Genomic DNA, 144,179 nt, shown 5'->3' with positions numbered 1-144,179 from the left:
CTATGTGTGAGATACCGCGGTATGCTATAGAGACCCATATTGTGTCTATTAGGAAATCAGTGAACATACGCCCATTTCTAAAGAGCAATCTGGAATAGTTCAGTCAAAAAACGTGCTACACCAGTTCCTAATGTTGAACCAGATAAGTGTTTTACAAGAGGGAAATAGAATTTTAATGCTTTGTCTGGAAAATTCATTTGATTTAAGAAACAGCATGGCATCCACAGTATCTGAATTTAGAAGTAAATGGGTCACCAGCTGATGACCTCTGAGAGGAATTCACAGCTTTCATTGAAAAGAAAGTTCACAGTAGAAGAAAATTGCAATGAATATGAAAACAGGCTTTGATGTAAGCACTCATCAACAAAGGCCCTTGCATCTGGAGCACAAAAGAGGGGTCAGCATTCATATTCTGGGCAATTGCAACTTGCTCACATCGACAAGGCTTCTGTATTATTCATAAAGTGACAAAGTCATGCTACTTTCAGGAATTGAAGCTTCCAACATAAAACCAGTAAGCACTGAAAATAGGGAGTGGAGTCTATTACAGAGAAACAAAGTTAATTTTTCCAGGCCAAAGATTGTTTATAAGAGCTAAGAAAAACTGAAAAACCAAATGTGTTTTAAGTTGCAGAGAAGGGAGAATGAGAACAAAGAGGATTTCCTCAAGGACTATTTTATCCACAACTGCAATTTAAAACAGGTTTTGATGTCTAAATTCTGATGGACAGTCAGTAATGCGACACAGATGCTGTTTCACCTGCTGAGTGATTCCAGTATTTTCTGTTTTTAATTCCATTTTGCAACATTGGGAGTTTTTGAATATTTTAATATGACAGTGGATTACTTCAGCTAGAATTTATTAAACTTTGCTTTAAATATACCAGATACCTTGCCCTCCATAACCATCTCTGCCAATAAATTCCACAAATTCAACATTCTTTAGCTGAAGAAATTTCTCTTCATCTCTGTTTTAAAGGGACATTCATCTATTCTGATGCAGTGCCCTCCGGTCCTAGACTCTCCAACTATCAGAAACATCTTCTACACATCCATTCTATCAAGGTCTTTCCATATTCAGTAGATTTCAATGAGAACCCCCCTCATTCATTTAAACTCCACTGAGTACAGGCCCAGAGCTATCAAATGCTTCTCCTACAATAACCCTTTCATTCATGGGATCATTCTTATGAACCTTTTAATTATTAATTGAAAATGCCTCTTGCCTCACCTTTACTCCTTATTTATCAGTAAAAACACCTGGTATAACTTTTGTGTTATTAGCAAGCTTACCTTCATCACAAACGAGAGAAATTCTGTCTTGCCTGCTGAGCTCCTCCAGCAGTTTGTGCCTGTTTCTTCATATTTCATCTTTTCTCTCCTTATTTTAGTTGCCTTCTGTTGATTTTTAAAAGCTTCCCAATCATTTGACTTCCCACTCATTTTTTGCTATATTATAACTCCTCTCTTTTGCTTTTTTGCTGTCTTTGATTCAACTTATTATACACAGTTGCTTCATTCTCCCTTTAGAATTCTTCTCCTTTGAAATGAACCAGTCCTGCATCTTTAGAATCATCCCTGCTATTGACCTTTTCCATCAACTTTGGCCAGCTCCTCTCTCATCCGTCTGTAGTTCTCTTCACTCGACTGTAACACCAATTTTAGCATGTCCCTCTCAAATTTCATGCTGAATGCTTTCATATTATGAGTACTGTCTCCTAAGATTTCCTATACCTTAAGCTCCCTATTAATCTCTGTTCTATGACACAACACACAATCCAGAATTGGCCTTCTCTAGTGGGCTCAACCACAGACCATTCGAAAAAGCCATTTTGTGGGTGTTCTACAGATTCCTTATCTTTGGATCCAGCTCCTACCTAATTTTATCAAATTCTGTATATTGAAATCTGCCTTGAACATTGTAGTGTTGTGCTTTTTTTACATGCCTTTCTAACTCTCGCTGTAATTTGTACCCCACATCTTGGCTACTGTTTGGAGATCTGTACATAACTCCTGTCAAGGCTCTTTTACCCTTGCAGTTTCTCAACTTTACCCACAAGGATTCGAGATTTACAGAGACTTGGATGACTAAGGGGCAGGAATGGCTGCTGAGTGTGCCGGGCTTTAGATGTTTCAAAAAGGACAAGGAGGGAGGTAAAAGACATGGGATTAGCACTGCTAATCAGGGATAGTGTCACGGCTGCAGAAAAGGAGGAAGTCGTGGAGGGATTGTCTACTGAGTCATTGTGGGTGGAAGTCAGAAACAGGAAGGGGGCAATAACTCTACTGGGTGTTTTTTATAGACCCCCCCCCCCAACAGTAATAGAGACGTTGTGGAGCAGATAGGGAGGCAGATTCTGGAACAGTGCAATAATAATAGGGTTGATGTGATGGGTGATTTTAACTTTCCTAATATTGGCTGGCACCTCCTTAGAGCAAGGGCTTTAAATTTGCTACTTGTGTTTAGGAAGGTTTCTTGACGCAATATGTAGATAAACCAACTAGAGGAGAGGTTGTACTTGATCTGGTACAGTGTATTGGGAGATGAACCTGGTCAGGTATCAGATCTCCTGGTGGGAGAGCATTTTGGAGGTAGTGATCACAACTCTAACTCCTTTACCATAGCACTGGAGAGGGATAGGAGCAGACAATTTGGGAAAACATTTAATTGGGGTAGGGGGTAATATGATGCTATTAGGCAGGAACTGGGGAACATAAATTGGAAGCAGATGCTCTCAGGGAAATGCATAATAGAAATGTGGCAAAGGTTCACATTTCAAGTCAGGTCAAGACGCTTTTTATTGTCATTTTGACCATAAAATGCTGGTACAGTACACAGTAAAAACAAAACAACGTTCCTCCAGGACCATGGTGCTACATGAAACAACACAAAACTACACTAAGACTAAGTGAGACAACACAAGGCTACACTAGACTACGTAAGACAACACAAAACGTACACCAGACTACAGACCTACACAAGACTACATAAAGTGCACAAAACAGTGCAGGACAGTACAATAAATAATAAACAAGACAATAGGCACAGTAGAGGAAAATTACAATATGATATTAAATGATGTAGATGTCAGTCTAGTCTCTGAGTATTGAGGAGTCTGATGGCTTGGGGGAAGAAAGTGTTGCACAGTCTAGTCATGAAAGCCCGAACGCTTCGGTGCCTTTTGCCAGATGGCAGGAGGGAGAAGAGTTTATATGAGGGGTGCATGGGGTCCTTCATAATGCTGTTTGCTTTGCGGATGCAGCGTATGGTGTAAATATCTGTGATGGCGGGAAGAGAGACCCTGATGATCTTCTCAGCTGACCTCACTATCCGCTGCATGGTCTTGCGATCTGAGATGGTGCAATTTCCGAACCAGGCAGTGATGCAGCTGCTCAGGATGCTCTCAATACAACCTCTGTAGAATGTGGTGAGGATGGGGGGTGGGAGATGGACTTTTCTCAGCCTTCGCAGAAAGTAGAGACGCTGCTGGCTTTCTTTGCTATGGAGCTGGTGTTGAGGGACCAGGTGAGATTCTCCGCCAGGTGAACACCAAGAAATTTGGTGCTCTTAACGATCTCTACAAAGGAGCCGTCGATGTTCAGTGGAGAGTGGTCACTCCATGGTCTCCTGAAGTCAACAACCATCTCTTTTGTTTTGTTCACACTCAGAGACAGGTTGTTGGTTCTGCACCAGTCCGTTAGCCGCTGCACCACCTCTCTGTATGCTGATTCGTCGTTCTTGCTGATGAGACCGACCACGGTCGTGTCATCGGCGAACTTGATGATGTGATTCGAGCTGTGTATTGCTGCACAGTTGTGAGTCAGCAGAGTGAACTGAGCACACAGTCCTGGGGGGCCCCTGTTCTTAGTGTGATGGTGTTGGAGACACTGCTCCCGATCCGGACTGATTGAGGTCTCCCAGTCAGGAAGTCTAGGATCCATTTGTCATAAAGTGGTGGCTGGGAACGGACCCAAGTGCAAGACACAGACATTGAAGTACTAGGGACAGGACTAGGATACAGGGTGAGGGCAAGGACATGGACACGAAAACCGGGAACCCGGAACAGGACTGGACAAGAGAGCTAGGAGCCCGGGCTTGGACCTGGCTTCTACAGCTGCCTGTGGTAATCACTTCCACAAATTCACCACCCTCTGGCTAAAGAAATTTCTTCGCATCTCTGTTTTAAATGGACACCCCTCTATCCTGAGGATGTGCCCTCTTGTCCTACACTCCACCACCATGGGAAGCATCCTTTCCACATCTACTCTGTCTAGGTCTTTCAACTTTCGAAAGGTTTCAATGAGATCCCCCCCTCATCCTTCTGAATTCCAGCAAATACAGACTCAGAGCTATCAAACATTCCTCATATGATAACCCTTTCATTCCTGGAATCATCCTTGTGAAACCCCTCTGAACACTCTCCAATGGCAGCACATCTTTTCTTAGATGAGGAGCCCAAAACTGTTCCAATACTCAAGGAGAGGCCTCACCAGCGCATTATAAAGCCTCAGCATCACATCCTTGCTCTTGTATTCTACACCTCTTAAAGTGAATGCTAACATTGCATTTGCCTTCTTCACCACTACTGAATCTGTTGTCTGTTCCCCTGACTACTGAGTCCCCTATTACTACCACTCCCCTCTTCTCCCTCTTTCCCTTCTGCACCACGGAACTATGCACAGTACCAGTAACCCAGTCTCCGTGGTATTTCCCTGGAAGGTCATCCTCACAACAGTATCCAAAGCAGAATACTTATTATTGAGAGGAATGGCCGCAGGGGCACTAACTGCCTATTCACATTTCCACTTCTCCTAACTACCCAGCTACTCGCCTCCTGCAACTTAGAAGTGGCCACTTCCCTGTAACTCTGAGTGATTATCTCCTCACTCTCCCACACAAGCTGAAGGTCATCCAGCTGCTGTCTCAGGTCCCTAACACGGTCTTCAAGGAGCTGCAGCTGGATGCACTTCACCCAGATGTAGTTTCCTGGGAGACTCTGAGCTGAACTTTCCTATGGTTCCCCATTTGGAGCTACTGGCAAAAGCACTCTTGGACTGGAGCGAGAAAAGATGAACAGCATTTCCACTACTGAGGTGAGGATAGGGTGACTTTGACAGTGATGTCTTTCATGGTAAACTTGCTTGATGGTATTGTCAGTTGGAACTGCAAGAACTTATTTTCAAGCAAATAATTAAAACCTTGAAGAAGTTCTCAGAAGAGCCCAAGCAGTTCGATCACTCACACCAACAATAAGAGAAAGACAACTCAGATTCCTAGGACACATCATGCAGAAGGATGAACTAGAAAAACTCATACTCTCTGGAAAGATTGAGGAGACTAGACCTAGAGGAAGACCTTGGCTTATGTACATCAAAAGCATAGCCAGGTGGCTACACATCGAGGAAATGGAAGTCATCCAAAAAACGAAGGATAGATCTATATGGAAAACCATGGTCACCAAAGTCCGCATCGGATATAGTACCTAGACAGACAGACAGAATTAAAACCTTTAAGAGAAAGAAACAATAAGCACTTTATGAAAATCAATACTCCTTTGCTTGTTAATATTCTAACAATAGCTCAATTTTAAAGGTTCAATTTAATGCTTTTGTGGAGCATGGCCAAATGGCTTTGAAATTCATGTTCACTTGAAGATGCACGTGTCCCATACTAATTTTTCTTTGTCACTGGCAATGATTTTCATGTTTGTACATTATGTGAGGCAACGTGTGCATGAACAATAAGATTTATAGTCTATTGCAAGGTTGTGTAATATCGTGAGTCATAGGAGAATTGTCAAAAGTTTTCATGGCTTGATCCCTTAAAGCAGCATTTCTCATTTGAAATTTCTGCTGGAAATAGTGTGGTCTGCATGTGGTTAAACACCATGAGGAATCCCAGGGCTGACAATGGAGCAGTGGAAATTATGAAGGTCGAAGTGGATGCATGGAGAGATGAATGAGATGCCGGCTTCCTGCCCACACCACCCCCACTAGTTTTTAAAAATAAAAAAACTTCAGTAAAATACTGCTCAGAAACCCGATCTAATAGGCTGACACAGTCGATGACATCTGTAGATTACTCCCCCCAAAAACTGCTGTGAAGAGGTATTCATACAAACAGCATCGTCCCTTTTCGTCTGGCACGCTTTCCTGTTTGTGTTGTACTATGCCTTTTATTGTTTATTCATGTTGTTGCAAAACTTCAATATGTTCCCTGTGTGGTATAAGGTCCTGATCTCATTCTGATTTCAAGTTAACTTTTTGGTACAATTGTGCTCTGCATCACCATTCACACAGGATTTCTCCCCACAACTCCTTCACCCTTCAGCTCATGAACTAATTAAAGTAGTATGGTGCAGTTTAAGATTTAAAGCTGACACCTTATACTCACCAAGCTTTGACTAGAGCAAACCTATTCTTATCTCTTGCTTCTTTTTCATTCACATCACACCATGCAAGAGCACATGGGAATGATTCCAGACTTAAGCATTATGTTATAAGAACCATATTTTTTATAACCTGACTAAACAATTGAAAGGCAATCTGATCAAAGTCCTCATAATTGATCAGTAGAATATATATAATCATTTACTTGTTCTGAGTAGTCAAAATAAGAGGTTTTTTTTTCCAGTGTACAACAAGAAACAGTTTTTCCACATAAAAGATACTGGAAACTATTGTTTGCTTGAAAGATGAAGAATATTGAGTCAAATAAATTTTCAAAGGCTGAGATATGCTTGTTGGGCGATGACATCAAAGGATAAAGTTCAAAGTTCAAAGTAAATGTATTATCGAAGGGCATATATGTCACCACCTACAACCTAGGATTAATTTTCTTGCAGGCATGCACAATAAGTACAAGAAACACAATAAAATCAATAAAAGACCGCCCCCAACAGAAAAGCATCCTGATGTACACATATTTACTCTCCAGATGTTCCAAGGTTGAGTGAAGAGCCAATGAAATGGCATCTGCTGTTGACCTGTTGTGCCAGCGGGCAAATTGGAACAGATCCAAGCTGTTTCTTAGGCAGGAGTTGATATGTTTTAAACCTCTCAAAGCACTTCATTACAGTGGATGTAAGTGCTACTGGAGAGGCAGGTCACCATGTCCTTCTTACACATGGTATAATTGAAGCCTGCTCAAAGCAGGTGGATACAACCCAGACACGAGGAATTCTGCAGATGCTGGAAATTCAAGCAACACACATCAAAGTTGTTGGTGAACGCAGCAGGCCAGGCAGCATCTCTAGAAAGAGGTGCAGTCGACGTTTCGGGCCGAGACTCTTCGTCAGGACTAACTGAAGGAAGAGCTAGTAAGAGATCTGAAAGTGGCAGGGGGAGGGGGAGATCTCTTACTAGCTCTTCCTTCAGTTAGTCCTAACGAAGGGTGTTGGCTCGAAACGTCAACTGTACCTCTTCCTAGAGATGCTGCCTGGCCTGCTGCGTTCACCAGTAACTTTGATGTGTGTTGCTTAGGTACACCTCAGACAACCTAAGCACGAGGTTGAGTATATCAGTGAACACTCCAGCCAGTTGATCAGCACATGTCACTAGTACTTGGCCGGGTATTCTGTCCAGGACAGATACTTTCCGTGGGCTCAGTCTCATGAAGGATACTCTCATGTTAGCCTTAGAGACTGAAATCACAGAGTCATCACTCTGTGGGAGTTCATGATAAGGACAAAAAGCAGATACATGGAGTTAAAATTTGGATCAGCCAGAACGTAGTCTTTGGAGTAGACTGAAGGGAAGTGATTGGCTACCTCTTCCTCTTGTTCGCTGGAAGGATTTCTATTGCAAATGGAATTTTAGTCAGGGTACTCTTTCAAATCAAATGCCAAAATCTTAGTTGGGGGAAGGAAAGCAGAACTTCACACCCAAGTTTAAATTAAATTTGTTACAGTTTGCTAGCTTCACAACTTTCTCAAGTGTGAGTGATTTCTGAAGGAGGGAGCGATTGGGAATGTGTCAAAAGCTGGGAGGCAATAGGTGGAAATGAGAAATAGTTGAAGATGGAATCTGATAAAAGAGATCAGTGGACCAAGGAATAAAGGGAAAAAGGTGAGGAATTAACCAGAGGAAGGAAATGTCGATTGTCTATTTCCCTCTATAGAAGCAGCCTGCCTCACTGAGTTCCTCCAGAATGCTGTGTGCTGCTCCATATTTCCAGCATGCACAGTCTTTCTTGTGTTGCAATGACTTCAGGTCCTTCCCAGACTACAAATGGCCAACATGATTGTATATAGAACCAAGTGTTTTCGAGACTCAAGGGATGGATTTTTTTAAATTAAGTGCGTGGATTTTTTTTTATTAAGTGCAATGGTGAACAATAGGTAGATCAGAAATGCTGATCAAGTCAACTAGTTCTCAAAGACAACTCTGATAGGCCAATCAGATGGTTCACTGCGGCTCAGCGATAGAACACAAAAAAATCATATGTACAATTAAGAAACATTAAAAAGGATAAGTTTTCAGGGTGACAAAACGTGGCAGGAGCACTTGGAACTGAGTTATACCAGCTTTATGTGACGCAAACATCTTCTGCTGTCTGGGAACTCTGTTTGCAGCCACATTTCTGACTTGCACACTATTCAAGTTATGAACAACTTACAGGAATGGAAACTGGTGAGGATTTGTACTTGGTGAACACAGTTTCAGGCTGCTGGATTAATGCTGAAATGATGTGACAATTCCCTCTTGCAAACATGCCCCAGGTATGGTAAGCCCTCTGCACAAGGTGTCTGAGAACTTCTGAATCTACATCTCATTAAGAATTATGGCACCTGGACAGAAATTAATATAAATGAAGCTTGACATTGTGGTTTTTCTTGGAACTGCATTGCAACATAATTCCATGATTTCAAGAGCAGAGGAGATGACAGTTAGCCTCATGATACTCGGAAGCAAGATAAATGGGGGGTACATTTAATGTCAGAGTGCAGGAACAAAATAACATTCGAAAAGCCTCCCAATGCAAAACTGGGCCATAAAGGAGTTGGATGATATACTGCGGCACCTTTTGCATCTTGGCTGGAGTTGACTTTAGCATTTTAACTTGATCTGTTATGTTTTATGCTGTGTGGTTTCCCAGAAGAAGTTAGCAAATAATGAAACAAAACCTTATTTGACAAACCAATCATGTCCAATGTGAGGAATTGCTAAGGAAGAATGACTCAACAAATCTTTCTGATTTTAGACGGATGGCCTTCCGATGTTATTGTATGTGCTTTAAACAATGCAAGCCTACAGGATGCACCTGTAGGAGATAACTTACCCTGCTCTCTAAAAACAACTACTTGCTGATAAGCCAGCTGACATAAGCACTGAAAATAGTTTTTTGGGCTTTTGCTTCTCTTTTCATAAAACAGAACTAGAAAGTTACTGAACATATATATACAGATGAATTCATATAAGAAATAGGAACAGAAGTAATCCCAAGGGCCTTTGGAACCTGCATTATAATACAGTAAGATCGTGGATGATGTGATCTCAAATAAGTTTATTGTAATATACACCAGGGTGAAATTAATTTCTTCACTCGCATAAAGCTCAGAGTAAACTATACATGATAACAGTAAATACAATAATAAATATATAAATTGAGTGTAAAACAGCACAATGGTACAAAAATCATATTTCAATCTGAAGTAGTAAAAAATGCAAAATCGACATTAATAAAATAATTGAGAGAGGTAGAATTAAAAGTTTAAGAACACGGTAGAAGGGGATGTGAAAGAGACGATTGGCTCAGAAGACTGTTAGCAAAGGGGAAGAAGCTATTCTTAAACCTGGATTTTAATTTTAGTTCCACGTTCCAGTATGTTCCCCATCATACGAAACTCTCTAATATACTAAAACCCTTATATTTTGACTTTGAATAGATCCAATGATTGCGTTTCCAGAACAAATCGAAAAACCCAAATCTGGGCCTAACAATGACCAAACCAGAGCATTTCACCCTCCCTCTATCACTCCTCCCCTTTCATTGTCTATTTCTCCATCAGCCACGATTTTTTGTCTCTTCCCTTCCCCTTTACATTCTTTCATCCCTTTCCTTTCCTTCCCTTCCCCCTTCTTTCATGACTCCCTCCTAATTCCTGCTTCTAGTTCTCCCCTTTCTCATTCCACTCTCGCTTTACCTATTCTCTCTCACTCCTACCCCACCATATTTCTGTCTTTATTCCTGTACCTCAGTTCATTAAGAATTTGGAACCAAGAGTCAAGTGCACGTCCAGCCTTGAAGATGGAAGACAGGGGGATCCTACCAATCACCATGATATTTTTGTGAGTTGAGGATAATTAAGACCAGCATGGAGAATCTTGTCCAGTATTGTCCCAGAAATAGGGGATGTGTGTTCAACAGCATTCACATGGTTTTATTACGTGGTATAGTCATGTCTATCTTCCTCAATATATTGTATTTCTGTACCCCTTCTCTTCTCTCACTCTTTTTCTGTCCCTCAGCACTTACTCTTCCCCTCTCTCCATTTCTCTGTCTCCTCTTTCTCTTTCTCTCCCCATTACAGTTTTTCTCCCCTTTACCCAATGGATTTCTCCCCTCTTTTCCCCCATAGGCTTCTGACATATGTTTACTCTCAAAAGAACTGAAGTAGAACTCTTCCCTCATTTGCCCTTGAATCAGGTTCTGGCCTAGTGTGATAACTTCTTCAGTATTTTATTCATAAGACTCCAATCTTTGTACCCATTATAATAGCATGAATAGTATGCTATGGAATAAAAAAGGATTGACTATTCCCAAGGCATAATGAAAACATTTGATCGTTCCAACAAAAATTTCAAAGCCAGTGAAGCAGTTAAACACATTTTTAAGTGTCAATGCCTCTCCTAAAATATAGTGATTGAAATAACCCCATTACTAAACTGTAGGGTATACCTCTCAGGTGTGATGGCTTGCTGCTGATGATGAGTCACAAGGTATCTTTGTCATGTCCACTACTTAACATACCTTCATTTCCTTGCCTCATCTTTCCAAGTTGAAAATGGAAGCGGCCTATCTTACCTCACATTCAAGCCATGTTGAGTTTTCTGCCCAGCAACATTGTCTTTGAAGAGCTGCAGCTGCAATACAATTTTCCTGAACCTTTTCTGGCCTTTCCACCACCCTAGCACCAATCCCCAAAAGCAGAATAAATCTGTGCCAGGAGCTACAAAGTGGATGATCTCAGGAGATCCCATGAGGCCAGTCCAGCTGCAGAGCCACACTAGCAAAGTATGCTGACTGTTTATTAGCACCAAAACCAAAAGTCCTTCAAACACTCTGCATTAATATTCTCACCTTGCTCCATTGGCATACACATTCAAAAGCATTCTTACCTGTCTTCCTTAATTTTAATGGTCTACAGGGATGACTCTCCATTGCTTGTTTAAAAAAGAGGGTAGACTTCTACAAGCTTGTTTTGTTTGCATTGAATTTGACTTTATTGGATTTTGATGTTACACAACTTTTCTGTCACTTCAAAGTTCAAAGTAAATTTACTATCAAAAAGTACATGTATGTCCTTAATGCAACCCTGAGATTCATTTTCATACAGGCTGTAACTAAGGAGCTGTATGAAAACAAATGAATATATTTAAAGCAGAAATCATTTGTTAAAATTCATTGGAGTAGAACACTGAACCCTGGTTTAGATAGCCAAAAAAATCTAGTCATTGAGGGTGTGGACATTTAACTTACATAATAATGTATTTCAATGTGAGCGACTGTATTATGAATTCATGTTCTAGATAAGCAGGAAAAAAAGTTTCTCAATTAGTTTCCACTGCAGTTACAAATCTAAAATGTGTAAAGAATCAGTTTTTTGTTCATTAACATGTGAGGATTAACTTCAGCTGTAAATAATAGAATTTGCTGATGCAGTGGAAGAGCCCAGATGATTTTTGGCAGAATCTTAGGAACAAATTGTACAAGCTTTGAGTACATGTTGTGAAAGAGCTGTGCTGGTGTCACTCACCTGAATAGCATATATCTTCTGAGTTTTGAAAAGGAAAACATTTGCTTTGGGTTGTCTTCAATCTTGTCATGATTATTAAACTCGCATGAGTTGTATAATTTGGATGTCTTTCCCTGCTGCTAATTTTAGAATGAAACATTTTGCGGTTCTTACCAGCTGTATGGTCTTGGAGGGGTGAAAAAAAATCTCAACCTAAAGTGTGCTAATCACAAGTATAATTAACCTAACTGCATTGTTCTTGAATCTTTTAGAAACATCATTTTAAAATAGTGGATAAAATGTGAGTTTGCATTATGAGCAGAAAATCCACTTGTGACAGTTATATTTGGAGAGAGCATTTCTTTTACCAACTCCTCTTTGTAATCACCCCCCAATATTCTGACCACCTTTTGCCTATTCTATTCACAAGATCAAAGGATAAATGTTAATGAGAAGAAACACTCAAAAATGTAATCATTAATAATGAGGCAAGTTAAGCCAGTGGTTCTTATAATGGTCATACATCTGCACGTCAAAGTCTGAGATTTGCTGAGTCACATTTGGCAGCACGTTTATTATGTGTGGGATTCCACACGAAAACTTGTGGTTGGACTAATCTTCTGGGGATTATGTTGGGAATTTACCTCTCTAGTTCTGCATTTCAAACCTGTGGTAGAAACTGAGATCCGAATGAGTTTGGACAGAATTCCAGTTCTGTACGTTAAAAGGAGAATCAAATTATATCTTTAAATATTTTTAAATTTGCATTTTTAATTTTACATAAATGTCATATTTTAGTTATTTCTAAATTCTCTAAATTCTTTGTGATGTAAATTATTTATCAGGGAGAAGACAGGAGTATGGGGGGGAGAGGAAAAATGGATGAGCCATGATGAACTGGCGGAGCAGACATGATGGGCCAAATGGCCTAATTCTGCTCCTTATGGTCTTATTTATTTATTTATTTATTTAGAGCCACAGCCCAGCAATCCATCTATTCAACACTAGCCTAATCACAGGACAATTTACATTGACTAATTAACCTACCAACTGGTAGGTCTTCAGACTGTTGAATCTTTTAGAAACATCATTTTAAAATAGTGAATAAAATGTGAGTTCACACAGTTCGCGGGGAGAATGTCCTTACAGACAGCACTGGAATGAACTTTGAACTCCAGAATGGCCCAAGTTACAATATTGTCATCATAACTGCTACACTACTGTGGTGTCCATGGTTGCATAGAGGTTACATTATCTTTTATCTTTTTAATTTATTTATTAATTTTGCTTTTAATAAAGTTGCTTTATATTTTTTTAAAGATTTAAGATCTGTTTTAAAATTCATTATTCTAATTACAATAAATGTTAAATGTCTTTAAATACCATTTTAAAAGCTGCTAAAATTCAGTTGCTGCTATAATAGGAGAGAAAGCACCATCCTCAGCGTCAAAAGCTGTCAGGGACTTTCCATGGAGGGCCTCAAAACTCAGCCTGACTGATTGATGCCCTGAAACTTCCCACTGGTGCAGAGGGTGTGGATCAGTTCAGTACAGTCATCTGGGATCACAGCTGTTGATTCCAAGAACATTTTGCTTAATATATTAATGTCATTTACACAATCCATCCTGATGTTTTTTTTGTAGTCCAGGCATTAATTTTAGGTACAGTATAATGCTGACTTAAAAAGCTAAGATGCCTGTGATGCACAATATTTGTGCAGTTTTTGTTTCCATAGGTTTGTATTTCTAGTTTCCTTCTGTCAACCACATTCTAGCTTGAAATAGCTCCATAATTTCAAATGATGTGAGTTGGGGGTAATGCCTTGACATTATACTAAAGATCACTGCTTCACAATAAATCTTATGCATGTGAAAATTAATAGGCTCCTTCTGTATACAATGTGGTATGAAAATTAAGGTTAGAAATTAACACAGTTTATACTTGTGATATTGTCTGTGTGGCCATGAAATGAGCTCGCAGAACTGGAATTATCATAGTCCATGTGGTTTGGGTGTTTAGAGAAGTGTAAGTGAATTTTTTTTGTTATTTCTAAAACCATACTGGATTTCCTATTTTAAGCAGCACACTATTGCACCACATTGTCAAGTAGTCAAGTAAAGTTTATTGTCATTTAACTATATACGTGCATATAACAAATATAACCATATAACGTTTGTAGACACGAGACAATGTTTCTGCGAATCAGGGTGTGAAGCACAGTAGTACACATAACAGACAAAACTTATGAAGGTAAGGATTAAAATCTACAGATGAATCACACATAAAAAATAAGCTAAAGTCCATTAACATTAAATGTTGTAAGGTAGGGAAGAGATGAACCAGTGACACTTTGAATACAATGCGATAGGGAGGTCAGAAGCCTAATCACCTTGGCGAAGAAACTGCTTCGCATTCTGACCATTCTTGATTTTATGCATTGCAGTCTCCTGCCTGATGGTAGAAAGTCAAAGAGGATGCTGGATGGATGGCTGGGATCCTTACTAATAATAAGCTCCTGCGTATGCACCGGTCCTGATAAATATCCCCGATGGATGCTAGGGAGTTCCCTATGATCCTCTCAGCTGGTCTCACAGTCCTTTCTAGGGACTTGTTGTCCGATGCTCAACTGCTTCCATCCCAGATGGAGATGAAACCTGTTTGGATGTTCTCAATGGAACCTTGCTTTCCTCAATCTTCTTAGGAATCGGAGGCACTGCAGTGCCTTCTTGTTCAGGGACGTGATATTAAGGGACCAGGTGAGGTTAGCTGTGATGTGAATTCCCAGGAACATTGTGCACTTAACTCTCTTGACAGAGGAGCATGCATTTCCAGAGGGGGATGGTTCATCTGCACCTTCCTGAAGTCCACAATGACTTCCTTTGTCTTCTATATTTCCAGACTTAGGTTGTTCTCACACCAATCCAGCAGCCACTCCACTTCCTCTCTATAATTCTAATTTAAATGAAAAGTTGCCTGTCAGATGATCGCATTTGTTACTTTAATGGCCAGAAGATCCATTTTATTGAACTGGAAGGAGACCAACCCTCCTACCACATTTCAATGGTTTCCCCAAACTATATCATGTTTAAGTTTAGAAAAAAAATCAGGTGACATTTTTGATCCTTCAGTCAAATTTGAAGAGACTTGGAAACCATTTATTTCAACATTTTCATATGATGTAATTTGACCTTTCCAAATCCTTCTTATTAATTTAAAATAGAAACATAGAAACATAGAAAATAGGTGCAGGAGTAGGCCATTTGGCCCTTTGAGCCTGCACCGCCATTCAGTATGATCATGGCTGATCATCCAACACAGAACCCTGTACCTGCCTTCTCTCCATACCCCCGATCACTTTAGCCACAAGGGCCATATATAACTCCCTCTTAAATATAGCCAATGAACTGGCCTCAACTGTTTCCTGTGGCAGAGGAGGAAAATATATTAATAGAGGGGCGGAGTTGACGACATTATTGAACGTGTTCGATTTAAGATATTGGTCCAGCCTTGTTTTGTTCCATTTGCTTTTTTTTCGGTTTAGTATTTAGTTTCAGTTTTTCTTGTTTTTTTGCGGGGGGGGGGTTCTTTGTATTTTTTTCTTTTTATTTCTTTTTTTCTCTATGATTAATTATATTAAGAGTTTGGAAGTCTATTACCTGTATTATTTGAAATCTTTTTTGTACATGTTTACCAACAATAAGTTTATTCCAATCTCTCTGTATCAATATTGTCATTTTGTTTATAATTTTGGAAAATTAATAAAAAGATTTAAAAAGAAAAGAAAGAAAAGTAATCTCATGAAAAAAGTTGATGTAACCAGTAAACACATTTGTCATGTAGCAATGGTGAGAATTAGTTGTAAACACTTAGAATGCAGCAAAATGTGGTCTCTGTTTGGGAGCTGTAGGAGTATTTTTACTTTAGTCAGAAAATCTTTTATCATTAAAATTGTTCCTTTCAAAGCTCCTTGTAAAACAATTACTTTCCTTTTCAAGGCGGAAATGGTCATTGGTGTGGGAGACTGTCAGACAAATTTTTGTTTCCAGCAGCTGCAATGAGCCTTCAGCAGGGATCAAGCCGAGCTGGCTGGAACAAAGCCCTCAACATGAATATGAAAGGTCCCCTGTACTACTTTAGACAAGGAGCAAGTTGTCTTTATAATTAATATGTAAATCATAAGAGAAATATTTCTGTGTTGGATGTGAATTGTCTCCCAGTGTCTCTTCTTTAAGTTGTGGACGAAAATCTTAGAATGAATAGTTGAATTAATTGCCTTTTTTTAAAAGCATCTCATGTTTTACAGCAAAGAGTGAAAACTTAGCATTTGGACAGGAAAATAATAGCAAGCAGTTGAGGTTACCTATTTTCTTTCCTCATGGATGATGTGAGAGGTTGGAACAAATTAGTAAACCGCAAATTAGAAGAGATTGCTGCAATTGACTAAAAACACACATCTGATGGAACTTTTGATTTTTTTCTCAGTACAAGTGATTTTTGATGAATTCCCCACTAAATGCTACTATTACATTTTCCCACTTCTATTTTTACCAATGCAAGCCAATTTACAACTCCCTATCACCACCACTATATGATCTCATTTCATCACAGCTACCCGGACTATTCCTCTTCCCGCCCTGTTACTTGTAAAAATGCCATCCCCTTCTCTCAGTTCCTCTGTCTCGGCCGCATCTGCTCTCAGAATGAGGCTTTTCATTCCAGGACGAAGGAGATGTCTTCCTTTTTTAAAGAAAGGGGCTTCCCTTCCTCCATCATCAACTCTGCCCTCAAATGAATCTCTCCCATTTCACGCACACCTGCTCTCACCCCATCCTCTCGCCACCCCACTAGGGATAGGGTTCCTCTTGTCCTCACCTACCACCCCACCAGCCTCTGTGTCCAACATAATTCTCCTTAACTTCTGCCATCTCCAACAGGATCCCACCACCAAGCACATCTTTCCCTCCCCCCACTTCCTACTTTCTGCAGGGATCGCTCCCTACGCAACTCCCTTGTCCATTCATCCCTCCCCACTGAACTCCCTCCTGGCACTTATCCTTGTAAGTTGAACAAGTGCTACACATGCCCTTACACTTCCTCCCTTACCACCATTCAAGGCCCCAGACAGTCCTTTCAGGTGAGGCGACTCTTCACCTGTGAGTCTGCTGGTGTAATATACTGCGTCCGGTGCTCCCGATGTGGCCTTCTATATACTGGTGAGACCCGACACAGAGTGGGAGACCGCTTCGCTGAACACCTACGCTCTGACCGCCAGAGGAAGCAGGATCTCCCAGTGGCCACATATTTTAATTCCACCTCCCATTCCCTTTCCGATATGTCTATCCACGGCCTCCTCTACTTTGGAGATGAAGCCACACTCAGGTTGGAGGAACAATACCTTATATTCCGTCTGGATAGCATGAACGCTGATTTCTCTAATGCTCCTTCCCCCCTTTTACCACATCCCTAATTTATTTATTTATTTATTTTTCTCTCTTTCCCTCTCACAATAACTCCTTGCCTGTTCTATATCTTCCTCTGGTGCTCCCCTCCCCCTTTCTTTCTTCCAAGGCCTTCCATCCTATGATACTCCCCCTTCTCCAGCCTTGTATCCCTTTTGCCAATCACCTGTCCAGCTCTTGGATCCATCCCTCCCCCTCCTATCATTCCGGGTCTACCCCTCCCACTCCAACTTTCAAATCTCTTACTATCTCTTCTTTCAGTTAGTCCTGACGAAGGGTCTCAACCCAAAACATCGACTGTACTTCTTCCTAGAGATGCTGCCTGGCCTGCTGCGTTCCACCAGCATTTTGTGTGTGTTGCTTGAATTTCCAGCAAATTTTCTTGTGTTTGCGTCATTTCATCTTTGATCTTTTTAGTAGTAATGATCCATTTTCCATCAGTTAATGTAGAAATATCATTGTTATTACTTCCCACCAAGCAAATGTATATATGAAATCTGAAATTCGATTTTATAAGACCATAAGATATAGGAGCAGAATTAGGCCACTTAGTCCATCAAGTCTGCTCCACCATTTCATCATGACTGATCGCATATTCTTCTCAGCCCCAATCTCCCGCCTTCTCCCCGTATCATTTCATGCCCTGACAATCAAGAATCTATCAACCTCTGCTTTAAATATACATAAAGAGTTGGTCTACACCATCACCTGTGGTAATGAATTCCACAGAATCACCACTCTCTGGCTAAAGAAATTCCTTCTTATCTCCGTTCTAAAAGGATACCACTCAATTCTGAGGCTGTGTCCTCTGGTCCTAGACTAACCCAAGAAAGGAAACATGCTCTCCACATCCACTCTATCAAGCTCTTTCATCATTCGATAGGTTTCAAAAAGGTCACCCCTCATTCTTCTGAATTCTACAGCCCCAGAGCCTTCAAATGTTGTTCCTATGACGAACTGTTCAAATATTTTAATTCCACATCCCATTCCCATTCTGACATGTCTATCCACGGCCTCCTCTACTGTAAAGATGAAGCCACACTCAGGTTGGAGGAACAACACCTTATATTCCGTCTGGGTAGCCTCCAACCCGATGGCATGAACATTGACTTCTCTAACTTCCGCTAATACCCCACCTCCCCCTCGTACCCCATCCGTTATTTATTTTTATACACACATTCTTTCTCTCTCTCCTTTTTCTCCCTCTGTCCCTCTGACTATACCCCTTGCCCATCCTCTGGGTTCCCCCCCCCCACCTTGTCTTTCTCCCTGGGCCTCCTGTCCCATGATCCTCTCATATCCCCTTTGCCAATTACCTGTCCAGCTCTTGGCTCCATCCCTCCCCCTCCTGTCTTCTCCTATCATTTTGGATCTCCCCCTCCCCCTCCCACTTTCAAATCTCTTACTAGCTCTTCCTTCAGTTAGTCCTGACGAAGGGTCTCTGCCTGAAACGTCGACTGTACCTCTTCCTAGAGATGCTGCCTGGCCTGCTGCGTTCACCAGCAACTTTGATGTGTGTTGCTTGAACTTCCAGCATCTGCAGAATTCCTATTGTTTGCGTGTTCAAATATGGAATCATTTTTGTGAACCTCCTTTGAACCCTCACCAGTTTCAGCACATCCTTTCTATTATATGGGACCCAAAATTGCCCACAATACTCCAAGTGAGGCCTCACAAGTGATTTATAAAGGTGAGGCCTCATCCTTGCTTTTATATTCTCATCCTCTTGAAATGAATGCCAACATTGCATTTACCTTCCTCACAACAGACTCAACCTCAAAGTTCAAGTATATTTATTTTCAAAGAACGTAAAAATTATACAACTTTGAGACTTTGTTTGCTTACAGGCAGCCACAAAGCAAGAAAATCTAAAGAACCCAATTTAAAAAAATAAAATAAAGACCAACACCTGATGTGCAGGGCAAGGGAAGAGGAATGCAAATCATGCAAACAATAGATCGAGCAACAATGTCTTTAGATCTGAATCCCAGAATAGCCCAGAGCAGGCACAAAGCCACAGTATCAGTTCACCATATTAGCAGGACAATCTTCATAGCCTCAGTGCCATGGAGAAAGGAGGAAACATCGCAGGAGAGTGAGCAAAATCGGCAAATTAACCTCAAGGCGATTCTGCACGGGGTCTCCCAAGGTCCTTTCCGTCTCAGATTTTTGAATTATCCCTCCATTTAGAAAATAGTCTACCCTTTTATTTCTTCTACCAAAGTGCATTACCATACACTTCCCGACACTGTATTCCACCTGCCATTTCTTTGCCCATTCTCCTAAACTGTCCAAGTCCTTCTGTGCCTTTCTACTTCCTCAAAACTTCCTGCCCTTCCACCGATCTTCACATCGTCTTCAAACTTTGCAACAAAGCCATCAATTCCATCATCCAAATCATTGACATATAATGAAAGAAGAATTGGTCTCAACACAGACCCCTGTGGAACATCACTAGTCACCAGCAGCCGACCAGAAAAGGCTTCCTTTATTCCCACTCTGTGCCTCTTGCCAATCAGCCACAGCTTCATCCATGCAGGAATCTTCCCTGTAATACCACAGGCTTACAGCTAGTTAAGCAGCTTCATGTGTGGCACCTTGCATTCTGAAATTCCAAGAACACAACATCAACCGATTCTCCTTTGTCTATCCTGCTTGTTATTTCTTCAAATAATTCCAACAGATTTGTCAGGCGAGATTTTCCCTTAAAGAAACCATGCAAATCATACAGCCTATTGTATCATGTGCCTCTAAGTACCCCGAGATTTCATCCTTAATAATCTACTCCACCATCTTCCAACCACTGAGGTCAGACTAATTGTCCTTTCTTCTGCCTCTCTCTTTCTTGAAGAGTGGGGTGGCACTTGCAATTTGCCAGCCTTCCAGAACCATTCCAGTAACTAGTGACCTATCTACCTTCAAATCTTTCAGTTTCCCCAAGAACCTTCTCTCTTGTTATGGTAACTTCACACACTTCATGACCCCTGACCCCTAGAACTTCCATCATACTGCTAGCGTCTTCCACAGTAAAGACCGATACAAAATACTTATGAAGTTCGCCCACCATTTCCCCGTCCCCCATTACTACCTCTCCAGTATCATTTTCCAGCATTCTAATATCCACTCTCACCTCTCTTTTACACATTAAGTATCTAAGTATCTGAAGAAACTTTTGGTGTATCCTCTTTAATATTATTGGCTAGATTACTTTTCTATTCATATTTATAGAGAATTGTGTTCATTAAAATACGGTTGTCCCAATTTTGTGATTGTATTTTTAGTGATTTCTTATTTGACTTTAGAACTAATTTTTGATCACACTTAACATACCAAAAATGGTGAAATCCAAATCCAGACTTGTATCTTTTCATCACATGCTTAACTTTCTCAGGTAAACTTCAGCAATTTCTTTCTACATGCATAGAGGATGAAATTCAGAAAGATCTTCTTATCCTAACTAAAAACATACATATGGAGAGAAAAGGTGAACTATGAAGATAAGCTAGCCAAAATTATTAAAGAATATATCAAAAGATCCTTCAGATATACCGCAAGGGTCCCCAACCTTTTTTGCATTGCGGACCGGTTTAATATTGACAATATTCTTGTGGACCGGCCGACCCGGGGGCAGGGGGTGGGTAGGGTTGTTAACGGACAAGAGTAGCAGTCAAATACGTTTTTAACCACGAAAAAACTACAATGACCATGAAGCCTTGCGCAGGCACCAGTGCGCATGCGGGACTTGCGCATGTACATGCCGATTTTTTTCTACAAATCGTTTTTGGCGATTCTGTTCAGTGGGGGTGGAGGGGTTAATCACGCCGGAATATAGGTGATAAGTGGCTAATACACTCAATTTACAAATTTAATATTAAACACACAGCGCATATTTTTCTGGCATGAATATAGTGGTAAGTCGATTATCAGGGGAGGACAGGGGAGCTTGAAGTAAGTATTGAACGAACTTCCAGTAGAAGTGGTAGAGGCAGGTTCGATATTATCATTTAAAGAAAAATTGGATAGGTATATGGACAGGAAAGGAATGGAGGGTTATGGGCTGAGTGGAGATCGGTGGGACTAGGTGAGAGTAGTGTTCGGCATGAACTAGAAGGGTAGCTTGTTTCCGTGCTGTAATTGTTATATGGTTATATAAGTCACTTATAAGTCAATAGCATCATAACATTTTAAGTAACGTTTGGATATTAAACACACAGCACATATTTTCCCCGTATAAGCATATAAAATCATTGCAACACACCAATATCACTAATCAGTGGGAGCTCTGGGCTTTTTTCCCTGCAACAACAAGGTCCTATCGAGGGGTGATGGGAGACAGCGATACTCAAAGGGGGTTCCTTATGTCCAGTCTATTCCGCAATTTAGTTTTCGTTGCATTCATTGCAGGGATATGTTGGAAATGAAAGCAACGTTTCCAGTGCTTTCGTGTCTATCTCAGGATATTTGGCCTTGACTTTGATCCGGGATGCCGGCAGAGATGTTATGTCAAACATACTTTTCAGCCTGCCGTCATTTGCAAGCTCAAGGAGTTGATCTTCTTCCCGCGCTGACATGGATGACCTCGCGTGCGTTCAAGCTCAACAGTGGGCTTGATAGAGAATGAGGAAAGGTGCAGCTGACTCATATCGCCAAATCATATTGTTTCCTCGCGGCCCGGTACCAGTCCGCGGCCCGGTGGTTGGGAACCGCCGCCTTATAAAGAGTAAAAGAGAGATCATAGTGGATATTGGACTGCTGGAAAATTAAGCGAGAGAAGCAGTAATGGGGGACAAGAAAATGGCAGATGAAGTTAATAAGTTTTTTGCATCAGTCTTCAATGTGGAAGACACTAGCAGTATGCCAGAAATTCAAGAGTGTCAGAGGGCAGAAGTGAGTGTAGTTGCTATTACTAAGGAGAAGGTACTTGCGAAGCTGAAGTGTCTGAATGTAGATAAGTCACCTGCACTCTACGGACCATACCCCAGTGTTCTGAAAGACATAGCTGAAGAGATTGCAGAGACATTTGTAATGATCTTTCAAGAATCTCTAGCTTCTGGAGTGGTTCTGGAGAATTGGAAAATTGCAAATATCACGTCACTCTTTAAGAAGGGAGGAAGGCAGAAGAAAAGAAATTATGGACCAGTTAGCTTAACTTCAATGGTTGTGAAAGTGCTGGAGTCCATTATCAAGGACGAGGTTTTGGGCTGCTTGGAGTTACATGACAAAATAGGTCGAAGCCAGCATGGTTTCCTAAGGGAAAGTCTTGCCTGACATATCTGTTGGAACTCTTTGAGAAGATAATAGGTAGGATAGACAAAGGAGAGTCAGTGGATGTTGTTTATTTGGCTTTTCAGAAGGCCTTTGACAATTTGCCTCACATGAGGCTGCTTATCAAATAAGAGCCCATGATATTACAGGAAAGATACCAGCAAGTATATAGGATTGGCTGATCGGCAGGAGGCAAAGAAGGCAAAATAAAAGGGACCTATTCTAGAAGAATGAGGGGAGATTTGATAGAGGTATACAAAATTATGATGAGTATAGATAGAAGGAATGCAAGCAGGGTTTTTCCACTGAGGCTAGGGGAGAAAAAAACCAGAGGACATGGGTTAAGGGTGAAGGGGGAAAAGTTTAAAGGGAACATTGGGGGGGGACTCCTTCACACAGAGAGTGGTGGGAGTCTGCCAGATGAAGTGGTAAACGTGGGCTCACTTTTAAAATTTAAGAAAAACTTGGACTGGAACATGGATGAGAGGGGATATGGTCTGAGTGCAGGTCAGTGGGACTAGGCATTACAATAGTTCGGCACAGCCAAGAAGGGCTAAAAGGCCTGTTTCTGTGCTGTAGTGTTCTATGGTTCTATTCTTGTCAGCTGGCAGTGGCAAGTGTTGTTCTGCAAGGGTTGATGTTTGGACTGCTTCTTTTCATGTTATATGTCAATGCTTTGTCGGATGGAATTGATGATTTTTATGGCAAAGTTTGCAGATGATACAAAGATAGGTGGAGTGGCAGGTAGTGCTGAGGAAGCAAGGAGTCTGTAGAAGGACTTGAACAGATTAAGTGAATGGACAAAGAAGTGGCAATAGAATATAGTGCAGGGAAGTGTATGGTCATGCACTTTGATTGAAGGAATAAAGGCTTCAAGTATTTTCTAAACAGAGAGAAAATTCAAAAATCATTAGTGCAAAGTGACTTGGGAGTCCTTGTGTAGGAATCCTTAAAGGTTAACTTTCAGGTTGAGTCAGTAAGTAAGGCAAATGCAATGCAAACATTTATTTCGAAAGGACTAAAACAGGGGTCCCCAACCTTTTTTGCGCTGCGGACCAGTTTAATATTGACAATATTCTTGCGGACCAGCCAACCTAGGCAGGCAGGGGGTAGGGTTGCCAACGGACAAGAGTAGCAGTCAAAAAATATGTTGTGTTTACCCTGAGAAAGACTACAATGACCATGAAGCCTTGCATGGGCACCAGTGCACATGCGTGACCTGCGCATGTGTGTACCTGCCGATATTATTCTCTGCAAATCGTTTTTGGCGATTCTGTTCGGTGGGGGGGGGGGTGTTCATCACGACCAGAATATTGGTAATAAGGGGCTAATACACTCAATTTCGTTTCTAAAAGAGTTTATCTAACGAATTTAATATTAAACACACAGCGCATATTTTCCTCGCATGAATATAGTGATAAGTCAATCATCAGGGGAGGAGGGGGAGCTTGAAGTAAGTGTTGAAAGAACTTCCAGTAGAAGTGGTAGAGGCAGGTTCGATATTACTTAAAGAAAAATTGGATAGGAATATGGACAGGAGAGGAATGGAGGGTTATGGGCTGAGTGCAGGTCAGTGGGACTAGGTGAGAGTAGCGTTCGGCACGGACTAGAAGGACCGAGATCGCCTATTTCCGTGCTGTAATTGTTATATGGTTACATAAGTCACTTATCAGTCAATAGCATCATAAAGTTTTAAATAATGTTTGGATATTAAACACACGGCACATATTTTCCCCATATGAACATATAAAATCATTGCAACACACCACTATCGCTGAATCAGTGGGAGCCCTGGGCTTGTTTTCCTGCAACAAGACGGTCCTATCGAGGGGTGATGGGAGACAGCGATACTCGAAGGGGGTTCCTTATGTCCAGTCTATTCCGCAATTTAGTTTTCGTTGCATTCATTGCAGAGATATGTTGGAAATGGAAGCAATGTTTTCAGTGCTTTCGTAGCTATCTCAGGATATTTAGCCTTGACTTTGATCCAGAATGCCGGCAGACACGTTATGTCAAACATACTTTTCAGCCCGCCATCATTTGCAAGCTCAAGGAGTTGATCTCCTTCCCGCGCTGACATGGATGACGCGTGGGTAATGACCTTGCGTGTGTTCAAGCTCAACAGTGGGCGTGACAGGGAATGAGGAAAGGTGCAGCTGACTCATATCGCCAAATCATATCGTTTCCTCGCGGCCCGGTAGCAAATGCTCTGCAGCCCAGTACCGGTCCGCGGCCCGGTGGTTGGGGACCATTGGACTAAAATATAAGAGGAAGGCTGAGATGTTGAGGCGACTTAATGCATTGGTCAGTTTGCACTTGGATATTGTTCGCAGTTTTGGGCCCTTTATCTAAGAAAAGATGTGCTGGCATTGTTGACAGTCCAGAGGAGGGTCAAGAGAATAATTCCTGGAATGATTGCATGAGGAACATTAGATGGCGTGGTGCCTGAGTTTAGGAAAATGAGAAGGAACCTCATTGAAACCTGTCGAACACTGAAAGTCTGAGACAGAGTGTATGTGGACAGGATGTGGAGTCTAGGACCAGAGAGTATACACAGAATAGAGGGACATCCATTGAGGACAGATATGAGATGGAATTCCTTTAGCCAGAGGGAATGAATCTGTGGAATTCATTGCCAGAGACAGCTGTGGAGGACAAATCAATGAGTATATTTAAAGCAGAGACTGAGAGGTTCTTGCTTAGTCAGGGTGTCAACGGTTACAGGAAGAAGGCAGGAGAATGGGGTTGAGAGGGATAATAAATCAGCCATGATGGAATGGTGGAGCAGACTCGATGGGCTGAATGGCCTATTTCTGTTCCTACGTCTTATGCTCCAGAATTCTGATATGTGAAGTGTGCCTGGCGATGGAAATTGTGGAGTATGAGCCTTTGTGTCTGAAGGGCTATCAAGATGGAACGCAAGGACGAAAGGAAGTCTATCCTTTTTGGAGAAGTGGAAAGCAGAATTACAGGACTTAGGGTAGACGCAATTGAGAGCCATATCAACCCTAGTGTCGAGGAAGTTGCAGTTAAGGATAATAGAAGTCACTTAAGAACCAGTAGATTGCAAAATGTTGTCAAGAGAACCAGTGCAATAGACCAAGAAAAACAATGAGAAAGCAAAGCAATCCAGATAGCTGCAACTTTTATCCTCATTTACAACTAATTAAGTAAAAGACCATAAAAACTCAACCCTATGTGATGTTAAATATAACAAAAGAAATTGTACTACCCAAAACATAACTTTTCAAGTGCACTATTGTTACCAACATATCAAAAATATAGACTGGTCCTCAACAAAATTTGGTATAATTTACTATATTCACAAGTTTTAGAACATTTTTGTTATAGTTAGTATGCTGGTTTATTTGTGCTGCTGCAGAATGTATGCTAAAGAACATACTATACCACACAAAATCCAACTTGTTTCATTATTTAAAGAACAGAGACTCCACAGGAAACTCTTTGTGAGGTATTGACTGCAAATGGTTTGCTTTTAGTTTTGCTTCTTAATTCCAGATGCTGCTGATGTATCAAGCTAATGACCTTGATTTTGAATGCATTAAGGATAATAATTATCCTTAAATGTAAGAGAACTTAGATACTGCTTTCAAAGTACTCCAGCTTAATTCTATCAGCACTGTCAGGAGTTTAGTTGCATAAACAATGTTTTTCATTAATGGCTCTGTCTATTAGACGGTCCGTTAGGATCAAGGATGACCTGCCTCATCTCCCCTTATGTGGATTGACAGGTGACTGATAAGGCTGATGTGGAACCCACAGTTAAAGGTAATGGAAGTGTTGAGACAGGAGGTGCTTGGTGGGGTGGATGTGTAGCTTTGAACATGGTGTACTTCTGCCTTTTTTAGCTGGTCTTCTCAGTGACCCGACGACATCAACCCAAAGTTTAAAGTGCTTACTCTTTGCCACTTTGAGCAGTCAAGAACCAGAAATTCTCAGGAGTCAGTGGTCAGTCTTTCCTCCCACTGATGTTACTTAACCCACTGAACTCTTCCAGCAGTTTGTGTGTTACTCCAGGTACCAAAATCTGCAGTCTTTTAAGTCACTGGGACATTGCATTCTCCTTGAAGGGGGCAAGGAGAGCATCCTTGAATTGCTTCCACTGTACATTTGGCAACCTCATCCTGTGACAGAGTTTGGAATGGAGAGTCTGTTTTGGGAGTCAGGTTTTTAATTGAGGTGACCTACCCAACAGAGTTGACTGACTGTAATGAGTGCTTCAATCACACAAGATTCTGCAGATGATGGAAGTCCAGATCAACACACACAAAATGCTGGAGGAACTCAGCAGGTCAGGCAGCATCTATGGAAATGAATAAACAGTTAACGTTTTAGGTTGACATTGACTGTTTATTAAGGGCTTCAGTGCTGGGAATATTGTCTTCAGAGAACACTGATGATTATTTTCTTATCCTTCCGAAGGTTTTAAAGAATTTTGTAGAGACAGTGCTGGTGATACCTCCAGTGCTTTGGGATGTATTAGAACATGTGCTAGAAACATTCATAAAGACCGGGTTGCAGAGGCTTGTAAATTTAGTCGGCTGCATCTTGGGTACTAGCCTACAAAGTACCCAGGACATCTTCAAGGAGCGGTGTCTTGGAAAGGCAGTGTCCATTATTAAGGACCTCCATCCTATGTCAGGATGCTGTTCGTTGACTATAGCTCAGTATTCAACACCATCATTCCCATGATCCTGATTGAGAAGTTGCAGAAACTGCACCTATGTGCCTCCCTCTGCAACTGAATCCTTGACTTCCTAACTGGAAGACTACAATCTGTGCAGATTGGTGATAATATCTCCACCTTGCTGACGATCAACATTGGTGCACTTCAGAGCTGTGTGCTTAGCCCACTGCTCTACTCTGTCTATACCCATGACTGTGTGGCTAGGCATAGCTCAAACACCATCTATAAATTTGCTAATTTGTTGGTAGAATGTCAGATGGAGACAAGAGGGCATACAGGAGCGAGATATGCCAACTAGTGGAGTGGTGTCGCAGCAACAACCTTGCACTAAACGTCTGTAAGATGAAAGGATAAGATGAAGGAACACATACCAATCCTCACAGAGGGATCAGAAGTGGAGAGAGTGAGCAGTTTCAAGTTCCTGGGTGTCAAGATCTCTGAGGACCTAACCTGGTCCCAACATATCGATGCAGCTATAAAGAAAGGAAGACAGCATCCATACTTTATTAGGAGTTTGAAGAGATTTGGTATTTCAACAAAAACACTCAAAAAATTCTATAGATGTACCATGGACAGCATTCTGACAGGCTGCATCACTGTCTGGTATGGGTGGGCTACTGCACAGGATTGAAAGAAGCTGCAGAGGGTCATAAATTTAGTCAGCTCCATCTTGGGTACTAGCCTACAAAGTACCCAGGACATCTTCAAGGAGCATGCCCTTTTCTCACAGTTACCATCAGGAAGGAGGTACAGAAACCTGAAGGCACACACTGGATGGTTCAGGAATAGCTTCTTCCCCTCTGCCATCCGATTCCTAAATGGACCTGAACCCACAAACACTACCTCAGTTTTTAAATATATATTATTTCTGTTTTTGCATGATTTTTAATCCATTCAATATACATGTACTGTAATTTTTTTTCTTCTGCTGTATTATGTATAGCATCGAACTGCTGCTGCTGTTATCAAATTTCATGACACATGCCAGTGATAATAAACCTGATTCTGATTCTGATTCTAAGACCTTAGGACATAGGAGCAGAATGAGGCCATTCAGTCCATCGAGTCTGTTCCACCATTCCATCATGGCTGATCCAGGATCCCACTCAACCCCATACACCTGTCTTCTCCCTGTATCCTTTGATGCCCTGATCGATCAGGAAATGATCAACTTCGGCCTTAAATATACTCACAGACTTGGTCTCCACCACAGTCTGTGGCAGAGCATTCCACAGATTTACTACTCTCTGGCTAAAAAGATTCCTCCTTTCCTCTGTTCTTAACGGTTGCCCCTCAGTTTTGAGGCTGTGCACTCGAGATCTGGATACCCCACCATAGGAAACATTTTCTCCACATCCACCCTATCTAGTCTTTTCAACATTCTTTCTCCTCTCACCTTAAGTTAATATCCTCCAGTTTTGGATCCCCTAAAAAGACAGTGGCCATCTAATCTATTTATGCCCATCATTATTTAATATACCTTTATATGATCACCCTTAGCCTGCTAGGCTCCAAGATAGAAAGTCCCAGCCTATACGGCTTATCCCTATAAATAAAACCTTCCAGTCCTAACATATTTGTGAATCTTTTCTGCACCATTTCCTGTTTAATGATATCCTCCAGTAACCAGATGACCAGAACTGCATAAGATACTGCATGTGGTCTCACCAATCAGTTGTACAGTTGCAACATGTTGAAGCAATTGTTGTACTCACTGCTGTGACCAATGAAAGCAAGCATGCCAAATGCCTTTTTCACCATCTTGTCTACCTGTGTTGCCACTACCTATAGCCCACACTCTTTATCCACTACACTGCCAGCCTCATTCCTTTCTACCCCACCACAATCCCTACCCTGCTCTATTCCCTGCTCCACAGTCATCCCCATCTCTCCTATACTTCAACCTGCCCTAGTCCCATCACCCCACCATTCATTCTCCACCCTCCAACCCTAGACGTATCTCCCTAACTTAACCCAAATTCTTCTTGTTCCAACAAGCAAAATGCTGTAAGAACTCAGCAGGCTTGGCAGCCAGAGCTCAGTGACTGACCCGGTGAATTTCACCAGCATTTTGTTTGTTGCTCCAGATTCAGAGTTTAATTTTCCTCCTTAATCCAATAACCCTCTGATAAACATAACTCTTCTACTGGCTATGCTCATTACCATTCCTCCAGATCTATTATCTGCCTCAAAAATGAACAATATTTAGGGACATCAAAATCTTTTTCATGCAGTATTGATCATTGGAAATAAAACCAGTTCATTCAGTTAAAGAGTTTCTTAGGAAATTTATGCAAATAAACCCCAGAATCTGCCAGCAATGTGCTTAGTTACTGACGTGATTACCATTGTTCTCTGCTGATTACTATTCCAGACATCATTGCTGGAAAGGAAGTTGGTTTTCCTTAGCAACATCAAACAACAAAAGATAAGATACCACCACTCCTTTTATAGTCATTGCAGTTGTTCTATCTCTATCCTGTATTATATCTGCAGATTTACAAATTGTGTTATTGCTGCGAAAGTGCATTTCAAAAAATTGCTCCATATAGCTGAATTTTGTCAATAACATATGTGATTTTCTTTTTATATAAAGACTCAATAGAAATCTGAAATGCCTTAATAAGGCCATTTTTCAAATGCTGTCAGTATTTCTGCTTCCACCACTCTTTCCCCAATGCATTCCAGGGACAGCACTCTTGGGCTGAGAAATGTTCCCTTCAGACCCCTCTAAATTTGTTACCCTGACCTGAAGTCTCTGGAATTCAGCTTCGATAAAGGGAGGTTCCCTGCAGTCAAACCTATCTATGCCACTCATAAATTTATATCTTTTAGTCATGCCCCCTCTGAACCTCCTCAACTTCAGGGAAAACACCATCATTACCACAATCCTGATTGATAAGTTACAGAACCTGGGCCTCAATACCTCCCTCTGCAATTGGATCCTCGACTTCCTAACCGGAAGACCACAATCAATCTGTGCGGATTAGTGACAATATCTCCCCTTCGCTGATGATCAACACTGGTGCACCCCAGGAATGTGTGCTTAGCCCATTGTTCTACTCTCTCTATACTCATGACTGTGTGGCTATAAATTTGCTGATGATACAACCATTGTTGATAGAATCTCAGATGGAGATGAGAGGGTGAACAGGAGTGAGATATACCAGTTAGTTGAGTGGTGTCGTAGCAACAACCTTGCACTCAATGTCAGTAAGACGAAAGAGATGACTGTGGACTTCAGCAAGGGTAAGATCAGGGAACATGAACCAATCCTCATAGACGGATCAGAAGTGGAAAGAGTGAGCAATTTCAAGTTCCTGGGGGTCAAAATCTCTGAAGATCTAACCTGGTCCCAACATATCGATACAGCTATAAAGAAGGCAAGAGTGTGACTATCCTTCATTCAGAGTTTGAAGAGATTTGATTTGTCGAAAACTTCTGTAGATGTACCGTGGAGAGCAATCTGACTTGCTGCATCACTGTCCCGGGGTTTGAGGGGGGAGGTGGTAGAAGTGGGAGCTGTTGCACAGGACCAGAAGAAGCTGCAGAAAGTCGTGAATATTAGTCAGACTCTGTAGTATCCAAGACATCTTCAAGGAGTGATGCCTCAGGAAGGCGAAATCCATTATTAAGAACTCCCGTCACCCGGGGCAAGGCCTCTTCTCATTGTTACTGTCGGGTAGGAGGTACAGAATCCTGAAGGTACACACTCAGTGATTCAGGAACAGCTTCTTCCTCTCTGCCATATGATTCCTAAATGGACATTGAACCCATGAACATTACCTATTTTTTAAAATATATATTATTTCTGTTTTTTCTCTTTTTATTCTATTCAACATACATATATATACTTACCGCAATTGATTTACTTTTTTTTCTTTTCTGTATTATCATGTATTGCATTGAACTGCTGCTACTAAGTTAACAAATTTCATGACACGTGCCGATGATAATAAACCTGTTTCTGATTCAAATACTAGTTCACTTTACTGTTCATTCTGCACGGGGAGTTCAGCTGCTAATACTCACTATTTGAGCAGTGAGTCCACCCCCCTCCCCCGCCCGCCCGCCCACCCAAGGAGAAGATACTTTCAGCGAACAAAATAATTTAAACACAGTTCATTTACTTTCAGTGATACACATATAAATCCAAACAACACATTTAAAACTCAAAGGATTTCCATGTTATAAAGTATTTCAAAATTACAAACCCTTTCTAAAGCATGACTGATTTTCCAAACACAGTTACATTCCTATAAGCTAAAAAGATATACCAATGATGAAGACAAACAAATCGTCCTTTGCAGAAATCGAGCCAGAGAAATGGACCCTAGCTCATCCCATATTTCTTTCATGCTTCTTGATGTTCTTTATGCTATTCCTAATAAGCCTGAACTGCTTTCTACATTTATACAGGTTTTTGCCACTTGGGTGACTTCACACACATATACTTCCTCAGATATCCTTTTTACACTAACGGTCTAAAAGCCTCTTGGAGACACAACTGCCAGCTACTCACAACTAATGCTGTAAAGCTGACTTCTCTGACTACGTAGACTCAGTTGGGAGAGGAGTTACTGATATGCTAAGTAGTTGCCTCCATCTGCTTTGCAAGCTTCCACGAATAAGCAATTTAAACAGCATTGTTTATTTTGAAGCAAGACAAAATAAATAACCCATTCTCTTATTCTGCACTTCCTAAGCAGTGATAAACCAAGTGCAGTGACCCAGCATCCTGCTTTCTACAGACAGAGCTTGTTTGCAAATCTGTTTTTTCAAACGTCAGATTATTACTTACCATTTACACTGTAGAAACTGAAGACTGTCTTCCGTTTTTGACAGAAACTAAATCTTACAAGTGGCAATTGCTGTGTTTAGAAAGCTAAGCTTGGCAAAACCAAGAGGTCCCCTGGACCAGGAAGTGAATATCTATCACATCACCTTCAAAGATCTTGGGACATGCATGCCAAGGTCTCTCTGTTCCTCAATGCTCCCTAGAACTTCACTATTTCTGGTGTCCTGTATTCTCTACTCACATCAGTACTCCAGAAATGCAGCATCACACTTTATCAGTAATTAACTCCATCATCAGCTACATATTGATATCACCTTGTAGCCTAAGACCACTCTCCACATTGTCAACAACTCCACCGCATCTTACTAATTATGTCACCAACATCCGCATCCAAATCATTCATGTACATTACAAGCAATAAGACCTAAGCACCAATCCCTTTCGAGCACCACTAGTCATAGGCAGCCAATCACTAAAACAGCTCTGTACAAACTCACTTTCTCTCCTTTTATTAACTTGCCCTGATCCTATGAGCCCTTATCTTTTGAACCCTCATGGAGTCCCTCATGGGGAACCTTTTCAAAGGCCTTACTGAAGTTCATGTAAGCCATATATACAGCACTACCTTCATCAATACACATTGTTTAAAGAAGTTCACTCAGATTGGCCAGAGAAGATCTGCCCTTCATAAAACCATTCTATCTGATCAGTCTCTGCTTTTCAAAATGGTCACTGATCCTGGTCTCGGATTTTTTTTAAATAGCTTCCCTACTGATGATTTTAGGCTCACAAGTCTATAATTTCCAGCCTTTTCAGCTTCAGCTATCTGGTACCTACGTAGTCAGCAAAGATTTTAAAAAACTCATCCACTTATCTCGTCTCTCACCTCCTAGGATAAACCTCATCTGGCTTTGGGGATTTACCCCCTTTAAGCCCGCTAAAACACCAAGCACCTCCTCTTTATCTATGGAGACCCGCACTGGAATTTCACCACCCCCTTTGTTGAGTTCTCTAACTCCAAGCCCACATCCTCTGTGAATACTGATGAAAAGTATTCATTTCTTCTGCTTTAAGATGACACTGCTGAGGGCAAGCAATATCTTACTGGTGGTTTCCAAGATAAGAAACACAACTAAATACTTTATTAATAAAACTTCTTCTGTTAAAAATTATAGTAAATGATTGCCATAAACAATGGAGAGGTGAGCAAAGGCAAGGCTGAGACAAGGGTCGAAGCATGAGGCAAAATTGGAGTGAGGTCGAAGCATATTTGAAATTAAGTTGGGGTGAACAATGCGGAGAAAAGTCGGAGCGAAGGAGTGTCAGGTTCAGGGCCCGTCCGCCTAAACCGAGTGTGAAGTGTAATCAATCTAAGCGCCAGGCCGATTTGGAAAGGTCAGGTATGGAGTGAAATGTGGCAGCGGGGTCCAGGCCCAGAGCATATCAGTGCGACAGGCCCGGGGCCTAGAGCAAGGAACAACCTGATGTTTGGACAATTTAAATGGCAGGCCAGAAGGATTGAAGGCCAGATGGATTGAAAAGTCAGGGTGTCGGGACCAGAGACGAGGATCGGGCCAGTTCTGCTCACTGCTCCACGATGTTTACTTCGCTCTTCACTGCACTGAGGCTGAGGCTGTGGGCCTGGTCCGGCTGCTCTGGGCTTCGTGTCTAAGGACTCACTTTCATTCTAAATGCTATTGGCTTACTTTTATTGCCTACATGGTATGTTCTCTCTCTCTCTCTCTCTCTCTCTGCACATTGGGTGTTTGTCAGACTTTTTTTAAAGGGTTCCTTTGGGTTTCTTTTTTTGTGGCTGCCTTTAAGGAGGTGAACCTCAAAGTTGTATAATGTATCCATACTTCGATAATAAATTTACTTTGAACTTTCAGATCTCACTTATACCATCTGGCTTGATGCAAGTATTTTCCCCGTGGGACCTACTCCAAGTTGGAACCTGGTTTATTATCACTGACATACAGTATGTTGTGAAATTTGTTGTTTTGTGGCATCAGTGCAGAGCAAGATATAAAAATTACTGTAAGTTAAAACCAATCAATCAATAAATAAACAGATAGACAGAAAGATAGATAATGCATAAGAATAGTGAGATGGTGTTCATGAACTCCTAGGCCATTCAGAAATGATGATGATGAATGTTGGTGATGAATCAGCATATAAATGGGAGATCGGAAATTTGATAGAGTGCCACAACAACAACCACACAACGACAGCAAAACCGAAGATCTGATATATCGACAACAGGAAGAAGCTGAAGGTCCATGAGGCATGTCGCTCATAGGTGAACAAGGTGGAGAGGGTCAGAGGTTTACAATCCTTGATGTTAACATACAGGATCTGTACTGGATGTAAGCGCTATCATAAAGAAAGCATAACAATACCTCTACTTTCTTAGAAGTTTGCATAGGCTCAGTACGTCATCAAAAACTTTTGACAAATTTCTATAGGTATACAGTGGATGGTATCCAAACTGGTTGCACCTCGGCCTGATATGGAAACACCAATACCTAGGAATGGAAAGACTACAAAAAGTAGTGGATGGAGCTCAGTCCATCACAGGCAAAAGAAGCCCCCCCCTACTATTGAGTACACTTGAGCTGGAGCACTGCCACAAGAAAGCAGTATTAAGGAACATCACATGCTTTCATCTCCCTACTACCATCAGACAGGAGATACAGAAGCCTTAGTTCCCACACCACCAGGATCAGTAACAGTTATTACACTACAGCCATCAGACTCCTGAACTGGTGTGAATAATTTCATCACCACAACTCTGAACTGATTCTACAAACTATAGACTCATTTCCAAGGACTCTTCACAACTCATGTTCTCAGTATAAATTTTTTATTTGGGCAGTTTGTCTTCCTTTGTACATTAGTTGTTTGTTGGTCTTTGCTTATCTGTAGTTTATCATAGATTCTATGTATTTCTTTATTTTTTCCTGTAAATGCCTGCAGGAAATGAATCTCAAGATAATATATCGCAAAATATATGTACTTCCATAAAAAATTTACTTTGAACTTACTATATCTCCTCAAACTGTTAATGAAATAGAGCCAATGGCATACCTCCTTCATGATTGCATCAATGTGTTGGGCCCAGGATAAGTCGGCTGAGATGCTAACACCCAGGAACTTGGAGTTGCTCATTCTTTCCACCGCTGGCCCCTCAAAAAGGACTGGTGTGAGTTCTCTCGACATCCCCTTCCTGAAGATCACAATCATTCCCTTGATCTTTCTGACGTCGAGTGCGAGGTTGTTGTTGTGACACCACTCAGCCAGCTGATCTGTCTCACATCCCTTCATTGCCATCTGAAATCCTGCCAGCAACAGTGGTGCCATTCGCGAATTTATAGATCACGTTTGAGCCATAGCCAGCACGGACAACTTCACTCACCTCAACACTGATCACAACCTCGTTTAAGGACTCTACAACTCATGTTTTCAGCATTATTTATTTGTTTGTTTTTGCATTTGCATAGTTTGTCTTCTTTCACGCATTGGTTGTTTGTTAATCTTAGTTTTCCGTTGATTCTATTGTATTTCTTCATTCTATTGTGAATGCCTGCAAGAAAATGAATCTCAAGGTAGTATACAGTGACATACACTGTACGTGCTTTAATAGTAAATGTAGATTGAACTTTGAACAGTCATATGGTCAAGCCATACAGTCACGAGTGTAGAGAGAGTGGAGCAGTGGGTTAAACACACATCCTTCAGGTGTGCCTGAGTTGATTATCAATGATAAGGAGATACTTTATCAATCTGACTTGTCTGTGGTATCCCAATGAGGAAGTCGAGGATCCAGTTGCAGAGAGTGGTACAGAGGCCTAGGATGTTGATTGGTACTGAGGGGGTGATGGAGCTGTAATCAATAGGTGGCAACCTGACGTATGCATTTTTGTCATCCAGGTGCTCCAAAGCTGACGGGAGATCCAATGAGATTGCACCTGTTGTAGACCTGTTGTGGTGGTCAACATATTACATTAGGTCTAGATTCCTGCTCAGGCAAGAGCTAATTCTAGCAATCACTCAAAGCACTTCTTCACGATGTGAGTGCTCTTTTCCTGTTCTTAATATACTATAAAACTGTTTTGCTTTTACCTTGGTCCTGTCTTTCAATGATATTTTTGACCCTCTCTGCCTTTCTAATGTCCTTTTAAAACATTTTCCTACACTATTTACACCCTTGATGGGCCTTGCCCATTTTCACTTCCCTCTACCTATTACATGCTTCTTTTTTTGTCTCTTTGCCCAGCCCTCAATACCCTTCAGCATCCAGGTTTCCTTGCACTTGATATCGTGGCTTTTAGTCTTAACATAAAAATGATGAATCTTTAATGAAAGGAAAGATTCATCACTGCTCAAGTTCAAGTTCAACCATACATGAATGTTTACTCATGAATACAAGCAAACAAAATAGCATTTCTCCAGGGCCAAGATGCAAAACACAGTATCGACAGTCATGCACAGCACAAGTAACATACAGTATAGTGCATCAAAGACAGCAGTAAACATACAGTCACACAAAAACAAATATATGGCTCAGGTCCCTGAATGACTTGTCCTGTAAATTGATGGTGCATGGGTGTTGTTGGCAAGAACAAGTGCTCAGCAGTCTGCAGACCAACGCATGCATGCATGCAATCCAGATTGTCTTCCACCGAATAAACACTAGAGGGCAGCACTGATGGGAGAGGCCAGCCACCAATCCAGCATGGCTGCCGTGCCACACTGCCTCCGGCACCTCCCCTCGGTAGGAGGCCTAGTTCTTGCTGCAACCGATGCCACGCAGCCCCATCCAATAAGTCTCCCGCAATAAACCAGTGAACCGGACTTGCATTATTTTATATTACCAATGTCCAACAGGGTCTTGCAATCAAGAAAAACATCCAAGACAATCACTCACTGTTATTCTGCACAGCAACTCTGACTCCTTTCTGTAGCAGGCAGCAATACGGTCTGCACCATCTAGCTCCTCCGCTCATAATCAACTCGCTGTATCAGCTACGTATTTAGTATGGTTAATAATTGCATGATATTTGATCATGCAATATAATAAGACTCCAAACAAGTTCTAAACAGAGACTCTGCTAACAAGATATATCTGGTTGGAAGTCTGGAGTTGGCACATTATTTTCCTGCTAATTTTGCGTCTGCACATCTGTGGCTGTGAACTTCCCAGTATTCAAGACATTTACAGATACAGGTGCATAAAAAGGGCCAAAAGGATCATTGGGGACCCGAGTCACCCCAACCACAAACTGTTCCAGCTGCTACCATCCAGGAAACGGTAGCACAGCATTAAAGCCAGGACCAACAGGCTCCGGGACAGCTCCTTCCACCAGGCCATCAGACAGATTAATTCATGCTGACACAATTGTATTTCAATGCTATATTGACTGTCCTGTTGTATATACTATTTATTACAAATTACTATAAATTGCACATTGCACATTCAGATGCAGACGTAACGTAAAGATTTTTACCACTCGTATGTGAAGGATGTAAGAAATAAAGTCAATTCAATTCAATAATTTCTAATTCAATCAATCAAATGCCTCATATGCCGCTGGTGTTTAGGGCAACAATGAAGGTTCTCTATCTCTGTTTGTCCTTAGCCGTCTTCTCTAGTGTGCCCCAGGTGTGGTTCAGGGTCTTCATTTCTGCCTTTGTAGTACGGCGCCAAGTTGTCTTCGGCCTCCTGTACTTCATCTGTACTTCAGAGATCCAATGAGGTGCTGTCTTGATGATGGAGTTGGCCTCCCTTCCCATCACATGACCAATGAATCTCCAACATTTCCTCATGATGACCGTGACCATGTCCTCCTGGTGACACCGAAGGAGTAGGGCATGGTTGGAGATCTTTCTTGACCAGAAAATACCGAGGATCTTCCTCTGGTGTGGAATGATGACAGCTTGGCAAGGTCATTCTCTGTCATGTGCCAGCATTCTGACCTGTACAAGAGTGTGGACAGAACACAGTTCTGGTACCGCTTCACCTTGCAGTGGACGTCGTACTTGGTTGATCTCCTGATGTTGTTCATTGATCTGAAGACATTTCTAGCTTTGCTGAGTCTGCGCTGGATGTCGTCCTTGTTCCCACTATCTTGCTGAATGATACTACCTGGGTAAGAGAACCAGCCGATGTAAGTCGACACCATATGCCTTGATGGGAGGAGGAGACTCTCCATCGAAGTCATGGGCTCAATCTTTCTCTGGCTTACACAGAGTTCAACCTGTCCACCAAAGGTATGTTGGTGCTGAGTTTTCTCTTGTATGTGCTGCTATTTGTGTGATAGTAATGGGAGGTCATCATCAAAGTCAAGGTCATCTAAAGTAGAGAACAGAGTCCACCTAACGCTTCTCTGCTTATCTTTCATTGTTTGCCTCATAACCCAATCAATCACCAGGTTAAATATCGCCAATACCACAGAACCTTGCCTGACTCCTTGCACTCACCTCAATAATCAGCAAACGCTTTGAGAGGCTGGTCATGCTGCCATCCACACTGGACCCCCTACAATTTGCCTAACGACACAACCAATCGACAAATGATGCAATAGCCACAGCTCTACACACCGTCCTTGCACATCTGGAGAAGAGGGAAGAGGGATGCTTATGTGAGGATGCTGTTCTTAGACTACAGTTCAGCATTCAACACCATAATTCCCTCCAGGCTCAACAAGAAACTCAAGAGACCATGGCTTTCACCCTGCCTTGTGTAGCTGGATCCTGGACTTCCCATCAGATCGCCAGTAGGTGGTAAGAGTGGGCTCCCTCACCTCTGTCCCTCAACACAGGAGCCCTTTAGGGCTGTGTCCTAAGCCCTCTCCTTTACTCTCTGTATACCCATGACCCTGTCGCCACCCACAGCTCCAATCTGCTAATTAAATTTGCTGACGACACTACACTGATTGGCTTAATATCAAATAATAATGAAGCAGCCTACAGAGAGGAAGTCATCACTCCGACACAGTGGTGTCAAGAAAGCAACCTCTCCCTGAACATAGCAAAAACAAAGGAATTGGTTGTGGACTACAGGAAGAATGGAGACAGGCTAACCCCTATTCACATCAATGAATCTGGGGTTGAGAGGGTGAACAGCTTTAAGTTCCTCAGCATAAATATCACTGAGGATCTCACATGGTCTGTACATACCGGCTGTGTGGTGAAAAAGGCAGAACAGTGCCTCTTTCACCTCAGACAGTTGAAGAAGTTTGGTATGGCCCCCCAAATTCTAAGAACTTTCTACAGGGGCAAAACTAAGAGCATCCTGACCGGCTGCATCACTGCCTGGTATGGGAACTGTACCTCCCTCAATCGCAGGACTCTGCAGAGAGTGGTGCGGACAGCCCAACGTATATGTAGATGTGAACCTCCCACTATTCAGGACATTTACAAAAACAGGTGTGTAAAAAGGGCCCAAAGGATCACTGGAGACCCGAGTCACTCCAACCACAAACTGTTCCAGTTGCTAACATCCGGGAAACTGTACCGCAGCATAAAAGCCAGGACCAACAAGCTCCGGGACAGCTTCTTCCACCAGGCCATCAGACTGATGAACTCACACTGATTTAGGTGTACTCTATATTACATTGACTGTTCTATTTATTATAAATTACTATGATTGTACTTTGCACATTTGAACAAAGATGTAACGTTAAGATTTTTACTCCTCATGTATACGAAGGATGTAAGAAATAAAGTCAATTCAATTCAATTCAATTCCTGTCGTGACTTCAAAGCTCAAATTGCAGACCACAACTGTGCAGGTGAAGTTAGCATAGGAACTCTGGATAAGCTGGACAATTTAGGAAGAGATGCCATATGATCAGAGATTTCACCAGACGTTCGTCCTGTGGATGCTGTCAAAAGCCTTTTAACAAATTTAACATGCCAGGAGGTGCTAAAGGTGCAGCTGAATGGTCTCAACCTGAAATAGTAGCTGTCCATTTCTCTCCATTGATGCTTCCTGACCTTCAGAGTTTCTCCAGTACATCTTGCGCTACCATTCAATTATTTCTTGCCTGTAGTTTTTGTGGTAGGATAAATGAGGGTCTCATTTGTCCTTCACTGAGTGAGTGGACTGTAGTGTGTTTCAGAATGGTAGAGAGACCAAAGAGTTTGGGATGCAGCACCAGATGCTGTGATGGAAGAAGTAGGAAAAGATATATTCTGTGCCTGTGAGTGGAAAGCCCCTCTGTTAGATTATGTTGACAGCCTAATAATCCTGCACCCATGCTTAGCAATTTGACGAGTTATATGTATAAGTGTATAGGATGTACTTAAAATTTCAAAAGTTTTCAAAGGCTATTACAAATCATAAGCTCTACTAAATATTTTAAATGTTGTTATAATGCCTAGATATAATGCAATTAAATGAAAAGAAAGGAAACTACTTTCCACTTAATCTTCACTCCATACTTGTTTCTACTCTCTAACATGAATGGACAGAGAGTGCATTTCCTGGTCTTCATGCTAGATATCACCGGTGGAGTGGCATTCTGTGAGTAATTGTCTTTGAGCATGTTTAGGAAAATCAGGTCTTCAAAGATTTCTAAACAAAGAAGGTAGCAGTTCCAAATAGAAGGACAATGTTGCCACCCTCTTCACAATCTGAAACTTAATGGTATTTTGTTAACGTAAGTTCCAAATACTGCTGTGGGATCAATGGGTGAACATTGGAGGCTGTATTGATTATTTATTATAGTACGGAGACAGGCGCTTTGGCCCAACTGATCCATACCAACCACCACATCATCTCTGCTAGTTCTGGTTACCCAGTTCAGACTATAAGAACATATGACAATAAAAAACCAGTTTCAATTCTCTGCTAAATTTCTTTTTGATTTTACAGCAAGTATTGTAAATCTTGCCTCACAGAGCTCTCTCAGAATCTGGACCAAAAATAGATCACACATCATCTGCTTTTTGTTGGGTGTGGTGTTCCTTTGGATGTTGCAATGGTGCCTGAAGAGGCTCCAGAAGGCTCTTGTTCATCCATTTCAATGTCTTCATAAACCCAGAGACTGAGCAATTCTTTTTCAATCTGTCTTTTTTTCTTACATCAAAACTTTGCCTTAAACATTATATTTTGGATAGCTCTCCTTCTATCCTTTAATATACAGTATAATATGTAACTTGCATAACTGTTCTCTTCTACTTATTCATTTGGATCCAAATTATGGAGTTCCCTCAGCAGCAATGAATTCTTTAATCACACGTTATACCCGCTAAGTCTTTTGCACAAGGTATTAATCTGCCAATCATATCAGCAGGCAACATTAAAACCTAGAAAAATGCACCTTGGAATAATAACTCCAGGGCATGGAAACAGGATAGGAATTCTACAGAACATAGTTACAGAATTTAAATTCAGTCAATGTTGTAAGATTATTTGTATTAACAGCAGAGGTTTAAATATGTAAATCTGTGTAAATTTACTATGGTTTTAAACTGAAAAGAAAATCTGTTGGTCACCTAACTTCAATCTACTATAGATAGTAATGACCTCAAATGCACAACTACACACTTTTATATTCATCAGATTAACATTCACCCTCAGTCATCATAAACTGAAATTGCAGCTATCCAGGAAGTGTAGATCATAATCATGTGTTAGTTTTAAATGTTATGTGATTGAGAATATTCTGCATACAAGAGCACCTATAGCATTAGCTCAGTTGTTCGTGTGATACATTATAAATGAAAACTATTTGCTGCAGGTTGCAGAAGCTACTGAAAGAATTGTCTACACTTGAGAAGCATGTGTAGTTGTGGGTCCTAAGGATGAATGCAGAAAGGAGCATTTTAGTTTATTTTGGAAAAACTCACATTTTTTCCTGAAAGAATGATTTATGAAGAATGTACTGCAAATTGTTCCTTCTTATTAATATACAGCCAAATCCAAAACAAAAATCTGTTGGATCACAAGTAAATGCTTCAAGCAAAAAATATGGAAGCCACAGATAATAAAATAATGTCATATTTTCCATGTTGTTACTCTTCTCTGTATAGATAGCAAGAGCAGTACCTATTGTTTTTCCTTAACTACCTGGGTGATGTGGTGGTGTGATATCTTTATAAATCTACTGCAATCTTAACTGTTAGGTAGGAAGTCCCAGAATTTTGACAAACCTATTTCTAGAAGCAGGAACAGTACAGGCCCTTCAGCCCACAATGTTGTGCCAACCTTTCAATCTACTGCGAGATCAATCTAATCCTTCCTTCCTACATAGCGCTCTATTTTTCGATCAACCATGTGGCTATATTAATAATTTCTTGAATGCCCCAAATGTATCTGCCTCTACCATCACCCCTGGCAGGGCATTCCATGCTTTTTCCACTCTCTGTCTGAAGAACATATCTCTAACATTTCTCCCCACCCCCCATACTTTCCTCCAATCACCTAAAAATTATATCCCCTGGTACTAGCCATTTCCACCCTGGGAAAAAGTCTCAGGCTATCTACTCAATATACACTTTTTATCATCTTGTACACCTCTATCAAGTCACCTCTTACCTTCCTTCACTCCAAAGAGAAAAGCCCTAGCTTGGTCAGTCTATCCTCATAAGACATTGTCTATAATTCAGGCAGCAACCTGATAAATCTCCACTGCATCCTCTCTAAACTTTCTAGATACTTCCTGTAATGAGGTGACCAGAAATGGCAACAATATTCCAAATGTAGGTTACCCAGGGTTTTATAGAGCTGCAACATTATCTCATGACTCTTGAACTCAATCCCCTCACTAACAAAGGCCAGCATAGCATATGACTTCTTAACCACCCTATCAACCTGTGCTGCAACTTTGAGCAAACTATGGATGTGGAGCCCAAGATCCCGCTGTTCATCCACACTGCAAAGAAACATGCCATGAACCCTGTATTCTGCCTTCAAATTTGACTTTTCAACATGAATCACTTCACACATTTTTGGGTTGAACTCCATCTGCCACTTCTCAGCCCAGCTCTGTATCCTATCAATGTCATGTTGCAAGTTACGATAACCTTCACTATCCACAGCGCCACCTACCTTAATGTTATCTGCAAATGTACTAACTCACCCTTCCATTTCCTCATCCAAGTCATTTATAAAAAGAGCAGGGGTCCCAGAACAGATCCCTGTGGAACACCACAGATCAGCGACCTCCAGGCAGAGTAAGTTCCATCGACAACCACCCTCTGCCTTCTATGGGCAAACCAATTCTGAATCCACACAACACACCCAAATTGCATTTTCCCTGGATCCCACGCCTCCTTTCTGAATGAGCCTACCATGGGGAACCTTATCAAATCCTTTACTAAAATCTATATACAAGACATCCACTGTTTTACCTTCATAAATGTGTTTTGTCATACACTCAAATAATTCATTCAAGCTCATGAGGCATAACCTGCCCCTCACAGAGCCATGCTGACTATCCTAACCAGTCCATGTTTCATAAATAATGCTCATAAATCCTGTCTCTCTGAATCTTCTCCAATAATTTGCCCACCAATCAAGTAAGAATCACTGGTCTATAATTCCCAGGGTTATCACTTCTCTATTTCTTGAACAAAAGAATAACATTGTCCACCCTCCAGTCATCTGGTACTACTCTTATGGCCAGTCAGGATGCAAAGGTCATCACCAAAAGATTGCTTCCCATTATAATCTGGGGTATATCCTGCCCATCTCTGGGGACCTATCTATCCTAATGTTTTTCAAAAGTTCCAGCAGATCCTCTTTCCTAACATCAACATATTCTAGCATATCAAACTACTTCTATTGAGGTAGAACTACAGAATGTATAGAAAAATAATTCTATAATCTGCAGTTTCTTATGTGGAATATCCAAATCCATCTTTGAGTTGACAGTGCATCCACTAACTACAAGTTTCCTTTGATAAACGAGAGTGAACTACTAATATTTTTTCTCCCCCCCACAAAAAAGTTTATGTTTCATATCTTTAAATATAGGATCTATTTCCCAAAATTGAAGGAAGGAAAAAGGAACAATAAGCTGGGACACCTAGGAAATCATTGAAGAATGAAAAAAAAACTACAGATTTTGGAACTCTGGTGCTTAAACAGAGAATGTTGGAAATATTCAGCATCATACATTATGAAGTAATTAAATTAAAGGGACGTAAAGGGATACTGATTTAATACTGGGTTGGGGAGAATTTTTTTTCTCTGATGCTTGTGAATCTTTGGAGGACTTCAGCCAGAAAGCTTCAGGTGTCATATCAGTAAGAAGTATCAAACAGAACTTAATAGACTGTATGAGAATCAAGGGCCATGGGACCAGCAGGAAAGTGGTGTTGTGTCTAATAATCAGTACAGCCATGATTTTATTCAATGGCAGAGAAAACTCAAAGGTCTATTGGTCCTTCTAGAGCTCTGATTGCTTGCTTTATTTATTTTTATTCATAATTGAATAAATATAAATATTCTGAACTAAGCTAGAAATTAGCGGCTATATTTTATTAAGAGTTTGAAGTGATTTGGCATGTCAACAAATACGACCAAAAACTTCTATAGTTACACTGTGGAGAGCATTCTGACAGGCTGCATCACTATCTAGTATGGAGGGGCTACTGCACAGGACTGAAAGAAGCTGCAGAAGGTTATAAATCTAGTCAGCTCCATCTTGGGCACTAGCCTATAAAATACCCAGGACATTTTAAGGAAGCAGTGTCTCAGAAAGGCAGCGTCCATTATTAAAGACCTCCAGCACCCAGGGCATGCACTTTTCTCACTGTTGCCATAAGTAGGAAATACAGAAGCCTGAAGGCACACACTGAGCGATTCAGGAACAGCTTCTTCCCCTCTGACACCCGATTCCTAAATGGACTTTGAAGCTTTGGACACTACCTCACTTTTTTAATAAATAATCTATTCAATATATGTAATTGATTTACTTGTTTATTTATTATGTTTTATTTTATTTATTATTATTTTTTTCTCTCTCTGCTAGATTATGTATTGCATTGAACTGCTGTTAGGTTAACAAATTTCACATCACATGCTGGTGATAATAAACCTGATTCTGATTCTGATTCTATCAGTGTTTATAATTAAATCTATTGATTTATAATGCTGGGGAACATATTTATGAAAAATTAAAAACTATTTACCACAAAATTATGACTATTATTATTAGAGTATACATGTAATAGAAATTCACTCTCAGTTATTCATTTGATGATAGCATAAACTGCTTTCTTTGAGGTTTAAAGTTCAAAGTGCATTTATTATCGAAGTATGTATACATATGCAACCTTGGGATTCACCTTCTTGCACGTAGCCACAAAACAAAGAAACTCAATGGACCCCACTAAAAAAATACCCATACAACAAAGATTATCAAACAACCAATGCGTGGGGAAAAAAAAAGAACAAATCATGCAAACAATACAAAGGTAAACAAATAACACACAGAACATGAACGGCAGATAATTCGAAAGTGAGTCTACAGCCACGAAGGCAGTTCGGCGCGCTGCTGCCAGTCCAGGAGCCTGAAGGCTGCAGGCCACAGGCCACAGGCCACAGGCCACAGTGCAGGTTCAGCACTGCAGCTGAATTTGGAATGTAATTGACATCCAAAGTAACTAACACCACAATTGCACTCTATATATCCCCCTACATCTAGAGTAGCCTCATATGGAGTCAGCATTGATACATTTTGAAAAATAAAATTCCGGTGGACAGCATGTTGAGAGATTGAAACATTTGTAAGTGGATATATTGCACATCCAAAGTGTTGCATTTTCCAAACATTAGCACCAAGTGAATAGTTCTTCTCTTAATGATTTTCTATCATTTATATTCTCATGCTAGTCAGAAATGTTTACCTGGGTAGAGTTGAGATCAGGACATGAGTGAAATACATAAGTACTTCTCAGAATGTTTATTTTCATTCAATGGGAGATACTAGGCTCAGTTCATTTTGATTGATTAAGTTTAGAAAAAAAGCAAGTACGACACAGTACAGGAATTAATAGAACCTTTACATAGAATTTGATGAAGTAGCAGAAATGAGATGGAACTTGCTTCGTGGGATGATATGTTTACATTTTTTCGGTTAATACTCCTTGATGATAAACTAAAGCAATATGAAGTCATTTTTCAATGCTATAGCCTGACATTGTTTGATATTTTCCTAAATCACTGTAAAAGAGAAACCAGGTCCCAATCAGACCATTCACAGAACCAATTACACTACGTTTCACAAAATCAATTAAATAGTCACTAAATATTTCTTTTGTGTTAGAGAATTAGTGAATTCCATATTCGTGGGAAAAATTAGTTGTAGTTCTGTCTCAGAATCATTTTCCATATTTTAAATAAATCTATCCCAAATGAGTTATTACACTGTGACCCTTCTCTGCATGGGTGGTTAGTCAGTTGTAGGAAATAAACAAGCAATTATGTATAAATAAGTGCTGCATTTAGTATACTTGGAAATATGGTGACAATTTTTCTATAGATTGCAGTTGGGTTTTCACTTATAAAGCCAATAAAATCCTCAAAACTTATTTACATTCATGTTCTGTGGTTTGTAAAGGTTCTCTGTTTCAAAATTATGACTGATGAATGTTCAAATGTTGATGTCCTGTCACTCAGTGGCTGCTACTGTGACTTATAAAGATTATTAGTGTGTTATTGTACATAAACTTAAGTAGCCTTATGGTAATAGCTTTACAGCATAGTTTTAAGGTGAAAGGGGGAAAGCTTAAAGGAGTCATGGCTAATTTCTTTACACAGAGAGTGACAGGTACTAAAGACCTACTGCCATTGTTCTTAGCAAGTTCTGAACTCTAATAGGAGTTCATGTGCTGCCATCATCCTCAACCCTTCCCAGCTTTTGGCAGGAAACAGCCTATATCTGTCTCCTTTTCGCAATCTCATTCTTTTTATCCAACTCTCTCACACTGCCCCACTCATGTCATTCTGTATTTCAGATCTGGTCTCTTCAAGCAGGATCTTGGTATTGTCCTTTGATATTTTTCCCTAAGTTCAGAAATAAGTGGGAAGAGAGAAATGTAATTACTTGATTATTCCCATCATAAGGACATAAACCACTCAAAATTTTACTGCTATCTGTCTCTTTATATTTTATACTAATCTCTGAGTAATATGTCCCACACATTATTATTTCTAATATTACTGAAGTAAACAAATATTTTGTTTCAATTTGTCTGTTGCCAGCAAGCATGAATCCTGCCCAAAAGTGGTTTACAACTCAATTTCTAATTGGAGCAGTAAAATGGAACTGGAGAAAAGATTATAGGGAAGTAAGAGGGAAATGGAAATCTGTAGATTGTTTAGGCAGCTGGCATGGACTCAGTGGGATGAATGGCCTCCTTTAAGCCATGAAAAACTGCAGATCATTTAACAAAAATTAACCCTAATAAAGAACGCTTTTTAAAATGAATGGCCCGTGCTTCACAAATTGCCTGGCAAGTTTATCCTTTGAGGTTTGACGTGATCTTTGTCGAATTATGAAACAGATAGACAATAGGTTGCAGAGGGAATTTATTAACTGACATTTTGAGTCAAATGTTTCTTTTCAAATGTCACAGCAGAGTTACTATCGTGGTGATTCTAGATTACTTAATTCATGAAACAATTTGTATCATATTCATATTGGAGAAATATTCTCGATTTCCAAAGAGTTGCAGGAGCTCATTCCATTTATCACACAATGGCTATAGAAAATAAATTACTAATCCTTTTAACTAAGTTCCATTTATTTATTAATGCTTAGTTGCACTGAATGCCACAGTAGTGTCCTATCCTTCACAGGAACTGATCTCTTCTCATCTCTCTCACTCCCTCCTATCTTTCTGCATAAAACAGTCTATAATCTGTCTCTTCACAACAGAAAGAAAAGAGAACTCTTCCCAAGGCTCCATCAAGCTCCTCCGAGATCATATGCAATACCACACTGGACACCGCATGGCGCCCATCTCCGACACTCCGGATTCGGGATCTAAACCCGATTCCCTTTCGATCGGCCCAGGCCAACGGAGGCCATTGCCTGTTCCTTCAGAATGGTTTCCGCTTATGCCTTAGGACCGACAGACGCATACCTCTTTTTGTGACCTCTTTAGCCAACAATCCCACACTGTTCCATTCTCATCCCCTAATACTTACTCTACAACTGTTTCTGTCCCTTTGTCTTTTCAAACGAGGTCTCAATAGATCATAGATCAGTACACCGCAGAAACAGACCCTTCCTTTATTGTCCTTTGGCTTCATTTCACCCAAGCTCAAAACTGACCATCAATCACATTTCCAAAACAGTCCCTTCTCCCCCTAAGGCACTTCTAATCACATTGTTCTATTGCCTTGCTCTTAACTCCTCTCTCCTTAAGCCCGGCCTCACAGAACTAAATAAACCCAGTCTTATTCAGGGAATAAACAACTTTATGGATTGAGTTTATATTTTTCTTCCTCACTTGGCATTTTCTAAATCTTGTTTTTGTACTTGCTTACTTTCTCTTTCTCATGTTTAGTTCTGCAACATTTTGATCCTATTTCATTCCATGGTAACTTAACAATACGACAAGACTATGTGTGACAGAGTTCCACAGCACAAACAAATCCATGGAGGTATCAGTTGATAGGAAGTCTGAAGAGAATTCAGAATTAGAGAAAGTCATAGGAAAATAAGATGTGTATCTTTAAGCTTGTTCTACCATTTAATAACCAATGGCTGATTTGCTCATTGTCCTGAATTCTACTCTCATCCCTGGTGCCCTTAACTTTTGATCTCCCCTCTATTCCCAAAACAATCTACCTCAGCCTTGAATATACATAATAGTTTAACATTCATATTTCCTTGGGATGGAGATTTCCAAAGATTTACAACATTTTGTCATGACAATTTTGTTAAGAAATGCCCTAAAGATACCAGTGTTGCGTCTCTCAGGAATTCCTGTATTATCTGGGCAAGTAGACAAGGCCAAATAGACAAGGCCAACAAGGAACCCATGAACACGACATCATAACTTTTTTTTTGCACTACTTAATTTTTACACACTTCCTGTAATTCAGTTTTTTTCTCTATATTTATCATGTATTTCATTTTAAAAGTTGACGAATTTCATGACATATGCCAGTGATATTAAACCTGATTTTGAATCTGTTTTCTCCATGTGCTTATGGAGATGCTGATTTTAGCTGGTGATTCCTGTGCATTCCTCTGTTACTTATAATAATGGTTTGCAAATAAACAAATGTACCAAAATTTGATTGAAATATTGCAGCATTTTGATGGAAATGCATCTTAAAGCATTGTTTGTGGAAGGGAACCAAATTTAAGAGAAATTTTGAGGATTCTACTTTTTTCCGATTCGTGTTTATACCTTAAAGTATAAAGCATTGAATAAGAGACTGTGGGTAATCAAAAAGACATTGCTCACTGCATTTATTGTAGAATGATATGATATTATGAATGAATTTTGCTGTTTAGATAGCTAGCAAAGATAAAGGTAGATGCCAAATAAAAACACAGCAAGCAAGTACATATGAAGAGTAAAATATAGCCACATAAATATATAAACATTGAGGAAGAAAAGTATCAAGCAAACTCACAATACAGACACAAGTTAGCAACACAGACCAGAAATAAATGTTGTAAAGATTTCCTGCAACCAAAGTTGTCAGAAGTATTCCTGACTGATTGTAAATGCCCTCATTTGACGTTAGAAAGAAAGTTATTATAATAGAAATGAAACAAAATTTCTCAAAATGAAATGATTTTCAGGGTATTTTGCTGTTTTTCTTCAAATGTACTTTAAATGTTTGATCAGTGAAATCTGCGTAATCTGGGCTGATGTGATAAACCATTTCCTGCTGGGCTGATTTATCATTGTGAATTCATGACTTCTGTGAAAACCCACCAAGGTTGTTCCAGAATTTGAGGAAATCTCACAAACATTACATTGAAATATAAGTAATGAAGCCTATTTGCTGGACTGGCTACATTCATTGTCATACTGCTCCTGATGAGTATGAACTAGGAAAGCCCCTAGCTAGATAAAAGGACCCTGTAAAATCTGTAGCCAAGGGAACAGCAAGGAAACTTTATCTTCTTTTATATTGTTTGGTTAGAGAGAAGGGACATCCAAAATTTATGTTATTAGTCACTACCTGTCTTTTGCAGACTAGTAGATGAGAATTTAGTGTTGCTATCCCAAGACACTTTCAAAGACCTTGCCAAAAGTGCCCTGAAGCATTGTACTCTCTCAGTTGTTGGAAATACAAAAGTTTCTTCGTTGTATATTTTAGACAGAAAATCGTGTTACACAGTGTCAAAGTACAACTGAATGCAAAATCAGAAACCTAGTCACGCACACAAGAAAGGTCACTTGAAATGTTGTCATCTGTGTACCCAGCATGGATCAACACCTCTTAACAAAAAAGAGAGAAGATTTGACAGTATTCAGTGTGATATGTGAGTTTTCTAGAACATGGGTTGATTTCAATCAATTATATTTATTTACTGTGGATATACAGACATAAATTTAATGAGATATACATACTACTGAGAAATATGTTTGCACAGATAAAAACTGAAAACACAGCTCCAGTGTCATATTCAAGTTTACTGATGACACCACTGTCATTGGCCAAATCAAAGGTGGTGACAAATCAGCATTTAGGAGGGAGTTTGAAAACCTAGCTGAGTGGTACCACAACAACTATCTCTCTCTCTCGATGTCAGCAACACCATGGAGCTGATTATTGACTTCAGAAGAAGGAAACCAGAGACCAATCCTCATCGGAAGATCAGAGTTGGAGAAGGTCTGCAACTTTAAATTGCATTTTGTTTTCATTTCAGAGAAACTGACCTGAGCCCAGCATGTAAACGCAATTATGAAGAAGGCACAGCAGCGCCTCTGCTTCTGTAGGAGTTTGTGAAGATTCGGCACGGTATCTAAAACCTGAACAAACTTCTATAGATGTGTAATGGAGAGCATCACAGCCTGGTATGGAAACATCAATGCCCTAGAACAGAAAATCGCACAAAAATTAATGGATATGGCCCAGTCAATCACAGGTAAAACCCTCCCCACCGTTGGGTAATAATTCAGAGCCTGGTTGTGCATCAAAATGTTTGGTGAGAGAAACTACTTAATCTAACTGGTTTTGTTTTGGAGCTGTAAGAGAATAATTGGCATTTAAAAATTACAAACATACTGCTGTGTTCTGGAACGATGAAGATTATTGACAAGTAAGGTTGAGTTTAATATAAAGGAACAAAGTTTAAAAGCCAACGGCCTTCTTGGTACATTTTTACCACTGCAGTCATCACAGAGCTATAACTTGGGTCTGTTCCTACACGTCAAATAATTCTGAAATGGAATTTTGGAAGCAGAGACTTCACATGCACCAATGCAAGATAATAGAGAACAGGATGGAGTAAGGCAATTTCAGAAACTGCTTGAGGCAGGATTCATGATAGTATATGATTACTGAGTGATAATAGAAGGCTCTACAAGGAGTTTCAAGTTAATGTCAGTAATTGGGTTACAATTCAACCAATACCACAGGGCATCAAATCAATATGACTTGGTTACTTTTGGAAGTAGTCCCCTAATCTCTCTAAAAATGTAGAGTCTACTGAACTAAAGAGAAATTCCAGCACAAAAGACAGATTTCAAGTGGCCTTAATAGCTGATCAGAATTAGGTTCAGAGTCACTTTATTGCCAGTATTATGAAATGTAGCAGAATCGATTGTGGTTTGGTGCCAAGCATAAAACACAGGACAATACCATAACAGACAACACAATAGCACAAACATCAACAATTAGCAGAATGGTCACACGTGCAAACATCAATAATCAAACTTAAATAAATGTGAACATATGAACAGACTCAATAATTATCAACAGAACAAGGACAGCAGGAAAGACTATTTAATGGATGCAATGTAGGGACAGTGAGGGTACTACACCTGAGTGAGTTTTGTTAAGAAGCTGGGCAGCTACAGGAAAAAAGCTTTGGAGACCATGTGGATTCCTGGTCACATAAGTGTTAGAGTGGTCCAAATGTTGAAGAATGTACTGAAGGCACAAATTAATTACATCCTCAATTGAGCTGATGGGTTGTTAAATGGATTGAGCTCCCAGTGACCTTGTAAGCCACTTGTGGGTCAGTGGCTGCAATTAATAAATACCACCACTCTCTACTGAAACTGGCATTTCAGCATTATGGTGTATACCAGACCCAATGAATGGATTCATTTAGATTTTCAAAGTAAGGTACCATATATAAATCTCATTACACAAAACGCGAGTGCTTGGATTTGTTGGGTGGTGGAGTGGGCAGAAGAAGTGTATTACCATATTGCTCAAGTATAGGATTGGATGAGGGACAGAAAGCAGAGTAGAAATTAAAGGGATTGTTTTCAAGTTGCATTATAGGGGGAAAGTTTTCTTTGGCTTGTTGCGTGCTTGGTTATTCACAAGTTATATTTATGACTTGGATGAAAAGGCACAGTACAATATATGTAACTTTGATCATAAGTACAAATGTAGGATAGCGAGCTGACACTGAGGTGCAAAGATTTGGAAGGAAGATGTGAACAGATCAGATAAGAATATGCCAAATGGAGCATAATGTGATAAACCATAAGGTTATGCACTTGGTAGGAAGAAAGTGTTCTAAATAATGGGTAATTAGTAGAGATTTACATACAAGAGGATCCCATCATAATGGTTCCTGAAGGAAACCAGCAGCTAACTTGTACAATACTTTTTATTTAAACTTCAGTGCTCTGAGGCTCATTCATATCTATACAGTATTCAGGAGGTACTGCATTAGCATTGCCATCAGTGATTCAACTGACAAACTTGATGGAATAGATTTCGAACTCATTACCTGGACATAAATCAGTTATCAAAAATAAGAGCTAATGTAAAACTGGAGACAAATGGATCCCAATTTATTATCTCCACATACATCGACACGTCCACGTGGCATATCACAGAGAAGAGGCCAGTGGCCATTTATTCTAAAATAAAATTTAAAACTGCTGGAAACATTCAGCAGGTCATGAAGCCTCTATAGAAAGATCACTTATCAAGGTCTCAGTCCTGAAACATGGACGCTATTACTCTTTTCACAAAATTTGTCTCTGCAATGTTCTGATGACCATTAAATCTACATTTTCTAGGGCCTCATGTTAATACTGCATGTAACAATTGGGTTCAGTAGTGCATCTCATCAGACAAGGCAGCTAAAACCTTAATTTAAAAGACTTGCCTGGTACATACACCTTACTGAAAGTAATAGAATTGCAGGTGCAATTAATTTAGCTCCGTGCTTGAATTTGCTACCTTTACGATCAACTAACTACACACAAGAGTTAAATCCGTAATCCAGCATTTCCAGAGGGTGGTAGCAGTCCAATATGTTTTAGAAAGTCACAATGGAGTAGACACTTCAGATGCTTAGAAATTCAGAGATGGCATTGGCAGGATTTCCCAATAATTTCCAGAAGTTCTCCTGCCTGCTATCAAATCCTTGCAGAATACCCCTTCGGAATATAAATGCCTGTATCCTAACAAAGACCAACTTCTTTCATATGGGAAGACAAAAAAAAGGATGAAGGAATGTAGTACTGGACAAAAAATTTCATTCATTTCAGCTATCTCAGATATCAATGAATCATGATTATATTAATGCACAATACCAGTCCACTTGAATAGCTGATTGTTATGCATTTTGGCATTACATATAGAGATGACATCAGTCTAATTTTAAAAAGGTTAATCAATATAATGAAACCCTCTGTGCCTTTATCAAGGAAAGTGCCAGATAATATGCTGGTCAAAATGGATTAAAAGGAGCAATGGGTAGATTGATACAAAATTGGATTTAGGACAGGAAACAATTGTTCCCCTGGGTCACAACTAGGACAACGGCCTTTGTGGGTATATGTTACTAACTTAGACTTGAACATACAGAGCACCATTTCAAATTTAGCAAATGAGATGTTTGTATTGTAGTGAGGGTAATAATACATTTCAAGAGAAATACAAAGAGCCCAATGAAATGTTGGTCAAATAGCAGATGAAATGTATCAAATTATGAAGGTTATAAATGTGATAGGAAGAACAAGGGAAGACATTACAAATATTATAATTCTAAAGAGGATGCAGAAAAAAACCAAATGATTATGTTGAACCTGCATAAAGCACTGCTTTGACCACAAGTAGAATATTGTATCTATTTCTGCCTACAGCAAAATAGGAATGATTTCAAGCCCTTGGGGAAAAATACTACAGAAGATTTAGCAGAATACTCTGAAAAATTAGGAACTTTAATTGCATGAATAAATAGGAGAAAGCTTTTTTTAAGCTCACTTGGGTTGAGAAGATTGAAAGTTGAATTGATTTAGTTGTTCAAAATGATGAGTAAAACCAGTCCATTCTTGGTCAAAACTCAAAACATAATTCCTGTTCCAATCATTTTAGATTTTAGGTGTGTGATGAAAACCTTCCAGGAGTGGTCACTATTTGTAATTCCTGAATGAAACGGTGGTGTAAACATATTTAAATATCACCTTCAAGCAGAGTTGAACAAGTGTACACAGGAGAAACAATTGAGGATTTCACAAAGTTTGGCAAAGAGAATCACCAGATTGCCTGAGCAGAGAGGCAGCATGGATTGAAGCTAGATAAGAACACAAGAAAGCAGAAAGAGGCCACTCCGGCCTTGGTGCCTGCTGTTACTCAATAAAATTCTGTTTTTTTAAAAACCCCTATTCCACTTTCCTGCACTATCCCATTTCTCATGATTTCCTTAACACTGCCCCAAAAACTAACCTGCTTTTAGCAAAAATAAACTTAGTAAAAAACATCCACAGAACTCTGTAGAAAAGACTCCTAAAAAGATTCACTTACTCATTGGATGAAGGATTTTTATCTAACCTCAGTTCTCAATGGCAAAACCCTTTGCTCAAAGTTTGTAACTTTTGGTTCTGAACAATCCAGTCAAAATTTTAGAGAGTGTAGATCAAGGGACCTATTTAAAAATTTTCTTCAGAGAAAACGGGGTACACCAGAGGTATTTGCCACACTTCCTCTACTGCAGGTATGAGAGACCAAAGCTGTATAAAATATTCAAGATTTGGTCTCATCACAATCCTAATTAATTAGGGGAAAAAACACCTCTACTCTTTAACTCAAATCCTTATGCTATGAAAACTAGCATCAATTTGCTTTTCTAATTGCTTTACATGTTGTCCTTAGAATTCCCGTTCTATGCTCCCAAGAATCTGTCATTTAACAAATAACATTGATGAAATTACACAGAATTTCAAATGATCAATATTAGATTTTACTGCATTTTTGAACTTTTATTATTTACATTTAAACCTCCCCATACCTCCATCAAGATTGCAGTCCAACTCCACATTATTGGTGTAGAGTTCTGAATACCCACACATTTTAATCACTACACAATTGAAGCATACTTCTTGAGCACCTTTAAGCAAGGTTATTTCAGGCTGATGCCAGATCTTCACTTACATCCGATCATCAGCCTCAATAATTAGGAATCAGATGTATTCCTCATAAATTGAAGGAATTTTGCAAGTGCAAGTGAAGTATTGTTACTCCTAATTTGTCCCTTTATGTTCTACTTCTTCCTGAAGCCAGAAAGGCAGGCTTAGACCATGTTCTGCTTCTTCATAGGGTAAAGTTCTTGTCTTTGACACTTTCATGTCCAAGATGAGAAGTGGAATTTTAAGTATTTACCTGCATTAATTCCAAGGTTAAATCAAATTGTTCGCAGTTTCCTTCTTAGAACAGCTGCTGCAAATCATAGGTGAAACCTGCAGATATTTACTTTCTTGTTTTGTCCCAATAAGAACACTGGGAAAGTGGAGAAGGGCAAGGTGGACAATAGTAAATAAGAGATCATTTTCAAAAAAAAAAGCAACCCATTAAATGCTGGAGGAACTCAGCAGGCCAGGTGGCATCTATGGAAAAAAAAGTAGTCAATGTTTCAGCCCGAAATATTGACTTTACATTCCCCCCCGCCCAATAGATGTCACCTGGCCTGCTGAGTTCCTCCAGCATTGTGTGTTGCTCGGATTTTCAGTATCTGCAGATTTTCTCTTGCTTGCGATTTTCAAAAACAGCAGTTTGTGTAACAGAGCACATTGCCTACAATTGTTTTGCAGTAGAACAACAAATGTGGCTATCAACTTTACATCCAGTAATATTCGCAGTTTTTGGGCAGATTTGTAATAACAATCATTCAGAGATGTTAGTTATATTCTGGTTTTAAATTTTATTCTACCATTACAATGTGACATATTCCCTGTAATTAGATTTATTGTGCCTTTTCTAGTATTATCCTTGAATTAATCTGTATACCAAGGAATCAAGGTATTCGTAAATGATCTTTTTTTTAGGAGCACCATTTCAAATGATAAGGAAGTTGGATTTGTTTTCTCACAATGGCAGAAACTTGAGTTTTGAAGCAAAAAAATGACCGTGCGACATAATACTCTCTCTGTTGAAAATAATTGTTATGCATGGTCTTTTGTCCAATGGTTCACGAACGGTATATTTAAAAATTACTATTTCGATTTTGTGAGAGGCAAAGTGAAATACCATCTTGCACAGAAGTTACAAATGTATCAGGCAAATTGAACGTGCTGCGTGTGCAAATTATGAACAATGCAATGGGGTGCCACAGCACATTAGATACAACACCGCCTGTAAAAAATAAAAAGCCCATATTAAGGGTTTCAATTTGTTGTTTATAACATTGCCAGAATACCAGGAAAGGTCAGAGCAGATGATCGGGGGAGGGTGATGGTAAAAAGAGGAAATTAGTTAAAGCTAATAGATTCTGGTTTGGCTAAAAAGTTACTGAAAACTATTATAAAGTTAACATCAGGGCATATACTCCGAGGGCAAGATAGGCTTCCGTGTTACTTATTTACTAGGGTCAATGGTTGTGGTCCTTACATATGCCTAAGGATACAAATTACTCTAGTGGACAATTGGGAGTCTTTTCATTGAACACTTTCTTTCTCTCAAGGGTATATTCACGCTTCACACCAACCGAAAGAGTCCCTCCCTCAGAAACGCCCGTGCAACTATTCAAACGTACAATCCCCCGGCGATGCCTTAGCAAATAAGAAATTTAATCTTGTTTAAAGAATGTATCCAAATTTTATGTTGTGCGGTAGTGTTAAGTTCCCATATTTGTATGAACTGGCACTCCTATTTGGATACTTATTTGAATACACCAATGAATTCGAGCACGAGAATTAGAAATGCCAGGATTAGGAATAAACGCAGTGCCAACCAGGCCGATTACTGCAGAGAGCCCTATTTGCTGTCAACATGGAAGGCGTTAGATCAGCAGAAGGGAATAAAAACTAACCACGCCCATTCCCTCACAAAAGATAACAAACGAATTCGGACTGTCCTTAATCACCACGTTTCACAAAAAAAGTATTTTTCTGTGCACTTAACGAAACATATTGTTTCCAATACCGGAGCAGCCCGCCTTCTCCGTTAGTGCTGGGATCCAGCATTACATTTTGGACAGCCGCGCAGACTCAAACGACACTCGACTAATTTTTTTTTAAAAACCCTAGGCTTTTGCAATAATTATGAAATAAAAACAAACCAATATGCCAGTTTTGATTACATTTAATACCTTGCGTGAAAACGAATCTTTACACAGCTTATACTTCGGTATACAATTCTGTAAACAAATGCACGTCTCGGCCTCAATGCGAAGCTTCGCCATTTTCTGAGTTTAACACTGAATCAGTGAGGGCCCACCTCAGTACCACTTAAGAGATATAGCAAAAATATCGATGGAACTTGAGAAGTCCTCTACAGATGCTCAGAGCAAAATAAAAGGTTGTAAATTATCCTCCCATTTTCTCTTGTGTATATAGTGAGAATCCCAAAGTTTATCGTCAGTGCCACCACACGAGTATTTTGTTCTGGAGGTCGCCCCAAACTGCCTCGATGGCCCACTTCAGGCAGATGGCACAACCGGACAGTCATTCGTGAGCAGGCTAGATGCAAGTCGTAGGTCGGTGAGGGGAGTACCACCGTGCCCTTTCCAATATGCCATGTCCCTTTGCCGGGCACCCCCTCGCACACCAAGATGTCGCTTAAAGCGAACCGGACAAAACAACGAAAAGGGGATCGGCGGAGGAACCCACCCCAAACCTTTCTCGTCGCTTCTCACAGAAGAAAAACATAAACGTCTCTCTCAATATAAACACACATATATACACACACATTAAAGCATTGTTTCACAACATTGGCATATTGTAAGGCAGTCCGTCTGCTGCACCCCGACTGGGATGCCATACAACCCGTGGCTCTACCAGGACAGTGCCACCTGCAATGGGTATGAATAACTCAGCTTCAGCCCACTTAAAATAAACCAAAAAAAAATCTGCATCTCTCTCTCACGGTGGTCGATCGGCTCTGTCAGAGAACAAAAAGAAACATTTCCCCCACCCCTTCTTTAGTGATGTCCCGTATTTTCTTCCTAGAAACTGTCCGCATTTTCTTACTGTCCAAGAGTCAAGTCCCCCCTCGGGAGGAGTTCGGCTTGCAGAGTAGTGTCGGCTGGCCGCAGTGCTAGGGGAAGCATCATAGGACGGTGCAGCAGTGAGCGCAGCCTCTGCTGGGCCGGGCTCGCTTCTGCAACGCTGCCCGGGTCGCGGTCTCGAACACCTCCCGTACTCCTTCCTTGGTCTTGGCCGAGCATTCCAAGTAGTCGTAAGCTCCGATACGCACAGCCATGGCGCGGCCATCCTCCGTGCGTACAGGCTCCTGTTTCATACGGGCCAGCTCGTTCCTAACGTTCTCGTCGTTCCGCAGATCCTTCTTGTTGGCCACCAGGATGATGGGCACATTGGGGCAGAAGTGCTTCACCTCCGGCACCCACTTCTCGGGGATGTTCTCCAGCGAGTCGGGACTGTCCACCGAGAAACACATCAGGATCACGTCAGTGTCCGGGTAGGACAGGGGTCGCAGACGATCGTAGTCCTCCTGACCTGCCGTGTCCCACAGCGCCAGTTCCACCTGCTTGCCGTCCACCTCGATGTCGGCCACGTAGTTCTCGAACACCGTGGGCACATAAACCTCGGGAAACTCGTCCTTACTGAACACAATCAGGAGGCATGTCTTCCCGCAGGCACCGTCTCCCACCACCACAAGTTTCTTCCGAATTGCAGCCATGACTCCTCGTTTGTTTTCCTTTCTATTTTGTTCTCCGACTTTTCTTTCTCTTAAAACTATTTTTATGAATTGTTGTGCCAATGCAAAGACTGTCTTGCAATCCGAGCAGTAACACAAGCTAGAGCGAAACGAATCTACTCAGTATCTCTCCTCCAGTAGCGCACAACCAAGCAATGCATGCATCGAAACCGTCTCTTTCACCTTTTAAAGGGCCGGCGCTATCGCCTAAATATAGCCGTCCAATGGCAAGCTACTGGTTGAGCTCATCGGCTCTCTCCGCCTCCCCTTGATTGGAGCCGCGCTGCTGGAAAGTGCAAGAGGTTAGCTAGCTCCCAGACTATGAAAGACAGGAAGGGAAACTCGGTTGAAGTACCCTCCCCCACGTTAGATTTAAAAAAAAGTTTTGAAAAGGAATAATCCAGTCTGCACTTTTTGACATTCAAATCGGAGGCTGTTAGTGAAAAAAGAAACACGATTTCTGAAATGCCTACATATTTGCTCCGTTTCGATTTTTTGAATAAAACAACCGGCATTTGGGAAGGGACAACAAATGAGCTCAGAACTCGTTTGGGGAAGCAATAAATCACGCCCAGGGCTATCTGTACTTTAAAGTGACAAATATTGTGCAGAACAGTTAGTATTTTAGAACCAATAAAATTGTCTTCCCTTTAGATGACTCACTGGGAGTGTCGGATTTTAAATAGAAGTGCAGCAACTTTTCTTTCTACACTGTGTAACAGGATTCAATAGATTCTAAATTAACCATTTGCCTGCATTTGTCTGTACCAATCTATGAATGTCCTGCAGTAACCATTAAGTTATGTGTTGGTGATTGATGGCCATTGTCAGTTGTGAGTCCGTAATTTTTATTTTTAGTATTAAAATAATATACCAATATAAACGTTCACTCAGATGAATTTAACAAATCTGTAAAATCCCACCTGGTCCATCAATCCTATATACTGTCTAAAACTGAACCAAAGTGTTTCCATCCATGGTATCATATTTGACCCTGTGATAGAATTTTAGCCATGGCATCATTAAAACCAGCCTTTAATTGTTGTCTCAGCTGACAGACCATCCCAAATGATCTTCTGAAATCTTCAAACAAGCCATTATTAACTGCGATCATAATAACCCAGAGCTCTTTGGGCCTGATTCCTTTGTCCCATGGAAAGCTAACAGAGAGCAGATGCTAGAAATCTGAAGTGAAAACAAGAAATGGAAGCAAAATCAACAGGTCAGATAGGATCAACAGAGAGGGAAAAACATGTTATTTTTTTTGATAGAATACTTTCTGAAGGACATCCAAAACTCTGTTGTCCCTGTACTGGCTCATATCATTCAGTGAGTACCCCTCACTTGTACATTGGGTTCAAGTGAAACAATTGAAGTCCTGGCTTGTTAATTATAATGGCTTTTTTTCCCCTTTCCTTTCCAGTCCTGAGGGTCTCAGCCCAAAATGTCAACTCTTTATTCCCTTCCATAGATGCTGCCTGACCTGTCGAGTTCCTCCAGCATTTTGTCTGTGTGTTACTCTGGATTTCCAGCATCTGCAGAATCTCTTGTCTTTATAAGTCTTCCTCTTGGTTTTCAAGTCCTTCTGCAGGATTGCCCTTCTTCAATCCCTATAACCTCTAGCATTCCTAATTCCTCCAGTTCCAATTGAATGACATGAACTTGAAACAATAAATCTGATTTTGCTTGACATATTAATTATTTCCAATAATTTCCATTTTGTTTCCAGTTCTTTACTTTTAATCATACCCAGTTTAGTTGCTCCACTATTGGCAGCAATGCCTTAATTCTGGAATTTCCTCATCACTTAAACTCTTCTCAGGTTTCCAGGTTTCCAGCTGGGTATAACTGACCCAGGCATCATCCCCGATGAAGATGGCAGAGTTTGTCATCGAAATGTCGGTTATAATCGATACCGGTACGCCGATGGAAGCCTGAGATGAGTTTATTCATCATATACACACATATCCTTTTCCCTCATTGCTTGTCCAGCTCCACCTCTCTCCTCTTATATGACCATCCCTAAAACCAGAGTTTAGGTCATCGCTCCTTATGTGACTGAGCTTTAAATGCTAATGATTACGAAGTACTTTGAGATATTTTAATATAGTAAAAATGTTATATGAATTGTTATGTTATAGCTTTGTAATCAATGGTAAATAATAACGATTACCCTCTGTTATTACTTTGAAGTCTATTTAAATAGATTTAATTAAAAAGTTGAGAAATATGAATTGTTTTCCACTCTATATCAGTTCCCCATCCTAAGGACATTAAATTTTAGTCACTGAACAAAAAGTTGACATTTAAAGAAATTTTTTGAAACCATTTTGTTGCCAAGCCTGTTCGTAAAATAACAGATTGGCAATTAAATTGGCAGAGCGTATGGATGCAAATTTATAATGGAACAAAATTGTTATAAAACATACATAATGTGAGAACTGAAAGCAAAGTTCCATGAAAAAGAAAGATTTACCTCAGCAAGATTTTAAAATTTATTTTTCATAACTATAAAATAATATTGTTTGCTTATTATACTTTGCAACCTAAATGCATGGTCTCTGGAATATGAGCCAGTTGATGTAATAGTGCACCACATCATATAACATGTGTTTAAGTCACTTGATACAGTGACATGAGTTTGCTATCCAGACTGTTACCAGGGACACACACCAAGACAAACATCAAGTGCTGTTGGAAGATCATCAACGTGGTGAAAGATGCACTTGGGTCAGGCTGAATCTTACTGGTCTTCCAGGTCAAGATGTCCATCAGGAAATGCTGCCAGCTGGCATATTCCAGGCTGAAAAAGTACGTCAGAATCAGAATTGGGTTTATTATTACTGGTATGTCACAAAATCTCTTGTTTTGCAGAGAAAGGTATAAAAATTACTCAATGTTCCAATGTACATAAATATTGCAAAAGAGGAACAGTGAGCTACTGTTTATAAGACTTATGACTGAGAGGAAGAAATTGTTCCTAAAAGATTGAGTATGATTTTTCAGGCTCCTGTGCCCCCTCCCCAATGCTAATAACAAGAAGAGTGCATATCTCAAGTGGTGAGGGTCTTTAATGATGAATTCTGCCTTTGTGAGGCATTGGCATTTGAAGAGGTCGTAGAGAAGGTTTTGCCTCTGATGGAACTGGATCTTGTGCAATGGAACATCCGTTCTTTGGATCTTGTGCAATGGAACATCCACACTAGGAAAGGATGTAATTAGGGGATGCAGTGAAGCTTGGTGCAGCCAACACAAAGGCTTTGTAGAGAAAAACTGTAGTGTAAGGTTCTTCTGCCACTAAAAGTTGAAGGTCTAAGCACCGTATAACCCCCTCTCAGACACTTTAAATCTGTGTCATGAAAGAGGCTACCTGAATGGTAAAGGAGCTCTCTACAGAGAACTGCTAACACTACAAATGCATAGAACCAATAACACTTTAATTATAAAGGCTGAACAACACTATGAATGTAAAAGAAACTCATGTACTGCTTTTATATTTCTTGTATAATTTTATGAATAAAATTTAATTTTGAAATTTTAAAAAATTTGCAGCAACTTACTATTAGGATTGAGTTTGTATCATTGTACATTGCAGGCATTAGTGTAAATCAAAGTCTTGTGGGATTGTTAGTTTGGATTATGCAATATTTCCACTCAATCAACAGAGAATTGGCCAATATCTGTAGTTTTCCAGCTGCCGTATAAAGACATGATATTGAATTTTTCACATGAAAGTCCAATGGTTTGCCATAGTGTGAACTCTTATTGTGAGCACTAATTTTGTGACAACTAAAACCAGTTGTGTTCTTCCTAACCTCGCAACAAATGTATTTGGGGAGCTTCAACCAAATTTGAAGCTGGACATGAGCGCCACCTACAGATTCAAAATAGTATTAATCAAGCTTTGGCTTTGGATATCGTCAGAGTGAAATGGGCAATCAAGGGCTGAAAAATAGAATGGATAGCTAATATAGAATTATCATTCACTGTGAAGCATGCTTGACTTCCATAATTTTTTAAATTGATCTATTAAATTCCATATGTATGAAAATCAATGGCAGTGATTTCTAACTTACAGCCTATCTGTAAATCCCTGATTTGCTTATTGGTAAATTTTGAAGCACATTTAATTCATTGATTACTGGTTGATTGGGATCAGGTATGTTCCTGGTCTGGTTTAAAGCAACATCACTTAATTAGGAATATACTCTGAAAGTAATTTCAATAATAAAAGCATACCCTCATACCTTCTGAATCATGACAAGGGTAATGATTCTGACAAGCTACCACCAACATCACTTGTGTAACCAGAGGAGCCAACACACAGTAAAAACGAGACAATGTTTTTCAGGACCATGGTGCTACATGAACAATACAAAACTACACTGAACTATGTAAAACAACATAAAACTACTCTAGGCTACAGACCTACCCAGGACTGCATAAAGTTCACAAAACAGTGCAGGCATTATGATGATGATTATGAAGTCCTCTTTTATTGTCATTTAGTAATTATTGCATTAAGAAATGATACATTATTTCCTCTGGTGTGATATCACAAAACACAGGACAAACCAAGACTGAAAAAACTAACAAAACCACGTAATTATAACATATAGTTACAAACAGTGTAACAATACCATAACTTGATGAAGAAGTCCGTGAGCACAGTAAAGTTCAAAGTTTCTCAAATGTCCCACATCTCACGCAGACGGGAGAAGGAAGAAAAACTCTCCCTGCCATGCCGGCCACAATCCAACTCTGAGTCATCCGAAAACTTCGAGCTCTGATCAGCTCTCCGACACTGAGTACTGAGCGCCATCTCTGTCTGAATGATTCAACCTCCTTCTCGGTCACCAAAAGCAGGCAAGGCCAGAGATTTTGAGGTCTACCCTCCGAAAGATTCCGGACCACACAGTAACGACAGCAGCGAACGGGCATTTCAGAAATTTCTCCAGATGTTCCTCTGTGCTTTCACGTCCATTCTCCATCAAATCAGAATTGTCCAAGGCCCCTATTTAACAGATACAATATCATTTTTCTCCAGAGAGCTGTGGTGAAATAATAAACAAGACAATATGCACAGTAGAGGGCAGTAGGCTGGTGTCAGTCCACGCTCTGGGTATTGAGGAGTCTGATGGCTTGGGGGGAAGAAACTGTTACATAGTCTGGTTGTGAGAGCCCAAATACTTTGGTGCCTTTGGCCAGATGGCAGGAGGGAGAAGGGTTTGTATGAGGGGTGCGTGGGATCCTTCATAATACTGTTTGCTTTGCGGATGCAGTGTGTGGTGTAAATGTCTGTAATGGCGGGAAGAGAGACCCCGATGATCTTCTCAGCTGACCTCACTATCCACTGCAGGGTCTTGCGATCCGAGATGGTGCAATTTCTGAACCAAGCAGTGATGTAGCTGCTCAGGATGCTCTCAATACAACCTCTGTAGAATGTGGTGAGGATGGGGGGTGGAAGATGGACTTTTCTCGGCCTTCGCAGAAAGTAGAGATGCTGCTGGCTTTCTTTGCAATGGAGCTGGTGTTGAGGGACCAGGTGAGATTCTCCGCCAGGTGAACACCAAGAAATTTGGTGCTCTTAACAATCCCTACGGAGGAGTCGTCGATGTTCAGCGGAGAGTAGTCATTCTGTGTCCTCCTGAAGTCAACAACCATCTCTTTTGTTTTGTTCACATTCAGAGACAGGTTGTTGGTTCTGCACCAGTCCATTAGTCGCTGCACCTCCTGTCTGTATGCTGACTCACCATTCTTACTGATGAGACCCACCATGGTCGTGTCATCGGTGAACTTGATGATGTGGTTTGAGCTGTGTGTTGCAGCAGAGTCGTGGGTCAGCAGAGTGAACAGCAGTGGACTGAGCACACAGCCCTGGGGGGCCCCTGTGCTCAGTGTGATGGTGTTGGAGATGCTGCTTCCAATCCGGACTGACTGAGGTCTCCCAGTCAGGAAGTCTAGGATCCAGTTGCAGAGGGAGGTGTTCAGGCCCAGAAGGCTCAGCTTTCCAATCAGTTTCCGAGGAATGATTGTGTTGAATGCTGAACTGAAGTCTATGAACAGCATTTGAATGTACGTGTCTATTTTGTCCAGGTGGGTTAGGGCCAGGTGGAGGGTGATGGCAATGGCATCGCCTGTTGAATGGTTGGGACAGTATGCAAACTGCAGGGGGTCCAGTGAGGGGGGCAGCAGGGTCTTGATGTGTCTCATGACGAGCCTTTCGAAACACTTCATGATGATGGATGTGGGTGCGATAGGACAGTAGTCGTTGAGGCAGGACACTGAAGACTTCTTTGGCACGGCAATGGTGGCGGCCTTGAAGCACATAGGAATGACGGCGCTGCTCAGGGAGATGTTGAAGATGTGCCTGCACTTTGTCAGGTCCAATCACTTGGCTGTATTTCTACTCCCAGAGTATACGCAGTCACTGTGCACCAGTGATGAGAACAGGAAAGATATGGTTAAGGGAAGTGGAGGAGTCAAAGTGGAGTATTTACAAGACTGTCTTGAATCACTAGATGATGATATTCAGGGATTCATCTTTGGATCTGAATGACCTTGCCATGGCCATCACTGACAGCATGGATGAACATGTGCCTTTGAGAATATATCGAGTTTCCCCAAACCAGAATCCTTGGAGGAACGAGGAGATTCGCAGCCTGCTGAGCACTAGATCCACCGCATTTAGGACCTCCAATCCACAACTCTACAACAAGTCCAGGTATGACGTACAGAAAGCCATCATGAGATTGAAAAGGGAATTCTGCATGAAGCTAGAGCCACAATTGCATGCATGACAGCTGTGGCAGGGTTTGGATATCATTGCCTCCTATAAGGCAAAACCTTACAACATAAATAGCAGCTTTGCTTCACTCCCCAATGAGCTCGATGCCTATTACGCACACCTTGAAAGAAGAAATAACACTATACCTATGCAAATCCCCACAGCATCTGACGACCCAATGATATTTGTATCAGAAGCCAATGTCAGAACATTGAGGATAAACCCTCATAAATTTTCAGACCTCGGTGATACTGAAAAGTTGTGTTGACCAACTGACTAGAGTTGTTCAAGAACAACCTCAACCTCTCACTGCTGCTGTTGGAGGTTCCCGCCTGTTTCAGGAGAGCATCAATCTCGCTGGTGCCCAAGAAGAGCTGGGTAAGCTGCCTCAATGATAATTACCCAGTGGCACCTGCATCTACTGTGATGAAGTGCTTTGAGAGGTTGGTCTTGATTAGAATTAACTTCTGCCTGAGCAAGTACCTGGACCAGCTGCAATTTGCCCAACGCCACAACAGGTGTACAGCGGATTCACTCAAATTTAGAGTACCTAGACATCAGCAAAACATACATCAGGCTGCTGTTTATTAATTTCAGTTTGATGCTCAATGCCATCTCCCCTTACTACCAATCAACGAGCTTTAAAACTTAGACCTCTGTACCTCCCCCTGCAGCTGGATTCTCAGCTTCTTCATCGGGGGACCACAGTCAGTGTGGATTGGTAATAATGTCATGGTGGAGAGGCCTGTGTTTTCCTGAGATCCCAGAGTGATGCCCTCAGGAGTTTAGCTCCTGGTCGGTCACCCATGGCGGTAATTTCAAGGAGAAGGAGGTTCCAGGAGGATCCAACCAAGACCTCAACAATGGAGCTAGCGGAGGATGATAACACATCACAATGGCGGTGAAGGTGGAAGAAGGCTGCAGCAGTGGAGGGTCCCCGGACGTCTTGCATTCCATGCCATTGAACCTGACCCTGATCTGTCAAGAACTGTGTGATGTCTGCTTGTGCATCAGACTCCCCACATTAAACAAAGCACACAGACCTGTTTTCCATTAAGAGAATCCATCCTAATGACAACCTTTTAGGAGCATATCATACTCTAATCAAGTGATTGCACCACTAGTATTACTACTACTACTACAGGTGCCTGAAGACCTATACTCAATGTATTAGGAACAGCTTCTTTCCATCCACCACTTTTGTCTATAATAAATGAATAAATGAATGAATGAATGAATGAATGAGTGAAATTTATTTCGGTCAGTACAAACATAACAAAAAGCATCATTTTCAGTAATGATTTCATAAGACAAAATTACAACAAAAAAAACCATAGATATTCTTTAAAACAGACCGAAAGGGTGTAGGCTGAAGCTACAGCTTATTACGCCTACCACACTTACTTATACAACGACATATTTGGCGTCAATCATATCAAAACAAAAGAATTCATAATCTTTTAACACAAAATCCAATTCCAAGTATCATTTATTTACATTACTCCCATTCATTTTAAATCATGTATTTTATATTTGTTCATTAAATTATTTTTAAATAATTTTTTAAACTTGTTGTGTGGTGCATGTTTTTAAATTCTCACTACAACTGTTCCATAGGTTTACCCTCTGACTGAAATACAATGATTTTTTACATTTGTTCTTATTCTTTGTTTTTGAAATATACATGTTCCTCTCAAATCATGTTGACTTTCTCTCATTTTAAACGACCTTTAGATACTTTATGGTAGCTGTCCATTTTTCACTTTATACATAATTTGTATTATTTTAAAATCTATGAAATCTCTGAATTTTAAAGTGTTTAGTTGAATAAATAGTGGATTGGTTGGCTCATAATAACTTGTCTCATTTACAATTCGTATGATTTTCTTTTGGAGTAGAAAAATTGAGTTTGTATTTGTTTTGCATGTATTTCCCCATACCTCTACACAGTAAGTCATGTATGGGACTATAAGTGAACCGTGTAATGTATACAAAGATTCCTGATTTAAGAAATCTTGTGCTTTGTACAGTATTGCAATAGATTTTGACATTTTTGCTTTGACATAATATATAGGTGGTTTCCAGCTTAATTTATTATCTATTACCACTCATAAAAATTTTGTTTCAGATACCATATCAATTTCAACATCATTTATTCTAAGCTTACTCTATGAGTTTGGTACACGGTTTCCAAATATTATGAATTTAGTTTTGCTTTGATTCTATGATAACTTGTTAGTATCAGACCATTTCTTTATAATTTTTAGTTCTTTCTCCACTGTATCCAAAAGTTGTTTCAGATGTTCCCCACTACAAAATATAGTTGTATCATCAGCAAATAATATACATTTTAATGTCTGAGAGACCATACATATATCATTTATATACAAAATGAACAGCAATGGACCAAGCACTGAACCTTGTGGAACTCCACAAGTTACACTCAAAAGTTTTAAATTCAAGTTGTTTATATGTACATACTGATACCTGTCTTCCAAATAACAACTTAACCAGTCATGTGCCACCCCTCTAATATCATATCTTTCTAATTTTGTTAATAATAATTTATGGTCAATGGTGTCAAATGCTGTTTTTAGATCAAGGAATATTCCCCACTGTGTATTCATTTCTTTCTATAGTGTTTGATATTTCGTCTACAAAATCTATTAATGCTGTTGTAGTGGTTCTGTTTTTTTCTGAAACCATATTGCTGTTCACAGAATATATTGTGTTTTGTTATGAAATCATTTAACCTTCTTACAAGTATTTTTTCCAATATTTTGGAAAACTGTGAGAGCAAAGGAACTGGCCTATAATTTGAAAATACATGTTTACCTCCAGCTTTGTATATTGGAATGATCTTCGCTATTTTCATTTTATTGGGAAATTTTCCAGCAATCATTGACTGATTACAAACATGAGTCAGTCGTTTCACCATAATTATAAGTTATAGTAATATTTATGTCTTGCACTGTACTGCTGCTGCAAAACAACAGATTTCACAACATGTCAGTGATAATCATTCTGATTCTGATTTGTTTCACACCCTTTAGAGTGATTTCTAGGTGATCCCAACATGCCAATCATCACTAGTTACAATTTTTCAGAATAGCTTTCAGGTAATTTTAAATGGAAATTTGAAATCACTTGCAACATTAAATTTAGAGCTTTTCTCCAATGACCATGAAGAGGCCACATTAAATACTAGGTTCAGCACTTAAGAGCTACAGAGGCATACCTTTATATTAGCGAGACCCGACGCAGACTGGGAGACCGCTTTGCTGAACATCTACGCTCTGTCCGCCAGAGAAAGCAGGATCTCCCAGTGGCCACACATTTTAATTCCACATCCCATTCCCATTCTGACATGTCTATCCACGGCCTCCTCTACTGTAAAGATGAAGCCACACTCAGGTTGGAGGAACAACACCTTATATTCCGTCTGGGTAGCCTCCAACCTGATGGCATGAACATCGACTTCTCTAACTTCTGCTAATGCCCCACCTCCCCCTCGTACCCCATCTGTTACTTATTTTTATGCACACATTCTTTCTCTCACTCTGCTTTTTCTCCCTCTATCCCTCTGAATATACCTCTTGCCCATCCTCTGGGTCCCCCCCACCCCTTGTCTTTCTTCCCGGACCTCCTGTCCCATGATCCTCTCGTATCCCCTTTTGCCTATCACCTGTCCAGCTCTTGGCTCCATCCCTCCCCCTCCTGTCTTCTCCTATCATTTTGCATCTCCCCCTCCCCCTCCCACTTTCAAATCCCTTACTCACTCTTCCTTCAGTTAGTCCTGACGAAGGGTCTCGGCCTGAAACGTTGACTGTACCTCTTCTACAGATGCTGCCTGGCCTGCTGCATTCACCAGCAACTTTTATGTGTGTTGAGGCATACCTTTTCCTGTTTTTTTTCTCTAATAAGTAGAGAGTTTGCATCACAGAGTCAGGTTGGGCTGGGATTGTGGTTCCATAATAAAGCTAACATTTGAAATTTGTCTGGTTTGTCCTGGAATTCTAGAGCAACTCTGGTGAAAATCAGGACTGAAAAATTTGCTTCAGATCTGGCAATAACAATTAATTTCAAGTGTGGTTAAGATAGGAATAGTTAAGGAAATACTAGTTTTTTTAAAAAGTCAGAAGAAATATAGCTACTGGTTCTGAAAATATAACCTATGTGATTGCAGCAGGAAATTTTGCAAATCTACATGTTTGCCTTTGTGAAACACTAACTTTATTCACATCACCTTTGAGCAAACTTAATAAACATTTCACTATTGTAATTAATATGTATTTTCTTGACAGAATTGTATTAAAGTATTAAACTTATGTTTGTTTAAAAATACAGTCGGCTCCAGTTGCTGTGAATTTTACAAATGAAATCAACTCCCAAACCTGATGGTACTAGTGATTAAGACAGGGGCATGGTGGAAGAAGCAACAGATGGATAACTATAATTCATGGTATGTGTTCCTGATTTGCTGTAAAATGGCCTGGATGTGAGATATTGGTAGCTAAAGCAATAAATATAACATTTTCAAAGGCATTACTGGTAATTTTGTTTATAATACACAGAACAAATCAAATGTTGCTTTTTATCATTGTGAAAGAGTCCTAGATAATAACATTTACTAAGTTTTATGATGCTGGAATATCTTGTCCACCCTTTCTACTCATGACAACTGGCCTGCTGAATTTTGCTACCGTCATCTATTCCATCTAGATCAGGGATTTCCAACACTTTTTAAGCCATAGATTGATACCATTGACCGCAGGTTGGGAACCACTGATCTAAATAATGCCAATTTCTGCAATTTTATTTTTTGACCAATTAATCTAAGTTTGCTTCTGTTGGCACTACTTGCAGCAGCAGCTGCAAACGCACAGTGATGCGCTCCACTGAGCATGTACATCGTTTGAAGCGAATCAGTGGGAAGTAAATCAATATACTACTCAACATGAACAAACCCACAAACAAGTATTTAATCTCAGGATTTTCAATGAGCGGCGCTATCACCAGGTAGATCGAAACAATTAGCATGAACACTGGTAGAGCCATTGGCACCTTTAAATAGAGAAAGAAAGTATCAAATGAAAGCAAATGTACTGTAAATATTAGCTAAAAAAAGATACTTCATGTGATTCTAGAGCTCTTAACAAATAGATTTCAGTATTGAAAATGTTTTCAATAAATTCTTCTGCCATAATTCGGTCACTGACTAGGAATTTGTTGCAGCTTCTTTAACTTTTTGTTGTAGAAGTAGCAACAACTTGAAAAACTCAGTTGTAATGCCATGCCCATTGATGTAGATTCCCATTTCATTTCTCAATAATGGCTGGCAAATGATGCAAAAAAGACAACCACAATCTGGGCCAAGAAACTAAAGCACACCAAGAAAAGCCAACCGTGCAAAATCATGACCTAACATCGTGACTATAGTTTGAAGACGTCAATGGAGATAGACCATTGAAACTCAGCAGGTTGGGTCACTAAAATATTATGAGATGAAACTATGGGAGACAATAATCATATGAACACGTTCCATTTAAATGCCTCTCTGTGGACTATGCCACAGTTCATTCAGGACCCTAATCCTCTGAAGCTCTCTGCTTAAACTTCTCCAATTTTCCAAACAGCTTCCTTAGCACATCTGTCCATTCTTACAAGTGATTCTTAAATCTGTTGTGCTTAGAGTTCAGTTTAAATTGTAAACTGCTGACACACAAGTAGCTCATCAACATTGAGTATTAAAATTAGTTATTTCTGATTTTCAGATTGTCTGGAATATTCCAGACCTTGGTGTGCGATTGCTACAAAGTATTTATTTCTATAAGCAACCATATATATTCAGATAACTATATGCAGATAATTTACATTTCAGTTCCCTTCCAACCATTTCCTCTCCTTCTCAACAGATCCATGCTATGCATCTTTCTTAGCATAATATTTGTGAGGAAACTTTATGTTGAGTATCTTTGCTTTCCAATCCTATTGACCTCCAAGGGCCTTGAATACATTGATTCATCACAAATGAATTCCAGATCTCCAAAAGGATCTTTTATTTCTTTCACAGAACTGAGACTGACCCATTAAACCTTGAAAATTACATTTGCTTTGACAATGTAACACACAATCTTGCCATTCCTACTCTTCCTTAATGCAAACAACTGCAAGAATGGCTTCTCTTCCAGATCCATTTAAGGAACTCCCCAATTAAAAAGAATCAAGCTAATATGAAACATAATTCCCCCTACTTCTAAACTGCCAGCTTAACTTGCTTTTACTTTTTTATAAAAAATTTTCAATGAATGTTGAGTTTCTTCAAGCTTATTGTTGCCCAACAGTGAATACTGTGCAACTTTTGCAGACTGAAATGTAGTCCATAATTACCTTTGATAACATCTCATAAATTGTGGCGACAGAAATAGATGGGCATGTGTACAGCATGCTTGCCTTCATTAATCGAGGCATTGCCTATAAAAGTCAGGAAGCCATGTTGCAGCTATATAAAGCATATTTAGGTTACTTTTGGACCATTGTTTGCAGTCCTAGTCACCACACCATAGGCAAGGAATGGAGGCTTTGGAGAGGGTGCAGAAGATGCTCACTGGGATATTCCTCGAATTGGAGTATGTTAGCAATAGAAACAGGATGGACAAAGCTAGATTGTTTTAGCAGGAGTGTCCACGTCTAAGTGCAAGCTGAGAGATAAGTATGAGAGACATAGATAGGGTGGATGATCAAAATCATTTTTTCTCCAGATGGAAAGATGAAATGATAGATATAGCTTTTAGGTGAAAGGAGGAAAGTTTAAAGGAAATGTAAAGGCAAGCTTTTTTACACAGGAAGATACACTGCCGGGGAGGTGGCAGAAACAGATTGTGATGTATAAGAGGCATTTAGACAGAAACATGGGCTGGCGGGGGCAATAAAAAGATATAGACCATGTGAAAGCAGATTGAACAAATTTAGACTGGCATCAAGGTCAGTGTGGAAATGGTGGGCCTCAGGTAGACCATGAGAAAGCAGATGGAATTAATTTAGACTGGAATCAAGGTCGGTGTGGAAGTACTGTTTCTCAGCAGTACTATTCGACTGGGAGGTCTATTTAGTAATGTGTATTACAAAAAGCCATAAAAAAAAACAATCCACAGAAAGGAGAACAAAATGTCATTCTGTCTTGATTTGGCCAGAAAGCTGTTAAGCATTCGATTATGCCAATGTTCCAGAAAATATTTTTAAAAATTAAAAGCATAGCAATAAAAAGTATATAACACTTTAAAACCTTAGTAAGATATTAATTACGTTTGAACACACCAACATTGCTTTAGAACTTACTATGATCAGCCATGATCACAGTGAATGGCGGTGCTGGCTCGAAGGGCTGAATGGCCTACTCCTGCACCTATTGTCTATTGTTTATAAAAGCTAAAACGATTTTTAAAAAAACCCAATGTAAATTTCTTTAAGTAATGAAAACTTTTCTGAGGCTGTCATTTTCATTGTTTCCTTTTCTAAGCGAGAAGTTTAGATCACTTGCCTCTCAAATCTACCCAGCACAGGACTGTTCAGTAAAGGTGGAAGGTACATACATGCTGGGCATTTTGCCAAGGTTCCCAATTCCATCTTGGACTATATGAGGGTTATTGGAGTGCAAACCTTGCCTAGATTTTCCTGTTTCATGGAGCTGCAGAACTTGCTGACAGTCATTAGACATAATGTTCATAAATTCTGACAGTTTTGCATACTCGAGACCAATATGTTTGCTTAGAAAGAGTGAATTATTAATAATGCTTATGAAATACAATATGTAATTTATAAAAAGAAATAGTGCAAAATCAAAGTCGGTGTTAGGAAAGATAAACATAAAAAGTGCACTTTCATAGAAGTAGATGTGTTAAACTAAGTCTTACTTTGAAAGGTCGAGGAAGATGTGGCTTCTTTATTTTCATGTACACCAATGCAGCAAACGACATACTATAAAAAATCCATGTTGTAAAACTTTTGGATAAGAAAAAGATACAGTTATGGTGGAAATGCTAGGTCTAACACAAAAGAAACCAATATGCTTCAATGTTTTTAGAGCCTTACACACTGTGGATTCAGCCATGCAGCACAGAAACATGCCCTTCAGCCCACCAAGTCCACACTGATCATCAACCACCCATTCTCACTAATCCTATATTAATTCCATTCTTTATTCTCTCTACATTTTCATCAACTCCCCCAGATTCTACCGTTCCACCACCCCCCCACACACACACACACACAAAGCAATTTACAGCATCCAAGTCACCTGCCAACCAGCATGTGTTTGGGAGGAAACTGGAGCATCCACAGGAAACCTATGCAATCACAGGGATAACCTGCAAACTCCACAAAGATAGCACAGGAGGCTAGGACTGAACCCAGGGCTCCAGCACTTTGAAGCAGTGGCTCTGCCAGCTGCACCACTCTGCCACCCTTTAGTTAATATTTTGGGAAAAATCCTCTGAAATTCTTTTTATCATCAGCATGTCAATAATAGACCTTAAATTTGTAGAAGACTAGAGAGCAAAAAGGGGAGTTCAACATATATATTCATTATCATTAGAGTGATAGAAATGAATGCACCCAAGTCTATCAAGTCTCTCGCCAGCATCCTAGCATCTAAGAAGTGGCTACATAGCAAGTGAATGCATTGATTGCAATCTTCCGAAATAGCCTGGATTCAGAATAGGATGGAGAGAGAACAGAAGAAATCATAAGTCAGCTGCCATTGGGAAAATACCAGAATCCATTACGAAGGAAACAGTAATAGAATGTTTAAAAAAGTCAGAATATGATTAAGCTGAGACTACATCCATTTGACAAATTTATTACAGCTCTTGAGGTTGTAAGTAACAGATAGATAAAGGGGAACCAGTAAGTATAAGTGTACTTGAATAACAAAAGGCATGTGGTGAGTTGTCATATAAAAAGGACAAGACCTCATGGCATTACGCAAGAGGTGGCGTAATATATTAACTGGAATTGCTAACTAACAGAAAATGGTTTATGTATGTGGATTATTTTCAGATCATCAATTTGTAACATAGGTTACCACAGGGAGGGGGGCTGGTGGGAGGCCCATAAGTTATAGCTACGGTGGGGTGGGGGTGCGTGGAGTGGCTAATCTACCTATAATCTTCATTAATGGTAGATGAAAATGTTAAGTACTATTGTCACGGTCCAATCCGTTGACTCTTCATTTCAGTTAATTTCCTTTTCCCCGTATTCCACTGGGCTCCTTGATTAGGGCACCTGATCCTCATCCGAACCGGCAGCATAAAACTCCAGCTTACATCTACTCACTGCTGGTTCGTCATCGTAGCCAGTGTGGCTATGCTCGTCCTGGAGCCGCCAAGAATCGTGGACTCTAAGTTGTTTCGGTGCCTGTAGCTGCTTGGTGAATTCAGTCGTTTTCGTGTCCAGCTGTGTCGCTGGCCGTTTTGCAGCTACTCTGAGTCAAGATATGAATTCTGTCTTTTTCATGTCCAGCTGAGATTTGCTGGCCGTTTGCCACTCCTCCAAGTTGGGAATTCTGTCTCTTCGTGTCCAGCTAAGTGATTGCTGGCTGTTTGCCACTTCATGAGCTACTCCATGTCAAGATTCGTATTTTCTGTTGCTGTTTGGTTTGGTCACCTCGTTTCCAGCTGAGTAGGTATGGCCGTTTGCCACTACTCCAAGTTGGGTATTCTGTCTCTCCGTGTCCAAGTCCAGGCTCAAGTCCAAGTCCAAGTCCAAGTCCAAGTTCAAGTTCACACTCCCGGTCCAAGTCCATGTCCAGGTCCAGGCTCGAGTCCCAGTCCAAGTCCATGCTCCGTGTCCGAGTCCAAGTCCATGTCCAGGCTCCATGTATGAAACCAAGTTCAAGTCCAGGCTCCGCGTCCGAGCTCTTCCTGTTTGTTGTCTCGCATCCTCGTCCGCATGAGCATTCTATCCTTGCTCCTCAGCTTAACTGGCAACTATTAATAAACACACTTCTGTTAATGCTACTTACGTGTCTGTGTCCCGCTCTTGGGTCTGCTCCCCAACACTCTGTGTAACAACTATAGCCAAATTTGTTGATAATATAAAGCTAAAAGTCTGGACAACATGAAGAGTCTGCAAAGGGTTGTAAATAGGTTAAGTCTGTGGGTAAAATCTTGGCAGATGGTGTGTACTTTGAGGAAGTGTGAGATTGTCCACTCTAGCAAAAATAATGGAAATGTAAGTGAAGCATGTGCAGTGAAAATTACATCTGAAAATCTCCTGGACCTGATAGAATGCACCCTTGGGTTCTGAAGGAAGTAACTGGAGAGATTGCGGAGGCATTAACACTGATCTTTCAAGAATCAATAAGTTCTGGCATCGTACAAGATGATTGGGAAATCGCAAATATTATTCCGCTATTTAAGAAGGGTGGGAGGCAGCAGAAAGGAAACTATAGACCTATTAGCCTGACATCAGTGGTTGGGAAGTTTTTGGAATCGATTGTTAGGGATGAGATTACAGAGTACCTGGAGGCACATGACAAGATAGGCCAAAGCCAGCATGATTTCCTGAAAGGAAAATCCTGCTTAGCTAACCTACTACAATTTTTTGAGGAAATTACAAGCGGGTAGACAAAGGAGATGCAGTAGACATGGTGTACTTAGATTTTCAAAAGGCCTTTGACATATGAGGCTGCTTAGCAAGATAAGAACCCATGGAATTACAGGGAAGTTACTAGCGTGGGTGGAGCATTGGCTGATCAGCAGAAAACAGAGAGTGGGAATAAAGGGATCCTATTCTGGCTGGCTACTGGTTACCAGTGGAGTTCCACAGGGGTCAATGCTGGGACTGCTGCTTTTTACGATGTATGTCAATGATTTGGACTATGGGATTAATGGATTTGTTGCTAAATTTGCCGATGATACAAAGAAAGGTGGACGAGCAGGTAGTGTTGAGGAAACAGAGAGCCTGCAGAAAGACTTAGATAGTTTAGGGGAATGGGCAAAGAAATAGCAAATGAAATACAATGTTGGAAAGTGTATGGTCATGCATCTTGGTGGAAGAAATAAACAGGCAGACTATTATTTAGATGGGAAGAGAATTCAAAATGCAGAGATGCAAAGGGACTTGGGAATCCTTGTGCTTAAAGGTTAACCTCCAAATTGAGTCGGTAGTGAAGAAGGCGAATGCAATGTTGGCATTCATTTCCAGAGTAATAGAACACTCAGGGATATAATGTTGAGGCTCCATGAGGAACTCATGAGACCACACTTGGAGTATTCTGTGCTCCTTATTTTAGAAAGGATTTACTGACATTAGAGAGGGTTCAGAGAAGATTCACGAGAATGATCCTAGGAATGAAAGGTTACCGTATGAGGAACGTTTGGCAGTTCTTGGGCTGTATTCCCTGAAGTTCAGGAGAATGAGGGGGATCTCATAGAAACATTCCAAATGTTACAAGGCCTGAATGGATTAAAGATGGCAAAGTTGTTTCCCATGGTAGGGGAGTCCAGGACGAGAGGGCGTGACTTCAGGATTGAAGGACATCCATTCAGAACAGAGTTGCAGAGAAATTACTTTAGTCAGAGGGTGGTAAATCTGTGGAATTTGTTGCCACATGCGGCTGTGGAGGCCAAGGTGTATTTAAGATAGATAGGTTCTTGGTTAGCTATTAGCAAGAATTGGATCTGTCAATGCCTGATGGCAGAGCAGACTCGATGGGCCGAGTGGCCTACTTCTCTTCCTATATCTTATGATCTTACGTAAAATATTGCTTAAGTGAAGCAAGAATGGAGGGTTAGCATACAGGTGCAGCAAGAAATTAAGAATGCAGGCCTTTAACATCTTGTTTGCAGTAGGGAAACTTTGTTACAACTGTACAGATTACTCCAAATAGCTTTAAAATCCTTATTTATATAAGGGTATTTTTACATTCATCTTCATGTAGGGTAGGTTTTCTAGGTTGAATCTTGGAATGAAAGGGTTGCATTAGGTGACATGATTGTGCTGCATAGGTCTGTATTGGATAGGAAGTTAAAAGAGTATTTTAGAAATATAAGATACTCAGGGGAATTGACAGGGAAGATGCTGGAAGGATGTTTCTACTCCATATTGCACCAGTTATCTCATATTCCTGGTTGTTCTGTCAATGTTTTGGTGGATGACGGGAATATCCCTGGGAAATTATAGCAATTTACTGTTATTAGCAGAAATATTTAAAAAAATCCATTCTGGACAAACCTGAAATATTCGACGATAGACCCAAAATCCCCTGGGATTAGCAATATCAAAGCAATGAATGCTATGAACGAAAGAGCAGGCAAAGGTGTCAGCCGGTTCACATGTGCCATGGAGAGAATATCTGGCTGAGGGAAACAAATCAAGCAGTCACCATACATCTGTTTTAGAAGCACAAGTTACAAGTTTCACAATGCAAAACAAGAGCTTCATACTGTATCTATGAATTCATATCTTATATGAAATGTTCATATTTCCACGTTGTTGTGACGATTCAGAAATTTATTGTTATCAGCTTTTTTTTTGTTCTTCTCTGATACACACAGTGTTGAAGAGATTGATCTTTGACCACTGGAGTTAAAGATGTATGTGAATACTGGCCATCAGTTACATTGAACTCAGCATTGAATTCAATGTCAATAATTAACAAATACATTAGCTTTAGCAATAAAAGTTGAATTTTTAAAATACTGGAGTATAGTTCCACTTACTGCCATAGTTACACTTTACTGAAATGATTACACTGTGTGTGAGCCTAGGTTTCCATAGCAAGCGAGAGTCCTCACTGCTACAAATATGCTGAGTCACATTGTTGTTCTTCCTACTGACCTGGCTGTGAATACTAAAATACTATCAAAGCAAACTTGGGAATGCCATGAATAATTCTGATTGCATGCTCACAGCAGAGAATTGGGTCACGATAAGCATAGGTGAGAGATTGGGACTACAATACTCTACAGGTTCGTCAAGCTATGCTCTTTATGAGTGTACTTTCTAACTATGAACATGGGATTATGGAGTAACCCTACACTGGAAGGAAAGCCAGAATCCTAACTTTTCTGCTGTTTATTGTCATCTTTAAATCGAAGGCTGCAATTAGTATTAAAAAAAGTTTTAATACCTTCCTCAAGGCTGCTGAAAAATCATCCACATGAAATATAATCTCTGTTCCTCTTTCCACAGGTACTATTCATCATTTGAGCAACTCCATTTTTTATTTCAGCTAACTGTTGAGACACACAGTGGTACTACATGATATGTTATTGGTGACATTTTAAGAAAGTGAAATTGAACTTGATTCAGAACACCCAATAGAGGAGAAGAAATTGGCTACCTGCTTCACACCACCCCAAGTTTACCCCAGAAAACAACAGTAAGGCAATGAGACCGCATGTATAGAAATGCATTTGGACCAGAATCTGTGGGAGTGTCAAGGGACAAGGATGACTAATGTTATTTGAAACTTTGAATAGTAGTATCTATTACTGCAATCCAAATGTTTATTGTGTATTGGAATAGACATCTGATTTTTATTAAAGATGGGGCCAAACAAGCTCAATTGATGGGTTTCAAGCGTCCCCTCCCTGCATGGCTCATAAGAGAATAATAACAGAAGATTCAAGTATTTTGCATCACTTATTCATTTTGAGGTATGGCACAGAGAAACATTACAGATATTTTTTGTGAAATCAATCAATAGTTTAAATATTATTTCCAAATGAAAAGGTAGTTTATGGAAGCAATAACCTTGCTGCTAACAACAATCATTTCTTGTTCCATAATTTTGACAGATGAAATGCTAAACTGAGGTGCTATCAGTCCATTCGATAGGTGTAAACTATATTATGGCATTTTTCATAGAAACATAGAAACATAGAAAATAGGTGCAGGAGTAGGCCATTCGGCCCTTCGAGCCTGCACCGCCATTTATTATGATCATGGCTGATCATCCAACTCAGAACCCAGCCTTCCCTCCATACCCCCTGACCCCTGTAGCCACAAGGGCCATATCTAACTTCCTTTTAAACATAGCTAATGAACTGGCCTCAACAGTTTGCTGTGGCAGAGAATTCCACAGATTCACCACTCTCTGTGTGAAGAAGTTTTTCCTAACCTCGGTCCTAAAAGGCTTCCCCTCTATCCTCAAACTGTGACCCCTCGTTCTAGACCTCCCCAACATCGGGAACAATCTTCCTGCATCTAGCCTGTCCAATCCCTTTAGGATCTTATACGTTTCAATCAGATCCCCCCTCAATCTTCTAAATTCCAACGAGTACAAGCCCAGTTCATCCAGTCTTTCTTCATATGAAAGACCTGCCATCCCAGGAATCAATCTGGTGAACCTTCTTTGTACTCCCTCTATGGCAAAGATGTCTTTCCTCAGATTAGGGGACCAAAACTGCACACAATACTCCAGGTGTGGTCTCACCAAGGCCTTGTACAACTGCAGTAGTACCTCCCTGCTCCTGTACTCGAATCCTCTCGCTATAAATGCCAGCATACCGTTCGCCTTTTTCACCGCCTGCTGTACCTGCATGCCCACTTTCAATGACTGGTGTATAATGACACCCAGGTCTCGTTGCACCTCCCCTTTTCCTAATCGGCCACCATTCAGATAATAATCTGTTTTCCTATTTTTGCCACCAAAGTGGATAACTTCACATTTATCCACATTAAATTGCATCTGCCATGAGTTTGCCCACTCACCCAACCTATCCAAGTCACCCTGCATCCTCTTAGCATCCTCCTCACTGCTAACACTGCCACCCAGCTTCGTGTCATCCGCAAACTTGGAGATGCCGCATTTAATTCCCTCATCCAAGTCATTAATATATATTGTAAACAACTGGGGTCCCAGCACTGAGCCTTTTCAATGGAATAATATGGTGTCCGAAGTTTCTCTCTCTGTCAAGTGAACAAAGAATTAAAATTTAGCCTTAAATTGGGGTATATGGGGAGGGGGGGATTCCTATCTGTAAAATTAACCTATATTTTCTATGTTACAAACCTGACTTTATTAGCTGGAAAGCATTTTAAAACTCAATGTGTTCCTTTCTTGTGAGTGTATCCTTAAATAACTCTGTTTTCAGCCTAAAATCTCACATATTTCCACTGAGATTTGTGATTAGTTTCAAGCTTTTCCCCTATTGAGAAGCAGACTGGCATAGCCTCTGTCTCGGATCATTTAAGATGTTCTCCCTGTCCTCTCCAAACAACATTGCATTTCCCCTATCTTTTCTCCATTATAAAGTTGTGGGAATGAAGCAGCTCTAAATTCCATGATGGAAGTTCTCAGTCCTTACCAATGAATTCTCTCTGGCTGCTATGTAGCAAATGCGACCACTAGTGAAGAAACTGCCGTTTATAGACCCAAATGTGGAAAGTACGACTGACAGTGGAACGATCCATGCCCAGCTGCCCAAGACTTTGCTTCTAAAATTGAAAAACATTTAAAAATTATTGTTTTGATCATTAATTTTGTGCTTAGGGCATTCTTCTTAAAATACTGCAATGCTAAAAACATTATTCACAAGAATTATTATAGGTATATTAATGCGCTTAGCTGGTCTCCCTGTCACTGCTGCCAGTAGAAGTCGCAGAAGTCTTGGGTCCCATGCTGCAAGGTTCAATCACCTCAGCAGCTCGTGGCTGTGGACTCACTTTCAGCTGTGATTTGATGTTTAATGTCCTCAGCGCTGAATGAGCTTTACTATTTGCATGATTTGATCAAGACACTTCAGCATGGAACTAGATCTACGCTTGTGGCTTGCATCCATCGACACGGCTGAGTGACCCGATGGCTGTTGCTATGGTAATGGCCTTCAGCTCCTGGACCCGCTTCACTCGCCTTGGTTGCTCATAGCTGTGGACTCCACTTTGGTGGTTCTGCAGTCGATGTTTAATGTTTTGTGTGTTATTTGTTCACTTTATTGCTGATTGCGTGATTTGTTCTTTTTTTGCACGTTTGATTGTGTGAGGGTTTTTTCTTTAAATGGATACTACGGCATTTCTTTGTTTTGTGACTGCCTGCAAGAAGATGAATATTCAGGTTGTATACTGTTCAAAGTACAATTTATTATCAAAGACTTGCTTTGTTTACAGGCAGCCACAAAGCAAGAAAGCCGAAGGACCCAACTGAAAAAAAAGAAAGACTGAAACAATTGGAGAAGGGGGGAAAGACACAATTATGCCAACAATAGAAGCACAGGACAGCAGTCTGAACCAGACTGAGTCCTTAGATCCACTCCCCAGAGCAGCTGGAGTAGGGCCAAGCCTTAGTCTCATTTCTCATTTGCCTTCAGTCACCTGTGTACGACGCTCCTTCAGTTGACATCTTCAGGATAGATCATGAAACCATGTGATTCACTATTTTTAGGTCTTTTACATTTGTTTTTCATCTTGAATGTGATTCTGGAACTGTTGGAGCCTGTGATTTTCAGTTTGGAGATCATTTGGGTGTTTCAGCACTCTGCAGTCTCTGTGGGGATTCTGGGAGGCAGAGGCAGCGTGCGGGAACTGCATGGCGAGAAGGCTGTGAACCGATGTTTGACTCCCTTTCGCCAATTAAAGCTTCCATTGTTTGCCGATTAAAACGACGAAGGAGGTTGAAATGCCTGCCTTTTTATCGCTGGTGAGATTGCTCTGCTAATGGAGAGGGGAGACAGCCTTTTGATTGCTGGTGTGATTGCTCTGCTACAGAGAGGGAGAATGTTGCCAGGTTTCTGCATTTTGGATGTGGACTTGGATAGTGGGCTTTTTTTTCAGTCTTATGGTTTTTTTGTATACTGTGTTTTTCACCCAATCTTTCTCATTTTTTTGTGTGGGGGATGGGGCATTTGGGGGTCAATATGCCTGTTCCATTTTTGTCATTTTTTTTTGTGCAGGGAGGAGGGGTTTGAGGGGTGATGATCGTGCTGCCGTTCTTTTCTTTCTTGGCTTTGTGGTTCTCTGGAGAAGAAGAATTTCAGAGTTGCATAACTTGATAATAAATGAACCTTTGAACCTTTGAGTAGGCCCAAGCCTCGATCTCAGTAGCACAGCAGCTTATCTCTCAAACTATATTTATGCAGTCCTGAGGACATCTCCTCTGCACCTTTAATGCTGCTATCCTTCCTCTAGAATGACAAGAACTGTACACAATACTCTAACTGTGGCCCATCTAATATTTTCTACAATTCTAACTTGTGTTTTAAAGCTCAGCCAAAGAAAATAAATATTGCAAGTACATTTTTAACTTACTGAAGGGAGTGATAAGCAGGTTTCAAGTATTCAGATCAATGAGCAAGAAGGAACTCTTCAAGGCTGCTGCAGGGTATTTTATTAAGAGTACAATAAGCGATAAGAAAAACATAAAATATACAGAACACCAATCTAAAACAGTGTGTAAAATAATTGATAAAAAAAAATTCCCACTCCCTTTTACTATGTGATGCAAAGGATTAACAAAACAATAAGTCTAAAAAAGGGTGCAGAATAGCTGGTACAGTAGCAAGTCTCACACCCTTCTGCTCATCGAGGATGTCGATCTATGATGACTGGCCTTGGGGCTCTGAGGGGTCCTTGGCACCAATCATAATTCCAGTCTGTTCACACTTATGTAATCAAGAAAGCCTGGGTTTCTTTTCTAATCTGTACATACCAGTCAGTTACAATTCTAAAACAAACTATTTCTTAATGAAAGATGTACAGCGAGGATTTTACATTTGCCATTGAACAAGTTCCGCTGTTTCTGAAAACCTTATCAACTTTGCCAACTGAAGTGGTTTTGCTCATCTCCAACAGCAAGTTGCCACATAACTTAATACTTCACATCTGCATGCTTCAAGGCCTCATGGACTTCACAAATCAAGACTTTATGTTTGATTTACCTTCCTAATCACAGGCTTGATTATTATGAGTATTTTAAGTGGCAACTCTATTCTAAGTAAAGAGATGTGTTTTTAACCTGCTTATTTCACTTACCCCCATGTTGCAGCCACAGCTCCAGATGACATCATCTCAGCTGGATTCAGGGCTGCGAGGTAGCTCACATTTACCAGAACATAAAGCAATGTCACCAGTGGAAGGGAAATCAGTATAGCTCGGGGCAAGTTGACCTGAAACAAGAAATTCACTGCAATCTCAATTTTGATTTAGTTTGGGCAGGTTTCCAAATGAATTTCAAGAATGAAATGCCAAAGACAAGTGAATGATTCCTGCTGGTAAATGTCATGTCACGTAATGCAGGAAAGTGAGAGCACAATAACAGACATTGTAAAGGGAGTCAGTTGATAGTTAGGCTGCATCAGTAAAGGAGAATCCATCTTTGGTCAAAGTTACTTGATCTCAGTTGACATGGTTATGCTTGTGGAACGGGGTGGGGGCGGCGGAAGAGAAGTATGTAGACAGGCAGTAAATCGATTATGCTGTCCTGAAAGGAAATCTATAAAGTTTAATGTAAAGGCAGAACAATACCTACCACTCCTAGTCCTGATTCGTTTTTCACTTACAATACTCACGTATAGTTCACATTATGATTCACATCAATCCTACAGAGCTACTCCTTTCAATGAGATCACTTTCTCCTCGCTTGACCCCAATACATTTGGACACTCAGCTTCCCTTCTTACTCCTCATGTTAGGTGATATTTTTAATTCTGTGTATAGTCCTGTTGCTTCATGGTCATTTCAACAGCAACATACAGTATCTTTGAATGTCCTTGACTGTGTTTCATTGTAATGGGCCAAGATAACTCTTCAGAGAGCCACAAATAAGTTTCTCTGTAACTGTGGCACATTACTTGCACTGTTCTCAAACGCTCTGCAGCAATTATCACAGTTCACAGCACAATCTCTTATCAACTTCCCTTCAGTGACTCCTCTTCAGAGAGTAGATGATATGAAGATATGAAATTGTTGAACTGGAGGAAACAGGTAAGGTTGCAAAGTTGTTATAGAAATCCCAAACAACCTGTTTTTTCTCCCATCCCTCTTGCCCCGATCTCATCCCATGTCTTCGAAACCAAAAAGAGAGAGATTTCCAGCAGTGCCACAGGAAGCAAGTACATTATAGTAGGGCAATCCTGTCATTTTCTGCCACATTCCTATCCATCATCATATCATCATATTTCTTCCCAGCACTACATCGCATTAGAGTAAAATCCTACACATATATTATAAATGGTATAAATGTATTTAGTACAATATAGTGAATGGGTAATAGAGCTTAGGGTGAGTACAAATTAATATAAAAATGAAAAAGGGAAACTGACCATGCGACAAAAGTAAAGATGAAGGTTTAATTACAGATGAGCTAAGACACAGTTTGGAAACTATTACAAATGTATTCTTGGTCATGGAAATATGTAGCCAAATACTTGAGTCAAATATGATGACAAGTTTGTGGACTTGTGGTTGTTAGAATGTGGAAAACAATCAGTTGATAGGAAATTATATTAACGGAGAGATCTAATGTCTGTGACTTCCGTCCTCTAATATTTAATTGGAGAAAGTTTCTGTTCATCTGTCACTGAATATCAGACAAGCATCCTAACAAATTAAAGGCATTAGAGTGCTTAAGAGAAATGGTGGCAAGTTAAGATATTATTTTCTAAGTGTATCTTCAGCTTAAAAGAGTACATTGAAGCACAGTTCAAACCTGACTCCTTTTTGTTGTCATGGTTTTCAAACCCTGGAAAATCAGTGCGAGAGGAATGGAATTCTAAAGGCTATCAAATCAATTGAAAACCTTATTACCATATAACTATAATTTTTAAGTTCATATAAATGAAACTGTTGCCTGTCCTAATGATCATTTTGCTTGTAGCAAAATAATTCTTCTTGATTCTTAAGCTATCCCTCAGGTTTAAGGATGAATTACTTCCACCACTGATTTTATAGGTTCTGAAATAGACAATACGAGAATAGGGGACTCTTTAACAGAAGTTCATGTGGTGGTTGAAGGGATGGGTGGACAGATGGTTGGTGAGGTGGTATTCTCCTGATGAATGTCACAAGGTTCTCAAAAGCCACTTCTCTACTTGGGGCAATCATGAAATTGTGGAGATGCTGCAATTCTTCAAGGAGGCTTTGTGCACACCCTTTAATCTTTTCTTCTCTCTGTCTCGGCGCAACGCCCTGTGATGGAGTCTAGTATTAGAAATGTGTGTAATGTTACTAACTAAATGCAGTCAGACCCACAGCAATTGTTGGCTTGGTGAAATGCAGACAATGGCATTGCTGAAGTTGTAAGACATTTTAAATGCTCCTATCTGGAAAGACTCATTGTTGGAGCAAGTACAATGGCGTCATAGGAAATGGAAGAATGGAATAGAGCTCTTATTAAAAACACAAAGAGCAGCTGAGATAGCTGTAGGAGTCAGGAGGCTTGCAATGGATGTGAGTGTCAGGAAATGTAGAGGAGGTTTGACCCAAAAGAAGAGCACTGGAAATGATTTAGTGGTGAGTGATAACTTTAGTAATCAACTGCAAAATTACAAACCACAAGGGGCCACAAAACCAGAGAGAACACATACTAAACTCACAAGTAACAAGGTAGCTGAAGACTAGGAGTAACTGGTTGAGAGAATGAACAAAAGTTGTAGATGATAGTTGGGTTTAAATAGGCTGCAGGTGATGAGATGGAAATGAGTGGCAGGTGAGACTAGGAGCCTACATGTGCAGGCCTAACAGGAAGCCCCACCTACGGCCGGCCTCCAATGGCTCAGGACAATCTGGATGGATTTCCTTGATGAGTGATGGATCTAAGATCTCTCCTCTGGGCTGTATCCTTCCCAATCGACCAGGCACTGCACATTCTGCACATAATGTGAATCCATCAACCGGTGAACCGTGTACACTGGACCATCTTCCACCATTCTAGGTTCTGGAGGATTAGTTAGTTATTGGTCTGAACAACAACTAAACCTCTTGACCATGTCTTCATGCTTTTGTGCACTGTGTTGCTGCCATATGATTGGCTGATTAGATATTTGCATTAAGAGAGGGCATATAATAGAGCAAAAATTATTGGGAAGTTAGAGGATAGGGAAGCTTTCAAAAACCAACAGAAGGCCACTGAAAAAGTCATTACGAAGGTAAAGATGGAATATGAAAGAAAGCTAGCCAATAATATTAAAGAGGACACCAGAAGTTTCTTCAGATACATGAAGGGTGGATGTCCGACCACTGGAAAATGATGCCGGAGAGGTAGTAATGGGTGACAAGGAAATGGTGGACGAACAGTATAAGTATTTTGCATCAGACTTCACTGTGGAAGGCACTAGCAGTATGATAGACGTTCCAGGGGTCAGGGATGAACAAGTGTGTGAAGTTACCATTACCAGCGAGAAGGTTGTTGGGAAATTGAAAGGTCTGAAGGTAGATAAGTCACCTGGTGTCTGTACAACCCAGGGTTCTGAGAGAGGTGGCTGAAAAGATTGTGGAGGCATTAGTAACGATCTTTCAAGAATCACTAGATTCTGGAATGATTCTAGGAGACTGGAAAATTGCAAATTGCCACTCCACTCTTCAAGACGGGAGAGAGGCTGGAGAAGGAAAACTACAGGCCAGCTAGTCTGACCTCTGTGATTGGGAAGATGCTGGAGTTGATTATTAAGGATGAGGTCTCAGGGTACTTGGAGGCACATGATAAAATAGTCCATAGTCAACAGGGTTTCCAAAAGGGAAAATCTTGCCTGACAAATTTGTTGGATTTACTTGAAAAAATACAAGCAGGAAAGACAATCAGTTGATGTTGTGCACTTAGATTTTCAGAAGGTCATTGACAAGGTGCCACACATGAGGCTGCTTAACAAGCTACAAGATCATGGTATTACTGGAAAGATTCTAGCATGGATAAAGCAGTGCTGATTGGCCAAGAGTGGAAATAAAGGGAGCCTTTTCTGGTTGGCTGAGAGTGACTAGTGGCATGCCACGGAGGTCTGTGTTGGGACCAATTCGTCTTACATTACATATCAATGATTCAGATGATGGAATTGATGGCTTTATTGCAACGTTTGCAGATGATATGAAGATAGGTGGAGGGGCAGGTAGTTTTGAAGGTTTAGAGAGGCTACAAAAGGACAGATTAGGAGAATGGGCAAAAAATGGCAGATTGAGTAGTGTCAGGAAGTGCATGGTCATGCACTTTTGTAGCAGAAATGAAAGGGTTGACTATTTTCTAAATGGAGAGAAAATACAAAAACTGAGGTGCAAAGGGACTTGGGATTCTCTATGCAGGATTCCCTAAAGGGTAATTTGCAGGTTGAGTCTGTGGTGAGGAAGGCAAATGCAATGTTAGCATTCATTTCAAGAGGACTAGAATATAAAAGCAAGGATGTAATGTTGAGGCTTAATTCAGCAGTTGTGAGGCCTCACTTGGCATATTGAGAGCAGGTCTTGGCCCCTTATCTTAAAAAGGATGTGATGAAACTAGAGAGGGTTCAAAGGAGGTACATGAAAATGATTCCAAGATCGAATGGGCTTGTCATATGAAGAATGTTTGATGGCTCTGGGCCTGTATTCACTGGAATTCAGAAGAATGAGGGGTGTCCTTATTGAAACCTATCAAATGGTGAAAGGGTGTGATAGAGTGGATTTGGAGAGAATGATTCCAATGGTGGGGGATTCTAATACCAGGAACACAGCCTCAGAATAGAGAGGCGTCCTTTTAGAACAGAGATAAATAGGAACTTCTTTAGCCATAGAGTGGTGAATCTGTGAAATTCTTTGCCACAGGCATTGTGGAGGCCTTTATGTATATTTAAGGCAGAGGTTGATAAATTCTTTATTGGTCAGGGCATGAAGGGATACGGGGGATAAGGCAGGAGATTTGGGCTGAGAGGAAAATTGGATCAGACATGATGAAATGGCGGAGGAGATGCAATGGGCCAAAATGGCCAAATTCTGCTCCTGTATCTTATGGTCTTAGATAGATAGATAGATAGATATATTTTATTGATCCCGAGGGAAATTTGGTTTCGTTACAGCCGCACCAACCAAGAATAGAGCGTAAATATAGCAATACAAAAAACCTCAACAATCAAACACCAAAATGCAAACTATGCCAGATGGAAAATAAGTCCAGGACCAGTCTATTGGCTCAGGGTGTCTGACCTTCCACGGGAGGAGCTGCACGGTCGATGGCCACAGGCAGGAACGACCTCCCGTGCCGCCAAGTGTTGTATCACGGTCAAATGTTGCCGAAGTCCAACAGTAAAAAGTTCAATATCCAGTCTGCAAACACGTTCCTCAATCGTAATATACCCCGGATTGCACCGTCCATTGTTAGCCAGAACAGTAAGCACCCAATTCCTTTACGTTTACCATTCTCAGTGCACTTCCGGTCAGCCGGAATGGTATTACCCATCAAACTCCTCTTCTCCAAAAGTCTCTGTTGTCTCGACCCGGTCCTCTTTCCTCAAGGTCTTATTAATGAGCAGGTGTAAAGGTCTACCTAATAAAGTAGCTAAGTGTACAGTATGTACTTCAATAATAAACTTAATTTGAATTTTGAACTCTGAACATGTCTCTGATAAGAAAAACTGGAATGATCATGGTGCTAATTTGTAAACAAGGTTATCTGAGCAAAGGAGTGAATGCTAATTGTTAGAGAGGGAGAGCATGGAGAAAAGAATGTAGGCAGTGCAAAGTACAAAGCAAGAAGACATGTCTGGATGTTCAGTTTTATCATGTATTTCAGTTCCGGAAAGAGAAAAAAAAGAGAAAGAAGGGAATAATAAAACTAGTTAAGCCAGTATCACAGATAAACAACTGCAGCAGACAGAGAATTAAGTTACCTCAAGTTATCAAATACAGTACTGCCCAGATGGAAACTGAGGTGCTGTTCTTTGATTCTGTTTTGGACCTCATTATAATAATGCAAGAGCCCACAGACTGATGGTTCAGAGTGTTAGTTGGATCAAAATGAAAGCGACACACTACAGGAATTTCAAATTTGCCTTTGCAAATTGAATGTGCATGCTCTGCAAAGTGATCATCGAAAGACACAAGAGAGAGACTGCAGATGCTGGAAATCTTGAGAAACACACACAAAATGCTAGAGAAAATCAACCATCTTCAGGTCTCAGTCTGAAACATCAACTGTTTATTTCCTTCCACGGATGTCTCCTATCTTGCAGAGTTCCTTCGGCATTTTGTTTGTCGGCATCCAGTGTTTGGATTCTCCAATGCAGAGGAGATCATATTGTGATCTCTGCAAACAGTACAACAGATTGGAAGAAATATAAGTGACCCACAGCTTAACCTAGAAAAACTGCTCGGGTCCCTAGATGGTGGTAAGGGAAGAGATGAAAGGACTAATGCTGCATCACCTGCAATTCAAAGGCAAAATACAATAAGATGGGTTGCTGTTAGAAAAAGAAGAGTGGGCCAGGGAATCACAAATTGGTGAGTCACAGAAAAATGTTGAAGAGGAGGAGAAATGTTGAGAAAGGTGGAAAAAGAGGGACACCTCTTTTTCCCTTATTAGTGAGAGACAGAGCCTGTGGTATTTCAAATACCAGGTGAATGAGTAGTCTTTGGGGTACTGCAAGCCTGTGTCTTTATTGATGCTTTGCTGCACGTTTGAGTGCTTGATGGGGGGTGCCGTTGCTTTTTTCCTGGTGGGGGGGGTCATTGCTTTGCTGCTGCTTATGCATGGGTTGGGGGAGCTGGGGGGGGCACGGTTGGGGTTCTTTGGGGGCACTCTGTTTTCATGGATGTTTGCGAAGAAAGAGAATTTCAGGATGTATATTGTATACATTTCTCTGGCATTAAATGTACCTGTTGAGATATGGTGGAATCCCTTTGAAGGCAGTGGAAGTTGTGGAGAATGATTTGTTGAATGCAGAACAGGTGGGGTGGAAGGTAAGAAGCAGGGAAGTTTTATCCTTGTTCTATGGTGTAGGGAAGGGGGTGAGAACAAACATGCAGGGAATGGTTGGGATGTGGCCACTAGACTGGTGCTTAAACAGAACTTGACAATTTCATTATTTTTTTTACCAATATATATTCTTCCTTCAATTTCTGAATTTCTCTGCCTCAATCTCAAGAGACAGGCTAGCCTACTAACTGTCAGGCCTGCACATGCAGGCTCCCCCAGTCCTAACCCAGCTAACAGGAGTCACCTGATATTCCTTTCCTGCAGCCTATTTACACCCAGCAAAAAAAACATAGTCATGCAAAAAAAACAACACAAATATACCGCCCAAGACCCTGAGTGACATGTTCATTCATATGAATCAGCCAACATCAACCTGTTGCTCCTAACCTTACCTTGTTGCCTGTGAGTTCAGTATCTGTTCTCTCTTGTTTTGTGGCCCTTCATGCCTTGTTATTTTGCAGTTGATTATCAAAGTTCTTGCTCATTGCTAAATCCTCTTTGCTGATCTGCTTTTGAGTCCAGCCTCCTCTACACTTCCTGACAGGATGAGTGAAGCATCTATTGATCTTGCAGAGTATGTCCATTGATATGATTACACAATCCAGAAGCAGCAGGAGACTATTGACCGCTCGCCACTCTCTTCTAACTCTCTGTCTTGATGCAGCAACCCTGCGACAGTCAACCTCCTCCCTCCGAGCCCCGGATTCGGGTACCTGAACACTTCAATAGATCCCCAACCTGATGCGGCAACTTCCTGTCCCAGTGCACCTTACAGTTCTACAGACCAAGCAAAGATCGCCTTCATCATCTTTTTTGACCAGGCGAACTCTAACCTGGGCCACCACCAACTGAGATAAGAAACCACTATTTGCAATAAATATGAGGAAGTATCTAGAAAGTGGAAGGGGGAACAGCGGTTTAGCCTGACCCACTCTCTCTGGCCTCCTCCACACACGGACAGCTCTATGCACACAGGAGGCTCTGGTGGATTCCGGCACAACAGGCAACTTTCTGGGCCAGACTCTTTCAGGCATTTACATGGAAAAGAAGAAATGCAGTAGAATTTACAAAAAAAAACATATATGTACACAAAGACTGACAACCAACCAATGTGCTAAATAAAAATTACACTGAGATTTCAAGTTGTAAAGAGTCCTTGAAAGTGAGTCTGGGTCATAAATTCAGATCAGAGTAGTGGTGATTGATGTTATCCATTCTGGTTCGAGAGCTTGATGGTTGAAGGATAATAACTTCCTCGCCTGGTGCTGTGGGACCACACACTTCTGTACCTCCTACCCGATGTAGCAAGAAGAGGGCATGACCTGGACAGTGGGGGACTTGGATGATGAATGGTACTTTCTTGTGACAGCACTCCATGTAAAAGTACTCCATGGTTGGGAGGGCTTTGCCTGTGATGGACTGCTATGTATCCACCATTTTCTGTAGCTTTTTTTTCCATTCCTGGGCATTGGCATTTCCATACCAGGATGTAACACACCCAGTTAGGATATCCTCCACTGTACATCTACGGAGGTTTGTCAAGGTTTTATCTGACATGCAGAGTGTATGTAAACTTCTCAGAAAGCAGAGGTGCCATTGTGCCTTCGTTGTGGTGACACTTACATGCTGGTCCCAGGACAGATCCTCAGAATTTAAATTTACTGTTCCTCTAGTAAGGAGCGGCTCGTAGACCTTCTGACTTTGTCCTCCTGTCGTCGATAATCAGCACTTTAATTTTTCTGACGTTGAGTGAGAAGTTATTGTGGCACCACTCAACCAGGGTTTCAATTTCCCTTCTATATATCAATGTGTCACAACCTTTGATTCAGCCAACAATAGTAGTGTCATCAGCAAATTAAATATGGTATTGGAACTGTACTTAGCCACACAATAGGATGTGGAAGCATTGGAAAGGGTACAGATATTTACCAGGATGCTGCCTGGTTTAGAGAGTATACATTATGATCAGAGATTAAGGGAGCTGGGGCTTTACTCTTTGGAGAGAAGTAGGATGAGAGGAGACATGATAGAGGTGTACAAGATATTAAGAATAGATAGCCAAGTGCCTCTTCCCCAGGGCACCACTGCTCAATACAAGAGGACATGGCTTTAAGGTAAGGGGTGGGAAGTTCAAGGGGGAAGGTTTTTTACTCAGAGAGTGGTTGGTACGTAGAATGCACTGCCTGAGTCAGTGGTAGAGGCAGATACACTGGTGAAATTTAAGAGACTACTAGACAGGTATATGGAGGAATTTAAAGTGTGGGGTTATATGGGAGGCAGGGTTTAAGGGTCGGCACAACATTGTGGGCTGAAGGGCCTGTATTGTGCTGTACTATTCAATGCTCTATAATCATAAGTATGAAGTGAGTAGAGCAAGGGGCTAAGCACCCAGCTCAGTGGTGCAACTGTCCTGATGGTGAGAATGGAGGAGATGTTGTATCAGTGAGGAAATCGAAGATCCAGTTGGACATGCCTCTTCTCCCAACCTCCCTGCAGCTGCCTCACCTGCTTTACTCTCCTTCCCAGTTCTCATGAAGTGTCTTCAACTTGAAATATTAACACCGTCTCTTTTCCCATTGACGGAGCCTGACCTGCTCAATATTTCTACTTTTTTAAAAATGTTTTTTAAAAACGTTACAGCATCAGCAGTTTTATTTTTTTTATTTTATATTGTCATATATTTATTCTTAACCAGAAATCTTCTGTGATCTATTTCTACATATAAAATATGAAAATGATATTGACAACACATGTTGCTGCCTTATTTTTGGCAATAACTCACATTTAGATAAATGCCCTAATTTAAGGCCTGCAAGATGAAATCAAATTTTTACCCTTTTGCTGATAACGCTCCTGATTCCTCTGCTTCACACCCACCCCCAATGTTTTAATGTATTCCTTTCATAAAAAAAGAAGTATTCACCAATGTTTTAAAATAAGGTTCCACAATACAATTAGTTCACCCCAGGTATTTTATTTGGAACTCTTACACATTTGGTGTGTAGCATACACAACAGGCTTGACTTGGTTATCCATGTTGTTTATGCTAAGTAGTATTGCGTAAAATAGTACTTTTAAGTACTTAGTAATAGATTGAAAGTACGTGTTTCGTACTTACCTCAGGGTGCTTAATTTCCTCAGTCAAATAGTTTAAATTATTCCAACCGCTGTAGGACCACAGACCTTGTTGGAAAGCGATTCCAACTGAGCGTATTCCTCTTGTTCCTTGAAAAGCATTCTGAAAACTCTCTGTGTGTCCATTGATGATCAATACCATTCCACCTATTACAATTACAAGTAGGGACAGTATTTTGGCAAAAGTGAAGATGTTTTGAATGCGGGTTGCCAGTTTCACATTAAGACTGTTAATGATAGCTATAGTTAAAATGCTAGCTGCAGCTGTACACTTCACTACAGCAGGAGGCGGTGGACATTCTCCAAAAAATGGTGCTGCAATGTACTGTGCTAGGCTCAAGGACATTGCCACAATAGAAGAAGGAATGGCCACAAATACAGAGGTCCAAGAATACAGGAATGCTGGGACGTGCCCGAAGTTTCTCAAGATGTATATATATTCACCTCCAGATTCTTTTATCACTGTCCCTAATTCCACGTATGAGAGAGCAGCTGCCATGCTCAGACATCCACAGGCCATCCAAATCAAAAGGCTGGCTCCAGGGCTCCCAGTGTATCGTAGGACCCATTCAGGGGACATGAAGATGCCAGAGCCAATAATCGTTCCAACAATTAAAGAAACAGCACTAAATAATCCAACTTCCCGTTTTAAATTCAGTTTTCCCGTAGTTGCTGCCATATAGGAGACAGCGTGTACAAAGGCAATGACTTTTCCTTTCCTCTCAATCCCACTGCAGCAATATCAAAGGTCCAAATACTGAAATTTTTATGAGCAGCCTTCAAGTGCTAAGTCTATCTGGCAATAACGGGACTTAGTAAATATTAACCAGTGGGATACATATCAGTTCTAAATACGGTTGTGTAAAAACATTGATTACATATTGTATAAATTATGTATAGCAGGTCATGCTGCTCATTAATGCAAGTCAGCAGTTAGCATCCATCTATATTTCTTTAGTTAATACCACTCATTATCCTTCTATTTCCTTCTCCCACAAATTTCCTCAAATGCACCTATACAATTTGACTTCAACTATTTCCACCTGTACAAATAATTTTGAAAATCTCATTGCTGTCAGTCTTTTGAACTATTCTGTCAAATCTCTGTCATTGTTGGGTCAGTTCTCATCACTTACAGTATAGTTTGCTATGACATAGAAGGCAGCTCTTCAGCCCTCTGAGTCTATGCAGTCCGTGAATCCCAATTCTCCACTGACTTCTCTGTAAGCTATTCTCTTATACGTGCCTGTCAATAGCCCTCGAGTTTTTTACCATTCATCAAGACTAGGAATATCTTACAATATCCAATTAGCCTAACAACCAGTATATCTTTGGGAGGAAACTAGAGCTCCTGGAGGAAGACCACATGGCAATATGGAGAAAGTGTAAACTCCACTCCACTAAGGTGCTTGAGGAGTATAAAAAGTGCAAAAAAAACACTTAAGAAAGAGATTAGGAGTGCTAAAAGAAGACATGAGGTTGCTTTGGCAGTCAAGGTGAAGGATAATCCAAAGAGCTTTTACAGGTATATTAAGAGCAAAAGGATAGTAAGGGATAAAATTGGTCCTCTTGAAGATCAGAGTGGTCGGCTATGTATGGAACCAAAAGAAATGATCTTAACCCCCCTTGTACCCCATCTATTATTTATTTATATACACACATTCTTTCTCCCTCTGACTATACCCCTTGCCCATCCTCTGGGGTTTCCCCCCTCCCTCTTTTCCTTCTCCCTGGGCCTCCTGTCCCATGATCCTCTCATATCCCTTTTGCCAATCACCTGTCCAGCTCTTGGCTCCATCCCTCCCCCTCCTGTCTTCTCCTATCATTTTGGATCTCCCCCTTCCCCTCCCACTTTCAAATCTCTTATTAGCTCTTTCTTCAGTTAGTCCTGACGAAGGGTCTCGGCCCGAAACATCGACTGTACCTCTTTCTAGAGATGCTGCCTGGCCTGCTGCGTTCACCAGCAACTTTGATGTGTGTTGCGGGGAGATCTTAAATAGTTTTTTGGCGTCTGTATTTACTAAGGAAACTGGCATGGAGTCAATGGAAATAAAGCAAACAAGTGAGATCATGGAACTTATACAGATTGAAGAGGAGGAGGTGCTTGCTATCTTGAGGCAAATCGGAGTAGGTAAGTCCCCAGGACCTGAAAGGGTATTCCCTCGGACCTTGAAGGAGACTAGTGTTGAAATTGCAGGGGCCCTGGCAGATGTATTTAAAATGCTGGTATCTACGGGTGAGGTGCCGGAGGATTGGAGGACAGCTCATGTTGTTTTGTTGCTTAAAAAAGGCTCTAAAAGTAATCTGGGAAATTATAGGCTGGTAAATTTGATGTCAGTATAAGGTAAATTATTGGAAGGAGTTCGAAGAGATAGGATCTACAAGTGTTTGGATAGACAGGGACTTATTAGGGAGAGTCAACATGGCTTTAGTAGGTCATGTTTGACAAATCTATTAAGAGTTTTTTGAGGAGGTTACCAGGAAAGTGGATCACAGGAAGGCAGTGGATGTTGTCTACCTGGACTTCAGTAAGGCCTTTGACAAGGTCCCGCATGGGAGGTTAGTAGGAAGATTCAGTCGCTAGGTATACATGGAGAGGTGGTAAATTGGATTAGACATTGGCTCAGTGGAAGAAGCCAAAGAGTGGTAGTAGAGGATTGCTTCTCTGAGTGAAGGCCTGTGACTAGTGGTGTGCCACAGGGATCAGTGCTGGGTCCATTGTTATTTGTCATCTATATCAATGATCTAGATGATAATATGGTAAGTTGGATCAGCAAATTTGCTGATGATACAAAGATTGGAAGTGTAGTGGACAGTGAGGAAGGTTTTCAAAGCTTGCAGAGGGATTTGGACCAGCTGGAAAAATGGGCTGAAAAATGTCAGACGGAGTTTAATACAGACAAGTGTGAGGTATTGCACATTGGAATGACAAACCAAGGTAGAACATACAAGGTAAATGGTAAGGCACTGAGGAGTGCAGTAGAAAAGAGATAGAACATAGTACATAGAATAGTACAGCACAATACAGGCCCTTCGGCCCACAATGTTGTGCCGACCATCAAACCCTGCCTCCCATATAACCCCCCACCTTAAATTCCTCCATATACCTGTCTAGTAGTCTCTTAAACTCCACTAGTGTATCTGCCTCCATCACTGACTCAGGCAGTGCATTCCACTCACCAACCACTCTCTGAGTAAAAAACCTTCCTCCAATATCCCCCTTGAACTTCCCACCCCTTACCTTAAAGCCATGTCCTCTTGTATTGAGCAGTGGTTCCCTGGGGAAGAGGTGCTGGCTATCCACTTTATCTATTCCTCTTATTAATTTGTACACCTCTATCATGTCTCCTCTCATCCTCCTTCTCTCCAAAGAGTAAAGCCCTAGCTCCCTTAATCTCTGATCATAATGCATACTCTCGAAACCAGACAGCATTCTGGTAAATCTCCTCTGTACCATTTCCAATGCTTCCACATCCTGCCTATAGTGAGGCGACCAGAACTGGACACAGTACTCCGAGTGTGGCCTAACCAGAGTTTTATAGAGCTGCATCATTACATCGCGACTCTTAAACTCTATCCCTCGACTTATGAAAGCTAACACCCCATAAGCTTTCTTAACTACCCTATCCACCTGTGAGGCAACTTTCAGGGATCTGTGGACATGAACTCCCAGATCCCTCTGCTCCTGCCATTTACTTTGTACTCTGCCTTGGAGTTTGTCCTTCCAAAGTGTACCACCTCACACTTCTCGGGGTTGAACTCCGTCTGCCATTTCTCAGCCCACTTCTGCATCCTATCAATGTCTCTCTGCAATCTTTGACAATTCTTTACACTATCTACAACACCACCAACTTTTGTGTCATCTGCAAACTTGCCAACCCACCCTTCTACCCCAACATCCAGGTCGTTAATAAAAATCACAAAAAGTAGAGGTCCCAGAACAGATCCTTGTGGGACACCACTGGTCACAATCCTCCAATCTGAATGTACTCCCTCCACCACCACCCTCTGCATTCTGCAGGCAAGCCAATTCTGAATCCACCTGGCAAACTTCCCTGGATCCCATGCCTTCTGACTTTCTGAATAAGCCTATCGTGTGGAACCTTGTCAAATGCCTTACTAAAATCCATATAGATCACATCCACTGCACTACTCTCATCTATATGCCTGATCACCTCCTCAAAGAACTCCATCAGGCTTGTTAGACATGATCTGCCCTTCACAAAGCCATGCTGACTGTCCCTGATCAGACCATGTTTCTCTAAATGCCCAGAGATCCTATCTCTAAGAATCTTTTCCAACAGCTTTCCCACCACAGACATAAGGCTCACCGGTCTATAATTACCCAGACTATCCCTGCTACCTTTTTTGAACAAGGGGACAACATTCGCCTCCCTCCAATCCTCCGGTACCATTCCCGTGAACAACGAGGACATAAAGATCCTAGCCAGAGGCTCAGCAATCTCTTCCCTCGCCTCATGGAGCAGTGTGGGGAATATTCCATCAGACCCCGGGGATTTATCCATCCTAATGTATTTTAACAACTCCAACGCCTCCTCTCCCTTAATATCAGCATGCTCCAGAACATCAACCTCACTCATATTGTCCTTACCATCAAGTTCCCTCTCATTGGCGAACACCGAAGAGAAGTATTCATTGAGGACCTTGCTCACTTCCACAGCCTCCAAGCACATCTTCCCACCTTTATCTCTAATCAGTCCTACCTTCACTCCTGTCATCCTTTTTTTCTTCACATAATTGAAGAATGCCTTGGGGTTTTCCTTTTCCCTACTCGCCAAGGCCTTCTCATGCCCCATTCTTGCTCTTCTAAGCCCCTTCTTAAGCTCCTTTCTTGCTTCCCTATATTCCTCAATAGACCCATCTGATCCTTGCTTCCTAAATCTTATGTATGCTGCCTTCTTCCACCTGACTAGATTTTCCACCTCACTTGTCACCCATGGTTCCTTCACCCTACCATTCTTTATCTTCCTCACCGGGACAAATTTATCCCTAACATCCTGCAAGAGATCTCTAAACATCGACCACATGTCCATAGTACATTTCCCTGCAAAAACATCATCCCAATTCACACCCACAAGTTCTAGCCTTATAGCCTCAAAATTTGCCCTTCCCCAATTAAAAATTTTCCTGTCCTCTCTGATTCTATCCTTTTCCATGATGATGCTAAAGGCCAGGGAGCGGTGGTCACTGTCCCCCAGATGCTCACCCACTGACAGATCAGTGACCTGACCCGGTTCATTACCAAGTACGAGATCTAGTATGGCATTCCCCCTAGTCAGCCTGTCCACATACTGTGACAGGAATCCCTCCTGGACACACTTAACAAACTCTGCCCCCATGTAAACCTTTGGAACTAATCAGGTTCCAATCAATATTAGGGAAGTTAAAGTCACCCATGATAACAACCCTGTTATTTTTGCACCTTTCTAAAATCTGCCTCCCAATCTGCTCCTCTGTATCTCTGCTGCTACCAGGGGGCCTATAGAATACCCCCAGTTGAGTAACTGCTCCCTTCCTGTTCCTGACTTCCACCCAAACTGACTCAAAAGAGGATCCTGCTACATTACCCACCCTTTATGTAGCTGTAATAGTATCCCTGACCAGTAATGCCACCCCCTCCCCTTTTTCCGCCTTCTCCATCCCTTTTAAAGCACTGAAATCCAGGAATATTGAGAATCCATTCCTGCCCTGGTGCCAGCCAAGTCTCTGTAATGGCCACTACATCGTAATTCCATGTATGTATCCAAGCTCTCAGTTCATCACCTTTGTTCCTGATGCTTCTTGCATTGAGGTATACACACTTCAGCCCTTCTACCTTACTGTCTTTACACTGTTTATTCTGCTTCTCTTTCCTCAAAGCCTCTCTATATGTTAGATCTGGCTTTACTCCATGCACTTCTTTCACTGCTCTATCGCTCTGGGTCCATCTCCCTTGCAAATTAGTTTAAACCCTTACGAACCATGCTAGCAAACCTAGCTGCAGGGATATTGCTCCCCGTCGAGTTCAGGTGCAACCCATCCAATCTGTACAGGTCCCACCTTCCCCAGAAGAGATCCCAATGATCCAAAAATCTAAAACCCTGCTCCCTGCACCAACTCCTCAGCCACGCATTCAACTGCCATCTCCTCCAATTCTTACCATCACTGTCACATAGCACTGGCAGCAATCCTGAGAACGCCACCCTTGAGGTCCTGTTCTTCAGCCTTCTGCCTAGTTCCCGAAACTCATACTTCAGGACCTCATCCCTCTTCCTGCCTATGTCGTTGGTCCCATGTATCACGACTTCTGGATGCTTTCCCTCTCGTACCAGGATGTCGTGCACCCGGTCAGAGACATCCCGGACACTGGCACCCGGGAGGCAACAAACCATGCGGGTGTCCTTCTCAAGTCCACAAAATCTCCTGTCTGCTCCCCTGAGTATAGAGTCTCCAATGACGACAGCTCTCCTCTTCTTCGTCCCACCCTTCTGCACCACCGGGTCAGACTCAGTGCTGGAGGCCCTGCCACCGTGGCTCACACCTGGTCGGTCATCCCCGCCAACAGTATCCAGGACGGTAAACTTACTACTCAGGGGAATGGCTACAGGGGTGCTCTGCACTACCTGTCTGCTCACCTTCGCTTTCCCCCCTCTGACCGTCACCCAACGAACTGCTTCCGGCAGCCTAGGTGTGACTATCTGGGAAAACAGATACAAAATTCCCTAAGAGTGGCATCACAGGTAGATAGGGCCGTAAAGAGAGCTTTTGGTACATTGGCCTTTATAAATCAAAGTACTGAGTATAAGAATTGGAATGTTATGGAGAAGTTGTATAAGGCACTGGTGAGCCCAAATTTGGAGTATTGCATGCAGTTTCGGTCACCAAATTACAGGAAGGATATTAATAAGGTCGAAAGAGTGCAGAGAAGGTTTACAAGGATGTTGCTGGGACTTGAGAAACTGAGTTACAGAGGAAGGTTGAATAGGTTAGGACTTTATTCCCTGGAGCATAGAAGAATGAGGGGAGATTTGATACAGGTATATAAAATTACGATGGGTATAGATAGAGTGAATGCAAGCAGGCTTTTTCCTCATGAGGCTAGGGGAGAAAAAAACCAGAGGACATGGGTTAAGGGTGAAGGGGGAAAAGTTTAAAGGTAACATGGGGGGGGAGCTGTTTCATGCAGAGTGGTGGGAGTGTGGAATGAGCTGCCAGATGAAGTGGTAAATGCGGGCTCACTTTTAACATTTAAAAATAAATTGGATGAGATTCAATTCAAAATTGGATGAGTACATGGATGAGAGGTGTATGGAAGGATATGGTCCAGGTGCAGGTCAGTGGGACTAGGCAGAAAAGTGGTTCTGCACAGCCAAGAAGGGCCAAAAGGCCTGTTTCTGTGCTGTAATGTTCTATGGTTCTATGGTCCACACCGACGGCACTAGAGATCAGGATTAAACCCAGGACATTGATGCTGTGGGACAGCTGCACCAACTGCCATACTATTATGATTCCCTCAGCCTTACCACTTCAATAGAAACAGCTCAGTTTGTTCTTCCTTCCTGATAAGTTTAGCGTTGGACTTTTGGTGGCCTCCTCAATGTCTTGTTTTTTTTAAACTCTAGTGCCTCCATGTCATCTTTAAACATCAAATATGGTCAAAATTATTTTAAAAATTAGCTTTTCTAGTTTTATACATAAGATCTGGAGCTCAGTTTTCTCGTTGAAAAAGACATTTTAAAATTTGGAGCTTAATTTCAGTAGATTTATTTATTTGTATTCCAACATTGCATTTCCTATAATCCAAATAAAATTTTGGCATCCAAGTAATATGTGACCTCTGCATTTTTTTTAAACATTACTTTTGTTAATCTCATTTGCCAATTATACTCACTTGAAGTTTATTAAGATCTTGTGGCAACCCACTTTCTGACACCCACAAACCGGCTCACGAAACAGCGCGCGCAGGCAGAGGGCCGGCAGCAAAAAGGGCGGGAACGGGAAGGCTTTAAAGCGGGCCGCTAAGTTTGAATAAACCTCTTTCATCGCAACTCCAACTCACCGACTCCGTGTGGTTATTCTAGCGCTGTGTGTAGCACATCGCTACAATTGGTGACCCCGACGGCCCAAACGATATTTGGACCAGAGATGACCGACGCTGCATCTGTTCACGCAGTTTTGTTAAAACTGCCAAGCTTCTAGACGCTGCGATCCCATTTATGGTTCGAACAAGCAGAAGCACAATTCCACATTCAGCAGATAACCTCGGAGTCCACTCACTACTACTACGTGCTGAGCTCCCTCGACCAGGAGACTGCTGCACAAGTTGAGGAGTTTATACAGTCGCCCCCGGAGGACGACAAATACACAGCATTCAAAACCCTGCTCATAAGGACTTTCAGACTCTCACGGCGCGAACGAGCACGCCGCTTAATGCACCTGGATGGTTTGGGAGACAGGCCGCCGTCAGCATTAATGAACGAGATGCTGGCCCTGGCTGAAGGACACAAACCCTGCCTCATGTTTGAGCAGGCGTTCCTAGAGCAACTGCTCGAGGACATATGCCTGCTGCTGTCCGACGCAGATTTCAGCAACCCCCGGGAGGTGGCGGCCCGAGCAGATGTGCTGTGGAATGCCAAGAAAGAGAGAGGGGCATCCGTCGCACAGATCACCAAGCAGCGTGCCCAACGACAGACCAGACCGGGCCCGGCAGCAGAGCCTACAAAACCCGGCGACGGGAGTGAGGAGCCCAACGAACAATGGTGTTTCTACCACCAGCGGTGGGGCACGGAGGCCCGCCGCTGCAGACCGCCCTGCAAATTCCCGGGAAACGCCAAGGCCCAGCCGCTGCCGACCGCTACGGCGGCTGGCCATCAGGACAGCCTCCTGTACGTCTGGGACAAGCAGTCGGGACGCCGCTTTCAAGGGAAGAGATTAGTCCACGCCAAGACTTTTCAAACGTTCTCCCTGGGTGAAGCACAGTTGCCAGCCCCACACCTGGACTCCATCACGCTGTACGACGATGAATTCACCAGGGTCCTGGCGGATTTCCCATCAGCACTGACACCGCAGTTCACGGCAGCCATGCCCAGACACGGAGTACAGCACCACATCCCGACCCAGGGACCACCACTCCACGCCCGTGCTCGAAGGCTTCCCCCGGACAAGCTCCGACTGGCGAAGGAGGAGTTCAAGAAGATGGAGGAATTAGGGATCATACGACGGTCCGACAGCCCATGGGCCTCCCCCCTTCACATGGTGCCCAAGGCAACGGGGGGCTGGAGACCATGCGGTGACTACCGCAGACTGAACGAGGCTACAACGCCAGACCGCTATCCTGTGCCGCACATTCAAGACTTCGCAGCAAACCTACACGGCGCAAGGATCTTTTCCAAGGCAGACCTCGTCCGGGGATACCATCAAATCCCTGTACATCCGGACGACATCCCCAAAACAGCACTTATCACCCCGTTCGGACTTTTCGAATTCCTCCAAATGCCGTTTGGTCTAAAGAACGCCGCACAGACTTTCCAGCGGCTAATGGACGCGACCTGGACTTTGCATTCATCTATTTGGACGACATCCTCATAGCCAGCAGTAGTCGGCAGGAGCATCTGTCCCACCTCCGCCAGCTCTACTCCCGCCTGAGTGAATTCGGCCTTACAATCAATCCAGCCAAATGCCAGTTCGGACTCGACACCATCGACTTCCTGGGCCACAGGATTACTAAAGACGGGGCATCCCGCTGCCCGCCAAGGTAGACGCGGTCCGCCACTTCCCCCGACCCAACACAATCAAAGGCTTGCAGGAATTCGTGGGTATGGTGAATTTCTACCACCGTTTCCTCCCCTCAGCAGCCCGAACCATGCGCCCCTTGTTCACTCTAATGTCGGGTAAGGGCAAGGACATTACCTGGAACGAAGAGGCCGCAACCGCTTTCGTTAAAACCAAAGAAGCCTTGGCAAACGCCGCGATGCTAGTGCACCCCAGAACGGACGTTCCTACTGCCCTCACGGTGGACGCATCCAACACAGCGGTCGGTGGAGTGCTGGAACAACTCATTGAGGGTCGCTGGCAACCCCTAGCGTTATTCAGCAAACACCTACGACCACCCGAACTCAAATACAGTGCTTTCGACCGGGAGCTATTGGCACTATACCTGGCAATCCGGCATTTCAGGTACTTCTTAGAAGGTAGGCCCATCACCGCATTCACAGACCACAAACCGCTTACCTTTGCGTTCACTGAGGTGTCCGACCCCTGGTCGTCCCGCCAGCAACGACATCTGTCCTATATTTCCGAGTACACGACGGACATCCGGCATGTCTCTGGAAAGAACAATGTCGTGGCAGACGCACTTTCCAGACCTACCATACAGGCCCTGTCCCAGGGGGTGGACTATGCAGCGCTGGCAGAGGCACAGCAGGCAGACGCTGAGATCCCCAGTTACAGGACTGCAGTCTCCGGTTTGGGCACACCAAGGCTCCACCGCAGCGGTTCGAACCCACCCGCCGGAGGTTCGACCACATCCATGTGGATATCGTGGGGCCCCTGCCTGTGTCACGAGGAGCGCGGTACCTCCTAACTATGATAGACCGGTTCACCAGATGGCCAGAGGCAGTCCCGTTCAGCGACACCACCTCCGAATCCTGCGCCCGAGCACTGATCGCAACCTGGGTAGCACGCTTTGGGGCACCGGCCCACATTACCTCCGACAGGGGCGCCCAGTTCACCTCCAGCCTGTGGTCGGCTATGGCCAGACTTTTAGGAACACAGCTACACCACACAACTGCCTACCACCCACAGTCGAACGGACTAGTGGAGCGATTCCACCGTCACCTGAAGTCGGCTCTCATGGCCCGCCTGGAGGGGCCTAACTGGGTGGACGAACTTCCCTGGGTCCTGCTCGGAATCTGCACCGCGCCCAAGGAGGACCTACACACCTCGTCGGCCGAGTTGGTGTACGGCGCGCCCCTGGTCGTCCCAGGAGAGTTCATACCAGCCCCAAGGGGGCAAGAGGAAGAACCCACAGCAGTCCTGGACAGACTACGGGAGAGGCTCGGTAACCTGGCCCCCATACCCACTTCACAGCACGGACAGAGCCCGACCTGCGTACCCAAAGACCTGCAGAACTGTAAGTTTCTTTTTGTACGACGGGGCAGACACCGGGCACCGCTACAGCGGCCCTACGAGGGGCCGTTTAAGGTGATCAGCAACAACGGGTCCACGTTCGTGCTGGACATTGGGGGGAGAGAGCAGGTTTTCACGGTGGACCCACTCAAACCGGCCCATGTGGACTTGGCGCAACCGGTCCAGGCTCAGGCACCGCGGCGCAGGGGCAGACCTCCCAAACAGAGGCCGATCCAGACTGTGGACATTGGGGGAGGTATCGCCGGTTCTGGGGGGGGGGGTTATGTGGCGACCCACTTTCTGACACCCACGAACCGGCTCACAACAGCGTGCGCAGGCAGAGGGCCGGCAGCAAAAAGGGCGGGAACGGGAAGGCTTTAAAGCGGGCCGCGAAGTTTGAATAAACCTCTGTCATCGCAACTCCAGCTCACCGACTCCGTGTGGTTATTCTAGCGCTGTGTGTAGCGCATCGCTACAATCTCATAATTTTTTGTTCATCCCATTGTTAACTGTTCTCATTTCTTCTTATGTAAGATTGATTCTGAACTTCACCATCTTTCCTTTGCGTTGTACGGAGAGGTTCCTCCTGCATCAATTATTTCAAAGCTCATGCATGCTTGTCTCCTTCTGTCGCCACTCACCCAAACTTATCACCTAAGGCCCCAGCAGCAACACTCATGAATAATCTGGGGAGAGCTGGCATCTGTGCATTCTTTTTCTCTTGCACTGACTTTAAATCACTTGTGGTTGGTGCCTCACCTTCAATAGATCCTGCCTTTCTCCTATCCTTCAAGTTGTACTGTGTCCACACCTGCGGGGATGGCTCCAAATGCAAAATCAAATTATATCATCATTCTTCTATTCTTTGGGAAGTTTGCAGTTCTAGGGGCTCCCTGAAGAGTGAAAGAAGCTGGGGAAGGATATGACGTGGCTGGGCAAGAAACTAAACAGTATATGCTTACATCATCATTAGCAAGCATAGTTTGTAAGAATGAAGACTCGTTCCAACAAAATCATTATCTTCAATTGTTTTCATTCCATCAGCAGCCAAGGCCTCGTCAAAACACTCCAACAACTCATATTTTGCTCTTTGTGAGTTTTAGGACATATGGTTTCCCACTATTTATTCCGGCTCTATACCATCTTATCCAGTAGGAAAGAGGTAATGGAGTCAGTCCATTTAATGCAATGTCTTTTAGCTGGGAAAACCTGGCAGTATTTACAAGTTATAGATGTGAAGCTTGAAACTATGATAACTGTTTGATGCAGCATTTGAGTATTCTGTATGCATAGTAAATGATGGAATTGATGAACATGGTCCTTTAACCTCTTATGCAAATTGCAAAGTCTTTCTCTTAAATATACTTATACTATATACCCAATACAGTGCATGTGATCAAACTGTAAATGCAGCATGACGTATGTAAAAAGTGGGGGAAGCTTCAAGCTTCTAGGAGTCGATATCTGAGGGGATTTATCCTGGGCCCAACACATTGATGCAATCACAAGGAAGGCACACCAGTGGCAGTACATTACTTGGAGCTTGAGATTTGGTACGTCACCAAAGACTTCTGAAAATTTCCTATGTAATGTATGTACACTAGAGAGCATTATGACTGGATGCTTTGAAGACATCTTTGCCTGAATGTATCACTAAGAACCCACATCATCTGGGTCATGTTCTTCTCATTAGGGAGGAGATAAAGGAGCTGAAGACCCCACACTCAATGTTTTAGAAACAACAGCATATTTCCCCTCTGTCATCAGATTTCTGAATGGTCCCTGAACACTACCTCACTATTCCTCTTTTGTATGTTGTAAAATTTTATTGTAACTTATAGTAATATTTATGTCTTGAACTGTATTACTGCCTCCAAACAAGAAATTTCACAACATGTATGTCAGTGATAATAAACTTGATTCTGAACTCCATTTTAGAATAAAATAAGTATCAATTACAGAGGAAACTGTTTCTCTCAAAGGAGCATAGGAGTGTTCAGTGGATCCTGTTTATGATGGTCAAATGCTTGTCTTGGACCTACGCTGAGTCTCCACTTGCGTTCTCTTTGGACTTCCATACACTTGGCCCAGTCATTAATGCCTGAAATCAGTGATCATCTTCACCCTGAATTTGAGATCTCAGCATCAATTAGTCCTTAGGCATTCACCCTTAATAAACTGGAGGTAGAATTTTTCCTTCTGTCAAATTATCAAATAGCTTCTAAATTTCTCTGACTTTCAGAGAAATTTGAAATTTATTAAATGTGAAGGTATAAAAATGATTAATGAATTCCAAAGAAACACAAGTAAATTAAAACTCATAAAAGAATTGAAATAATAAAAAAAACCTGCTGCACTCAGTTGATTAATTTGGACTGTGTGTAGTCAACAGAGCTACACGGAGTGAAGGGAATTTGGAAACTCACGATTGTGGTGTTCATTTAAAAATGAAAAGACATAGACAATATTAAATCTAGGGTTTATGAATATATCCAAACTGTTACACATTGGGATAGATTTTGAACATGACAGATCTTGCAGATGCTGGAAATCTTGAGCAACATGCACAAAATGCCAGAGGAACTTAGCAAGTCAGGCAGCATCTATGGAGTGGAATAGGCTCAGATCCTTCATCAGAACTGGAAAGGAAGGGGGAAGAAGCCAAAATAATGGGGGGGGGGGAGAACTGGCAGGTGTGGAGGAAGGAGGGTGGGTGGGGGAGTGATATGAAGAAAGAAGCTGGGAGGTGATAGATGAAAGAGGCAAGCGGTTGAAGAAGAAATCTAACAGGAGAGGACTATGGAAGAGAGGCAGCTGAGGAAACATAGAAAATAGGTGCAGGAGTAGGCCATTCGGCCCTTCGAGCCTGCACCGCCATTTATTATGATCATGGCTGATCATCCAACTCAGAACCCAGCCTTCCCTCCATACCCCGTGACCCCTGTAGCCACAAGGGCCATATCTAACTTCCTTTTAAACATAGCTAATGAACTGGCCTCAACAGTTTGCTGTGGCAGAGAATTCCACAGATTCACCACTCTCTGTGTGAAGAAGTTTTTCCTAACCTCGGTCCTAAAAGGCTTCCCCTCTATCCTCAAACTGTGACCCCTCGTTCTAGACCTCCCCAACATCGGGAACAATCTTCCCGCATCTAGCCTGTCCAATCCCTTTAGGATCTTATACGTTTCAATCAGATCCCCCCTCAATCTTCTAAATTCCAACGAGTACAAGCCCAGTTCATCCAGTCTTTCTTCATATGAAAGACCTGCCATCCCAGGAATCAATCTGGTGAACCTTCTTTGTACTCCCTCTATGGCAAGGATGTCTTTCCTCAGATTAGGGGACCAAAACTGCACACAATACTCCAGGTGTGGTCTCACCAAGGCCTTGTACAACTGCAGTAGTACCTCCCTGCTCCTGTACTCGAATCCTCTCGCTATAAATGCCAGCATACCGTTCGCCTTTTTCACCGCCTGCTGTACCTGCATGCCCACTTTCAATGACTGGTGTATAATGACACCCAGGTCTCGTTGCACCTCCCCTTTTCCTAATCGGCCACCATTCAGATAATAATCTGTTTTCCTATTTTTGCCACCAAACTGGATAACTTCACATTTATCCACATTAAATTGCATCTGCCATGAGTTTGCCCACTCACCCAACCTATCCAAGTCACCCTGCATCCTCTTAGCATCCTCCTCACTGCTAACACTGCCACCCAGCTTCGTGTCATCCGCAAACTTGGAGATGCTGCATTTAATTCCCTCATCCAAGTCATTAATATATATTGTAAACAACTGGGGTCCCAGCACTGAGCCTTGCGGTACCCCACTAGTCACCGCCTGCCATTCTGAAAAGGTCCCGTTTATTCCCACTCTTTGCTTCCTGTCTGCTAACCAATTCTCCACCCACACCAATACCTTACCCCCAATACTATGTGCTTTAAGTTTGCACACTAATCTCCTGTGTGGGACCTTGTCAAAAGCCTTTTGAAAATCCAAATATACCACATCCACTGGTTCTCCCCTATCCACTCTACTAGTTACATCCTCAAAAAATTCTATGAGATTCGTCAGACATGATTTTCCTTTCACAAATCCATGCTGACTTTGTCCGATCATTTCACCGCTTTCCAAATGTGCTGTTATCACATCCTTGATAACTGACTCCAGCAGTTTCCCCACCACCGACGTTAGGCTAACCGGCCTATAATTCCCCGGTTTCTCTCTCCCTCCTTTTTTAAAAAGTGGGGTTACATTAGCCACCCTCCAATCCTCAGGAACTAGTCCAGAATCTAACGAGTTTTGAAAAATTATCACTAATGCATCCACTATTTCTTGGGCCACTTCCTTAAGCACTCTGGGATGCAGACCATCTGGCCCTGGGGATTTATCTGCCTTCAATCCCTTCAATTTACCTAACACCACTTCCCTACTAACATGTATTTCGCTCAGTTCCTCCATCTCACTGGACCCTCTGTCCCTTACTATTTCTGGAAGATTATTTATGTCCTCCTTAGTGAAGACAGAACCAAAGTAATTATTCAATTGGTCTGCCATGTCCTTGCTCCCCATAATCAATTCACCTGTTTCTGTTTGCAGGGGACCTACATTTGTCTTTATCAGTCTTTTCCTTTTTACATATCTATAAAAGCTTTTACAGTCCGTTTTTATGTTCTCTGCCAGTTTTCTCTCATAATCTTTTTTCCCCTTCCTAATTAAGCCCTTTGTCCTCCTCTGCTGAACTCTGAATTTCTCCCAGTCCTCAGGTGAGCCACTTTCTCTGGCTAATTTGTATGCTACTTCTTTGGAATTGATACTATCCCTAATTTCTCTTGTCAGCCACGGGTGCACTACCTTCCTTGATTTATTCTTTTGCCAAACTGGGATGAACAATTGTTGTAGTTCATCCATGCAACCTTTAAATGCCTGCCATTGCATATCCACCGTCAATCCTTGAAGTGTCATTTGCCAGTCTATCTTAGCTAATTCATGTCTCATACCTTCAAAGTTACCCCTCTTTAAGTTCAGAACCTTTGTTTCTGAATTAACTACGTCACTCTCCATGTTAATGAAGAATTCCACCATATTATGGTCACTCTTACCCAAGGGGCCTCTCACGACAAGATCGCTAATTAACCCTTCCTCATTGCTCAAAACCCAGTCCAGAATAGCCTGCTCTCTAGTCGGTTCCTCGACATGTTGGTTCAAAAAACCATCCCGCATACATTCCAAGAAATCCTCTTCCTCAGCACCTTTACCAATTTGGTTCACCCAGTCTACATGTAGATTGAAGTCACCCATTATAACTGCTGTTCCTTTATTGCACACATTTCTAATTTCCTGTTTAATACCATCTCCGACCTCACTACTACTGTTAGGTGGCCTGTACACAACTCCCAGCAGCGTCTTCTGCCCCTTAGTGTTACGCAGCTCTACCCATATCGATTCCACATCTTCCCGGCTTATGTCCTTCCTTTCTATTGCGTTAATCTCTTTTTTAACCAGCAACGCCACCCCACCTCCCCTTCCTTCATGTCTATCCCTCCTGAATATTGAATATCCCTGAACGTTGAGCTCCCATCCCTGGTCACCCTGGAGCCATGTCTCTGTGATCCCAACTATATCATAATCATTAATAACAATCTGCACTTTCAATTCATCCACCTTATTACGAATGCTCCTTGCATTGACACATAAAGCCTTCAGGCGCTCTTTTACAACTCTCTTAGCCCTTTTTAATGCTTGCCCTGGATTTGTCGGCCTGCCACTTTTACTTTTCCCCTTTGTACTTTTTGCTTCTACGCTCACTTTACACCCCTCTGTCTCTCTGCACTGGTTCCCATCCCTCTGTTGTGAACTAACCTCCTCACACCTAGCCGCTTTAATTTGATTCCCACCCCCCAACCATTCTAGTTTAAAGTCACCTCAGTAGCCCCCGCTAATCTCCCTGCCAGGATATTGGTCCCCCTAGGATTTAAGTGTAACCCGTCCTTTTTGTACAGGTCACACCTACGCCAAAAGAGGTCCCAATGATCCAAAAACTTGAATCCCTGCCCCCTGCTCCAATCCCTCAGCCACGCATTTATCCTCCACCTCATCGCATTCCTACTCTCACTGTCGCGTGGCACAGGCAGTAATCCCGAGATTACTACCTTTGCGGTCCTTTTTCTCAACTCCCTTCCTAGCTCCCTATATTCTTCTTTCAGGACCTCATCCCTTTTCCTACCTATGTCATTGGTACCTATATGTACCAGGACCTCTGGCTCTTCACCCTCCCACTTCAGGATATCTTGGACACGATCAGAAATATCCCGGACCCTGGCACCAGGGAGGCAAACTACCATCCGAGTCTCTGGACTGCGTCCACAGAATCGCCTATCTGACCCCCTTACTATCGAGTCCCCTATCACAACTGCCCTCCTCTTCCTTGCCCTACCCTTCTGAGCTACAGGGCCAGACTCTGTGCCGGAGGCAGGGCCACTGTCGCTTCCCCCGGGTAAGCAGTCCCCCCCAACAGTACTCAAACAGGAGTACCTGTTGTTAAGGGGCACAGCCGCCGGGGTACTCCTCATCACCTGCCTTTTCCCCTTCCCTCTCCTAACCGTGACCCACTTGTCTGCCTCCCGTGGCCCCGGCGTGACCACCTGCCTTCCACTCCTCTCTATCACCTCCTCGCTCTCCCTGACCAGACGAAGGTCATCGAGCTGCAGCTCCAGTTCCGTAACGCGGTCCCTTAGGAGCTGCATCTCGATGCACTTGGCGCAGATGTAGACGTCCGGGAGGCTTGGAGACTCCAGGGCCTCCCACATCCGACACCGAGAACAGCAAACTGCCCTCACAGTCATAATGCCCCTCTCCTCAAATAGCAACAGAAAATGAATGTCAAACCTTCCTCGCCTCGCCCGCTTCCGCCTAAGCCCGTTGAGCCGAAGCCCTTAAGTCTTCACTCTGCTCCCGGCTCACTCCGCAGCCCGCAAACTACGCTGCCCGCTCTATGAGGCTTTGTTCCTTTTAAATCTGCCGCGCTGCACTGCCCGACGTCACACGCCTGCGCAGTCCCGCCTCTCAGAAAGCCGTTGGAGAAAAAAAAAATAACGAAAATTTCAAAAATCTCTTTCTCGGCACTCCCACTCAGACTCTCAGACTCCTTCTTCGAATCAAATCCGAAGCAGGATGTCTGCCCTTTTAAATCTGCCGCGCTGCACTGCCCGACGTCACACGCCTGCGCAGTCCCGCCTCTCAGAAAGCCGTTGGAGAAAAAAAAAATAACGAAAATTTCAAAAATCTCTTTCTCGGCACTCCCACTCAGACTCTCAGACTCCTTCTTCGAATCAAATCCGAAGCAGGATGTCTGCCCTTTTAAATCTGCCGCGCTGCACTGCCCGACGTCACACGCCTGCGCAGTCCCGCCTCTCAGAAAGCCGTTGGAGAAAAAAAAAATAACGAAGATGGGCATGTGAGGAGAAGGGGTGACATGGGAACTATAATGAGGAATCATAGAAATCTACAGCACATTACAGGCCCTTCAGACCACAATGTTGTGTCAACCATGTATCCTACTTTAGAAAATGCCTAGTATTTCTGTACCGCATAATCCTCTATTTTTCAAAGCTCCATATACCTATCGAAGAGTCTTTTAAAAGACCCCATTGCATCCACCTCTACTACCATCGCTGGCAATACATTCCACGCACCCACCACTCTCTGTGTGAAAAAATTACCTCTGACATCCCTCTGTACCTACTTCCAAGCACCTTAAAACTATGCCCCCTCATGATAGCCATTTCAGCCCTGGGAAAAAGCCTCTGACTATCCACATGATCAATGCCTCTCATCACCTAGAGGTGAGCTCTATCAGGTCACCTCTCATCCTCCATCACCGCAAGGAGAAAAGGCTGAGTTCACTCAATCTATTCTCAAAAGGCATATTCTCCAATCCAGGCAACATCCTTGTAAATCTCCTCTGCGTTCTCTCTATAGTATCCACATCCTTTCTGTAGTTGAGGTGACCAGAAATGAACATAGTACTCCAGATGGGGTCTAACTAAAGTCTTATATAGCTTTAATGTTACCTCATAGCTCTTGAACGCAACCTCACGGTTGATAATGCCATTACACCATACGCCTTCTTAACAAAATTGTCAACCTGTGCAGCAGCTTTGAGTGTCCTATCGACATGGACCTCAAGGTCTTGCTGATCCACCAAACCACCAAGAGCCTTACCATCAATATTACATTCTGTCTTCAAGTTTGACCTACTGAAATGAACAGCTTCACACTTACCTGAGTTGAACTCCATCTGCCATTTCTCAACCCAGTTCAGCATCCTATCGATGTCCCGCTGTAACCTCTGACAACGCTCCAGACAATACACAACTTTTGTGTCATCAGCAAACTTACTAACTCACCCTTCTACTTCCCTATTCAGGTTATTTATAAAAATCACAAAGAGGAGGGGTCCCAGAACAGATTCCTGTGGAACACCACTGGTTACCGTCCTCCATGCAGAATATGAATGATCTACAACCACTCTTTGCCTTCTGTGGTCAAGCCAATTCTGGATCCACAAAGCAAGATCTCCTTGGATCCCATGCCTCATTACATTCTGAATGAGTCTTGCATGGAGAACCGTATCAAATGCCTTACTAAAATCCATATATACGACATCCACTGCTCTACCTTCATCAATGTGTTTTGTTGCCTTCTAATTCAATTAGGCTTGAAAAGCACGACCTGCACTTGACAAAACCTTGCTGACTATCCCTCATCAGATGATGTCTCTTCAATTGCTCATAAATACTGTCCCTCAGGATCTTCTCTAACAACTTGCCCACCCCCGAAGTAAGACTCACTGGTCTATAATTTCCTGGGTTATCTCTACTCCCTTTCTAGAACAAGGGAACAATGTTTGCAACCTTTCAATTCTCTAGTACTGCTCCTGTCCCTATTGATGATGCAAAGATCATTGCCAGAGGCTCAGCAATCTCCTCCCTCACGTCCCACAGTAGCCTGGGATATATTTTGTCCGGCCGGTGATTTACCTCACAACACGCTAAGGGAACTCAGCAGGTCGGGCAGCATCCGTGGAAAAGATCGGTCGACGTTTCGGGCCGGAACCTTTCGTCAGGACTGAAGAGGGAAGGGGCAGATGCCCTATAAAGAAGGTGGGGGGAGGGTGGGAAGGAGAAGGCTGGTAGGTTCCAGGTGAAAACCCAGTAAGGGGAAAGATAAAGGGGTGGGGGAGGGGAGGCAGGGAGGTGACAGGCAGGAAAGAAAGAATAGGGGAAAACACAATGGGTAGTAGAAGGAGGCAGAACCATGAGGGAGGTGATATGCAGCTGGGGGAGGGGGCAGAGTGACATAGGGATAGGGGAAGGGAGGGGGAGGGAAGTACCGGAAGTTGGAGAATTCCATGTTCATACCAAGGGACTGGAGACTACCTAGACGGTATATGAGGTGTTGCTCCTCCAACCTGAGTTTAGCCTCATCATGGCAGTAGAGGAAGCCATGTATGGACATATCTGAATGGGAGTGGGAAGCAGAGTTGAAGTGGGTGGCTACTGGGAGATCCTGTCTGTTTTGGCGGACGGAGCGGAGGTGTTCGACAAAGCGGTCCCCCAATCTGCGTCAGGTTTCACCGATGTAGAGGAGGCTGCACCGGGAGCACCGGATGCAATAGATGACCCCAACAGACTCACAAGTGAAGTGTTGCCTCACCTGGAAGGACTGTTTGGGGCCCTGAATGGTGGCAAGAGAGGAGGTGTAGGGACAGGTATACCACTTACGCTTACAAGGATAAGTGCCGGGTGGGATATCCGTGGGGAGGGATGTGTGGATAAGGGAGTCGCGGAGGGACCGATCCCTGCGGAAAGCAGAGAGGGGTGGAGAGGGAAAGATGTGCTTAGTGGTGGGGTCCTGTTGAAGGTGGCACAAGTTGCGGAGGATAATGTGCTGGATCCGGAGACTGGTGGGGTGGTAGGTGAGGACAAGGGGAACTCTGTCCCTGTTGTGGTGGTGGGAGGATGGGGTTAGAGCTGAAGTGAGGGAAATGGAGGAGATACAGGTGAGGGCATCATTGATGACAGCAGAAGGGAAACCACGATCATTAAAGAAAGAGGACATTTAAGATGTCCTGGAACGGAAAACCTCATCCTTGGAGCAGATGCGGCGGAGACGGAGGAGCTGGGAATAGGGAATGGCATTTTTGCATGTGGCGGGGTGGGAAGAGGTATAGTTGAGGTAGTTATGAGAGTCAGTGGGCTTGTAGAAGATGTCAGTGGACAGTCTGTCTCCAGAGATGGAGACCGAGAGATCGAGAAAGGGGAGAGAAGTGTACGAGATGGACCAAGTGAATTTGAGGGCTGGGTGGAAGTTAGAAGTAAAGTCGATGAAATTGACGAGCTCAGCATGGGTGCAGGAAGCAGCATCAATGTAGTCATCAATGTACCGAAGCAAAAGTTGGGGAGCAGCACCAGAATAGGTTTGGAGCACAGACTGTTCCACATAACCAATGAAGAGGCAGGCATAGCTAGGGCCCATTCGAGTTCCCATAGCTACACTCTTAGTCTGAAGAAAGTGGGAAGAGCCAAAAGAGAAGATATTGAGTGTGAGAACCAGTTCTGCCAACCGGAGGAGGGTAGTGGTGGTGGGGAACTTGTGAGGTCTGTTATCCAGAAGGTAGCGGAGGGCTTTGAGGCCTTCTTGATGGGGAATGGAGGTGTATAGGGATTGGACATCCATAGTGAAAATGAAGCATTTGGGACCGGGGAACTGGAAGTTATTGAAGAGGTGGAGGGCATGGGACGTATCCAGAATGTAGGTGGGGAGGGACTGAGCTATGGGTGACAAAATGGAGTCTAGGTAGGCAGATACAAGTTTGGTGGGACAGGAGCAGGCAGAAACCATGGGTCTACAGGGACAGTCAGGCTTGTGGATCTTGGGGAGGAGGTAAAACCGAGCGGTAAGGGGTGTGAGAATTATGAGTTTAGTGGCTGAGGATGGAAGGTCTCTGGAGTTGATAAGGGCAGTGATGGTATGGGAGACAATGGTTTGATGTTTTTTGGTGGGGTCCTGTTCCAGGGGTAAGTAAGAGGTGGTGACGGAGAGCTGCCATTTGGCCTCAGTGAGGTAGAGGTCCATCCGCCAAACTACTACAGCACCACCTTTGTCAGCGGGTTTGATGATGAGGTTGGGATTAGTGCAGAGAGCGTGGAGGGCAATGCATTCAGAGAGGGTGAGGTTGGAACAGGAGAGAGGAGTGGTAAAGTTGAGACGGTTGACGTCTTGGCGACAGTTGGAGACATCAACTGTCTCAACTGCGTCAAAGCCAGCATGGTTTCCTGAAAGGAAAATCCTGCCTGACTAACCTACTGCAATTTTTTGAGGAAATTACAAGCAGGGTAGACAAAGGAGATGCCGTAGATGTGGTGTACTTGGATTTTTAGAAGGCTGCTTAGCAAGATAAGAGCCCATGGAATTACAGGAGAGTTACCAGCGTGGGTGGAGCATTGTCTGATCAGCAGAAAACAGAGAGTGGGAATAAAGGGATCTTATTCTGGCTGGCTGCCGGTTACCAGTGGAGTTCCACAGGGGTCAGTGCTGGGGCCGCTGCTTCTTACGATGTATGTCAATGATTTGGACTAAGGGGTTAATGGATTTGTTGCTAGATTTGCCAATGATACAAAGATAGGTGGAGGAGCGGGTAGTGTTGAGGAAGCAGAAAGCCTGCAGAGAGACTTAGATAGTTTAGAGGAATGGGTAAAGAAGTGGCAAATGAAATACGATGTTGGAAAGTGTATGGTCATGTACTTTGGTGGAAGAAATAAACAGGCAGACTATTATTTAGATGGGGAGAGAATTCAAAATGCAGAGATGCAAAGGGACTTGGGAGTCCTTGTGCAGGATATCCCAAAGGTTAACCTCTAGGTTGAGTCGGTGGTGAAGAAGGCGAATACAATGTTGGCATTTATTTCTAGAGATATAGAATACAACAGCAGAGATGTGATGTTGAGGCTGTATAAGGCACATGTGGGACCACACTTGTTGAAGCATTGTGTGCAGTTTTGGACTCTTTATTTTAGAAAGGATATACTGACATTGGAGAGGGTTCCAGGAATGAAAGGGTTGCTGTATGAGGAACATCTGGCAGCTCTTGGGCTGTATTCCCTGGAGTTCAGGAGAATGAGGGGGGGATCTCATAGAAATGTTCCGAATGTTAAAAGGTCTGAACAGATTAGATATGGCACAGTTATTTACCATGGTAAGGGAATCTAGGATAAGAGGACACGACTTCAGGACTGAAGGACGTCCATTTAGAACAGAGATGCAGAGAAATTACTTTAGTCAGAGGGTGGTAAATCTGTGGAATTTGTTGCCACGAGCGGCTGTGGAGGCCAAGTCATCGGGTACATTTAAGAGAGAGATAGACAGGTTCTTGATTAGCCAGGGCATCAAAGGGTAGGGGATGAAGGCAGGAGAGTGGGGATGACTGGAAGAATTGGATCAGCCCATGATTGAATGGCAGAGCAGACTTGATGGGACGAATGGCCTACTTCTGGTTCTATATCTTATGGTCTTAATATTAGCAAAGTTAAAATCACCCATCACAACAACCCTATTATTGCACCAGAATCTGCCTCCCTATCTGCTCCTTGGTGTCTCTGTTACTATTGGCGGGGGGGGGGGGGGTTTATACAAACACCTAGTAGAGTTATTGCCCATTTCCTGTTTCTGATTTCCACCCGCAATAACTAATAGACAATCCCTCCAAGACCTCCTCCTTTTCTGCAGCCGTGACAGTATCTCTGATTAGCAGTGCCACTTCCCCACCTCCCTACCTCCCTGTCCTTTCTGAAACATCAGCAGCCATTCTTGCCCCTGAGACATCCAAGTCTCTGTATTGGCAACGTCATAGTTCCACGTATTGATCCATGCGCTAAATTCATCTGGCTTGCTTATGATACTCCTTGCATTAAAACAGACACATCTGAGTGCACCTTTGCTCTGTCATCTGCTTATCCTTTCTCACAAACTCCCTACAAGCGGTGTCTACTTGTGCGCCAACTGCCCCATCCTCTGCCTCTTCATTTCGGTTACCACCCCACTTCAAATCTAGTTTAAACCCTCTCCAATAGCATTATCAAACTCCCTCCCAAGATACTGGTTTCCCTCCAGTTCAGATGCAACTTGTCCCACTTGTATAGGTCACCCCCTTCCCCAGAAAATGTTACAATGTTCCAAGAACTTTAAACCATGCCCCCTACACCATCTCCCAGCCACTCATTCATCTGCATTATCTTCCTGTTCTGACCTTCCCCACATCATGGCACCGGGAGTAGTCAGAGATTACTGCTCATGAACCTCCTTCCTAACTCCCTAAACTTACTGTGCAGGACCTCTACCTCTTTCCTGCCTACGTCATTGGTATTAACATGTACTATGACCTCTGGCTGCTCACCCTCCCCTTCAAGAATACTCTGCAACCGCTCAGACATCCTGGACCCGAGCACCCAGGAGGCAACACACTATCCTGGCGTCTCTTCTGCTGCCACAGAATCTCCTATCAGTCCCCCCTAACTATCCAGTCCCTTATGACTGTTGCTCCGCCTGACTTCACCCTACCCTTCTGAGGCTCAGAGCCGATCACAGTCCTATTGGTCTGGCGGCTGCTGCCTTGCCCAGGTAGGTCAACCCCCTTTGGCGGTATCCAAAATGGTGTACCTGTTGCTGAAGGGAATGGCCACAGGGGGACCCTGCACTGACTTCCTTCTCTCGGTGTTCACCCATTTACTCCCCGAATTCTGCACTGTGGGTGTAGCCACCAGCTCAGAAGTCATATCTATCAAATGCTCTGCCTCCTGGATGATCCTTTATGTGGTCTTCCATGAGCTGGAGTTGGCTGCACTTCCTGCAGATATAGTCATCAGGAAGACCACCAGGTTCCATGAATTGGCACATTGTACAGGAGGAATCTTCGACTGGCTTATCTGCCATCCTGCCTGCACTGTACAATAGGCAACCAAGACCAAATCTTCTAACCTGTGTCTTTACCCTCAGCCTCTTCTCGTTGAAGCCTCTTGAGTCAAAGCCGGATGGTCCACTCTCACCACTGGCCCACTCCCAACAATGGCTGCACCACTTGTCCCTTCTGTACTTTTACTTACTTTGAAGTGCTCTGTTCCCGCTGCTGATTGGGCCTCCAGAATGTCTGAACACCCACGAAGTGAATCTCTCCTTTTATTCAAGCTTTCCCAACCTATGAGTAACCTCCTTGAAGTACGCTCCTTCCCGCTGATTTGGCCTCCAGAATGGAAAAAACAGAAATGGAGGGAGGAGAAATTACCAGAAGTTAGAGAAATCAAGCTGGAGGCTACCCAGATGGAACAAGAGTATCACTTCCTTTGTGGTGGCCAGTGCTATCACGTTTCCTGTTGTGTGCTGGGGCACCAGGCTGAGGGTGGCAGACACCAACAGAATCAACAAACTCATTCGTAAGGCCAGTGATGTGGGGATGGAACTGGACTCTCTGACGGTGGTGTCTGAAAAGAGGAAGCTGTCCAAGTTGCATGCCATCTTGGACAATGTCTCCCATCCACTACATAATGTACTGGGTGGGCACAGGAGTACATTCAGCCAGAGACTCATTCCACCGAGATGCAGCACTGAGCGTCATAGGAAGTCATTCCTGCCTGTGGCCATCAAACTTTATAACTCCTCCCTTGGAGGGTCAGACACCCCAAGCCAATAGGCTGGTCCCAGATTTATTTCATAATTTCCCAGCATAATTTACATATTACTATTTAACTGTTATGGTTCTATTACTATTTATTATTTATGGAGCAACTGTAATGAAAACCAGTATCCCCTGGGATTAATAAAGTATGACTATGATTTACCTGAGTGCGGCCTTTTCATGGCAGTAGAGGAGACCATGGACAGACTATGTCAGAATGTGAATAGGAAGTCAAATTAATATGGATAAACACCAGGAGGTTCAGCCTTGTGGAATGGACAAAGTGAAGGTGCTCAACAAAGCAGCCCCTCTATCTATATTGGATCTCATGATATAAAAGAGGTTGCACTGGATACAGTAGATTACTCTAACAGACTTGGAGGTGAAGTGTTGTCTTATTTGAAAGGACTGTTGTCCAACGTTTATCAGACTGGTTTAACTGTAATGAACCCTTTTATCTTTCTTTTCCCATTAATAGGTTGACAAAACTGGTAAATATAATTTCTTTATAATTTTATGCTGGTGTATGTATGATCTGTCATTTCAAGTCGAGTCTATTGTCATTTAACTATATACATGTATATAGTATACTGTGTACAATTTTGGCCTCCGTATTTTATGAGGAATATGATGGCACTAGAGAGAGTTCAGAGAAGGGCAACAAGATTCATTCTAGGTCTGCAGGGTATGAGATATGAAGAAAGATTGAAATAATTAAATCTTTTTAGCCTAAGTAGACGCAGAGTGAGAGGAAACATGCTAGAAGTGTTCAAAATCATTAAGTGAATAAGCAAGGTGGATGCCAGGTGCTACTTCAAAATTAAACCATTAACAAGGACATGGGGCCATAGGTGGAGACTGGATAAAGGGAGATTTCAGAGTAAAATCAGGAAGCATTTCTTAATGCAGTGAGTTGTGGACACATGGAACAAACCACATAATTGAGTAGTACCCTAGAGACTTTCAAATATAAACTCAGTAGTTATTTCACACACCATGTGAATATTTCTCAGCCACGCATTCATCTGCCAAATCAGCCTGTTTTTACAAACACGAGAAAATTCTCAGATACTTTCAATCCAAGGCAACACACAGGTGGGGGCAGGGAACAATATTGCTCTTCCAACTTGAGTGTGGCCTCATCAGGCTATAGAGGAGACCATGTTGGAATGGGAATGTGAAGTAGGATTGAAATGAGTGGCTACTGGGAGCAACATCTCACATTCCACCTTGACAGCCTTCAACCTGATGGCATGGATGTTGATTTCTTGAATATCCGGTAACTGGCCCCCCACCTGTTTCCCTCTCTCACCTTTCATTTATCGACCTTGAGATACTGTGCTGAGACTGAGCTACTTATTTTCAACTGCTTCCACATATTCCAGGGTTAATAAGGAATTCCACTCCAGGATTTTGGACAACAGTGAAGGAATGGCAACAAATTTCCACACCTAGATGCGAATTTACATATGCTGTTCCATATAGCTGCCAGCCTAGGTGTCAGGGGTCATGAGTTATTGAGAAGGTTGTGATTCAGTGTATTGCACTGTATAGTATTCCCTCTACAGACCCAAGTTAATTTGAGTGCCCCAGCTCTTCCGACTTCATTCCAACATCAGTCGAGCCAAGTGTGCCCATGTACCTCCCATGGTTTTCTCTTTTCTACCTAAGCCATGCAGCGTCAGTTTCTTCCTCCTTCTCTTGATCCTGGTGCTGCAGTTTGTCTCTCTCACTAGCAATGTAATTACTCCCAATCTACCCCGTTCTCTTTTCCTCTGCTCTGGGCAGGCTGCTTCTGACATTGTACAGGCTTCCTACATTTAGCGATGCAGTATGCATAGTGTTCCTCCGTGTCTGGTACCGTCTGCTGGAGCGCGGCTTGGACGATGCCCCCAACCCGTTCCGGAGGACGATCCCACTCCCCCCCTCCCCCCGTCTGGAGCGCGCTTGCACCATTCTTCTAAGCGCCTCCATCGGGATTGCTTCCACGACTCCAGCATCCACCCACCGACCCAGTCGATTCCACTGCCGTAGGGGCGCGGCTTGTCCGAATCCTCCCTTCGCATGCGGGAGAGCGGCTTCCCCGTGCCCGAAACCCTGGCGCGCTGGGAGCCGTCCAGGACGCGAGCCGGGGGAGGAGCGGGAGCGGGAGCGGGGCCGGCGCGCTGAGAGCCGTCCAGGACAGGACGCGACCTGGGGTAGGAGCGGGAGCGGGCCGGGGCAGGAGCGGGAACGGGAGCGGGCCGGCGCGCTGAGAGCCGTCCAGGACAGGACGCGACCTGGGCTAGGAGCGGGAGCGGGCCGGGGCCGGCGCGCTGAGAGCCGGGGGAGGAGTGGGAACGGGAGCGGGGCCGGCGCGCTGAGAGCCGTCCAGGACAGGACGCGACCTGGGGTAGGAGCGGGAGCGGGAACGGGAGCGGGCCGGCGCGCTGAGAGCCGTCCAGGACAGGACGCGACCTGGGGTAGGAGCGGGAGCGGGCCGGGGCCGGCGCGCTGAGAGCCGGGGGAGGAGCGGGAGCGGGGCTGGCGCGCTGAGAGCCGGGGGAGGAGCGGGAGCGGGCCGGGGCCGGCGCGCTGAGAGCCGGGGGAGGAGCGGGAGCGGGGCTGGCGCGCTGAGAGCCGGGGGAGGAGCGGGAGCGGGGCCGGGGCCGGCGCGCTGAGAGCCGGGGGAGGAGCGGGAGCGGGGCCGGCGTGCTTTGCGCGAACAAGATGCCGGGCGCCATGTTGCTGTAAGCGCCGCGAGTGGCTGCGGGCGAAAGGAAAAGGGGGGAAAAGATAGTGGCGTGGCCCTCTATTGTGCCCACACCGCGCAGGTGAGCATGTTCGGGACCGCGTGCGATGGCCAGCAGCCCGCGCTCCTGAGGGCGATGTCGCCTAGCCCGGCCTGTTGTGACATAGCAGTCGGAACAAAGAGGAGAATGGGAGGGGAGCCTTCAGCCGGCTTCCCGGCCCTATCCTCGAGGGAAGGGGTCCGGGTTATTACCCGTTTCGGCTGAGTCTCGCTTGTTTTGAACTCACTTTGATGTGGTGATGGTGTTTTGGTTCCCGGGCCCTTCAGTGGTGCCCGGACATTGGCATTCCGGCCTCTCTCTCTCAGGACGCTTGTTGATCTGCTGTTATCTGCCCCACAGGTTGCCGTGGTGGAATGAATACTTCATGTGTCCTGCTGGGCATGAGTGAAGTGACTTGGCAGCAGGAGTCGACGCGGATGATGCACGGGAGTACCGGCGGCGGGGCTGCTCCTGAAGGCAGCGTTGGAAACGGCAACAGCAACGACGGCAGCAGCCTGGTGTTGAGCGCGGCGCCACCAAGGGCCCTGGGCTCTGGCGCCACCCCGGCCATCGCGTCTGGACACCCCGGTGCGCAGCCACTTATGAGTGGTCGCTCGCAGGACGACGCCACGGTGGGTTACTTCTTCCAGCGGCAACCAGGCGAGCAGCTGGGCGGCTACTCAAACAAACACCGGTGGCCCACGGGTGATGGAGTTCACATTGAGCATCAGGTGGGTTTTCCCCGGTTAATACAAGCAGCAAGATCGCAGTAATTTCTGCTGGATGGGAATGTGAAATTTCTTCTTGAAGGTTAAATTGCGATCTTTGTTCTTTTTTTTCTAGCTGATTTTGTTTGAAACAGATTAAAGAGCTTTCAAAGTGGTTTGGTTTTGCTTTTTAATTCCATTCCACAGTGGTTGTTGACCAATAGCACAATTTTTTGTTGTTTACAGTATTTAATTTGCTTTAAATTTTGTTCAACTGACTTTTTGTAATTGCCTCTACTGTTTAACTTCCTGCTTTGATTCTAAGCATATTCTTATCATCATTTTAGTTGCCAAATGTTTTTTCCAAAAGAGGGATTCATTTTTGTCTGATTGACTGGTAGCTTTATAATTAATTACCACTTAATCCAATTCTTTCAATTCTGGCTTTTTCATACTTAGCTGTTAGATTGCCATTTTAGCAGCTATTTGGAAATTAAAGCTTTGATAAATCTGTGTGAAGATGCAACCTATTTTTAAATTTTGATATGAATATGTTTATGTCAGTGTCTTCTTACCTTGCAAGGTAGAAAGAAACTGATGAAAGTTGTATACAGACTGTAGTAAGGATGTGGTCTACAAATTACAACAGGAGATGGAAAATGTATGCCATAAGGGCAGTGTTATAATAGTCATGGGGATATCAGTATGCAGGTAGATTTGGAAAACCTGGTTGGTGGTGGATCCCAAGAGGTGATAGCCTTTTGGAGTAACTTGTGATTGAGCCCATTAGGGGGATCAGCTATTCTGGATTGTGTGTTATGCAATGAGCTGGAATTGATTAGAGGGTTTAAGGTAAAAGAACCTTTAGGGGAAAGTGATTGTAATATGATCAAATACACCCTGAAATTGGAGAGGTCAGATGTATCAGTATTGCAGTGACACATACAATGTCAGAATTACAGAGGCATGAGAAAAGAGTTGGCCAAAATTTATTAGAAAAGAACACTGGCAGGGATGACGACACAGCAGCAATGGCTGGAATTTCTGGAAGCGATTAGGAAGGCACAGGGTATATACGTCCCAAAGGAGGAGTATTCTAAAGGCAAGATGACACAACCATGACTAACAAGCGAAGTCAAAGCCAACATAAAAGCCAAAGAGAGGACATAAAATAGAGCAAAAATAGTGGAAAGTGAGACGATTGGGAAGCTTTTGAAAACCAACAAAAGGCAACTTTACAAAAGTCATTAAGAAGGAAGAGGTAGAATATGAAAGTAAGCTAGCCAATAATAAAAAGGATACTGAAAGTTTCTTTGGATACATAATGTGTAAAAGATAGGTAAGAGTGGATATCGGACCACTGGAAAACAATGCTGGGGAGATGGTGATGAGGAAATGAACTGCATAAGTATTTATAAGTATAAGTACTTATTAATGTAGTACAAACGCTACTAGCATCTTCCACAAATACTGTGGAAGATGCTAGCAGTGTGGTGGAAGTTCCAGGTGTCGGGCCAGAAGTGTGTGAAGTTGCCATTACAAGGGAGAATGTTATTGGGAAACTGAAAGGTGTGGACCAGATGGTATACACCCCAGAACAATGAAGGAGGTGGCTGAAGTGATTGTTGAGGCACTAGTAATGATATTTCAAGAATCCCTAAATTCTGGAATGGTTCCAGAAGACTGGAAAATTGCAAATGTCACTCTACTCTTCAAGAAGAACGAGAGGCAGAAGAAAGAAAATTATAGGCTAGTTAATCTGACTGCAGTGGTTGGGAAGATGTTGGAGTCGATTAGCATGGATGAAGCAGTGATTGATAGGCAGGATGCAAAGAGTAGGAGTAAAGGGAGTCTTTTCTGGTTGGCTGACAGAAACTACTGGTGCTCCACATGGGTCTGTGTTGGGATCGGTTCTTTTTATGTTATATGTCAATGATTTGGATGAAGGAATTGATGGCTTTGTTGCAGTTTGTGGATGATACAAAGATAAGTGGAGGGGCAGGTAGTTTTGAGGAAGTAGAGAGGCCACAGAGGGACAGACAGACGGGCAAAGAAATGACAGTTGGCATACAGTGCTGAGAAGTGTATGGTCATGCACTTTGGTAGAAGGAATGAAAAGGCTGACTATTTTCTAAATGGAGAGAAAATACAAAAAAAACTGAGGTGCTGCAAGACTTGAAAGTCCTTGTGCAGGATTCCTTAGAGGGTAATTTGCAGATTGAGTCTGTGGTGAGGAAGGCAAATGCAATGTTAGCATTCATTTCAAGGGGATTGGTATATAAAAGCAAGGATGTAATGTTGAGGCTTTATAAAGCACTGGTGAAGTCTCACTTGGAGCATTGTGAGACGTTTTGGGTCCCTTATCTTAGAAAGGATAAGGATTCAAAGGAGATTCACAAAAATGATTCTGGGAATGAACAGTTTGTTGTATGAAGAGCGTTTGATGGCTCTGAGCCTGTATTCACTAGAATTCAGAAGAATGAGGGGTGACGAATTGAAACTTATCAAATGGTGAAAGGCCCTGATAGAGTAGATGTGGAGAGGATGTTTCCCATGGTGGGAGAGTCTTGGATCAGAGGACACAGCCTCAGAATAGAGCAATGTCCTTTTAGGATGGATGAGAGGAGGAATTTCTTTAGCCAGAGAGTGGTGAATCTGTAGAATTCGTTGCCACAGATAGCTGTGGAGACCAAGTTTTTATATGCTGTAGAGTTAGAAAGTTTGTGAACCCTGTAGTATTTTCTCTATTTCTGCATAAATAAGACCTAAAATGTGATCAAATCTTTACGTAAGTCCTAAAACTAGGTAAAGGGAACCCAAAAAAATAAATAACACAGAGAACATTATACTTGTTCATTTATTTATTGGAAAAAAGTGATCAAATATTACATGTATTTGTTGGAAAAAGAATGTGAACCTCTGGGGTAATGTCTTCTACAAAAGCTATTTGGAGTCTGGTGTTCCAATCAATGAGATCAGATTGGAGGTTTGGGTTCTAGAGGTGCCCTGCCCTATAAAAAGACACAATGTCAAGGTTACTGACAGAGCCTGCTCATCTCAAGAAAGATCTGTTTATGTGCACTGTGCCTCAATCAAAACAACTTTCATAGGACCTAAGGAGAATTGTGGAGAAGCATGAAGCTGGAAAAGGCTACAAAAACATTTCTAAAGTCCTGACTGTTCATCAATCCACAGTAAGACAAATCGTCTACAAATGGAGGAAACTCGCTCCTCTTGCTGCTCTCCCTACGAGTGGGCAGCCTGCAAAGATCATACCAAGAGCACAACATGCAATGCTGAAGGAGGTAAAGAAAGAATCCAAGGGTAACAGCAAAAGACCTGCAGAAATCACTGGAACTTGCTAAAGTCTCAGTTCATGTGTCCAACTATAAAAAAAAACACTTTAACAAGAAAGATGTTCATGGAAGGACACCATGGAAGAAATCACTGCTCTCCAAAAAAAACATTGCTGCATGTCTCAAGTTTGCAGAAGACCACCTGGATGTTCTAACAATGCTTCTGGGACAATATTCTGTGGCAGATGAGAAAGAAGTTAAACTTTTTGGCAGAAGTGCTATGTTTGGAGGGAAAAGGGCACTGCACACCAACACCAAAACCTCATCCCAACTGTGAAGTATGGTGGAAGGAGCATCATGGTTTGGGGCTGCTTTGCTGCCTCAGGGCCTGGACAGCTTACAATCATTGAGCAAGCAATGAATTCAAAATTGTATCGAGACGTTATATAGGAGAATGCAAGGGTAGCAGTTTGTCACCTGAAGCTTAATAGAAGTTGGATAATGCAACAAGACAGTCATCTGAAAGATGAGTAGATCATCTACTCGAGAATGGTTTAAAAAGAAGAAAATTCATATTTTGGAATGGTCGAGTCAATGTCCTGACCTTACTCCTATGGAAATGTTGTGGAAGGACCTGAAGCAAGCAGTTAATGTAAGGAAGCCCACCAGCATTCTAGAGTTAAAGCAGTTGTATAAGGAGGAATGACCTAAAGTTCTTCCAAGCTGATGTGGAGGACTAATCGACAGTTACCAGAAACACTTGGTTGAAGTTATTGCTGTACAAAGGGGCCACACCAGTTATTGAAAACAAAGGTTCACATACTTTTTCCAACACATACGTGTAATATTAGAATCATTTTTCTTAATAAAGTAATGAATAAGTATAATGTTTTTTGTGATATTTATTTAATTGGGTTCTCTTTATCTAGTTTTCGGACTTGCGTGAAGATCTGATCACACTATAGAATTCTACAGGGTTCACAGCCATTCTAACACCACTGTATATTTAAGGCAGAGGTTAATAGATTCTGGATTGGTCAGGGCATGAAGGGATAGGGAGAGAAGGTAGGAAATTGGGGCTGAGAGGCAAAATGGATCCCCTGTGATGAAATGGTGGAGCAAACTTGCTGGGCCAAATGGCCTAATTCTGCTCCTATATCTTTTTGTTTTAGGGTCTTTAGTATTATAGCATCCATTGTGCCAGTACTTTTTTTATATATATAATATGTGTGTGTGTATATGTATACATACATATATATATATATACACACACACACACACAGTGCATATGCTTCATTTCTTCAAGCAATAAAGTAATAATTTTAATTGTGGAAATACCTGTGTTTCATGGTTCTGTTTAAAGTGTTAAACCTTTGAAGTACATGTTTATCATCTGCACTTGGATCCAAATGAAAGTTAAAAAAAGAACTACAGATGCAAAAAATCAAAACAAAAAATGCTGGAAACACAGTTCAGGAAGCATCGACTACTATCTGTGGAAAATTTTCAGGTGGAGGTTCTCTTTTCCACAAATACTTCTATTCCAGGGGTGGCCAACTCGAAGAAACTTTGTCCCTCTCTGTGATTTCCACTTGTCTTTTTTGCCATATTCTTTACAACTTAAAACTGGCTAGTTTTCTCTTTCTCAAGGTTTTGCTAATGGATCTTCCACCTCAACCATTCACTCTGGTTCTGTTTCCATGTGTACTTACCTGAGTGAATCTGGCACTTTATGTTTAAATTGGATTCAAAGTTAGTTTGGTGCTGGAAAAGAGAAAAATACAATTGACTGCGGTTGAGTGCTTTTACCAGTGTTATTCCAAATGATTTAAGGTGTGGTGATTTTTAGATGTTTGTAACAGTGGCATTAAATGTGGGAAACATGACACAAGAATTTCCAGATAGAAACGATTTGAGGTTACTTAGGAGGATGGCAACTTTTGACTTATTGGGGATATGAATGATCTGGTCAGTTAGACAATTGAGCAACAAATGGAACTTAATCTGGAAGTCCAAGGTAATATGTTTACAAAGAGTAGTTAACCAGTGGAATATATAATAAATGGGAGGAATAGAGAAATGTGGAAAAACAGGAACATTGGAGTCCATGCCCATAGGTTTGGGCATGTGGCCAAGTGGTTGAGGGGTTCATCTAGTGATCTGAAGGTCGCTAGTTCGAACCTCAGCTGTGGCAGTGTGTTTGTGTCCTTGAGCAAGGCACTTAACCACACATTGCTCTAGTGTCTGTGCGAGGAGTGGTGCCCCACACTGACTTCCAATCTGCACCTTGTAAGGCATGAAAATGCCTGACACAGGCCTCTCATGGTCTGAGTTGATGTTCCCTCCTCTCCCCCGCCCCCCCTTAGGTAGTTAAAGGTCGCAGTTCCGTAAGTAATGAAGAAGCCTGCTGTGACTTCTTAGCATTCAGAAGCGACTGCTGTCTTGCCAAGATCATCCTTTGTAGAAGTTAAAACTGGACTTGAAGGCAAGAGCTTTTACTCTTTTGCAATCTTTGTTCACTGCTACGTCCATTGATGATATAGTTTAATATTTATTTAGCGATACAGTGCGGAGTAGGCCCTTTGAGCTGCGCCACCCTAGCAACCCCTGACAAACCCAGTTAACCCTAATTTAATCACAGAACAATTTACAATGACCAATTAACCTACTGGCTGGTTCATGTTTGGACAGTGGGAGGAAACTGGAGCACCAGGGACAAACCACACATTCCACAGGGAAAATGTATAAACTCCTGACAAGAATGGCACTGGAATTGAACTCCAAACTCTGGAACAGCCTGAACTCTAATTACATCGAGCTAACTGTTATGCTACTGTGAGACCTTTTTGCCCTTGAGGACAGAACGGAATAGTTGTTTATCTGTGAGTTTCCCTTTGACCTTGGTAATTAATTTGTCATTGTCATGTGTACTGAGATGCAACGAAAAGCTTTGACCATCATCCAGAGAGATACAAGTACATTGGGTTAGTGTGAAAGGAATACGATAACAGAATGCTGCATGTAGAGAGAAAGTGATGAGCAGCTAGATAGCTGAAGTGCAAAGACCATGATTGAGAGGTCAGGTGTTCTACTTTGTCTTAGAACAGCAGGACTGAAGGTACCCTTAAGCTTGTAGTATTGTTCTCAAGCTCTTGCAGCTTCTGCCTGATAGAATTGGGGAGGAGAAGATTTGGGGTGGGCTACAGTCTTTGGTTATGTTATCTGTTTCCTGAGAAAGCAGTCAGTGGTGGGGAGAGTGGTTTTCATAATAGGCTGCACCGTGTTCACAATCACAACAATGCAATTTCTTGTGGTTTTTGGCAGACCAGTTGCTGTAACAAGTTATGATGCATCTGGATAGGATGTTTTCTATAGTGCAAAGCTTTAAAAAAATGAGTAAACTGAGGAAATTGAGGCACTCGTGTCCTTGGTCATAGCTTCTAAATGGCTAGGCAACCACTAAGATTGCGGCACTCGATAAGGAGTTACTTTTCTTTGGTATAACTCGAAGTCTCTATCCATTACAGAGCATGGAGATGTACAAAGCATTTAGTTGTTTTTGTTCAGTTAAGACATACAGTATGAGCATGGAGTTTGTATTAGAATGATATAATCATATTTATTAAGCCTTAGCTTGGATATTGTGTATGGTTCTCACTAGGTTACAGTAAAAATGAAATTGTACTGGAGAGGATACAAATAAGATTGCATGATTATTGCCAGGCCTGGAAATTTTCAGCAATAAGTAAAGATTTTGTAGGTTTGGGTTGCTTTCTCAGGAATAAGGGAGGCTGAGGGGCAACAGTTGTGGTGAATAAATAAAAAGTTCTCTGTAGTCACATCAGATGCCAGGGAACCTAATTGCTACAGAGCATAGAGAGGAGATGACAAACTTTCACTGCTTCAAGCTGTTTATGGACTGTAATTCAGTCTCTGAAGGGCTATTACAGACTTTGCTACTTTAATAAAGAAACAGTTTGGACATATCCTTGAATTGTTCCTCTCTCCTCTTGGTAATTTTTGTTGTGGTGGACCTCAGAGTGGAGTGGTCAATTACATTTTTAATACATTGTTATAGAGTCATGGAAAAGTACAGCACAGAAACAGACCCTTTGGCCCATCTAGTTCATGTGCAAAGCATTTAAACTGTCTACTCCCATTGACCTACACCAGGACCATAGCTCTCCATACTCCTACCATCCATGTACCTATCCAAACTTTGCTTAAAAGTTGAAATTGAGCTTACATGCACCATTTGTGCTGACAGCTCATTCCACACTCTCACAACTTCCCTTCATGTTCTCCTTAAACTTCTCACCTTTCACCATTACCCATGACCTCTGGTTGTAGTCCCACCCAACCTCAGTAGAAAAAGTCTGTTTGTATTTACTTTATCTATACTTTTCATAATTTTGTATATCTTTATCAAATCTCCTCTCAATCTTCTACATTCCAAGGAATAGAGTTCTAACATATTCAGTCTTTCCATATTTGTTCGGTACAGCTTTGTGGGCTGAAGAGCCTATATTGTGCTGTAGGTTTTCTATGGTTCTATAACTGAGGTCCTCAAGAACCGACAACATCCTTTTAAATTTTCTGTTGAGTGGTGTCTGCCAAGATATGGGAATGAGTTGATGCTTTTCAGAATCTCATTGCAAACCTTTTCTCTTGATAGCCTTGTAATGTAGTGGGGCAGGCTTGTGCTGATCATAAGCTCTGAGTTCTGAATAGATGAATAAACTATCAATATTGTTGTATTGTTGTTCCTTTCCATGTCGTGTGACGCATTGGGCAGAAACCTTGCCTTTTCTTTAGCATTTGTCTGTTTTTTCACAAGGCCAAGTAGCTAGGTCGAAGTTCAGCCCAGCATGAGTGGGAAGCGTGCAAGAAGCTGGCTGGATTCGAACCTGGGACTACCCGCCTCAGGGTCCAGTGCGGATGCACCACTGGCCAGCTAGACTATTAATAGATGAATACAGAAATTAAATGATTGTTGGAATGGCCTTAAATCTAGAGTGGAGGTAGCAGGTTTTGTGGGTTGAGCAGGTTCCCATAAGTTCTGTAAACAGCTCTACTTTAGTGGGAAGTATGTTGATGATGAAGTATAGTGTTGGATTGCGAAAAGGGGAAATAGTACAACTTTGACAATAATCTGTAATGAGATTTGGTGTACTGTAGATTAGTTGGTTAGGATCATGTCTGATTGTAGCAGAAGTAAGTGGAGGTGGTTTCTGCAAGCAGCCAAGTTCAGGAAGGCTACTCCACATTCTTGATTGGAATTGAAGGATTTTATTTGTCAGTTAAAGCAGTGTGTAATGGTAGACACTCTCCCTTTGGCTTTTTAGAGAAAATGTTCATTTTACCTCCAGCATGATGCAATCCACACATTGACTGAATGGCTGTTTTCTAAATCATTAGTAGGTGATTGATGAGGACCAGGCAATGACTTGACTTATGACCCTTCTGAAGTCACTGCAATTGAATTTGCATCATTTCTTGAAGGTGTCACATGAATATATCCGAAGCTTATAGGTGCATCTTACAATATGCAGAAGCTGAGGTTGTAAATTGTGACTTAAATTCTGTTGGGTTAAATTTAAAATTTTAGCTGGGATGCAATCTCAAGATAGGTTAATGTCATTTCCAGTACACGTGTAAAGAACGAAATAACTGTTTCTCCGGATCTGATGCAAAAAACCACGATAAGATAAAGAACACGATATTTAAAAAAACACGATAAATATAAATATATACGACAGCTTAAATACATTGACTATAAAGTGATGCTAGGCACAGGGCTGTCTTTACATAGGTAACTGACAGGAAATAATAAAGTAGTAGTAGTTGGGGTTGTAGAGTTTTGGTTAGTGAGTGGGTGCAGTGTTGAAGCCTTACTGCTTGGGGAAAGTAACTGTTTTTGAGTCTGGTAGTCCTGGTGTTGATGCTATGTAGCCTCCACCCTGATGGGAGTGGGACAAACATGAGCAGGGTGGGTCAGAGAGGTCCTTCATGATGTTACTGGCACTTTTCGTATATATGTCCTTGATGGCAGGTAGGCTGATGTTGGTGATGTATTGGGTAGATTTGACTACCCGTTGTAATGACTTTCTGTCTGCTGCCTTGCAGTTTCCATATCATGCAGTGATACAGCATGTTAGGATGCTCCCTACTGTGTATATATGTAGAATGACATGAATATAGATGTGCATAGTCCATCTCCTTAGAAAGTAGAGGTATTGGTGCACTTTCCTGATTATGTAGAATGTGTTCTGGGACCATGAGTGATTATGTGAGATGTGCACTCCTAGGAATTTGAAACTGCTCGCAGTTTCCACTTCTCTGCTGGTGAAGTAAAGGGGGTGTGAGTGGTGCAAGTTCTCCTGAAGTTGATGACCATCTTCTTTATGTTGTTGATATTGAGTAAGAGATTATTTGTCTGGCCCTGGGCCTTGAGCTCTTCCACCACCTCTCTGTATGCTGTCTCAATATTGTTGGTAGTGAGCCCCACCCTCGTCGTGTCATTGGTGAACTTGACTATGTGATAACTCGGGTGTTTGACCGTGCATATGGCCTTTTTAGTCTCTAGTCATTATTGGGCAAGCAGCAAGTTTGTTCTTGGATGGTGTCGGGGCACTTGTCAAGGACAGAATCGATTTTAATGCATCAGGCTAATTTTCCTCTATTTGGCTCTCAACAAGTTGACTCCTTGGGCTGTAGATTTCCTTCATAACACTAATAAATTCCTATGTGCCATGATAATGAATGAGTTGTCCTGCTATGTTTCCACTCACTATTTGTTCAATAGGTCAGATGTATTCTGTCGGATGGGACTGAGTTTCAGATGCTCTTTATGCTTCCTCCCGAGATGCGGTAGAATACTCTATCCAAGTACACCTGGTAGTTGTGGCTAATTAACTCTTGGATCTCCTGGTCATGACACAAATGATTTTGTTGCCATTTGTTGTTCAGACTGAAACAGTTTTAATACAAGCTATTCCTGTGAATGTACCGTAAAGTCTTTTGCTTGTATCTATGATGACGTAATATTGGCTATACTAGGATTTTGTCAGGAATAGGCCTTTGTTGGGGTTAACTTTTCCCATTCTTAACCCGCCATTCCAGAGGATTGTCTCCTTTCTGGTGCTGGTATTGAGGATCAGTTTATCTTCTTCAATGATGAGGGTTTTTTCTAGATTAATGGAAGTCTTGGCCTCATATCCATAGGGTTGGTGTGTGTATAGTTGTGTGCATTTGATGAAAAACTGCCCATTTACAAGAGTGCGTTTCTGTCAGCTCTCAAAAAGCTTAACACTCTGGAATACAGTCGCTTGCTTGATTGGTAACCCTTCTACCACCAATTGTTGTTCAGTGTGTTCCATGTTAATGTATTGCAGTTACTTCACCAGCACCTTTTAAAGGTTGCTTGTAACCTTCAACATCAAGAAGGGTAAAAGCAGCAGACAGATAGAAACTTGTCGTTTGTAATTTCTCCAAGCTTGTACACCATGCTAACTGGGAAAATATGTAATCCATCCTTCCTTCTTATTGTGCCCTAATTCTTGAGCTCCCTACCCAGCTGTACCAGGGATAACTTTTTTTAAGGATTGTGGCGGACAAGTGCAGCAATTGGTTAGGAAGACACAAGACATATTGGTCCCCTTATTTAAAAAAGAATATACTGGCATTTGAGACAGCCGAGTAAATCTCTTTTGGAATAGGAGGTTGTCCTATCGTGAGTATAAAAATAAATCAGACCTATATTCTTTGGTGTGTTGGAGAATGGAGGGTGATTATATTGAAACGTGACATCATTAGATGACAGGACAGAGTAGATGTCACAGTGTCGAATCGGGATATAGTTACAGGATTAGGAGTTGACTGTTTAGAACTGAAGTGCATGGGAACTAATTCTTTCAAAGCATGTTGAATTTCTGTGATTCTCCATCCTTGGGGTTGTGACAGCTATATCATTGGGGGCATTTAAACATATTTAAGGGTAGTTAAATAATTTCCTGATACTTCAAAACTTTGAAAGCCAGTGGAAATTGGCACAGAAGAAGGACTGATGTCTTGGGCAAATCAACCATGATCATATTGACTGGCATAGCATTATCTTGAGAACAGTTTAGAGTTAAGCATTGCTCATGAAGGTCACTTCTTGAAAAATAATTTTTAAAATGTTAATTGACTCTGGTGGAGTAACATCTAGGTTTGTCACTTGTGGTTGTGCACAGGGTTGCTGACATTGCAGGTTGTGAACTTCATGCGGGGACTTGCATTATTTCTTTCAATGTATCATGGCTGTTGTGCATGACTTATCGACAAACATTTCTAGTGGCTTGTGTTTTCTGCGTAGATGGTTTCAGTTGGAGGCGTAAGTCGCTCCACCGATGTGAGATCGAATCCTTCCATATTGACCAAAAGGGACTTAATTGGGACTAAAACAGACTAACATGCAACACTGCTAACCTTGGGCAGTATTGAGCAAGCAAGAGCTGGTGAATCAGAGCTTCTGAGGAGGACTGTCAGCCTCAGACAACATTGATGAAAGCCCTGTCCCAACCATGGATGCCTTTGTGTGGACTGCTGAAAACTACCTAAGTTTCAACCCACAGTGATTTAAAAGAAAACTTTTTTTTTGTTTTCTCTTGGGGCAGTGGAAAGAGAAAAGGCAAGTGGAAAATTAGCTGTTTATAGAGACATGCAGGGAAGAGGAGAGTGAGGAAAGAGGAAAGCATGTCTGAAGTAGGAGCATATAGCAGAGTGCAAAGTAGAGAAAGTCATGAAGTTTTGGAGAGAGGTGTATTGAACGAGGATGGGAGCAGATTAACTGCTCGGTAGGGTGCGGCAGGGGCATTGAAAGAGGTGTTTCATTAAGGGCTGTATGTAAGTGGAATCGTAGAGGGTGGGCAATTGTGCGGAAGTGGTAAGTTTGTGCTGTGAGCCTATGTGTGTTTACACATGTTGACAGGTACCCAATGCAAGAGTCTAATTGGTGCTGTCTGTATGTTGATGTCCATTCATTAGATCCTGGCCTGCAAACCATTGCAACATTATATGCTGGCATGGAATTTGTAGGATTTCTATGAAATGACTGGATATTTGCTTGACATTTGACTAGTTTGGCAGATACGTTTTCAGTGTAGAATTGAGCAAATTGTTTTGACTTTGTTTAAACCATGTTTGCAATTAATTTGAATTGATGGGGGTTTTGTGTTTTTAATTATTCATATTGATAATGCCCTAACTAAATTGCAATAGTGGATAAATTGCATATTTCATAATGTTGGATTTCAGTGGCAGTGTTCTTACTGTTTTTGTTGGAGCTGCTCCTGCAGCTGGACTGCCATTATCACTTCCCTCTTGTCCATTTCAGGACTTGGTGTATGCCCGTCCACACCTGTTTGCCTATTGGTGCAACAAACTGGTTGAACAAGATCAATCATGGCAAGTGGTTATGCAACTATGAAAAGTGGTTGCGCATCTTAAACAGTTTCTGACTGACACTTGCAAATTACTGTAATGTAAGAGCACTTTTATGTGCATTTGAAAAACGTACCTTTTGACTCAAGGACTTTACAACTCGTGTTCACAGTTTTATTGTTACATGTTTCTTTTTGCATTCACACAATTGGTCAGACTTTAGTTTTTCATTGTTTCTATTGTATTACTTAGTTCTATACTGCCTGCAATAAAATGAATCTTGATAGTATCAGGTGACGTATACGTACTTTGATAATATTTACTTTGTACTTCATAAGTGTTGCATTTTGGTAACCAAATGTAAGGGGAAAATACACAGTTAATGGCAAGACCCTTAACAGCAATGATGTACAGAGGGATCATGGGGTCCAAGTCCACAGATCTCTGAAAGAGACTTGCAAGTAGATAGGGTGTCATTTTTAACCACCGTTTTTATGGTTGCAAGACAATCCTTAAGAACTTTGGGTGCTGTGGATCTATTCCACCATGAGCTACTTGTTGACAGAGTAGCTGGACTGGGTGCAGACCATGATGCTGGCTTGCTACAGGAAGGCATCAAAGACATTGGAGACTGTACTGGAGAATACTATGGAGTGGTGGTTGTCTTCCATGTCTCTTCAGTCTGGCCTGAAGTATTCCCAGTGATCTTGATTGCTGGAGCATGAACTTTCTGTCGCTTCCAGATGTTGATCTTATGAGCTTTACACAATTTGAACCATTCGCATGATGGAAATGCAGACATGCACTAGGTTTCCACCTAACAAAAGATGCCTACAGTCATGCAGCAGCTGGCAAATCCTCACTCCTGGTCTCCCAAATGCTTGCTCATATGTATGGGCAGAATTTAAATCAGGCATTTGTAACCTGTTTGTAACCAAAATGTTTGTGCAGTAAAATTATACAGGATCTAGAGCTTCCTGTCTCTTCCACCCATCCTTGCCTCCAAGAGTAAGTTCTATTTCCCCAGACAGCGAGGCTAGTTTACACCGATGACCTTTGTTACCTCAGTCACTTTAGCTTACTGCATCAAGCATCTGTGAAAGTTCTTTTCTCTCTCACCTTGCATTCTGCTACTCTTCCCACTAAATTGCTAACCATCCAACCTCCTTTTCTGGCTCTCAACAGCAGATCTTGCAGAGAAACATGAGATCCTGCAGATGCTGAAAATCCAGATCACAAAATGCTGGAGGAACTCAGCAGGTCCCAATGAAGCATTTTAGCCTCTTGAAAGAATGTATCTGTTTAAATAACAACATGTATAAACATGATAAGCAGTGTTGTTTTGAAGATGTGCGGGGTGGGGTGGAGAGCTTACAGTGTGAAGATTGTTTTCCACAGCAACAAAATTATGTAACTGGTTCAAATTGATTTTCTAACAAAATAGTGCATTTAACATGGGTGCTTACTTGAGCATTGGTGAACAATGTCAAGGAAACATAATTGGAAATTATTGAAATACCTGCTTCTGTTTATCATATCATGCACTTCATGTTTTTGTAAATTTCAGGGATGGTGCACACCGTTCAAATGAAAATTGAGTTTCATTGAAATAAAGGATGCTTTGGCACAAGGGGAACTAAATAATTTAAATGTCAATGTTCTTATTAATATAATATTCACTTAAAAAGAGTGTTAGCACTATACTTTCAGTAACAGGAATGTATGTTTTTGGGAGATTTTTACAACTATCACCAGTTATAACACCAGTTATTTCCATAAGCTTTACAAGGGTTCTCTTCCATTATATAGAAGATGAGTTGAAGAACATGAGACTGCTGTTAGAAATGGCATTGAGTGAATTTTGAGAATGGATCATAATTATGCCACATGAGTTATAATTTTGGAATGAATTTTTTGTCCTTCAAAGATAGATCAGCAAACAAAAATCATTGGAGTAAACTTGTAAGATAGATTGAGTTGCATTGTCTATCCCAAAGATACTCAGGAAATGTTAACGTTCTTGGATAATACCACAATAAGAAACGTAAAAAAAAACAATAAGGAACTAGTTACCTCTTCTTAAGTATCCTTCTAGTGAGCTGGAAATGAGAATTTTCTTATAAAATTTCAAGTTTCCCAAGAAACCCAATAAATATATACAATACAGAATGTATATTAGAGGAAAATTGGGTGTAAAATAGTCTGTCTTTCTTTCAACAAAAGGGTAAAGGGTAACTCAGAACTGGGTTTTGTGACATTCATTAGAATGAGTCAATGACTTTAATTTCCTGGGCGTTATCATATTTTGGAACCAGCATGCAAGTGCCGTCATAAAGAAGACACAGCAGCCTAAATTTGACTAACTTCTACTGATGCACAGTGGAGAGTATCCTAACTGGTTGCATCATGGCCTGGTACGGAAACACCAATAGTCAAAACAAAAAAAGTGGTGGATACAGCCCAATCAGTAAGAATCTGTTTTAATATCACTAGCATATGCCGTGAAATTTGTTGTTTTGTGGCAGCAGTTCATTGCAATACATGGTTAAAAACTATGAATAAAAGAATAAATGAGTAGTGCAAAAAGAAAGGAAAAATATTGAGGTGGTCTTGTCCATGTGAAGGGTCTTGGTCCGAAACATCATCTGTTTACTTTTTTCCATGGCTGCTTCCTGGCCTGATGAGTTTCTCCAAAATATTGTGTGTTGCTTCGATTTCCAGCATCTACAGATTTTCTCTTGTTTGAGGTAGCGTTCATGGGCTTATTGTCCATTCATAAATCTGATGGTGGAGGGGAAGAAGCTGTTTCTGAAACATTGAGTGTGTCTCTTTAGGATCCTGTACCACCACCTTGATGGTAGCAATGAGAACAATGAGAAGTGGACATCTCCTGAGTGATGGGCGTCCTGTTTTTTTTTGGAAGCATTGCCTTTTGAAGGTGTGCTGGCTGCTAGGGAGGATGGTGCCCATGATGGAGCTGGCAGAGTTTACAACTTTCTGCAGATTTTTTCTGATCCTGTGCAGTGTCCCCTCCTTACAAGATGGTGATACAGCCAGTTAGAATTCTCTCCATGGTACATCTGTTGAAATTTGCGGGTGTTTTAGTGATGTACCAATCCTCCTCAATCTCCTAAAGAAATATAGCCACTGCCCTGTCTTCTTTGTAACTGCATCAATATGTTAGGCCCAGGATACTCCGAGATGTTAACACCTAGGAACTGGAAACTTGTCACCCTTTCATCTTCTGATCCCTCCCTGGGGCGTGTTCCTTTGACTTCCCCTTCCTGAAGTGCACAGTCAATTCCTTGGTCTTACTGACAGTGAACGTAAAGTTGTTGCTGCAACACCACTCAGCCAGCTGGTCGTTCTCGCTCCTGTATGCCACCTCATAACTATCAAAAATTCTCCCAATAATAGTTGTCATCAGCAAATTTATATGAGCTGTGCCCAACCCAGCCACACAATCGTGGGTGTAGAGAGGGTAGACTAAGCAGTGGGCTAAGCACGCACCCTTGAGGTGCACCAGTGTTAATTGTCAGTGAAAAGGAGTTATTTCAGATCTACACAGACTGTTTTCTCCTGATGGAGATGTCAGGGATCCAGTTGCAGAGGGAGGTACAGAGACCCAGGTTTTGGAGTTTGTTGATTAGATCTGAGAGCATGATTATGTTTAATACTGAGCTGTAGTCAATAAACAGCAGCCTGATTTGGGTATTACTATTGTCCAGGTGATCCAAGGCTGAGATTGCATCCGCAATATAGACCTATTGTGGCGATAGGTATTAGTAAATACTATCTAGCATTTCAGTTGATAGAGAATTGCTGTTTGTTAATCTCAAGTCATTTAAATAAGTTAAAATCTTAAATACTATCTAGCATTTCAGTTGATAGAGAATTGCTGTTTGTTAATCTCAAGTCATTTAAATAAGTTAAAATCTTAATCAATTTACTATAAGTTTTAAGCTTGCATGCATTTAAATCTTTTATGCTGGATCCTTTGCTATTAACTTGGGTTGGCAGTGGGTATCGTGGTAGATTTCAGTCTGGTTCATATTTGTTGAGGTGCTGGTATTGCAATACAATTACAGGTTTATGTAGTCATGCATGTGTGAAGTCACTTACGAACAAACATAATGCAATGATAAACTTAACAAAATTCATTTAAATAATGGAGGTATGTTTCCTGCAGGTTCGATCTGTGGATGAGATGAATCATGACTTTCAAGCTCTTGCACTGGAGGGACGGGGAATGAGCGAAGTAAGTTGGCTAAAATTTGAGATTCTTCTACGACTGGAGACTCACCCTGGAAAAAGATTTGTGTTTTCAGTTTTCACTATGCTGCTCCTTCTATGCCCAGGAAATGGATCATGGAAGTCAGACTAAAATTGTATGTCTGTAAATACTGAGTATTTTCAAAATCACTTTGGAGCTATATGGAGCAATATTGAAGTAGAGTATTCGTTGTGTGAATTCTCACTTTTTTAAAATACTTTGTTCATAAAGCACCTGTTTATAAGAAAACTATATTTATGTGACTACTTTCAGCAGAAAGGAATACAAACAAAAAAAAACCAAGCCGAAGAATATTTAAAAAAATCTGTTCATGGAAAGTTGATTGAAAAGTTGGATTTCAAAGAGACGCCTTAAGGGGAAGTGAGAAAGGGAGAAATTTAGGGTGAGGATTGCAGAGATCCTTTTCAATTTTTGGTTGAGGAGGCCATGCAAAAGGGGTTCTCCGTAGAGTATTTAAGATGATAGATAGTCAGAGGTAACTGATAATGTAAAGCTATTGCAGCAAATGGTCCAAAACCTTTACAGTTGGGGCTTCGTGCCCGTGTCAGTGATTGAGAAAATAGGCTTTCTATTTATAGCTGTGATTGGTGGTTTTGGGGACAGCTAAACAGCAAATTGCTTGAGCTGAGCAGTAGCTGTTCCCATGAAAGTAAGTTCTGGATTTGTGTGAACCTGTTGTTAATACATGATTTGGTGTGTGACATGCTACTGAATCAATCACATTACTTCGTCACTAGACTCCACATGGTGTCCAACAGTGAGTGCAGACTTGATGGGATTCTTCAGCATTATGCTGAGGAGTCTGTTGCCCTGATTCTCAGCTGTATTTTCAGGCCAAGAATGGAATTTCCATTCTTGGCCTGAACTACAGCAAAGCTAACTATGGTTTTTAAAAGCTGTTTCATTGTAGTCCAGTGTTTTCATTATTTATGTGTTTTAACATGTTTTAAATTTTATTTTTAACTATGTAGTTATTTAAGAATGTGTGGTGGAGTAAAAAAGTCTTTATTTGCTTTGATGGAAAGCGAAGTTCTGTTCTAGGTTTTGCCTTGTTTTAAAGGTCAATGGGGTAGTTCAGCAGTAAGCAACCTGAGGCCAACTTTGTTACTTGTCTTTTTCATGTAGCATGTCAGTGAAATTGGCCCAGTGCATCTAAAATGGCAAGTGCAGGCATACAAGGATAAAATGGTCTTCAAACTTGAATAATCTTTTGCATTTTAGCACTACCCACTGTGCTTTAGTAAGCACAGTCTAGCATTTCAGTTGATAGAGAATTGCTGTTTGTGAATCTCAAGCCATTTAAACACGTTAAAATCTTAATCAACTTACTATTAGTTTTAAGCTTGCATGTATTTAAATCTTTTATGTTGGATCCTTTGCTATTAACTTGGGATGGAAGTAGGTATAGTGGTCTGGTTCATATTTTATTGAGTTGGTTTTGCAATACAGTTAAGGGCTTATGTAGTTATGCATGTTGAAGTCACCTATAAGTGAGTCTTTTGACTGTGTCTTTACATTGTGGTAATTCTCAGGAATGATTTCTTCATGCTGAGGACCTGGGAGGAGATCTTGTATTGGAAAGAATGGTGCCGATCACTTTTGTCATTAATAAGATTGTTTTTTACTGTGTTGCCAGATTTTTCACATACCATTTTTGTGTCAGCATTCTATTCCCAGACAAGGGAGTATATTAAAGTTTACAGAGATGCTCCTATAGAGAGAGCATTTATACTGTTCATAATTGAAACAAACCTTTGTACTTGAACATTCAGTTTCATATTATGACTTTAAGGCTGGCTTCAGGGTATTCACGAAGTATGGATAATACTGGGTAAATGAGCAAATCTGTTATCGTCTCACAGAATGTTACAGAGAAGGGAGCAGGGGAAAGAGGTGGTTGAAGGAAAGGGAGATGGGTGTTGGGATCGAAGAGTCTGCTTCTTTGAAGTCTGGAGGTTGACTTGATTAGCTGTACACTTTCTGGAAACTGGAATGGAAATGACAAATAAAACCAGAAAATTTCAGAAATCTCAGCAGTTCAGACAACTATGGAAAGAAGTGATAACATTTTGAGTTGAAGATCTTTGTTGCAATAGGGAAAGAGGGAAAACGAGTTAGATTCAAGTTTGAGAGTGTATGTGGGCGGGAAGGATGGGTTGAACAAAGTTTTTCTGTTTCCACTAACAGTCATTGACTTGCTGAGCATTTCCTACACCACCTCTAGTACTTAAAAGCTTTATTCCCCTTTCTACCTGACATTAATCAATCAATTCTTGAAAGATTGGGGAACTGGGGGATATGTGAAGCTGGCACATGACAGCAGTGGACGTCTGATTAGATTACTGTGATCATGTTGAACGGCAGAGCAGGTTTCAGACTTTCTCATGCCTTACTGTTTTCTTTGTGTTATGACAGTGAATCTGGATCAACTCATTCAAATGAATGAGCTTGCCATTATCACATCTCATTTTCTTGGCATGTTGCTAAGGGGCGGCTGCAAAGTGCATTAGACCTTCTGGTCATGGACTCACTTCCCTACTACAGGACTGAATGGTGAATCCAGCAATGAGGCAGGCATGTAGATTGCAAGTACCTGGCACTTGGGACATTTTAGGGTTCTGCATTTGAGCTTATTTGTCTGGAAGGCTGAGAGCTCAAGGGGTGTTTCGCACACATTAGCTATTAGATGGCATAATTTCACCTTTTTTTCTACTGGCACTTTGGAAGTTGGAGGTCATGAAAAGTGAATGAATTTTAGTCTGGATTGAAGCCTGAGAGTAGGTGATGAATCATGTCAGGCTTCCAACTCTGTACCAACTTACTGTTTTGGACATTCTTTAAGCTCATCTGTTTGAATATAAGTTGTTGATCTAAATATACTAGATCATTTTATGGCCCCATTCTCTGTATTACTCCTTCCAGTCATCTCTGATGTACTATTAGTAATGACTTAATCCCCATGACAACATTGAGTAGGAGAAAGTATATCTTCTGTTTTACGAACAACTCACTTTGATTTAAAATAAACTTCCAATCCATCATCCTTCGTAATTGTTGTTTCAGCATGGCATGTACCATTGGATTGTCACGGCATGTTTTGTTTTATGACATGAATTTCATATGGGCCTACATAATTTAATGTGCTGCACCCAACTCTGCTATTGATTTTGATGGAGGATAGCAGTTTCAGTATTGCATGACTCACTTGGGCTTATTTGGTCATTTCCGTCCAAAACCATCGGATTATTTTGCTGATTCACATTTGTTTCTTCAGAAATGGTTATTTGCCTTAAAGGTACCCTTACCTTAAGATATGTGAGCCATTGTGTTTCTTTGCTTTTGAGTGAATATGTTCATTAATTTGCCTCCTGGTTAATAGCCCAGTTGTAAAAACTTGTCAGTAAATATAGACACGAGAGTTAGGACTCCCTGCCACCAGCTTTCACCACTGTAAGGACTTCATAATTGTCCTTTTAGAATTGGAACAGAAAGATTAGGCCTGTAAAAAGGGCAATGTTAGGGTGATCATGGGTGATGGAAGCTGCATTGGCTGGAGTTTCTGGGTGTAATT

At 41.9% G+C, this 144,179-nt stretch overlaps 3 protein-coding genes across 8 annotated transcripts in view; 1 reads left to right on the top strand and 2 right to left on the bottom strand.

The window, feature by feature from the left end:
* Nucleotides 1-51,196: 51,196 nt before the first annotated feature.
* zmp:0000001267 (b(0,+)-type amino acid transporter 1) lies at nucleotides 51,197-94,989 on the bottom strand. 3 transcript variants are annotated; one of them, XR_010016450.1, is made up of 7 exons: nucleotides 94,241-94,989; nucleotides 84,222-84,355; nucleotides 81,563-81,692; nucleotides 78,483-78,607; nucleotides 74,162-74,249; nucleotides 62,135-62,264; nucleotides 51,197-51,211 (listed from the first exon to the last, which is right to left on the bottom strand). XR_010016450.1 is itself a non-coding variant. In XM_063036630.1 (6 exons), exons 1-6 carry the CDS (start codon nucleotides 94,934-94,936, stop codon nucleotides 62,205-62,207), a joined length of 1,233 nt encoding a protein of 410 aa, XP_062892700.1. In that variant the 5' UTR covers nucleotides 94,937-94,989; the 3' UTR covers nucleotides 61,641-62,204. The 3 variants fall into 3 exon arrangements, 2 of the variants coding, with proteins under 2 accessions (XP_062892700.1, XP_062892691.1); XM_063036630.1 differs by lacking the exon at nucleotides 51,197-51,211 and having other exon boundaries at nucleotides 61,641-62,264; XM_063036621.1 differs by lacking the exons at nucleotides 51,197-51,211; nucleotides 62,135-62,264 and adding an exon at nucleotides 70,003-71,312.
* Nucleotides 57,871-59,633, bottom strand: LOC134339852 (rho-related GTP-binding protein RhoB). The gene has a single exon (XM_063036664.1). It carries the CDS (start codon nucleotides 59,441-59,443, stop codon nucleotides 58,853-58,855), a length of 591 nt encoding a protein of 196 aa, XP_062892734.1. The 5' UTR covers nucleotides 59,444-59,633; the 3' UTR covers nucleotides 57,871-58,852.
* A 27,174-nt stretch (nucleotides 94,990-122,163) lies between the features above and the next one.
* LOC134339795 (pumilio homolog 2-like) overlaps nucleotides 122,164-144,179 on the top strand; it is a 125,218-nt gene continuing 103,202 nt past the window's right edge. For 2 of the 4 annotated variants that reach the window (XM_063036587.1, XM_063036577.1), the window contains exons 1-3: nucleotides 122,164-122,315; nucleotides 123,249-123,619; nucleotides 140,504-140,572. In XM_063036587.1, the coding sequence (XP_062892657.1) occupies nucleotides 123,263-123,619; nucleotides 140,504-140,572 (426 nt within the window). In that variant the 5' untranslated portion in view covers nucleotides 122,164-122,315; nucleotides 123,249-123,262. Of the gene's footprint in view, nucleotides 122,316-122,793; nucleotides 122,931-123,248; nucleotides 123,620-140,503; nucleotides 140,573-144,179 lie in introns of those variants that run through there. The other 2 variants (XM_063036598.1, XM_063036609.1) reach the window with 2 other exon arrangements.

This window comes from Mobula hypostoma, chromosome 2 (assembly GCF_963921235.1).
Source record: "Mobula hypostoma chromosome 2, sMobHyp1.1, whole genome shotgun sequence".
Classification (NCBI taxonomy): Eukaryota; Metazoa; Chordata; class Chondrichthyes; order Myliobatiformes; family Myliobatidae; genus Mobula; species Mobula hypostoma.
This window is presented reverse-complemented; position numbering and strand designations above follow the sequence as displayed.

Bases quoted from the DNA above. Each gene is read 5' to 3' on its own strand.
- LOC134339852 (XM_063036664.1), bottom strand. From the start codon at position 59,443: ATGGCTGCAATTCGGAAGAAACTTGTGGTGGTGGGAGACGGTGCCTGC.
- zmp:0000001267 (XM_063036621.1), bottom strand. From the start codon at position 94,936: ATGGCAGCAACTACGGGAAAACTGAATTTAAAACGGGAAGTTGGATTA. The intron at 84,356-94,240 runs GTAAGTACGAAA...TTCTTGTTTCAG, and splicing joins AGGAAATTAAGCACCCTGAG to GTCAACTTGCCCCGAGCTAT. The intron at 71,313-74,161 runs GTAAGACTTAGT...CTCTATTTAAAG, and splicing joins ATCTTCCTCGACCTTTCAAA to GTGCCAATGGCTCTACCAGT.